The sequence below is a fragment of the Ziziphus jujuba genome, chromosome 10 (genome assembly GCF_031755915.1).
Source record: "Ziziphus jujuba cultivar Dongzao chromosome 10, ASM3175591v1".
Classification (NCBI taxonomy): Eukaryota; Viridiplantae; Streptophyta; class Magnoliopsida; order Rosales; family Rhamnaceae; genus Ziziphus; species Ziziphus jujuba.
Genome location: NC_083388.1, coordinates 28,094,336 through 28,214,948, shown reverse-complemented (window position 1 = coordinate 28,214,948; position 120,613 = coordinate 28,094,336). Strand labels below are relative to the sequence as shown.

The following is a 120,613-nucleotide window of genomic DNA, read 5'->3' as shown; positions in this document are numbered from 1 at the left end:
GACTTATGGTAGATGTGATATTTTTGAACCATTTCGTCTTTTATGTAAATGATAACATAGCCCACTCATGATTCCTTCCTGGTACACTTCAGTTCTCACTGTTGTGTTCATTTTGGCCCCGAAAACCTCCCTGGTTCTGCGAGAGTTTCTAAAGAATTGCCCCCTCAACAATTCTCCTTAGAAGTGACCACTCTTCTCTCTCACATAAGTGATTCTTATTTCCAATGTAATCAGTATGACTATGCATAAATTACCAAAACACACCTGTAGGAATCATTAAAAGTATACTTTATGCTTAACCTATTTCTATCACTGTTTCATCATAGGAATGGGCAGAGGATTAACCCCCACAATGATCCATACTAGTTTTTACAATTCTGTTGTCCCATTGAACTTAGATCTTCGATCTCCAGTTAACTAGGTTGGGTTTCCATCGTATTAACTTTATTCAAGGGCTTTAATCCCATTTCCTTCGATGACTTCTCAACTAATTCTCTATTTAACCCTTTGGTTAGCGGATCCGTAATGTTATCTTTTGACTTTACATAGTCTATTGAGATAACTCCAGTTGAGATTAACTGTCTGATGGATGTTTCTACGACGAATCTGTCTAGACTTTCCATTATATATAATATTCTGTGCCCTGCCAATCGCAGATTGACTATCACAATGTAAACTTATTGCTGGCACATGTTTAGGCCACCTAGGAATGTCCTCTAAGAATTGGCGTAGCCATTTTACCTCTTCACCACATTTATCTAATGCGATAAACTTAGATTCCATCGTGAATCGAGCTATCACAGTTTGTTTTAAGGACTTCCATGTTATAGCCACTAGTGGACATTGACTACTTAACATCTGATATCTAATTTGCATCACTGTATCCTTCTAATAAGGCAGGATATCTTGTATAGTGCAGACCATATTCAAGAGTATATCGCAAGTATCTTAGCACTCTGACGATCCCTTTCCAATGATCTTCATTTAGATTACTCGTGTATCTACTCAATCTACTTATAGCGTAGGTTAAGTCTGGTCTGGTGCAACTCATCAAGTACATTAGACTTCCAATCACCCTAGCGTATTCCACTTGAGATACAGTTTTCTCTTTATTTTTGGATAAGTGTAAACTCAAATCTATGGGTGTTATGGCTATACTAGTATCATTATTACTAAACTTAGCCAGTATTTTATCTACATAATGAGTTTGACTAAGAATGATTCCATTCGAAGTTCTCGTGATTTTCATCCCTAAAATCACATCAGCAAGCCCCATAACTTTCATATCAAATTTGGAATTTGACATGGATTTTGTAGTTTGGATTGTCGTCACTACCTACTATGAGTATGTCATCTACATATAAACATAGAATGACATATCCATTCTCTGTATCTTTTACATATATACATTTGTCACATTCATTTATTTTAAATCCATCTTTTAGCATGGCATTATCAAATTTTTAATGCCATTGCTTTGGATCTTGTTTAAGTCCGTATAAAGACTTTACCAATCTACAGACTTTATTTTCTTGTCCTGGAGCAGTGAAACCCTCAGGTTGCTCCATATAGATCTCTTCATCTAGATCTCCATTAAGAAATGTTGTTTTCACATTCACTTAATGTACTGCAAGATCCCGCAATGCAGCGATCACCAGTACCATCCTTGTGGAATTTATTCTCGTTACTGGAGAATAAGTGTCAAAATAATCAAGGCCTTCTTTTTACTTTTATCCCTTAATTACAAGCCTTGCCTTATATTTATCTATTATTCCATCTGTTTTCATCTTCCTTTTAAAGATCCATTTGTAACACAAAGGTTTACAATCTGGAGGAAGATCTAATAATTCCCAAGTGTGACTCTGTAAGATAGAATCAATCTCACTTTTTATAGCTTCTTTCCATAAATTCCCTCCAGAAGAATTTACAGCTTCTTGGAAACTTTGAGGTTCACTTTCTAGCATATAAGTAAGAATTTTCAGTCTTATCTTCATTCTCTTGCTCTCGATCACTATCGTTATCATCATCACCGATAGCATCGTAAGCTCATTTAGATGAACTCGGTATTTCTTCCACTTTATACCGAAAAATATGTTCGAAAAATGATGCATTTCTCGATTCCATTATTGTGTTCTTGTGAATATCATAAATTTCTTACCTATGCACAAGAAAACAATACGCACTACTATTCTGTGCATCCTATGAAAATGCAATCAACAGTTTTAGGACCTATCTTCACCTTCTTAGGTGTAGGTACCACTACTTTAGCTAGACACCCCTACACTCGTAAATATTTGTAGAAGGGTTGTCTTCCCTTCCACAACTCATAGGGTGTCTTTACCTGATCTTTTCGCAGCACCTTATTTAAAAGGTTATTCGCTGACAAAATGGCTTCCCCCCATAAGTTCTAAGGTACTCCAGAACTTATCAGCATTGCATTCATCATTTCTTTCAAAGTTTTATTTTTCTGTTCAGCCACACCATTTGATTGTGGCGAATATGGTGGAGTAACTTTATGTATTATACCTTGTTGAGCACAATACTCTCCAAATGGAGTCACATACTCCCCACCACGATCACTTCTGATCACTTTAACCTTTTTGTTAAGTTGATTCTCAACTTCCATTTTATAGAGAATAAATTTCTCTATAGCCTCATCCTTGCTCTTTAGCAGATATACATAGCAATATTTCGTGCTATCATCAACAAAGGTGATGAAATATTTATTACCACCTCTAGTTGGTGTAAATTTTAAATCACATATATCACTATGTATTAAATCCAAAGGTTCATTATTTCTATCAATTGTTTGATATGATGACCTCGTTAATTTTGCTTCCACACAAGTTTCACACTTATGATTGCAATTAATTTCAAACATGGGAATATGATTTAAGTTAATTAACCTCCGTAGAGAATTAAAATTAACATGTCCTAGTCTACCATGCCACAAAATGAAAGACTCAAGCAAGTAAACAGAAGAAGTACTAGCTTTATTCATTTCTTTAGGCTTTACAGTCATTACATTGAGTTTAAATAAACCATTAACTACATAGCCCATTTTCCCACAAACATCCCAAATTTGGATAAAATAACCTTATCTGACTCAAACACTAAGCGAAAACCATGTTTGCTCAGCAGCGATCCAGATACCAGATTCTTGCGAATGTCTGGAACATACAGTACATTATTCAGAGTCAGCTCTTTTCCCGAGGTCATCTTCAGGATTACTTTGCCTTCACCTTGGATTTCTGAGATAGCGGAGTTCCCCATGAACAACTTCTCCCCATTCTTCTTGGGTTCGAAGGAAGTGAACATACTTCTATTTGAACACACATAGCGGGTCGCACCAGTATCTACCCACCATTCTCTGGGATTGGATCCCACCAAGTTCACATTAGAGATCACAGCACTAAGGTCAATGTCATCAACATATCAAGTGATGTCCTCCATCACCTGTGCCTGGTTCCTCTTTCTCTTTGGCAGCCTGCATTCCGTAGCTCTATGACCCATCTTGTCACAGTTAAAGCATCTGCCTTAAAACTTGGCCTTCTTAGAGATTCCTACTTTAGGCCCCAACTTGGTAGCTTTTCCAGTCTTCTTCTTGTTATTGGAGCTTTGACCATGCTCCACAACATTAGCCTTCAATCCAGCTTTCGAAGCTCTCTTATCAGACTTTCTGTTATCATCTTCAATGCGAAGCTTGCCAATAAGAACCTCCATATTCATCTCCTTTCTTTGTGCTTCAGATAATTCCTGAAGTCACTCCAACTTGGAGGTAGTTTCTCAATCATACAAGCCACTTGTAAGGCTTCATTCACAATGATCCCTTCAGCAAGTATTTCCTGAATCAGCACTTGCAACTCATGTACTTGGTTCATTAATGGCTTCGTATCCACCATTATGTAGTCTAAAAATCGGCCTATAATAAACTTTCCGGACCCAGCATTCTCAGTATTGTACTTGCAGTCTAGTGTTTCCCACAACTTCTTAGCTGACTTTTTACCACAATATACTCCGTACAGGGCATCAGAAAGGCCATTCAGGACATAATTTCGACATAGGTAATCGAAATTATTCCATGCATCCATTGCCATGAGTGTCTCCCTATCACTCCCTTCATCACTGGGTGGCGCATCTTCAGTCAAATACTTCTCAAGTCCCAAGGTGGTCAGGTAAAATAGCATCTTCTACTGCCAACTCTTGAAGTTTGCCCCATTAAACTTCGTAGGCTTTTCTGCATGACTTGTAGAAGGAGGCATCTGAATCTCAGAAGTCTAAGTAGGCACAGTCCTATTGTCTCCACTTGGCATTTCTGTACCATCACAAAACAGAAATCAATTAGTTGTTATTTTCTATCCCAACAAACTAATTATAAACAATTTCCAAAAGGAAAACACACAAAAATGTGATTTTTAGGATTTTTGAATATACTACAAAAATTACTGTACATTACAAAAATACTATTCATGTGGCACTACTCACTGCAACGTGGTATCAAGCTGATGTGGCATGTTGCCATATGGCACCCCTCTGATGTGGCACAAATCCATGTCATCGCGCCGCTGATGTGTTAACGCCACGTGGACACAGGGCTTCCACTTGTCCGACACATGTCACCACTAGAGACTGTCATGTGTCACCTGTATCAGATCGACACATGGCGTATCCAAAGGCGACATGTGGCGATCCATGAGATCTACATGTGTCACTTGTATAGGTCGACACGTGTCTGCACTCATTGCGTAACATGTGGCTTAACAACTTGTCGACACGTGCCCTCGCGACTGTGCAACACGTGGCCTAGCCACGGGACACCACGTCGCCTTGCCACTGTGCGCCATTTGTCAACATTTCGTCTCAACACATGGCGATTTCTCATCGTGACATGTGGCGAACCCAATTACGATCGGGCCATTTCAACTTGGGGTTGGGTCTGGATCAAGCCTTGATATTGGGCTGAACAGTAGCCTATTCTAACTGCGAGCTAGGCTGTGAAACTGGACAAGGCTCAACAGAATTGATAATTCTGGCCCACTGACCCAAAATCTTACCCAAACCCATTAACCCAAATTTTGATCCGTCTTCAACCTCCAACCTGATTTTCTCGACCTGTTTTATTGGTAAATGGATTTTTCTGATTCAATTCAATTTTTGGTCAAAATCTACTGTTCCGGCAGTTAAAAAATTTCCAAAAAATCACCGAAGGGTTTAGAAATTCATGGGCAAATCAATTTTGGAAACAATTTTAATTTAAAACAAAATTTAATCATTGCCCAAAAATTTTTTAAACCCCACGGGTTTGATGCAATTTTTTTTTCTTCGTTTTTTTTTTTTTTTCTTTTAACCAAATCAAACAAAGCTTAAAATTAAATATATACAAGAAATAGAAACAAGGCATGTATCGGATTGGGCAAAACAAATTTGATTACAAATAAATATATATTATACACATGCCCAACCACAAAACAGTACATAGGTATGATGCAAATTTTTTTTTTTTTTCTTCAGCCAATGGGAAACTCACATAGTAAACACATATTCAATATATATATGCAACATATACACAATAATCAATTAACATAATAAATAGATCAAATCTCCACATATATATACATATATAAAATTTTGAAATCGTCTTAAGATTGTTGTAAATAATATATGAATATATATATGTAGATACATGTGGAAATATTAATATAAAATAATTAAAATAATTAGAACCTATATTTCCTTAATAGATCTTATTTCTAGAAGTCTAATTGAGGTCTGTGTGGTACCACAGTCTCCTTAAGACGATTTCCGCCCCACCAGTTCAAATGTTTTCTGACGGTCATCTTTCAGGATACAACAGCTACAAAAGCTTTCAAATTCAGCACCTCTGAAGCTTTTCTCTTCGAATTATTAGTGTACCTTTACTTTACCACTGTATCAAAATCACTGTAATTTTCTCTCTGTTTTTCATATAAAAGAACTCCAGAAAATTTCTCTGTGTTTTCTAAAACTGAAAAATATGTTGAAAAGAACATTGAAAGGATGTGTCCTCTTCCACCACTTATCCCAGAGTTTTTATTTCCTTAAAACTCTCAACCTCTTCTTACAAAAAATATTTAAATTATTTATTAAAATAAAACACTATTATTCTATCAACCGTAGAATACAAAAAACAAAAATAAAATCCCAAAAGCCCATTTACAAATCATTCAAATTTTTGGCCCAAAATACAATAATCCCCCACATGAATGATTTGATTTCTAAAACAAACATGACTCTTGTGATAAAGCTCTGTAGTTGGAACCTGCATAGGATAGGTAGATGTTACTATTTGAACCTTTCTTTGTGAGACTACATCTTCTTTACTGACTTATGGTAGATGCGATATCTTTGAACCATTTCGTCTTTTGTGTAAATGACAACATAGCCAAAACATGATTCGTTCCTGTTACACTTCAGTTCTCACTGTTGTGTTCATTTTGGCCCTGAACACCTCCCTAGTTCTGCAAGAGTTTCTAAAGAATTGCGCCCCCAACAATTCTCCTTAGAAGTGGCCACTCTTCTCTCTCACATAGATGATTCATATTTCCAATGTAATCAGCATGACTATGCATAGATTACCAAAACACACCTGTAGGAATCATTAAAAGCATACTTTATGCTTAACCTATTTCTATCACTATTTTATCATAAGAATGGGCAGAGGATTAACGCCCACAATGATCCATACTAGTCTTTACAATTGCGTTGTCCCATTGAACCTAGATCTTGGGATCTCCAGTCAACTAGGTTGGGTTTCCATCGTATTGACTTTATTCACAGGCTTTAATCCCATTCCCCTTGACGACTTCTGAACTAGTTCTCTATTTAACCCTTTGATTAGCGGATCCGCAATTTTATCTTTTGACTTTACATAGTTTATTGAGATAACTCCAGTTAAGATTAATTGTCTGATGGAATTGTCTCTACGACGAATGTGTCTAGAATTTCCATTGTATATAATATTTTGTGCTCTGTCAATCGCAGATTGACTATCATAATGTAAACTTATTGCTAGCACAGGTTTAGGCTACTACGAATGTCCTCTAAAAATTGGCGTAGCTATTCTGCCTCTTCACCACATTTATCTAATGCGATAAACTCATATTACATTGTGGATCAAGCTATCACAGTTTATTTTGAGGACTTCCACGTTACGGCTGCACCAGCTAATGTGAACACATAGCTACTAGTGGATTTTGAATCCTTTATATCTGATATCCAATTTGCATCATTGTATCCTTCTAATACAGTAGAATATCTTATATAGCATAGTCCGTATTCATGAGTATATCGCAAGTATCTTAATACTATGATGATCCCTTTCCAATGATCTTCATTTGGATTACTCGTGTATCTACTCAGTCTACTTATTGCGTAGGCAAAGTCTGATCTGTTACAACTCATCAAGTACATCAGACTTCCAATCACCCTAGCGTATTTGACTTGAGATACACTTTCCCTTTTATTTTTGGATAAGTGTAAACTCAAATCTATGGGTGTTCTGGCTATACTAGTATCTTTATTACTAAATTTAACCAGTATTTTATCCGCAATAATCAATTAACATAATAAATAGATCAAATCTCCACATATATATACATATATAAAATTTTGAAATCGTCTTAAGATTGTTGTAAATAATGTATGAATATATATATATATATATATATATGTAAATACGTGTGGAAATATTAATATAAAACAAATAAAATTACATAAAATAATTAGAACCTGTATTTTTTTAATAGATTTGATTTCTAGAAGTCTAACCGAGGTTTATGTGGTACCATAGTCTTTTTAATACAATTTCTGCCCCAGCGGTACAAATATTTTCTGACAGTCGTCTCCCAAGATACAACGGTTGCAAAAGCTTTTAGATTCAGCACTTCTGAAGCTTTTCTCGTCGACCTATCAGTGTACCTTTACTTTACCACTGTATCAAAATCACTATGATTTTCTCTCTGTTTTTCACGTAAAAGAACTCCAGAAATTTTTTTTCCTGTGTTTTCTAAAACTGAAAAATACGTTGAAAAGAACGTTGAAAGAATGTGTCCTCATCCACCACTTATCCCAGAGTTTTTATTTCCTTAAAACTCTCAACCTCTACTTACAAAAAATATTTAAAATATTTATTAAAATAAAACAATATTTTTCCATCAACCGTAGGTACAAAAAAACAAAAATAAAGGCCCAAAAGCCCATTTACAAATCATTTAAATTTTTGGCCCAAAATACAACACTACTACTACTACTGCTGCTGCTACTAGTTGTAGGAATTACGCCATAACCTTCATCACCACCAAGCTCAATATCCATACTATCACATCTTCTTTCCTCCATCAAAACTCATCTTCTTCCAGCAGCTCCAATAATGATAATATTCATGTTGTTGAAATCCCCTTCTGCAGGTCGGAGCATGGTCTCCCTCCTGGTGTGGAGAATTTGGATGCCATTCCCTACCATCTTTTACCCAACTTTCTCCATGCTTCTCTCTCTCTCAAACCTTCCTTCACAAACCTCTTTTCTCGTCTTGTCTCTGAACAATTAGGTGGACATCCACCGTTTTGCGTAATTGCCGACATGTTCTTTCCATGGTGTGTTGATGTTGCTCGCCACTACGGCGTGTTCTCCAACATATTTTGCTCAGGGGGTGGCTTTGGTTTTGCATGTTACCATTCTCTGTGGCTCAACCTGCCTCACCGGAGTGTCGACTCCGACCAAATAATCACCCTGCCGGACTTTCCCGAAGCTTCGACCACCATCCACATTACACAGATGTCGGATTATCTAAGAGAAGCAGATGGCAAAAATAAGGTTTCAGAGTTTAACAGGAAAGCGCTTGCGGAATGGTCAAAAGCCGATGGGATTCTGTTCAACACGGTGGAGGATCTTGACAGAACAGGGTTGAACTACTTCAGGCACATATTTCAAAAGCCTATTTGGGCAATTGGACCCATCAACCTGCCGCTAACTACCAGAAAATTAGAAGCCGCCGGAGGCAGAATGACATCATCCGATCAGTCATGCATGAAATGGTTGGATACCAAACCAATAAAATCAATTTTATATGTATCGTTTGGCTTGCAGAACACAATATCAGCTTCGCAGATGAAAGAGATAGCTCTAGCTCTGGAATCTAGCGGCAAAAACTTCATACGGGTCATTCATCCACCAATCGGCTTCGACATCAATTCGGAATTCAGAGCAAAAGAATGGTTGCTTGATGGATTTGAGGAACGCATTTGTAAACAATCAAAGAGAGGGTATTTGGTGCATAAATGGGCACCGTAACTAGATATCTTGTCACATGAAGCATTTTCTGCATTTGTTGAGTCACTGTGGATGGAATTCGATGATGAAATCGCTCAGCCGTGGTGTGCCCATAATAGGTTGGCCTCTAGCGGCAGAATAGTTTTACAATGCCAAGCTTTTGGAAGAAGAGGTAGGAGTTTGTGTGGAGATAGCTAGAGGAATACGTGTTGCTGTTGGACATGAAGATTTAATGGCAAAGATTGAGTTGGTGATGAACGAAACAAAGAAGGGAAAAGCAATGAGAAGGAAAGCTTGGGAAATGAAGAAGATGATCGACAATGCCATGAAAGATGAGGATGTTTGGAAAGGATCCTCTGTGAAAGCCATGGATGAGTTCCTCAATTGCGTTCATGTGGGAAATTAAACTCCAAGATTAGCTTTAAATTAAAGTCTTATATAATCAAACAATTGATGTTTCCAATCATGATTACTATATTTAGATTTTGGATGCTTCCCTCTTATCGATAATAAATTCCTTTTAGTTCAAATTATATTCTTAATTGCTTCTTGACATTATATGCTTAATTGCTATTTTGACATCAATTTTGGTGTTCAAACTTTATTAGAATCGAATGCTAATATTGGTGTTGCAATTAATGCTGCACATTTTTAAAAAGAAATTTAAAATAAATATTTTTCTATAACTATTTAGGTGGCAGGTAAAGTATGTAGATTGATGAAAATATTTTATGTAAGTGTTCAAGTTAACTTAACTTTCTAGAACATTTATGTGCGTAAGTATTTAAGTTTAACTTTATTTCCTCATGTATATAAGTATTTAAGTTAAATTTAATTTTTTAGAATCTAAAATATTTATGAATGGTTTAGTTAACCAAAAAATTCACATTATACTTGTATAAATAGGAAGCTATTGTTTACACAACATATATAACAATTATATTTAAAAAAAAAATAGCTATATTTTATTTTCTTTTCTCTTTTCCTTTGGCTACCGAGAGTATCCACGATATCTTTCAATAACTCCATCAATTGGATTTGCCTAGTAGTTTTTTTTTTTTCTTTTTTTCTTTTTTTTTTTGGGTCTTCGATCGGGTATCTGATACGTGCATTTAATTTGACTTTAGAATGAAATTGTTCGTTCATTACCAATAAGGCTATAAGAATATTATTTTGACTTCAAATGAAATTATACTTATAAGGCTATAAGCATATAATTTTTTACTTAAAAATGAAACTAGGCCATGAGCTAAGCTGCGAAGGGTGACTACAATCCTCTCAGCAAAAAGACAAATGAAGTTGACCCAGTCACCCAGTACATGTCTTTTACATGGACACCTATAAATGTAGGTTTACTTTTCCGCTTTTTAAGTTTAGAATATACTGATTAATAAAAAAAACAATAAAAATAAACTAACTTCAATCCGTACAAGAATGGAGCTGGGCCGCGCAGCCTCCCCCACCCTGTAATTCTGTTTTTTCTAAGCAAGAGTAGAAATTCCCCGATAGAGAAATAGGACGGGGTAGAATGGGAATTCCACATTTTTGCACTATAAAAAAATTTAATAAAAATATTTTAACAAAAAATATAAATATTTATAAAAATATAATACATATTCATAAAATTTATTCACAATAATTAATATAATTATATTTAAATATAAAATATATTTTAGTAATAATATATGTATGTTATAAGAGTATACGGACAGTAAATAATTTTTTTTCTGTATATAAATTATTAACGATAAATTTTTTTAAAATCATAATCAATATTTATGGCCTTTATGCAAATCATGTAAGCCTTGCTCTATGTGTATATAGTGGGAATATAATATTCGTCTCCTCATCCCAACCCAATTGCCCGTTTGATTGCTCACCCCATTAAAAGAGGGAGTCTGTTGGGAATCCACACATTCGAATCAGAAACCTTTATTCCTGAGGTGGCGGAGGTAAAAGCCATTTCGATGGCTTTGCAAGAAGAGGAGAAGCTTAGGTGGAGGAGCCAGTTGATTGAATCCTATGCTCTTAGCGTTATTGAGAGCTTGGTTAATAGAGACTCAAGACCTTTACATTGGAAAGCCAATCACTTAGTAAATGACATCTTTGTTTTGGTTCCTAAGTTCGTTAATGTTTCTTTTGGATGGGTCTCTAGAGCTGCTAATAGAGAAGCTCACTTTGTAGGACAATGGGCAAAATTTGTTGATTTCTACCGTAATGTAGATGCCAATTTCCTACCTTCTGATGTTGTTTTGGTTTTGATTCAGGAAAGCGAATATGTTGTAGTTACCTGAATCCAGGTTTCGGCTTTTGCCAGCCTTTTCTTTTTGGGTTCGAATAGAATCTCAGTCTCAGCCCAGAAAAAAAAAAACAAAAAAAACAAAAAGGTCTGCAAGTCCAAGTTCTCCTTCTGGGGCTGCTGCTACTAAGTTGGTTCTACATTTGAGCCCAAACAAGTTGGGCTGGATTAAAGTTACCACAATTTAGACACATATTTGGGTCTTGAAGTCTTTAAGCATGTATGTAGAAATTGAGACTATAACATATATGATATTTTTTTGGTTTGGAGAGAAACAGAAAATGATTTGTGTGGATGTGATACAAAATATATTTTTTACCGGTAATGGTACAAAACATATTTTATTAAAGAAAAGATATATGAAAGGGATATGCGAGGTGATGTATGGCATGAAAGAAAACACTTGGGCCAAGACACAAGGAAAAACAAACTAGGAAACTTCTTCAGCCAATTTTTATACATTAGACAACAAATGGAGAATTTCCTGAAAACGTTCACATTAATACCTCCAAACCTCTATCTAATCGTCAATATAATGCACTAAATAAATAAATTCCTTTGTCTATCCATTTGGTAGACCAAAAAAAAATTAACAGATCAGTGGCATATGGATTGAACATATTACATCGCATCACTCTCTCTTCTCTTCGTCATAAAAGCCACATTTGATTTTGACCATTAAATTTGCATATAAACAGTTAAAATTACAAACTCTTTTCAATGGAGTTGAGTTGACCACCCTTAGAACAATTCCCCCCCCCCCCCAAAAAAAAAAAAAAACAAATAAATAAATAAATAAATAAAGGATGTTAATTAAAAATTAAAAAAGGAGGTTTTCAAATTTCTCATGTTACAGACTTGTACCTGCAAAGAACCTTACACCTTAAAACCTGGTTCTGAACATAAAAACCTGGCATTACCATGACCTTAACTCGGCTTGGACCATGTGATCTCTGCCTTTCCATGAACACATCTTCCATGTATTGTGGATCAAATGGCCTGTTCTCTTCCACCCTCAATATTCCCAAGGGAGGGTTGAATGAAAATGCAAGCAAATGAAGCAACCAAATGCATTTTGCAGCAACAAAGAATGCTTGGAGAAGTTGTTCTGGCCATGGCCTTGTCCAATTTAGTGTGGTTATGATGTAACTCATCTTTTGATCACAAAACTTGCTGAACTCTTCACTGTAATACTTTGTCCCCTTCCTCAGTACTTCATTCCAGCTTAGATTTCGTAGCGCGACGAAGGATGAAAACTGCGCTTGCCGATCTTGTAGGGGATCTAGGTGTTTTGGCGATCCATTTTTCTGAAACACACAGTTCTCAAAGTCTTGGTAAAGAGACTGATTCATGATGGCTTCTAAATGGTATAAAACTGCCTTGGAATACTTTGAATTTAGAGAAAGTCTATACGGTAAAAGTAGGGAATTTAAGTTGTCCATCAGCATATTATCAGTTTCTTCAATCTGGCTGACTAAGATCTTGCAGAATTGTTTTACTGACAGCCTTGCTTCTGATACTATCTGCAAGAAACCTTCAACCATTACTTCTGCGCTGACAGGCATAGAATTCTCAGCATGACCATCAACGGATTTCCCTCTCTTTGAAAAATTTCCAAGCTTTTCAGGAACCTGGGAATTCCTGGCTTGCGTGGCTTGTCTTAAAGCTCTCTTCAGCTCTTCACAATAACTTTCCAAGTATTCAAGTTTCTGCCTCAACTCTCCTAAAGAAGACTTCATCTCAGAGACCTCCGTTAAAGCTGCATCTCTATTCTCATTTGCTTCTAATAGCTCTTTCTTCAACATCTCAATTGACATAATTCCAAAGTCCTTGAAATTTTGTGAAACTTCTTCAGATTCTGTACGGTTTGGAGAGCTGTCATTCTTATGCTTCTTCTTCAACCTCGGAAACAACCACGAAATCATCCCACGATTCTTGGGTTGTGATTGAACCGACGAATGAGAATCTGTAAGTGGAACAACAATATTAGAACTCCTGAAGTTCTTGGCAGCATTTTCAGATTCACTAGTTATAACAGCAGGCTTGCATCTATTACAAGAAGAAGCTAATTTGAAGTTCCCCAAGCTGTTTCTACTGCTTGACTTGAAGTATTCGTTTGCTGGAGAGGTTTGAAGGACCGTAATGTGGTTTGTAGAAGAGCCAGTGAGAGATTTATGGTCCTCTGCTGGACAAATATGGGACTCTAAGTTTGTTGAATCAGAAGGCAATCCTTTCCTTGAAGATGAATTCTCCTTCTTATAATCAGATGAGGCTGTTTCGATATCCCCACTTCCATTTCCACCCAGTCCATACTCATCCCAAATTTCTGATAATGTTCGACTTCTCATGGGAATTTGATGATACCCAGATAGTGGTTCATCTTCATAACTCTGGAAAAAAAAAAAAAAAAAAAAATTCCATTTTCCATTAATTTTGAACAATGGAAACTGTTACTCGGAAATTACTAAATATCCAACAGCAAAACAAAATTCCAGTGTTAATAGAAATTCTACAATTAGATTTAGTTCTTGGGTTTTTCACTAACTAACAATCAAACCCACAAATATTATGCATGAAGAAAAAAAAAAAAAAACCCAGAGATTTATTGAAAAACTTATAACCAAGCACAATGCAACAGAAATGTTAAAAGCAAGGTGGGTTTAACTGAGAATTGAAAACACCAGAACATATATCAAAAAGTATAGGGTCGAGTTAATAAATATAGTCCCACGTTAATAAATTATAAACAAATACTTTCACAATTCGAAAATGTAAAAAGCATGGAGAAAAATTGAAAAGAGAAAAAGAAATTGTAGAAATTGATACTCACAGGAGTAAAAACAGGGTAGTCTTGAGAAGAGAACTGAGAAACAGGGCGCGAAGCAGAAGCAGGGGAAGACGAAGATGGAAACCTGTGATTGGCAGGACTGCTTCCTTGCATTAGAGCAGCATGAAGAGCTCTCAGCTCCACTGCTTTGGCAATGGCAGCTTGAATTTCTTGCCTGTTCATCTCATGGTTGTTGTTATCGTTGTTATTGTGGTCTTGAAAAACTCTCGTGTCCATAGCAGCAGAAGCCATGGACAAAGTAAGGAACAGAAATATTAGATATTATACACACCCAACCCAAGGAATGAAACAAAGAAAAAAAAAATTAAGGAAATCTCTGGTTGAATGGGGAAAAAAAAAAAAAAAAAAAAAAGGAAAACTTTCAGAAGGAGAAAAGAAGAAAGAGGGTCAACAAGTGGGTATCCGACAATTGGATTTGGTTTGCAGAAAGAGGAAGATGATCATATCTATAATGGAATCTTTTGAAGGAAACCAGACACAAGGTAGAGAAAGAGAGAGAAAGAGAGAGATGAGAAGGAGGGTGCGTGAAGAAATGAAGTTTTTGTGGAGGCCAATGAGCTTTTGTCTTCGCTCTCTCAATGGATTGATAATATGAGAGCATGTGAAGCAGAAAGACAGATTTAGAGAGAGAGAGAGAGAGAGTAGTTTTTACTCTAAGCAGGCATGACTCAGAGCAAGCAAGTTTACTAAAATGCCCAGAGTTTTCCTGAAAAAAAAAACAAAAAAACATGCATGAAGTGGTGGGAACTATTGTGAAGACATGATTGTTTCTTAAGGGAGGAAAAGTACTATCATAAGATGTTCCACTACATATTCCCCACTTCGCACTTTTATTACAGATCTCATAAATGGAGGTTTTACTCAATTACTTCACCGGTCAAAAACAATTTCATGTAAAATCATAACACTATTTGTTTCTACTATTTTTATCATTAATTGCAAGAAATTTGTGGACGTGGGATGTGGAAAATTATGTTTTTTTTTTTTTTTTTTTTTGGTTCTCATATATATATATATATATTTAAGTGATGATGTAGAAATTAAAGAAATATGAAACATAGCTATAGAAGCATAGATATATTTATTAGAATAATAGTGGCCCTTAACCTAAATATAGATAGTAGAAGGGAGAGGATAGTTTGGTCCAAGGGAATGAGTCTGAGCTGTCTAAGCTTAGTGTTGTTGCCGAAAGGAAGCGTGAGGTGGGGGACACAAGAGATCCAAAACCTTCCAAATGCTCAATTGTCCCTCTCTCTCTCCATTGTCTAACCAGTGACTCTTGGAAGGCATGGAGCTGCAATGGGGACCAAATGGATCTCTCTTAATTAAACTTAAGCCCATCCTTATACCCACCTAAAAGCATAAATTTTTAGGCCTCTGCATTGGAGAGTTTCAAGGAAGAATGTGTATTTTTGAAAACACTAAATACATTGTTTTTGTTAGGACCCTTTTTTGTTTTTTTTTTTCCTTAATAATATTATTATTTGTTTATTTGCAAATGGAATTACATGTAGGCTCTATGAAATATTTAATAGAAAGTCAAGTTGGTTGCTTTCCACATAGTTCACTTTTATGTATAAAAAAAAAAAATAATTATTTTATTGAAAAAATATCAACTTTCTGAGCCAACCACCCGGCCAAAAAAGTTGGTAAGGGTTTGTCAACCTTCACATGCAAAAAGTTTCATCTTATGTTCTTGTTTAATAGAACTCCATTTAAACTAATAACTAATGGACCGTACTCTTTCCAGGGAGATTAATAGCACTCAAAAAAAAAAAAAAAAAAATTAAATTCTAAATCTTAAGCAGTTAAGAATTAGGTAGATTTTGATCGATATGCAAGCAAAGTTGTGAAATCTAAACCTAATAATTTGTCTTGTTGAAGCGTTTTCAACAATTCAAGTTAAAAGGTGGGAAATGGTTACTCTTCTAAACCAAAAAAGAAGTTAGCAAGAAAATGTAAAAATAGAATGAAGACTTCTATAATCGTTTCCATCGTGACATGACTCTTTTACACATCAATTTGACGCTTCTATATATTATGACTTTACAATTTTCTTTTCCCCTTAAAAAAGCACTAAAATCGTTTATATTAATTATTTAATAGTTAGAAAATAACAGGAAAACTCATAAATTAGGATTACTCGTAAGATATTGATGATAACGATAGGGGATTGACTTATCCATATCCATATTGGCGTTTTTCATTAAATATAAATTTCCAAGGTGAGAAGGAAGGATATATATATATATATATATATATTAGAATTAATATAATGTAGGGAAGTGACACAAATATCAATGCTAGCTTGAATAAGATATATTAGATATATGAGCATATATTTGTTTTTTATGGCGTGATGTAAGGTTTACTGTTAAAGTTATGCTTAATTTTTTTAAACGTTTTTTTTTCCTCTCCCCTAACCTAATTTTTTTTAAAACGTTTTTTTTTTCCTTTCCCCTAACCTAATCCTTTGAACCATTAATTACTTTTTTAAATAACCAATTAATATTCACCTAGGGTGACATGTACGTAAGAATCATGATCTAGCAATATAATTAATCCCTTTAGATTTATCTGCAAAATCTTTTGTCATTTCCTCAAGGTATGTTCAAGGACAGTTATATAGTTAATCATATGTGTAAATATACATATGAACTTTCTTTTTTGTTTTTTTTTTTTTTGGGTGAAATATATAGGGGTTGTGAGTATAGAGTTTAGCTTTCACTTTCACTTACAGCCTTGAATGAAAGAAACAAGATAGAAGTGTGGCTTTATGTATAAGGTGTCTCTTTCTTTGTAGCAGCTGCCGCGATAATAAAACAGGAAATAGTAAAGGCCATTGGATACATACAACCAAGTCCAATTGCATGCATCATATACAAAGAGGATATATAAACATATAGATATATATATATATACATATGCTTTCTTTTTCTTTTTGGCAGTGAATTGAGCACCACAAAATTAACCAATATAAGTATGGTGTATGGGTACACGACGACAAACACAAGTACTCTGCCGAACTGCCATTAAAAGTATTCTTCTCTTTACAAAGTAAAAGTAGCTAAAAAGGTAGGGTATTCCCTGCCGCCTGCTACTCTCCCAGTCCTCGTATATGATGTTTTATTATGTATTTTTATTTTCATTTTCATTTTTTGGGTAATAAGTTTTATTATGTATTTGGTTTCTGTCGTGTTTTGCTTGTTTATTCCGAGTATACCCAGATTCCCGTTGTTTTTCAGTTTTTGTTTATTTAATCTTCTTAAATGCTAATCATTCTATTATCCCAAATTCATTCAATCTTATGATAGATATCTACGCTAGATTCCTTTTATCAATCAATAATAATATAAAATATTAAGTAATAATTATATACTCAATAGACACTTGTTGGTAGGAATATTTGTGTGACTACGTACTACAAAATTAACTAGCTAGGAATCCTTCATTTCTTTTCTTTTCAGCTTCTAAATTCTTACCCTTAACCCCCCTTCATCATCATCTCCTTCCTATAATGTTATCATATTTATGAATTAGAATTATACAACTAATAATTACTTGAAAAGATGGAAAACTAAACAGGATGAATGGAAAAAGGAACCACACTTTAATTTCTTCACTAAAAAAAAATTATGTTCTATCTAACATTAAATAGTAGAACATTTCAATATTGTTTTTTTTTTTTTAAATATTGTATAAACTATGTATGCCCTATAACGATTCATAGAATAGAACTCTTATGATTCAGAACTAGTACAAAATATAAATGTTAGTGTTTTTCAAAGATTTGTCAAGGAATCCTGTTGCATTGTACGTGTTAATTGTTTTGGCAATATATGTATGCTGAAGAAGCGGTGATGGAATAATTTTATTGCCTTGTCAATATCAGAAATATTTTGTGAAAGATTATTGGTAGCTATTAGCTAGGCATGAGTGATTTCATTTTTGGTTCTATCTGACTCTATGATTACCTGGTAGCTTGCTAGCATTAGAGCGAGGTGGTGCTCAATCATTAATTCCAAAGAGAATTATATGCTGGTACTCATATTTTGCTCGAATTATATGCTCGTACTAATATTTGCTCAACTCCAAAGAGATGAGACAAACTTGGAACTATCAGTTGATCAATTCCCACATTTCAGTTCATGGCTTGCACACTTGAACAATATATATATATATAGAGTCGCCTATAACTCGCTTTCCTCGTCCACCAACAGATTTCCAGTACAAAGAAAAAGAAATTCCACATATAAATACAAAGGACCAAAGCAAAGGAAAACGATGTTTAACTTACCGACTAATTAACATGGATAACCAACAGTTATTTGTTTGACCCAAAAAAGAACAAATACTTACTTATTTTTCTATCTGAGAATTTCAATAAAACCTATGAAGTTAACAGTACTCTGCTTTAAGCGGTATTAATTTTCAAAGTCAAGGTAATCAAAATGCATTAATTTCTGGTTCATTTGGTACATATGATTGGATAATATTGGATTGGACATTGAATACATGATTCGTTAATAAAATTATTTATATTGTTTGATTAATAAAAACTGATAGCTATGCGTAGGCTATAAGGTTAGGAAACGTGGGTCATAATAAGGGTCATAAGACAGTGATTGTCTACAGGGAGCTGGATACATCATACATGTGGTAGAATTAGACTAACACTACTGCAAATTAAAAAGGGATGTCATAATTGGTCCCTTATCTTGACCATTGCCCGTGAGACAGAGTGTAACTATCAACATTAGTTAAGATGTTAATCAATTAATAGTCTAGCAAGCTATATATGCATAAATAATGCGACAAACAAGCCTCACATTTATTCAAAAATATCCCTTTCTTCTTGTAGGTTATTTGCATATATATATATATATATAGAAGAGGTTATATTTACATATATACATATATAAAAGAGAAATAAAAGGGTTAGGACCTTGAACACTCTTAATCATTTTCTAATCATGAGGAATAAAATATATCTCTGCCGAGTTGAAAGAAAAACGATAGGCTTTTGTTCTTTGCTTTTTCTTTCTTAAAACAATAGGCTTTCGTTCTTTGCTTTTTCTTTCTTTCTTTCTTCTTCACTTTTTTCCCCCTTATCTTTTGGTTCTTTTCTCCAATAATATAATTGCAAAATGATATTTTATATCCATTGTTCATCCTTTCCAGGTTAAAAATAAAATGTCTTCTTAATTTTTTTTAATTCTTTTTCAGGAAAATGATTCAAACAAATTTTCCTTTATGCATATTACCAGAAAGGCCTAAAAAAAAAAAAAAAAAAAAATTCCCCTTTGTGTGGCAATCAATTTTTTTTTTTTTTTTCTGGAACATCAACGCGCAATATTTACAAGGCCTGTTTCACATCACGTTCAATGATGGGCAATCCTCGTGGGTGAGGCATAAGCCATTAAGCCCAAGACCAAGCCCAAACCCAATTGTTTCAATCTTACGCGCTCGTGACCGCCTAATCCAATTCGCTAAAACTTCAAAATTGATTCCGACTGGGGAATGAGCCTCGAGAAAACTGATCCTATTGGTCACATAATGGAGGACACGGATCGCGATCCGCGTCGATTTTAATCTTGACCGTTCATAAGGCCACTCATCGACGCTCCAAATTACATCACCGGAAAAACTTTCAAAACACAAAAATTTCCATTATTTCCCGCCTCTCCACACTCGCGCCCTATATAAGCCCCTCCATAGAAAGCCTAAAAATTTCGTACCAAGTCAGTTCCAAAATCTCATCAACTAATCGAATTTTTGCAGTTCAATCCGTCGCTTCGCTTTTGATTGATCGAAATGGCTCGTACAAAGCAAACCGCTAGGAAATCCACCGGAGGAAAAGCCCCGAGGAAGCAGCTGGCGACCAAGGCCGCTAGAAAGTCGGCTCCGGCTACCGGAGGAGTGAAGAAGCCGCACAGGTTCAGGCCCGGGACGGTGGCTCTTAGGGAGATCAGGAAGTACCAGAAAAGCACGGAGCTTTTGATCCGGAAGCTTCCATTCCAGAGGCTGGTGAGGGAAATCGCCCAGGATTTCAAGACGGATCTCCGATTCCAGAGCAGCGCTGTGGCGGCTCTTCAAGAGGCTGCGGAGGCATACTTGGTGGGTCTATTCGAGGACACCAACCTTTGCGCGATCCATGCCAAGAGGGTAACCATTATGCCCAAGGACATTCAGCTCGCTCGTAGGATTAGAGGCGAGAGGGCTTAGAAATTATTAAAAAAAAAAAAAAAAAAATCACATTTTGACTCTGTATGGAACAATTTCTAGTGGGTGCAAATAGTAGAAAATTTTCCGCTTCTGTGATGTGGGTGTTTGTGTCTTGTTTTTTTATTTTTATTTTTTTCTTTTAATTCAGGGTTGGGTCATTTTATATCCGGGGTTTAGGATGTGTAGTGGAAGTTTTGATTCTTGTTCAAACCTCTTGGAATCTGTAATTTGGCTTCTTTTTAGCGGTCAGAGAATGAAATGCTTCAATTTCTACTGAACGTCATATGTGTGCCAAAAATAGTTTCGTTGCTGCGTACCGTATATAAGCAATAAGAGTGGTTTTGTAGCAAATTTTTTTCCCTTATAAATTTCATAATTGTCAAAAGTAGAATAGATGGTAAAGAAATGACAGCTAAATGCGGTGTCCAAAATGTTGTCAGAATAGTTTATTTTCTTTATTATTATTCTTTTTTTTTTTTTATTTCGTTATTAGTTATGATAAAGTTTTGTTAAAGCATAATGTTGGTACTTTTTCTTTTTAATTTTTAATTAAAAATACGAATGACATTGTACTAAAACTACTCCATGAATTTGGAATTATTATGTAAGTCTTTATATTCGCAAAAGTTTAGAATAAATTAAAAAGGCATTAAAATAAGACAGGTGAGGAAACTCCATTACATACCCAAAAAGAGAAAAAATAACATTTTGTTTAGAATATCTTTTTTATAGAATATGGAAAAAGGAAAGTAATTAATGCCACATACATGAAAAAATAAGTATAAGTTGGATAATCGAAAGCTTTTTTTTTTTTTTTTTTTTTTCCAGTTACCAAATATACTGTAATTTGAACCATTTTTATACAACTCAAATCCAACGGTCAGTAATGTCAAAAAATTTGACCGTTGGAGGCTCGACACCGGTTCGCCAGCTTCAAAATTTATTTTGAGACTTTTTTGCCTACATCTATTTATAGGCTCCTTGGACACGCTCTTAACTACAGAAATCCAAACAAACGACCAAAGACAAAGAGAGAAGAATAAAAAAAGACTGTCACAAGAAATCGCCATGGACGCAAGGGTAGTTGTTCCACAGCAAGATAGAGGTAATTTTTCGCTTATTCTAATTCCTTTTTGTTCGATCGACTTTTATATGGTGTCAAGAAGTTTGCAGAAGATTTCTTTGTTTTTGGGTTTTCTTGGCATTTTTGAGGTTTTTCAACTGGGTCTATTCCCGATTATGTTATTTATATTTTCACAAATAATTTTGTTTTCAAATTTTGGGTATCGATCTGTTTTTATTGTTTTCATCGGGTTTGGGAGGGCTCGTCTACCATATTTAATCAATTTATATTCATTATTGAGGTCTTTCATCTGGGTCTATTTCCGATTATGTTATGTGTATTCACAAGTAAATTTTGCTTTAAAATTTTGCGTGTTGATCTGTTTCTATTGCTTTCATCCGGGTTTGGGAGGGTTCGTCTAGCATATTTAATCAACTTATAATCATTATTAATAAATTTTTCGTTTATTGATTTTGATAGGTACTAGATGTTTTGTTTCTCAAATTTCGGTTTTTATCATTTTTTTAGTACATATCTGTTCTTGGACGCTGACTGCGCTAATTTTCTTTCTTTCTTTCTTTTCTTCTTTGGGCAAGATCATTCACGTAGATACGATTTTCTGATTTAAATTTGTAATATATATATATATATATATATTTTTTAGTATTTTTCTTTTTGACGAAGCTATTCGTTTGTGGTGGTACCTTTCTTGTCGGTTTAATGGATTGATTTGGGTTTTAACTTCATTTGAAATTTTATTTCCGGTTCTTTTCATGTCGTTTGTTTTCGTTCCTTGATGCTATATCATTTGAGACATTACACACCAAGGACATTGAAATTTCAGACCTTTATTTTTGTAAGATTTTCTAAACCATTGCACTCAAAATTTGCCTTAACTTGCTTATAGGAGGAAAGTTGAAGAACGAAGCAGCACAACAAAGGAACCGGCGAGTTCTTGGAGATATTGGTAATGTAGAAGCGGTTCAGGTTGTGGAAGGAAAGCCCCATGCCCACATTTCACGACCCATTACAAGGTTGTAAATGGTGTTTAAGAGGGTTTAAATCATGATTTTTAGTGGTTATGTGTCTCTCACTTAACTGACTTTTTTTTTTTTTTTCCTCGCAGGCGTTATCATGCACAACTTTTAGCCAAAGCAAAGGCAGCATCAGAAAATAACGAGGTTGTATTCATCTCTGACATTTTCGTTCTTTTACCATTATTCCTTTATTTTATTTTATTTTTAATTTAATATTGGAAAGTTGAAAGTATAGCATAACAATTAGTCCCACTTTGTGAATTTCCAGAATCTAGTTGCACAAGGTTTTGAAGATAAGGTAGCTGTAAATAAGAAATTTCCTGCAAAAGCTCAGAAGAAAGCCGTTGGTAAGAGGATTCCCGAGGATGTGGTTGTGATAAGTGATGATAATGAAGTAGAAAATGCTAAAACTACTAATCCCAGAGAAAGATCTTCAAGAAGGGAAGTCAAGACTCTTACTTCAATCCTCACTGCTCGTAGCAAGGTGGATTAGTTTTTCCTATTTGCTTTTCTTTATGTATTTGTTTGTGATTAGTTTGATACTGAAAGTGGTTTTGCTTGCAGGCAGCATCTGAACTCAGCATTAAGCCAAAAGGTCTGATTGTGGATGTTGATGCAGCGGATGTTGATGATGAACTAGCTGTGGTTGAATACCTTGATGACCTCTACAAGTTCTACAAACTGACAGAAGTATGTTCTCTACTTTGTATACTTATTTGATACATAAAATGGGCCCCCTTTTGTTTTTTTTTTTTGTTTTTTTTGTTTTTTTTTCCTCCTTTTTCCCCTAATCCTATGAACAAAAAAAAACCTGGATGCAGGATGAGAGTCGCGTTCATGATTACATGGGTTCTCAGAAAGACGTAAATTCTAAGATGAGATCTATACTTATAGATTGGTTGATGGATGTTCACAAAAGATTTGAACTAATGCCAGAAACCATCTACCTTACCGTGAATATAATTGATAGATACCTCTCAATGAAGAACATTTCAAGGAAGGAACTTCAGCTAGTTGGCATTAGTTCGATGATCATAGCATGCAAGTATGAGGAAGTCTGGGTTCCACAGGTAGTGTTCTTCTGCTCTTTTGCTGTATAATTGAACCATTTCTTTCTAAACAGTATGTAATATTTGTAAATATATGCAGGTTAACGACTTCATTTGCTTATCAGACTATGCTTATACCGGTAATCAAATACTTGTAATGGAGAAAGAAATTCTGCAGAAGTTGGAGTGGTATCTAACAGTTCCTACACCCTATGTCTTTCTGGTTAGATATATCAAAGCTTCTGTTTCCCCAGATCAGGAGGTACTACTAATTTGACTGATTCTACAAATTGCAGAACCATTTCTAAATCCTTGTTGGCCAAGTAACCAGGACTAATTGTTTACCCTGTTATGCAGATGGAGAACTTGGTGTTCTTTCTAGCAGAACTTGGTATCATGCAATACCCTACAGTAATTTTGTACTCTCCATCAATGCTTGCTGCTGCAGCTGTCTATGCTGCTCGTTGTACCCTCAACAAGATCCCATTCTGGAGTGAAACTCTAAAGCACCACACAGGCTACTCTGAAGAACAGTTAAGGTAAATTATTTGTCTTGTTTTCTTTGTAACCTTCGTTTTCTGCGCTTTCTATATTGCATTTAGGGCCTTGTTTTCTCTCTCATTCATAGATTTATGTTCATTATGCTGTGATGTTTGATAAAGGACAGAGAGCAGACAATTGGGAATCCCTAACTTTTTACTAATTTGAGATGTTCTTTTAACAGGGATTGCTCAAAGCTTTTGGTTCAATTTCACTTGAATGCTGCAGGGAGTAATCTCCAGGCAGTATATCGGAAATTCTCTAGACCTGACCGTGGTGCTGTTGCTTATTTGACTCCGGCCAAAAATCTACTGGCTCAATGTTCATCTAATTAGTTAGACCAGGAACCTTATTTTTTTTTTATTTTTTTTTTTATTTTTTTTGTGTATCCCGATTCACCGTATGCAGTTCTATATAGTGTTTACTTGACAGAGTTCGGCCAAAAATCTACTGGCCGGTTCACGTCGTATCAGGATTTTTTCTTTCTTTTTTTTTTTTTTTTTTTTTTTTTTTGGGTATTCCATTCCATCATATATTATAACGTTTAGCTGATCTTGTAGAAGAAAATCTCCAAAGTCTACAACATTATGTACATTAAAGTTTTCAACAGATTAGGAAAAGGTAGAGATTTAGCTTATCTTGTATTCCATTCATTCCATCATATGCTATAACGTTTAGCTGATCTTGTAGAAGAAATTCTAATTCTCCGAAGTCTACAACATAATGTACATTAAAGTTTTCAACAGATTAGGAAAAATGGAGATTTATGACAGAAGATTATCTTCCGCTGAATTGAAATGTACATAGAATAAGGACTGTTTGCCTCCAAGTTGCTAAAAGTATTTATCCTCTAAAGTGTGCAGAGTGCCAAGACTTCTGAAATTTATCTTGACCTCAGTTTCAGTTTGATCCACGCCAAAAATATATATTCCCTTGAACCAAGGTCTTTGGGAAATTGTCAACAAAATATGATTTGTGGAAATTATCTATCAAAAAATTAGACACATGTGGTTAGTAAATGCCGAAGAAATTAATAAATGCTCAGGCAAAGCAAAGGAAATAGGACTTGCCACACACTAAAGAAATTTTTACCTCAGCAGGGCTGGTGACTTTGGGAAATCATGAGTAAAGACGAAAGCTGAAGACAATTAAACATCAAATATTAGGTCTCATTTGAGAATAATGATTTATATTATAATAAAAAATAACATACAAAATGCATTAGCCTAATTGTGTCTATTAGGAATAAAACTAGTGAACCCTTCTAATCTATTCATAAAGCAGGAATAAAACTATAGAACCCTCCCAACCACAAACCTTAGTTCCAGCAACAATGGTGCCATTGAGGGGATGTACAGCACATGCGGTAACTCCTTCAGTTAATGGTAGAAACCTGTTTCGCTTTGTTTGATTGTTTGGTCCAGACATACCACGTTCATCCTCGCTAGAAATGCAAAAAGAAAGAGAGTGTGTTCTAAACAAAAAATATTTTCTTATGGAAACAACATCATTTATTAAATTTAAGGGAAACACAGAACAAGTTTTGGCTAATATTCTTTACCATTAAGGGAAAAACAGATTATCTATCATTTATACCAAATTATTACCCCAAACACAATTCCCTTCGAGGGGATGAACCTAGTAGCTGTTCTTTTCATAATTGGCATGCTGTTTCTGCACTCCAACTTGTAGTTTAGGTAATTCCAAAAATAAACCCACGTTTGACCTGATGACTAATAACTCTAAACTTTACAGTTGAAAGGAGTTTCGTACTTATAGTCCACATGGGTAGGAGAACTGGAGTCTGGATAGAAATCTAAAAGATGAATTCCATTTTCAGATGAAGATCCAACCACATAGATCTGCAAAGAAAGATGTAAGCAATGACAAAGCAGTTCGAACAAAATTATCTGAAAAAGTTTTCTAATACCTCAAATCAATTTCAAAGTCATAATAGGGGTTTTGAAAAGTTTAAGGTGGCAAGGCCTTTTGCCTAAATGAGATGAGGTGTAAACATAAATTATTTCAGAAAAAGAGTTATAAAAATATTAGTGGAAATCATGACATAGAAACTGTGTTGATTATCGATTTTAGTCCTTTATTTTCTTTTCCTTTCTATTTAATCTTCTATAGTCCCTCCCATCAAATATTCTTCAACACCATCAGCACTGCACGATAAAAGAAAAATAAAATTGAATCAGCAAAATAATTGGAGTTAATAAACGAAAATTATAAATAAATAAGAAAAAAGTTGAAGACTGACAGCATTATGAAAAGGATTTGAATAAAGAAAGCACAAGGAAAAAGGAAATAGACTATATGTATTAAAAAGAATAAGAAAACCTTCAATCAAAAAGAGAACATAGGAAATTTAATATATATATATATATATATATTTATATGTTCTTTTTTTGTTGAAAAGAGGAAATGTAAATTATTATTAGAGGAGGATATGCAGAAATTAAAAAGAAAGAGGGCATGTGCATTGACAGGAAAGCAAAAGAACAAGAGATTTAAAAGTCAGATGCTCTGCTTTTACCTGTTTTCTCTGCCAACAGAAACCAACATGCAAGGGCTTTTCTCTTCTTTTCTCGACAACCGCAGCTTGTTCTCTTTGATTGTTGTTTTGGTTTTTTCCAAAGACATCTCCAAGAGGATCGGTTAAATCCAAATTCAAATACTAATACCCAGTTCTTGTACTTAACTGAGGCTATAGCTTTTGGGCCCTGAAGGTCAACTTAAGAAGATGAAAGAAACAACATAACATGAGAGAAAGAATGAAAGTCCTTACGGAGTTGGTTGGTAGCCACGATGGTTTTCTCGAACTCAATATACAAGCTGAGTTATACGACTCATTTCTGCTCCCTCAAAAATTAACAAAATAAACTAAGTTATCAATCCTGAGTTTCTAACACTTCCTAATAAACTATAGTGGAACTTGACGGGAAAGAGTCAACTTACAGCCAAGCTGGTGGAGGGCAATGAATATGTGTAACTTGAAAATTATACAAGTTCAGAACACCAGACCTACAATGTTACAATGATGAACAGGAAATACATAATTATGAATATCTTAGAAGTCAGAGGGACTTAAAGCATGCAGTTACCAATACTAGAAGTTGACTGATGATATGACAAGGTTTGCATAGTTAGTAAATTATCTAAAACCATTTTAAGAATCATGGTAGAAATGGACCTTACCAACCATCATCAAGGTGAAATGCTAATTGATATGGACAAGATGGATCAAGATCAATAGAGTGTATTGACTTTGCTACTATGTCTGATTGTGCCTGCATATTATAAAGTAAAAACCTCGTGTTTAATGAAAGTATGCAGCATTACTAGTTGTCAAATATTTTCCTTTATGGTGAGTATTCCATGAACTGATGGACACTGGTATCGTCTTATACTTGGTTCCATAGAAAATGGAGTCTCACCATACAGGCACTGGAAAACTTAACAGAAATAGTGGAAACAAATTTATAACGAAACTATTGTGATACCTTCAGCGGACTGATTTTCTCTAGAAATGAGGCTAACTTGAATGATGCTAGAGGTCTATGGGATGGTTGAGAAAACTGAAAAATCAGACATTTATATGTTCAGCTACATAAAATATATATGCCAGTAAATAACAATGCCACCTCGAAATACAAAATCCAATGAAAGTGCCAGTTCAAGAAATGTGCTTACTAAGATTAACCTTGTTAAATCAGAGGTAAATGCTTATAAAGTTGATGTGTCAATTAAGTTCTACAATACTAGCTTCAATGTGAAAAACAGTAAGAATGTAAGTTTACTTCTCTATGACTTTGAAAAGCAGAAGATGCTCTTCCTCCACGAAGATCCCACATGTAAATAACACCATTCTTACCAGCCCCAAAAATGATCTGTAAATAGTAAAAGCGCCTGTGTCAAACTTTCTTCCAAAACTAAAACATCGACATATAATATGTAACAGCCAATACAACTAACAATTTCTAGGAGTAAACACACTGAGAAACAAGTTCCAACTAAAATATTGGTTTGGTTTTACTTTAGCCCAGTTTCAGCTGTTTAAGAGAAAGTTAAGCATAAGACTTATGAAAAAACTTTGACAAATTGCTGAAAAAGACACTAAACTCTGGCGTTATAAAGCAGTTTATGACATACAGAACGTTCCTATTCACCAAATACATTATTCCTCCTTTTAAGTATTTATCTTTCTCTTACAAATCTTGTTCACTGGCTTGTGGAAAATAACATGTTAAGCAAGAACTATTAGTTATATAGATTATGGCAAAAAAATTAAGAAGAACTAAACCTATTAAATTGACTACAGGTACCTATTAAATTGACTACAGGTTCGTGGGTTTACATATGAATTTAATTAGAATCACAATCTTTTCTAGACAGATCCATAACCTTGGAATCACTTCAAAACACCTTAAATAAAAGGTTGCATTCTAATCCATAAGCATCCTGGCTCTACTCCAAAGACCCTGACCTTAAATTAATTGGATCTTTGCCGTGATGACTACATGAACAAAACATAAATAATTTCTATGTACACTGCTTTAAGAAAAGAAAAAAAAAAAAATATATATATATATATATATATATAAACAATTTAAAAAAAAAAAAGAAATTTCTGGAAGATGCATGCTTCAAACATCTCTTTACCCTGGCTTTTTTTTTTTCTTTTTTTCTTTTTTTTTTTTTTTTTTGGTCGTCTTGTTACTCTACCTGATTTTCCACATTTGATTCGATACTATTAAGGGTGCAGTAGGAAGGAGTTGTAAGTTCAAGATATGGGAGTGCACTCATTCTTCTGTCCCACACGTTGATGTCACCACTTGTATCAGAAGCAAGCAACCTAACAAAATTTAGCACCAAAACAGAAAGTATTACTCTCAAATTCACCAACTTGTTAATATATTCCAATTAAGAAGTAACCAAATGGTCAAGACTTATCAAATAAATATGCCACAGCAGCCCTAAATTGTCACAGGAATGCTTGACTCAAATAATTTTGCCTCCCACTTAATTTATTCATTTGAAGAACTTACAATTATACACTATGATCTATTTACTCAACTTCAAAACTTACTAGAAGCAGAGATGTAACAGCTCACTACCACATCGAATGAGCTGTAATGTGGAACATGCAATAAAAAATCCTTGACGTTAAGCCTAATGACTGAATCACTTAATTTATACCATATATATTAGTCCTCACATTTGATCATCCAATTATGGTTCATATAACTAGTTAAATTTGACTTCAAAAGATAAATTATATGTCAGACCACACAAACACCTCACTTTGGTTTAGCTAACCTTCATTTAAATTGTTTTCAACTACATAAAAGTGCAAATGAAAATTATTAGTCCTTGCTAAATTTGATTAACGCTTTTACCAACCTTGAGTTGTCATCCAAAGTAAAAGCAACATCAGAAAGACCTTTTCGGGTTATAGAATGACAAGAAAATGAAGATCCTATTCTTAACACCTGCATCAACAACAAACAAATTTACCATAACATACATTGCATGCCAAACCAAATAACAATATAAGACAATGGAAAGCAACAAGACAATGGGAAGTTAAGACCAGTGCAGTGAATACTAATTGAAGCAAACAAGTATATTTTTAAGTACTCTGCTGCTTTAAAAACACACATTAGCATGAAATGAGAAACTTACTTGTGATGGTTGAGAAGAGATGTAACCAATATCAAACACAAGCACTTCATCGCTTAGCATAGAAGTGCAGACAACCTAAAGTAAACAAATTAGGAGTACATTAATTATTAATGTCATATATCCAGCAGGACACAACAGAGTGAAATAATAGAGAGCGAATTTTTCTTCTCATTCATCTGATGGCATGGAAAGTTCTGATTTAAGTTATTGAACTTTGCAATGGGAAAAGCAACCATTTTAGCAAGAAGGGAGCTGTTTAGATGACAGCTTCAGGTTTCCAGAAAAAAAGCTTTCATACTGCTATTTTCCTACTCCTGAAACAATTCTTCATTGGTGGTTCTCATTTAAAGCTACCATGAAACTCAAAAAATGAAAAAGGCATTCAAAACAAGACCCATCCAAGATTTAGAACAGATTACCTATAATCTATCAGATGCAAGCATGTAGAAAGAGAATAAAAATGTTGTTGAATCCATACCTCATCTTGGTTAGCAGGATTCCATCGGACACAATCACGTTGTCGATGAGAAGGAAGGTGCAGCACAAGCTTACTCTCATCTTCTGCTAAGCCTAACCGGAAAATAGAGGTAAAAATTCAGTACAAATGTTTCATGAGCACTAGTATTTTTTTATTTTTTTATCTTTTTATTATATAGATACATGAAGAAGGTGCATAAAATCAGTTAACAAGCTTAATGGAGGAAGTTACATGGGTTTGATGCATAACTCTGGCAGTACAGAGCTTCAAAGTCATGCACTGTTAAGCACCCTGCTTTTGTGACAGATGCCAGGTATATTCCCTGACATAAGTTTTTACAAATCAGAACAAGATGAGACAGAGAATCTTAAATCAAGAAAGAAAAATGTAGAAGTAAAAATGGAAAGACACCATTTAGTATCACAAGAGAACTAGCATACAGCAGGTTTCACGAAAGAAGAAACAGAAAGACCTAAACCAATATTTATGTAGTGGGTCCAAAGTTCAGGTTTCACCTTATTGTCAAAGTCCAAAGCAGAGAACCCCAGGCTGAAAAAGGGAAAACCAGAATAGTATCAACCATCATTACAAGCAAATGGGAAGCCAAAGCTTCCATATAAACCAATCTTTTTACTCGTCTAATATCAAGCCTAATTACCCACAATCCTTAGAATTCATACTAGAATGAAGCCAAAAATAGGAGAACTCTAAATAAAGATACGTGCAGAGAATTCCACAATATTATTTATGAAACAATGAAATGATTTGAGAAGAGACTGACTTCCTAACGCCCAGTGGATACATGGTGGTTTGAATTCGATTACTCTGTAAAATCAGTCATCTCATGAGAAGAAACAAATAAAACCAAGTTTATTTTTAAAAAATAAAAAATAAAAAGAAGTGATTTATGGGTGTTTGTAAAAGGTACATACATGGGAAGGACACGGCTCGCCGTTGATGTGATACAAATGGGGAAATGCACCAATCTAATTAGCGTCATCCACATTTGGCACACCATAAAGCATTCAGTGATGGTCTTGACAAAACATAAATACTTCAAAAAAGAAGGAAAAAAAAAAAAAATCATAAACGGCATAAGTTGTGCACCTGGGAATACGACTCCGTAAGCAAGCCGGAGACTGAGTGGCAGTACTTGGGTTCCATCCTCCCGTTCAATTCGATCAACCCTCGGTTCCATTGCTTCCTGAATATACAAAAACTATTACATATATTCTACTGCTATTTAGTTATATATATATATATATATATATATATGTGTGTGTGTGTGTGTGTGTGCATTTGAAAGGAGCAGCAGATAGAATTAGGTTATTGGCAAAGAACCTTGGAATTGGTTTAGGGTTTGGAGGTGAGGGTTTCTGGGGAACTACGTATTTGTCCATGGCATAACAGATCCTGACCTGCGAAACCACCCACTGAGAGAGTCGATGCGGATTTTTTATTTTGTTTTGGCGGCAGCTAATATTATGCAGACGAAGAACCCATAACCCATTTTATAATCATTTGCTTCTTTTTTTTTTTTTTCCTTTTTTTTTTAATTTGGCGGGCGATGGCGATTTCGATTTCCCGCCACTTCACATCAAATGGGTCGCATCTCCATCAAACACAATTTCAAATTTGATTTTCGCTTTATCATGAAAAAAAAAAATAAAAAAAAACACCACGAAATTGCAAAATCAGGCAAAATATTAAACAAAATAATCTTACGAATCCAAAACAAACCAAAAGTTAATGTATTAGATTTTTGGAGCTGATTTTACATTCCACATTACATAAAAAGTTCCTAATCAATCAGAAGGTAAAGATCAAAGACCTCGACCACACCTTCCGAACCAAAATATATATATATATATATATATATAGATTTGAGCCCTCTCTCCCCTTCGTATTACGAAAAATTTAAAAGACACGGATATCTAAGCCCTCTCTCCCCTAATCCTACGAGCGAGCTGAATATCCTTAGGCATAATGGTCACTCTCTTGGCATGAATAGCGCAGAGATTGGTGTCCTCGAACAGACCCACCAAGTAAGCCTCGGCGGCCTCTTGGAGAGCCGCGACGGCACTGCTCTGGAAGCGAAGGTCAGTCTTGAAGTCCTGAGCGATTTCTCTAACCAGCCTCTGAAAAGGAAGCTTTCGGATGAGAAGCTCAGTGCTCTTCTGGTACTTCCTGATCTCACGGAGAGCCACCGTCCCCGGTCTGAAACGGTGGGGCTTCTTCACTCCGCCGGTGGCCGGAGCAGACTTCCTAGCGGCCTTGGTCGCCAGCTGCTTACGTGGCGCTTTCCCTCCCGTCGATTTCCTCGCTGTCTGCTTCGTCCGAGCCATTCTTGGAATTGAACTACGAGATCGATAATTACAGAAATGGAATTCTATACAAAGCTTTCGAGAGCTTTCAGATCGATGCGAATTGTGATGCGAGTGAACTTATTCAAGATTTTGATGCTACTTATAGTTGGGTCTCGGCACTGGGGTGAGAATTGGAGAGCGGGAACTTTTCAGAATTATTTTTAGCTTGTTGGGAAATTTTTTGAGGAAAGTCTGTGCACCGTTGATAAGTTACGTAATCGACGGTTCTCTATTGTGATCATGCGGATTGAATACGTGGCAGTCTGAAACTATTCTTTAAAAGAAAACCAAGCGTATTAGTTTTGTTAAGGCGGTCTTGCGTCTTTTTAATTTCCCGGCTGAACAAGCTGGGTCATGGTTGGGTTTCTGGGCCCCATTAACTATGGGCCTTGTGAATTTCCAGTCCAATCCAAAGCCTCAGCCAGACCCCTGCAGATCGGGAAAGAAAAGGGAATTTATTTAGTTATAGTTGCTATATTTACAAATTTATGTCAGAACATAATGGATGATTTTGATGGACTTGATGGAGTTGATGGAGTTGACTCGTTGGTGGCAAATAACAGCTTATTTCGTACCAATATTTGCATCCCTCAACTGCCAACTATCAACAAATTAAACAAATATGTTATAAATTTTTTTCTTTTTTTTAATGTTAGTGAATGAATGGACAAGACATTATATATTATATTATTCCATTTATTAGTCCGCTCAAAATTCAATCGTATTTTCAACAACAACAATGCTAGTCCGCATTACCAACCCTCTTTATTTATTAATTTTATTTATAAATCAAATTTTGAATATTCTATATTAGTAAAACTTAGAAAGGTTTCACCAATGAAATGAAACTATGAAAACGACTTATAAAAAATTAACTTGTGGGTTGATAATCATAATTTGATAGGGTAACAATTCGATATGACTTTATTATTATTATTATTATTTATTACGGTCTCGTTTTCACACAAAATGACAAGATAACGCTCTAACCTTATCACATTTGCGCACAATAGCAAAAGGAAAAATCTTTCGAACTCACCCGCTAATTGAGAAGCAATAAACTTCCTCAAATTAAACTATTTAAAAGGTTGAAAAAGATGGTGGATACAGAGAAGAAAAGACGGCCAATTTGCTGTTACAATGTCCTTACATGTTAAGAATAGGATGACTATCAAGTATATTTCAAGTATCCAGTTGTGTTGTGTGAACACACACTCTCTCTCTCTGCTCTCTCTCTATACATATATATATATACCCGTTTATTCTAAACTTTCTTCAACAAATTGTAGACACAAAATGCACTTCTTTTGTTAAAAAGACATGCCTACTCTTTTTTTTTTTTTTTTTTTTTTGGGGAGATTTTCTCTATCAATCAAAGAAAGAAGCATCAACTGTCAAAAAATAAAAATAAAAAGGGGAAAAAAATCATACCCAATTACTAGAAAGTGCAAAATCATGGAATCTGAAAGAAAGCTCTCCAGCAGTGTCTCTCTCAAGCTTCATTTCTGACCTTTCACCAGCTCCTGATCTACGCTCACCTTGAACATCATCAGGAGACAGAGGCTGTATTTGGCTCTCATTTGCTTGGCGTGTCAATTGAACTTCAGGTGGAAATGGCAAGACAGATGGTGTGGCAGCCCTGAATCTAGTCTGGCTGCCACTGGACGAAGTCAAGGATCGGTCCCAAAGGAACACATGAAGGAATATAGGGACCTTGGCATGACGGTGCAATGACAGCTTCTGGCTTAACGATACGGTGTCAAAGCATCGAACTGCTCCTGTCGAGGAAACCATCCACGGGAGGATCTTCTGGTTTGCTATCCTTGAGACCACAAGCAGTCTAGACGCCTCCCTCGCCTCTTTGTACAGATTGCTGAGCCCCGACCGACATGAAGGCACATTTTCATTACCATCAATAACTGATGAAATGTAAACAAATCCCTGTCAATTACAAGGAAATGATCATAAGCAAATGTCTTTTAGAATGTATATTTTTACTACTATCTACCTATACTAGAGAATATCTTCATGAGGGCCTGAAGAGAAAGTTAGGAGACCTCGTCTGTACGGCTAATGGCAAAACCAAGCTTTGTGTCATCTTCGTGTATCTTTATTTCAACAGGAAATTCTCCTCCAAGAGGAGCATACCAGAGTCGAACTGCTCGGACAACCCCAAGATCAACTCCATGATAATCTTCAAAACCATATAAGCTCGCATTTGCCAGATTGGCTAAATCAGATGATGATCCTGCGTTTACAGTAGAAGAAGCTGTCTCTCCTGATATCTGCAATACATACCAAAGAAACCAAAAAAAAAAAAAAAAAAAAAAAAAAAAAGTGAAATCTATTCGACCATTCAAATTCGAAGCCTTTTTATATTAAACTGCAGCATTTCTTGAATAAAATTATAAACAAGAGAGAAAACAGGAAGGTGAAGGAGATAGGAAAGTGCTTGAGCATATGTGACTCGAATATAAACATTTTATATATCTATGGCAATCTGACAGGCTTCAATGGGAAATTATGTGTAATGTACTTCACAAAACATCACCCAAGAATGATGCCGCCAAAAAACTATGTTTATTAAACATCAACAAGTTAAGCTACAACTTGTTCTTTCATTTCCATAAGAGAACATGAATTCATTACATGCAGCCATTTCTAAAACTGTACCAACCAAATTATAACCATTCGCAGCAAATTCAAGGTTTATATATCATATTTGGAATATACACCAAGATCAGCAGCTAAGTAACGTGTACCCAAAGTTCATTACAAATGAGTCTGTTGTCATTAGGGTGTTTACCTTTGTAAGTAAGGACTCAGTCTGTATGTTCATAAATACGATTGGGACCCCAGAGGCCTGTGATGCATTGAGCCATGCATTTGCCCTAGCCTGTGTATCCTCCAAGTCATTGTAGCGAGAAGCAGCTCGATCTGAAGCTTTTGGAAGGAGGATTATAGAAAGAAAGGAGCTAGAACTGGGGATGGGAAGCAACTCCTGCATCCTCCTTTCCCATGGATATGAGACATATCCATCCTGAAGCCGTGATCTGGTCAGTGCACTAACCATTCTCGAGTTCCTTGAAGCTGCATACCAAACTCATGTTTCAGACTTCTCAAAAAAAAAAAAAAAAAAAAAAAAAAAAAGAAGAAAGACCTGGTAAATTGAATGCCATGTAGTATGTAAATTTTAGTTTCACCTAATCATAAAAGTCAGCTGTTTTATCTCTAAACTTACAAGTTATTGATGATAATTTAGCAGGTTTGCATTCTCCTTATTCATCCATAAATCATAGATAACAAGTTAGTGGCAATAAACACTTGTTGTTCAAGGGGAAAAAAATTGATTGATTAGGATGCTGTTTTCTTCAAAATGGTAAAGTAAATTCAAGCCCTGGTGTTGAAGTTAAGCCTAACTATTTACAGCGAAATGTAAGAAGCAAGATCTGATATTGAAGAATTCGATGGGAAACAGAGGATGTGCATGAGATCAGGTGAACTAAAGAAAGGTTGCAATCAAGTGGGCCAACTTTAGGTCCATTCTTTCAAAATGAAAATGAGGAATATCCTGCAATTGTGGGCTACGTGAAATTGCGCTGCTTTCTGATGGTACACACCCCAGAAAATCTTGTACCAAAAGAAAAAAAAAAGATATACAATTTTTATCCAAATATTGGCTTCTAAGATATCAGCATGCCAAATGCCCAGATATAATGATTAATAAAATGCCACTGTTATAAATTTAACCATGCTTTTATGGCATTTTTCATGAACAAATTTAGCAGTAATAATCAGCTTAATCCCAAAGGTTAAGGGTAATCTGTTTAACTGGTGAACAATAACAATGTTTTCACCAAGCCATCCCCATTTGGTTTAAATTTCTAGTCTAAACTCTATGGGCATATCTAGATTTTGGTCAAAACACCCAAAAAAAAAAAAAATCAACTAAAAATAATAAGAGGAAACGAAAAAAGACAGATCTTTCTTCTTCTTCTTGTTTTCTTTTCTTTTCTTTCTTACTAATTTATTTTATTTATTTATTTTGGATTGGACAGCTTTTAAAATGAAAATAATAGCAATAATTATTTAGTAAAGATAATGAAAAGAGTGGGAAAACAAGGCTGCTAATCTAGAAAGTCAACGTAACCAAAGACTTAGACATGGTTAGGTTCTCTACCCACTTTCAAGTCGCAATAAAAAAAAAGTTAAAATTATGACCATCCCCCTAAAACAAATTAAAATAAAGTTACAGAGAGTTAAAGGACCAAGCTGCTTGTTTCTCTACCCAAAAGTCTAAAGTGTTTCTTAAGCCTCCACGACTGCTATGAATTTTGCCAATCGTGGCTAAGCTTAGCTTAGCTATCCATACAAGCAAAAGTTAATGAAACACAGCTATCCATACCCCAAACACACCGATGGTGAAACCTAAAAAATAACAATAATAATAATAATAACAATTATTATTCTTATTATGAAGTTATTAATTATGACACCATCGGCATATAATTTATTTGGTAAAATAAATAAACAGATCGGTGAGTAAGCAGATTCCTAAATCTGATTCCACGAAGAATCGAGCTCGGAAGCCGTAAGACCGAAAGAAAAACAAACTGAATTGGTATAAAACAAACTGAATCGGTATAAGTGGGTTATTATTTATATGCATAAATACCATATCATAATTTACCAGTAATTATACGACTACGATTCCAATAATATAATTAACAATAATAAGATGGGGTGTAATGTAATCCACTAGTCTATACTTACAGGCTGGGGAAGGAGGAGGAACAGAGAGAAACGTGCCTAAGAAATCAAGTCAACGGAAAAGTCAAAAACAAACGTTAAAAACAAGACTCACCTTGGAGCTCAAAGCACTCGGACTCGCTCCGATCCAAGAACCCGACGGTGTAGTTAGGATCGGAGATGGACCTGAGCATGTAATGCTTCTTTCCGGCGGAATCGTTGGGGACGATGCAAGCCTGCAACTCAGCAAACTCGTCGCGACCTCGGCGGACTCGGACCAGAATGGAGGTGTCCTTGGCCTTGAAGGAACTGTGAAGAATCTTCTGAACGCCGTTCCGGCCGTTCTTGAACGGAGACTTGACGCTTATGGAGCTTCCGATTCGGAGCTCCTCCACGATGTCTCCCGTCTGCAGCATATCGGCGGTCCACTCATCGGCTTTGGAGCTTCCTTTCAGGCACTCTATCGACAGAACTGTTGGGGATTTTGGGTCTCTAGTGGGCGAGTCTGAACTCGGTTGGACTCGCTCCATGATTCTTAACAAAGACGTTTTTGATCACCTAATTTAATTGCATACGTATAATACATATATATACAGATAGAGATGGATTAGATAGAACCCCAAATATTATCTGCAAGAAAATTAAGCGAGCATTTACAGCGGCGATCTCTCTCTCTCTCTCTACTTAATATATGTTTGATTGTGAGTTTAGAAATGGAAAGCCAGAAGAGAAGGGAAGAGAAGGGAAGAAAAGTTGAAATGATGAATTTTTGCCAAATTTTCAAAAGTTACATCTCTCATTCTTCTTGTTTCGTTTTTTAACGTCAACCATGAAAAATACAATAAAAACAAAACATTATTATTCTTATTTATTTATTTATTTACTATTCACCAAAACCATCTTCTGGGCTCCCCAGGAAAATCCAAAGAAATATCTCCCTCGGGAGAACTTGCGTTGGACACGCAGACTCAGAGAAAGTCAAATTTTTTTTTTTTTTTCTCTTTTTAGGAAAAAGAGAGCGATTGAATTTCGGACATAAATGAGAATTTTTAATAATTTAAATATTATAATATAATTTATTTTTAATATTTTTTTGATTGATTAATGATCATGCTGATAGTAATGATAGATATGTTGAAAAGTCTGAAAGGTGGCCTCTCTTATGAAGATTATAATTTATAACACCCACCTTAACGCGTGTGAATGTGATCGACTAGTTATCAACAGGAACATCGTACCCTTTTCATTTTTCAATTTACATTGTATATATATATATATATATGTGTGTGTATTTATTATTTTAAAATTTTCCAATAATCTCCCACTAACAACTTTTCTTCAAATTGGAATTTAGAATTACCAACTATTCCCTATAATCCAAATTGTCAAAATATTATTGTCTAATGCTAATGGGTTAGATATTTATCTTTTTAAGCTATCATTCATTCATTTATTATGCATCATTTCTCAAATAGTGGTACGAGTTTTCTTTAACTTCACAAAAAATACAATAATTGAAACGAAAACATAACAGTAGTAAATTGGAAAAAAAATATATATGAGAGGAATAAAAGATTTTTGAAGCAGTGGAAAGGGCAAAAAAAAAAAAAAAAAAAAAAACTTTAAAACCAAGATAAAACTTTGAAGGTAATTAACAAATTTGTTTCTTTAAGAATCGATAATTAAGATTAATATAATAGATAGCATCAAAATCTATTTTGTCATAATATTCTTATTAATTTGGAGTCCCTGATGTATAAAAAGTAAGACAAGTGCGTAGTTGGTGGGCAGCATTTATGTGTAGGCATAATTTGAAATGGAAACATTAATTGTCTTTAATCACGTTTGTGCGGCTGCACACCATATGTTCCCATTCAAATTGACAAATTTTTCTCTCTTGGTGAATTCCTAGTACCACCAAAAATTGAACGCATCCATATCCTTCTTGTTGTAATATATACTTTAATAAAGCATAAGTCTACTTTTAGTACCATAATAATTGGTGCTATTAGACTTTTGTCTTTGGCCCATTCAGAGATCCATCTAAGAGACTCCCCCCGTTATGCATCCCCCAACTTGACTTTGTTTGTTGATTACATTAATTGCAGATTCAGTGAATATACAACTAAATAGTTTTTTTGTGTAATTAATTGTTATGGTTTAATATAATTTGCCAGATATATGTATTACCAAAATGTATTATATATAATAAGTGTACCATATCATCTTATATCTTTTTTAATTATAAATTATGTGATACATCACACGTAACAATAAAATCAATCCTTTATAAAACATTGTTATGTATTCGATTATTAATAGTTAATGCCACCATGCTATGCAATAAAAATAAAAAAATAAAAAAAATAAAAAAAGAAAGACCTCTTCTACTTTATACAAGTGTATATAATAATATGTTTATTCATAAGGAAAGTATATCTATTTATAGAATTTTGACTCCATTATAATACTTGCTAAATGGGTGAATAACTTGTTAAAAGTTGTTTTCACTGAAATCAGCATAAGTACTATTAGGGATTAAGCCCACTTTGATGTAATTTTTATTTTTATTATTTTTATTTTTTCGGATTCTCTCACAGAAACAGTAACATCCATCTAAAAAAAGAATGTGGGCCCTTATAGATGGACATCACACTGGAAACAACAAATTTTTAATCTAATCTAATCTAATATATAGAGGAAGCTTCTAACAGATGACTAAAAATGATAAAAATTACTGATTGATAGCCTAGATTCATAGGAGAAGACAGTGAAGAAAATGAAGAAATCATTTTGGAGATATTTGGGTTGCTTAATTATGAATATAGCATATTATAGGACCCGACCCCACCTCCAAAAAAGCATATATATACTGAGTGATCATTGAAGTCTGGAGACACTGAAAAACAGGAGGCTATATATGGAAGATGCATGCATGACCTTTGCACAAGGATATAAATAGAAGATGAAACAGGTGATTAAAGCTCTTTTTTTTTTTTGTTTTTTTTTTTTTTTCATCTGCATGCAAAGAAAGGAAAAAGAAAACAAAAAGGTTTAATGTTTTCAAGCCAGCAGTATTATGAATGTTCACTCACTTTTTTTTTTTTGTTTTTTTTTTTTTTTCACTTTTCTTGGTCTCTTTTAATCTATTTCGAATCAAAATTAGTAAACAACTTTTCTTGCCTGAAGGTAGTATACAACAAGCAGCGATTCTGAAAATTTTCATACGACAGCTAGAATAAAAAATAAAAAATAAAAAAGGAAGAAGAAGAAGAAAGACCCAAAAAAAAAAAATATATATATATATATATATATATATATATATATCCTTTTCTTAAAGTACAATGACTTTGAAAAATCGTAGAAATCAAGAAATTAATTGACCCTTTCAAACTGGCTATTGTCTGATGTTGTTAGGATTGGATTGGCTTATTCAATTGATTAGGTACAGACAAATTTAACAAGCTCTAATAAATAATTTTGTTGGTGAGTCATTTTATGTCTAATACAGAAAAGGACATTTTTTTGATTTTCTTTGCTATTTTTTCTTTATACATCTTCTTAATTTGGAATAATATTTCAATTCAAAAACTGAGGTGATAGTGTTTTACTTACCTCCCAACCCATGAGAATATATTGGTAAGGTCTTTGAATTACATTTACATTTACATACTTTGCTCTACAGCTTTCTATCCGTTTTCACAAACCTCAAGGTCTGCACCAAGCTCCGATAATACAAACTTAGCCACAAAAATTTGTGTTGGATAATCTTCAGCCACAATATCATTTTTCCCTCTCAACTGTTTTTCACTTTATTTTTCTACTTCTATTTCTTTCATGGAATCATCTAAATCTAGACAAAAGCTTTTGGTCACTTTTCGGTCCTAATGAATAATAATAATAATAATAGTGTAAATTGAACACCCATGCAATGGATTGAATAGCTGCTGCAGCTACATTGTGGACAGCCAACGAACCCCAGAAAATCAAAAATCAAAAATCAAAATAAGATTTTTCCGCAATCTACACAGTAGTAAATGCAATCTAAAAAATTACCAAGTATTTATACGAGAGCAATCCTTAAGAAGCTAAGAGTCAATTTATTTTATATTTATTGAATATATAAATTGGAGATTATGTCAAAATTATCTTTAACGCATAGAATTTTAGTTCAACTCTACATGGAAGAATTTTACAATTGATGTGAAACTTATTATAATTCAAAGCCAAAACCTTTTCGGCCTTTGAAAGGAGCGTCTCAGCAGATTTGTGGAATAACTAATGTCGATAAGAATGAAATTTCAATACATTTTTGTTTTAACATATTTCAAAACTAATTTACTTGTAATGATTATATTAATATATTTAGACAATGAAAAACGTATCTAACTTCTTCTTCTTCTTCTTATTATTATTATTACTATTTTCTTTTGGTAATGAAGAAGATCTTTCCCAAGTATTTATGCAATATAATTTGTCCGCTTCTTATCTTATTTCATAATTATTTAATTAAAAAAATTAAAATAATTCAATGGTCAATCTTATGAACTACAAATCGAGGTGCCAATTGAGCATTTATCAGCTTGTAATGATTATATTAATATATTTAGACAATGAAAAACTTATCTAACTTCTTCTTCTTCTTCTTCTTATTATTATTACTATTTTCTTTTGGTAATGAAGAAGATCTTTCCCAAGTATTTATGCAATATAATTTGTCCGCTTCTTATCTTATTTCATAATTATTTAATTAAAAAAATTAAAATAACTCAATGGTCAATCTTATGAACTACAAATCGAGGTGCCAATTGAGCATTTATCAGCTTTATAAAATGAAAGGCTGATTCATTCTTTCATGAAGATAATAATCATAATACATATATTATTAATAGATAGTGAAGAAGTAGCTTTTTACAAGAAAATCTACTGTAATCAACAATGTTAAACAGGGGAAAATCTAACTTCAACTTCTATATATAACCTGATAATGGTCTTGAAAACGAGAAGACATGCAACTACAACTTGGAGATGGACATACATTCTGTATTCAGCCTACACAAGGAAGAAATACAAGAATAAATGAGAACATAGTATGAAGAAATGGAAGAGTCCAGACTTTGAACAAGATATTGGGTCTCTAGCTTTATGGTTTCAAATGCAAATGCAAATTCTTTGGAAGTTTGAAAACTTAATTTGAATGATTGTTGCAGAGGCATCATTGAGAATTAGAGAGTAAGAAGAGCATGATACCTACTAAACCCATCTCTTGTGCGGTGTTGAATCCTTTTTTCCAGATAGAATATGCCTCCTACTCTTTTTGGATTCTCCACCAGCTGACAAGTGCCTTTGCCTTGAAGATGGAATTGTATAAGATCTCTGATTCATTGATATTTCTGTTAGAGGCCTTTCTGATTGAGACTTTGCATGCCAGTCCTTTGTTCTCACCATTGAACATGATGCTTTTGCTGGTGCTGATTTCTGGCTGGTTGTCGAATCAGTGTCAAAACTCTGGGCAGGGATCTTGGGCCTCTCAAAAACAGTAGATTGGGATCGTTCAGCAGGGCAGCTGTCTGAATCAGAAGATGAAGGACTAGTGGTACCGTCCATATCATAAAGGACGTTTTCTGTCATGTATGGCACTTGTTTACCATGCGATTCTGAGAAGGAGGGTCTGCGGAGTCTTGTAAGGTTCACCACCTGCATTTTAGTGATTATGTTGGGTTTGAAACAAAGCAAGAAGTACTATTGGAGACAGCTATTTTCTCAACAGAATCATCATCATCATATAGACGCAGCATTATTTTATTGTATATGATCTCAATAACATGTATTACTGCTAAAAAAATGGGCATTATAACATGTGCCCTCTTTATTAGAATGCATAATCTTTTGTTCCATCATTTTAATAGCTATGCTATCATACATCATGCAAGCATGGCCAAAGATGCTGAAAATATACTATTTTCAATTACTTATCTAAATTAACATTTCCACCACCTGATTTACCTTTTGTTCTAGAACCACCATGTCTTTCTTCAATCTTGTAATCATCATGTTCTTCCTTCGTATGATGTCTTCAAGCTCTGCTATCCTCTATTGTGAGGGATATAAATGGACCAACTTTGATCGATTAGTAAATGGCACGTGCAAAATGCAAATTGCAGAGGTAATTAAAACAGAACATTACCTTTGTGCCAGCAATATCAGATGAGTGGAGTAAAGTGGTCAGCTCTTTAATGGTGGCATCCTTCTCGTCACAGTCCCTCTTGAGATTATAAACGTCTTGTTCTATGGCTAAGTTGTTCATCTGTACAATCCATGACAAAAACCGAAAATATGGTTCAAACCAGTACCAACTACAAAAACGATTGAGTTCTTTATTGTCTTCGGTAAAGTATACAGTATCAATATTTCAGCTTGTTCCTGAACCTTCATATTACCTGGAATTCAGCAGCAGATGTGACACTTGAAGCCCAGTCCGATAAATCAGACATCCGGCGCTCTTCTTGCTCTGCTACATTTTTATATTGGAGAATCTCCTCCCCATTGGAGGCTTTAGTTACAGAGTTGCCCTGAAGCCAAATTCAAGAGTGAGAAAAACACAAGAAACTTTCAAAACTCACAAGCAAAGAATTTATTTAGCTGGTAATGAAATGAATTCTTACAGTCAACTTATTAAACAGGTTATGATGTTCATCACAGAGCCAGCAGCCGCAATCAACAAACTTGGTTTTATCAGAGCCCAAAACTTCATGGAATGGTAAGTCTGCATTAGCCCCTGACTGGTCCTTTACGCTGTTTAGCCGCTCACACAGACAGTCAAGCTTCTGCTGCATGGTTGATAACACTTGATCCTGATAAAATATCCACAAAAAAAAGAATCTAAATCATATATGCCGGTGAAGATTTCATTATTGGAATTTTCAATTTTAAATTCAAAAACTTCATTAAATAAACTTGTGTTGTAGATCAGATGCACAAGCTAATAGTAAAATCAGTCCGGAGAACACCCGGTCGATTATAATTATGAAGCTCCAAATCTATTAAGAATAACTATAAGAACTATTTAATCCAAATATATTAAGAATAACTATAAGGACTATTTACCCAAAAGAAAAAAAGAAGAAGGAAATCAACCATAACCATAATCTGTAAACTCGAGCCCTAACATAAATGCTCAAAGGGTAAAACTACAACTAAAGACAAAAAAGAGGTGGGGCTGGGGACAGAAATAGCAAAACTAATCTTAAAAAATAAGAAGTAATTATCATGCTTAGAATATTAAAAAATCAAGCTTTTATTACAGCTTCTGAGAAATGAGATTAACAGTCAGAATCTTATATATTAAAACCCAATATTGAAAATCATGCATAAAACCGACAAGATACTGTAATTTATACCAGACCCAATTTAACTAAACATGCTAAAAATTCAATTTTTAAAACAAAATCTTTAGCCTCATTCATTAGCATAACCGATAAAATTAATACAATAAATAATGCATGAAATCAGCAATAAACATAGTTAAGAAACACCACTCACGCTCAAAAGTCACACTGTCAGTTTAATAATTACATAATAAACTCAAAAAAAATGCGGAGTTATTTAGAAAAATCACTATTGACGAACCCGAAGCTCTACTGATTTCTTGAGTTGACAAATTTGGCCGTTTTTCTTGGACTCAGCAACGGCGACTCCGATCACGGCGACAATGAGGAAGCGTTCAATGGGACTAAACAGCTCCCAAGCCACGGCTACATCTGGGTCCAAGCCTCCTTTAATGGCTCGAGCCGAACTAGCCTCGTCCGCATTGACAAGCCGTCCTTCGAGAGACAACCAGGCAAGCTGTCTAGCCGCAGGGACCGGTCGCCTGGGCTCCGTGAAGTTGCTGGAGAGGCGGCGCGTGGAGTGCAAGGGTATAGGGGTGAAGGGTGCGAGAGATACAATACACGGAGCCGCCTCAAAGCCGAAGCCGAAATCGTCGTCGGCTTCTTCCATGGCGTGGAAAGGAGAAAGAAATGGAGCGTGATTGCAGTGCTGATGAAGATCCGATTTTTGTTTTTTTTTATTATTATAAGTATTTATTTTTTATTGGTTTTATTAATTTTTTTCTGAATTTATTTTGCATATTCAGGAGGAGCCATTTTGAATCATTCAAAATCTTTTGATTTGGGAGGGAAATCTATACTCAAATGGAAGTGAACGTTCGGGTGCCCAGTTGGAAACTTGCCACGTGTATCTCTTCCGTCGGGTTTTTGTTTTTTTTTTGGATGTTTTCTTCCCCTCATGATCCTAGTCCTTATGCATGTCATTTGTTTGTTTTTTTTTTTTTTTTTCCTTTCATTTTTGAAATTTAAATACGTGAAGGCTTTAATAAGAATATGTTGAAAATAAAAATACCATGACAGAAAGTTATTCAAATGAAATTTTCTTTCTTTCTTTATTTGGTTATTTTTTAAATCTTGAATTCAAATAAAATTGGATATGAATTAGAGTTCGTTTCCAAAAAAAGATTTTAAGTGAATCTAATAATATAGCATATATTTTTTAGGAGAGGTATTCAATTTAGAATTTGAATGATTTTAAAAGTTTTTTTAAAGTTTTGAGGTATTCGATTTAGATTTTAAAAAAATCCATACAAGTCTAATAATATTTAATTCAGATTTTAATGAATTTTATAAAAGTCCATTAAAATCTAGATGTATTCAATTAGGATTTTATAGAATTCTTTTAAAATCTGGTGGTATTCAAAAAGTCATTTATTTTAAAGATTTTAAAAAATGATGGATTTTAATGGATTTGAAAAGATTTTAATAGGGAAATTGTGAAGAAAATTGTCAATATGAAATCCAGCTTTAAATCCAAATATTTCATTGGATTTTTATAAAATTTTTATGGAGTCTGTAGAATTTCATAACAAACCATCAAATCTTTTAGAGGGATATATTCAATTTAGAATTTGATGGATTTAAAATGAATTATAGACTGTAAAGGATTTGATGGATTGTTATGGAATTCTACAGACTCTATAAAAATTTTATAAGAATCCAATGAAATCTTTGGATTTAAAGCTGGATTTCATATTGACAATTTTCTTCATAATTTTCCTGTTAAAATTCTTTCAAATCCATTAAAATCCATTATTTTTTAAAATCTTTTAAAATCAATAACTTTTTGAATACCACCAGATTTTAAAAGAATTCTATAAAATCCCAATTAAATACATCTAGATTTTAATGGACTTTTATAAAATCCATCAAAATCTGAATTGAATATCATTAGATTTATATGGATTCCCTTAAAATCTAAATCGAATATCTCAAAACTTTAAAACACTTTTAAAATCCTTCAAATTCTAAATTAAATACATCCTCCTTAAAGTATATAATTCATTTTAAATCCATCAAACTCTAAATTGAATACATCCCTCTTAACTTGGTAAGCTTGTAAATGCTGAACAAAAAGAGAAAAAAAGAAAAAAAATAAGGAATTCACCCTTATTTTTCTAAATATGCTTTTCATATCCGATTTTTTTTTTGTTTTTCTTTCCAAATTGGATCCTTTTAACTCCGTAAGAAGACTCAGGTCTAGGGGATTAGGTTGAAGCCCATGATAGAGACTGAAAAAGGCCTAAGCACATTTGTTAAAATGAATAGGCCCACTTGACCCTTCTAATCCGGCTCATTTTGATGGGGCGTCAGTCTCTTTATACATTTATATCACATCCCGTAAATGACGAATTTGCAGAGTCCCTCTCCTTCCCTTTCACGAAAAATAATAATCATAATAATGAAAGAATAAATACAGAAATCAATCCTTTTGTAAATGTTAAAAGATAGAAGAAGTAATTCGTTTACTAAAAATAAATAAATAAAATAAGTAACTCTTCAAAATAAAAAATAAAAAAATAAAAAAAAAAACATAAAAGAAGTAAACATGTGAAAGAGGATAAATTTGGCAAATTTGAACTGTTTCCCTGTGAACCCTACTACTCCCATGTGATTCAAAAAATTTAATATTGTGTTATGGTTTCAATAAGTATGCTTTCTTAAAAATAAATAAATAAAACATGTTTATTGGCATCCCATACCATTAATATTATTTGATAATATCAGGGCCATGTATTTTGGGTCCAACCATACTAAAATTAGAGTGTGGATTTTTTCATTCCACACCCAAAGGTCTTAATTGACAAGAGAGGAAGAGTAAAGAAGGTCCACACTCCATAGAAAAGGCATGTAGATTGGTGATACCCTCCACTCGAGTCCACTCCACTAGCACAGCTCTCTCTCTCTCTCTTTCTTTCTTTCTTTCTTTGCTTATTCTATCTTCTCATTGTGCCCTTAGGTTACCTAAAAAATACCAAAAGACTAGGGACATTGTGTCCTTTCCTACCAAAACTACCACAACCCAAATTTCCTTTCACATACAAGGAAAAGCCAAAGATGATGACATCACTTATGACATGGCACGCACTTCCATGGCTTAGGCCACAAGAAGGGATTAAATAAAAAAAAAGAAAAAAGAAGTGAACAGTCACTCATTCATTCATTAAGGTCAGCTACCTCATCCTCCCATTACCCAGTTCATACATCATAAGCCCATAGCCAACATCTCACACCCTTTTATTTTTTTAATTTTTTATTTATTTTTATCTATGTATTTTTGCTTGTGTGAACGCCAACCAAACAAATAATATAAAATTTGGGACACTTTAGAAAGAACAGGCTTGGTACCAACTCCCAGGCACTATAGAACAATTATCCCATTTGGATTAATAGCCTAACATTTACTAACATGTAACATAAATTGAAAATTACCCCATTTGATCAACAACCTAACATTTACTATCATGCAACATAAATTGAAAGGAAAAAAAAAAATATATATATATATATATATATAAATATATATATATCCAACCACAATATCTTAATTTTATAGAATATTAAAAAAAAAATTAAGTTGAAATGAAAATAAAAAATTTATCTAAATTAATTTATAAAAATATATATAAAAAAATTTCACAGCATGAAGGATAGATTACCATATTATGATAGTATTAATGGTTCTTTTCATTAATACTCCTATCTGTATAATAATATTAATAATAATTTTCTTAAAAACTGTAGTAATCAATATTAAAGTTTAGTCGATAAAAATGCACGGATGTTCAGATCATATACAGACTATATATATATAAATATATGTATATATAGCAAAGACAATAAATTTGGCGCTGATTATTATTGTCATATGAAATCTTCAATTTGGATTCCATCATATGGGCCTTCCCTCTTTACTTCAGCCATCGCAGAGATCCCCGAGGGACCCGGAATACTAAATATGTATGACAGACGGTAGTTGAAGACTTTGAAACAAGAAAACCGAGAAAAGAAATCAAATGTTTTCAGGTTATGGACAATGAGAAAGAGAAAGAAAAGGTCAATGAAAATATTATTTAATCAGGTTGAACTTTAACTCTAGGTGAGAGTGAGTCTGCTCCACTCATTCTTCTCCCAATTCTGTGAAAAAGAAGGGTTCGGCTACCCACGTGCTTACCGTGATCCTTATATACGACAGCTTATTGATAGCATGCTCTGTTTCCTGCAGCAGAGGTAAAGCCGTTCTCTCTCTCTCTCTCTCTCTCTATATGCATATATATATCTCTCTGTGCGTGTGGGGAGAGAAGGAAAAAAAATATATATATATATATATATGTATAAAATATATAAAGTAGTTTGTTTTGGTGGGGTGAGTTGCAGAAGTGAAGAATACATGGAACATGTTACATGCACTACAACATTTACTATACAGATTAATTTCTACAATATCATCAAATAGATCTCCCATTCTGAAGTAGACTTTAGCAACATTTCTTAACCCATACACCTACCCCCATATAATAATAAATGGATCAATATCTTCTTATTTTTCAGCGCCAAAAAGATAACCCTCAGCTAGGCCCTTTTTCCCTTTCCTCTTTTTTATTGCCCCCCAAATTCTTATACTTCTTCTGTACATAAAAGTAATTAAAACCGGTTCCCATGCTTTTTTGCGTTATTGCTCCACTCTGTTTGAACACGTACACTTGGCACGTTTATCTGAAAGTGTCTACAATCCCCACCAAGAAGAAAAAAGAAGAAGAAGAAGAAGGAAATACATTTTTAGATGAGGTGAAAATTTTAAGATGGCTTGTGGTAGAATCTTTAAATTTTTTTTTTTTTTTTTAAAAAAAAAGAGGGGATTTTCATGATTTATACCTGTACTTGTTCTTGAAGATCTTTGATGTACTCAACAGCCAAATCCAACATGTCTGATGTGTTTGTTTGCTGCAAACAAGGACAAGATTTTTAGAGTCGGTAGACTAGAGCTCCCACAACGGTGTATACTTAGGAGGGAAATTGCTAGTGACAAGTTTCTACCTTGTCCATGCTTGGGACAAGCTCTTGTAGTTTCCTCATCCTTTCACTAATCCGTGTTCTTCTAACCTGAAATTATTCAAAATTCATAGATTTTTGGTAAAATTCCCATTAAACAAGAGGCATGAAGAAGAAGACTGAATCACGGAAATATATGATAAAAATAACATTACCCTCTCAGCAATGCTCCTAGGATGAGTAGCACAGCCTCGCTTGGCCCTGATCTTACAAGGTACAGAGTCTTGGAACTGCAAGTACTTCTCAATGGCTGCCATTTCAGATGATGTTTTGGGCAAACTCAAGTGGTGAGTCAAAAGTGTTGGAGGCCTTGCTCCAACTTCCACATTCTGAACCGACACAAAAATGTTTAAAAAAATAATAATAATGAAAAAAAAAAAAAAAACAAACAAACAATAGCTATATATTAATATTAGATCTGAAGAAACTAATAGAAAACCACAAAGCACATTTGATTAGAGAGAGAGAGAGAGAGAGAGAGTACCTGATTTTCTGATTTGTTTAGAGCTGAAAATGGTTTGGTATCGTCAAGTGATCTAAGTCTTTTCAAACCAGTAATACTGTCAGACATACTAGCAGAGTCATCCCAAGAAGGCATTGGAAGACCTGCTGTGACATAATTCCCAGTGTCTGGATTAGTGATTGCCAAGTTTTTGTCCTCCATTTCAGCAATTGGGCTCATCAGCCCTGCTGAAGGAAGAGGAGGAGGCCCCCCTGCTGTATTATAATTCTTCAGCCTGTTTGCAGAAGAAATAGCTGCTTCTTCTTTTGTGCTATTAGTGTTAGTAACTCCATAGTCTCCCATGACTCTCCGATAGCCTGACAATTCATAAGAGGTGTTAAGCACCATACTCATATCAATATTTTTAATCTCTCAGAGGGTATAGGAATATTATCTTACAAAGAAGAAAACCAGCAAAGGAAGGTAAAAAAAATAAAAATAAAATAATAAAAAAAGAAGTTCATACCATTATCAATGTTTATACTTGCAAATAGTCCGGCAGGAGAGCTACTATGTCGAATAAGATTGGAATTATTGACACTACCGGTCCTCATCTGTGGGATCTGATTCATACCCACGGAATAGTTAGATCCTTCATTCCCAGAAGGCAGGCTCTGATTTGGCAAAGGTGGTTTTGATGAAGGTTGGTAAAAGTTCTGTGAAGCAGAGGAATAATCGTTGAGGTTGCTCTGTTGCTGTTGCTCAAGAACCCCTGTTTCGTTGTTCATCGTAGATGTCGAAAACTGGGTCTTCTGGTCAGTCTCTGTCCCAGTCACCTTGTTTCCTGTATCGTCTCCTCCATTTCCACCGTTCATAAAACAAGCGAAAATTCTCTCTGTTTCGGGGCTCGAAGGCCGATCGAAGAACTGCTGGCAAAATTCTCTGTCCATGGCACTTGTGAAATACGAACTCGGCGCCGATCGGTATCGCATCAAGCCCGAGTTCATCTGCTGCTGTTGTTGAAGATGATCGCGAAATAGGTGATGGTGTTGGAGATCTGACTCCATTTCTTTGACGCTTCAACTTGAAGAAAGTAAAAGACTTTTGGCCTTTTTTTTTTTTTTTTTTTTCCTTCGTTTGGGAGTGATTAGATCGAACTCAAAGCTCTGGAAACGCGGCGAACCAGAAAAGTAACTAGGATTAAGCTTCTTTCCTCTTAAATACTTCCCAGAAGAATTTTCCCGGAAGTGTCTTCAGAGACAAAAACATTCAATCCTATCCATCCACTGTACCCAAATCCATAGGCTGCTGAGAAATACTAGCCAGAGAAAAACAGAGGAAAAAAAATAGAGATAAGAAAGTATCAATTTTACTCCTTAAATTACCCAACAAAACCCCAACAACTGTCAAATCTGATTATAACCCACTTTTCCATGGTTGAATCTGAAGCACTGTATTCAACAACATAAGCTAAAGAAAATCAAAAGAAACCATTTTTAACATAAGAAAATCAGATTAGAACACAGAACGAAAACAGAGGAGAAGAAAAAACTAAAACCAACCTCTCTCTCTCTCTCTCTCTCTCTCTCTATCTATCTATAACAAGGTTGTCCTTCGCTGCAGGTTTGAACTGGAGGTAGCAGTAGTGAAGTTGCTAACGATGGCAGGGGAGGGGAGGACTAAAGAGAAACAGAGTAAAATTTACAAAAAAACCATATTGATTTTCCCCTTCCAAGAGTGCAGCCAATGAGAAGTAAGGGAGGCCAGAAATCTATGTGTGTTTCAGATTTGGTATTTTTCATTTAATTAATGTGACAGTAAAGGGCTTGGTTGTTTTGCATTATTACGGAAATGCCATGAGCATTTAAAGAGAGAAGTGGCTGGACAGCCCGGATTATATACGATGTCGGCCAAAGGAAGTTTTTGGAAAGAACATAAGCTAATCCTATTTTTAGCACCTCCGGAGGCACGGGGTGGAGTTTTTTGCCCACCTGTAAATTTCCCAATCATCCTCTCAATCCTTGGACCACTATTATTATTATTATTTTGGATGCCACTTTACACACTTGACACTACCGGACAATTTCAATTTTTTAGGTCCCATTTCAACAAAGAATCATTCTCCTCCTATTTTTTTTTATTTTTTTTTTAGCTTGATTTCTTATTAAAATTTTTCTATGTATATATATATACACTTATAATTATAAGATAATTCAGAGGAAAAGAAAAGGAAAAAAAAAAAAAAAGAGGTTGATTAAGTTATCTTTAATGTGAACATTTGAAACCAAATAATACCGCCATAAATGCTTTTATAAACCAATTTTAAAGGAGCTCAAGGAAGTAAGATAGCAATAACAATTGTGTTTTTTGTTGACAGACACCAAGTAAAGACTTTTATTATTTTCCTTGTCAGTCGCATTTGTCAATGGCATGATTCACAAGGGAAGATATTGTATATATGTCTTTTTCTTCAATCCTCTTATATCAAACTATAAATTTATAACAATAAAAATCAATGAAAATTGCACTTCTTTGATCCTGAAATTCTTCAAATTTCGATTGAATATACATGTGAGATTGATCCGAACTTTTTTGGTAGGATAAACAATAATATTTTAGCAGTACATATACTCATATAGACTTACATATCACTTTTAGTATAAATTACACTGAAATTTAAACTAGACAGTGATAAAGATATTATCCTTCACTAGTTAAGTAGTGATTTAATTGATATTATATGCTTAAGCATTTTATAACATCATTGGAATTTGGTCTCTCTCTTTTTGTTTTGTTTTTTATTTTGTTTTTCAACAATATGCGGGCCTCAAGCCTTAAATTGGGGATGTAAATCTAGCTCAAAGACATAAAATGGATCTTTAGTCCCACTTACACAAAAAAAATGTTTCGGCTTGATTAAAGGATTTTTTATATTATTTTTTTCTATTAGTTTGTACTTTAATTTGAAAATTATGGGGAATAAATACTTCTTAATTATAATATATCACAAAGCATAGAAACAATCTCAAACAGAAGAATGTCTGGGCAAATTTGGCATAGGGGTTTTTATGTGGTTTGGTCATAGTCAACATGGAGCATATACGATAGCAACATAAGAGAGCAACCTGGCTGTTGTTTTTCATCATAATCAAGTTAATCAAATTATTATATAAATAAGTTTTTCATCTCCTTTTTTTGCATCCTAAACCAACCCATCGATTAAAAAAATGTAATAATGAAATCAAACAAAATAATTCTCCACTGGTTTTGGAGAGAATATTGGACAAAGAACATGATTTTTCTTTTGAATTTATAAAACTTCTTCAGCTGAGCTGTTAGATAGATTATTAATTAGGAGTTATCTAATTAATAAGTGCTTAATATTGAAGTTGAAAACAAGGACCATGTATGATGGCAGAAAGAAACAAAAAAAGAAAAAAGGACAGAGAATTAAATATTATCAGAAATGGATTCTTTTGCCACCTAATGGGGGACCTTGAGAGCCACGCGTACCCTTCTATACAAAGATGATTTTTGAATAATGTCTTTGGGGCTCCATGTGTTAAGTAGGTTTATACGTCTCCTTCTACGACAGAACGATCCATTTACATAGTATGCATTACTAAGGGCAAAGTTGTCTTATTATTAAGTACGCTATTATTATTATTTTTTATATATTTTATTTTAATGTGTTGGGTAGGTTTTGGTATTTAATTAATATGAAAGAGGAGCCCGAGACTTTGCCTGCCGCAAAAAATTAAACCTTGCAGAGTCCACAAGGTACCTAATAATAATAATAACAATAATTCAAACGTAAACACGTATACAGTGTAAGAATACAAGCTATCTTCTCGAAGAGTACAAATCTCTTCCTCTAAGTAAGGTCATTATTTTAGACAAATGATTCTCGGAAAAGATAACTGGTCTAATAGTTTCAATAGTTTAGCCATTTATAGAATAACTCAATTTGTCCAGATTTGACCTTTACTACTTTTTGTGGTTTTATATCGGAATTAGACGATGATTATATATTGCATATATAGGCCATCTAATAATGGACAATCATATCTAAATGCTTTTGGGTCTAAATAAAGCAAATTAGCAGAAGAAAAAAGCAGGTTAATTTATCACAAAGGAAGTGATCAGTCTAAACAAGAAAGGTTTTCTAATCAAGGTACTGATTTTTTATATATATATATATATATATTTAATTCTTTTAAAAAATAATCTTACTTAAGCAGCAAATGCACGTGTCCTTGTACAAATTACCGTCTTAATTTGACCCTAAATAAAGGGAAAGAGGGGTTATTGCCAGCTGCTAGGGGTGATTAATTTAGATTAGTTTGCAACCTATTAGAATGGCCTAATGTGGAAGGTGGAAATCTGAAAGCTTAATTTACTAATTATTTCAGATATTGTTTATCTAAATCAATTAATTTAAGCAGAAAGTAACAAAAGCACTGTTGATGAGTGGGGATCTTTAGGTATTAAAGTATTAGATAATGTTGGTGTATTCAAAGGTGGATTATCTTCTTGATGTTAACGTTTCTACTCACTTTTATCATAAGCCTAATGCCATTCCATAATGTGCATCACACATATGAGGAATATAGGACCCACCTTATAATTCTAATCTCATTTCAATTATTTGTACTTTGTCTTTTCTCTCACCTTTTCAGCTTTTTTTGATCCATCAGTTTTTTATTTTTTAATTTCTGAGCTGAATTCTGCCTATGCTCAGTACTTTATTAGGTGAACTGGTTTTTTCTAATATGTTTTGGAAACAATAAAAACAAAAAGAAAAAAACGATTTTTAGTGTAGACTTTTGCACATTTTGTAGGTATTGATCCCAAAGTCTCAAATATGAAAAACAAATGCAGAGATGATCTGTTTGATATGTGGATCAAAAGACTTATGAATGTCACATGAAAGAAGTATGACAGTAATGAAAATGACATCCTTCTTTCTTTTCCTATCAGTTATTTTATAACCGTTTGATTTAGATCGGAGTGTTATAACTTATAATTACCAAAAGAGATCTCACCTCAATGTTCCACAACTCAGTAGTATTACACCATTCAAAGAAAGGCCAAACACAAGAAAGAAAATGCAATACATCATTTAAATGGTAGAACTAATGTCAGTCCAAAGAAATGGTTGAATTAGTATAATAGTTTCTCATAAATTGTGTGCTTAAAAAATATATAAATGCATAATATGTCGACTTCAAGTAAAATAAAAACTAAAAAAGGATATCTTGAGCAATTCCAATAATCGGGTTCATTGATATTCCTAGTATAATAGATGCTATCACACATACAATTATATTCAATTCAATTCGATGGAATTGTACATTAATTTTTAAAAAAAAAAACTAAAAAGATATGAGATCAGTATGTATATGTATTAAAATGATATACATTTTTTCTAATGTTATTGTTCGTATCTATTTAAGAAAGAAATTAAAAATTAAACTTTTTTTTTTTTGGATAGATTACAATAAATTTCTACTCCAAAAAAGAAGGAGATATATTTCAAACCCAATATTATATGATTTAAATTTGAGGGGTTTACCACTATAGTAATCCTACTTAACAAAATTAAACTTCTCAATCTTATGATAAAAAACAATGGAAAAAAGTTGAAAATTAATGTGATTAATTTTAACGGGGTCCCAGTTAAAGTTGTCAACTGGATATATAAATAATAAGTTTAATTTGATTGACATTAAAATCATATTTTCATTTTCATTTTCCTTTTTTGCTGAGACACATCAAATCATTACTGTAAGATTGATTGTTAATGATAAAACATATAATTTATTAGTTTTATGTCGTTATCAGGATGGAACAACGATTGCCAAAGCCGAAAAGGTTGGAGAGCCTAACAGTTTCTCATACCTCCCGTGAGGTCCTGAGCTCTACTCAGTCAGTGATTAAAAACTAATACTTGATCACTCATTTTCATTTGAAAAGAACTAGTTATTGGATGCTGAATATATTCCTAATTTAACTGTGTGTATTCTAAGAAGTCGGCTGAAGGGGCGACTTTAATTTATATGCAATCTTTCGTATGTTGAATGTTTCCAGAGGTATTGAATCTCATAGTACCTAACATAAGAAGAAGAGAGAGAGGGGAAAGAACACTCGATTGTGGAAATGAATTCTCACTCTTTCTCATATACTTGTTTCTTTTTTCAAAATTTAATTAATTGTGTATATGTATTTTGACTTTTTTTACAAATGGTTTCTTTGTAGAGACAATTCAATAATAAAAATCATTATTTTCTTAAATAATAATTTGAATTCAAATCTCAAATGCACCATGTAAAAAAAATTTCTATTAATTTGAATTCTAGAAATGACTAACTATACAACATATATGACGAATACCAAATTATATGTACTTATTGATAGTCATTCCAAGAATGACATTATGACACTAACACCACCATCTGAAAGATTAGATGAGTTGACTCTAATATTTGTGTCATATATCTCTCTTTATCCACACATAAAGAAAGAAAATAAATTAATCAAGGATACCTCAATGAAACCAGTTTTTTATTTTATTTTATATACTGTCGCTTTGATTATTGAAACCAAGTTATATGGGTGATAATGTTTCTTGTAATTGTCAAAATATATAAATTATTCATATATTTGTTATATCAATATATGTATGTTTCCATCTAAAGAGAAGAAATTATCAGATTTTGTCTTCACTAACTTAATGATTCTGACTTTCGATTCTGATTTAATTATTTAAAATGTAGCATTGCTATTAAAAATTATTAAATATATAATAAGTTAAATGATAATTATATATAATAATAAGTTCAGCTTTATAAAATAAATAGTGGAACCCATTTGAATTGATATATGGAACACATAATGAAACAGACGCATATGGATGGATGATAATATATTTGGGTAGCAACTGCTGCTTCAGAAGTTGATACTATTACACATAATTTAATTTAAATTGCTTATCATATAATTAATATGTACTCCAATATTGATTTTGGAACTGGTATTATATAATATACCTAAAAAAACTTATAGAGGTTTGTGCAATATCTATATGAATGTATATATATTGGGGGCGTGTATAGGTAATAGGTGCATGATGTGGAGAGCATATGGGAAGTATAGAGAAACCGAGTGTGAAATGGCATGTGATGTGAGGTGGTGGTCTCTTTGTTAGTGTTGGAGCAAAATGAAAGGAATATATTCTCTCCCAAAATGCACAAACCAACAAACTCCAAATAATTTCTTCGCTTGCTTCCAAAATCTTTAATTCATCTTTCAGAGACAAAAAAAAAAAAAAAAAAAAAAAAGGGGTATTGCTCTTTTAGACTCAATGCTTCCCCTTTCAAAAAGCTAGCTTTGTTACATGCTTTTTATCAGCTCTGCTTTCTTTCTCAACGTGATGGGTAAAGGATTCCACATCCTTCTTTGCCACACCCTCCCATATATAAGTATGTATTATATGTGTATTCTTCCTTGCCATCTCTTTGTGCTCTCCCTTTCTTTCTGTGGTATACATATAAGGTTAATTCGTATAACAATATGTATGAACTGATCATATATAAGTATTGGCATCAAATTCTTGGCAGTTTCATGTCCTTAATTAATTAAATCGATATTTCTAATTAGTATATACTGTTATATATCCATGAGAGAGATCAGGATCAAACAATAGAGTCATGAAGAAATAAAAAAGAAAAGAAATTAAAGAGAGGGACTTAACTGATATGGAAGATGAAAAAGTGAAAAATAAGGCCTCCATTAATAAATATTAAATAGAAAGCCTGGTTGTAGTGTAGAGCAAGCAAGAGATAAGAAACTACATATAAAACTTTGGTCATAATCAGTAGATGACATTGTATCAAAATTCCCAATTATACCAATTATACTTGATTAATTCCAAATCCATGCAAGACAAGGCTCACATGATGTGACTACTACTCATGAGAAGCATCGAGTGCATATATATGAGAGATTCCACTCTCTTACCCTGCAGAATAATACTAGAAAAGAACACATGCATTTCTGGTAGAAAACCCAATTTCGTGATTCAAGAAGACCCACCTGAAAGACCACAAGTAAGTACAACAATATTAATGAAGGCATGCATGGGGAATCAATATCCAATCACCATTTTAGATACCAAATGTAAGAGATGGAGGCAACAGAAAGGAGAATCCAGAACAAGTTAAAACTTACCTGGTTTAATTATTTAGTTTCCATGTAAAGTAGTACTACAATATATATCAAAGCTGAATTAAAGAACCGTACCAGTACTTATTGATTGTTTTAGTGTTTAATTGTTGCCAACTATATATATATATATATATATATATAGTGGTTATATATCTAGCTACATTCTAATTACCACACATTAATTCTGCATCAAGCCTTTCAAAGCCAGGATATACTAAAGTAGCTTTTGATAATTATTTTCCTCGTTTTAAAATTTTTATGAATGAATTGGAATAATTATCAGTTTTCTACAATCCAAATAGCAATTAGCAAGTGAAAATTTTTTGGCAGCGAAAAAATGTGATTTTTGTATTCCTATTAGCTGGTTATGATTACAGTACAACACGAACACATAAACATCTTTTAAACCGTGGTCAGGAAGGTTGTAAAATGAAGTAGTCTTGGGATATAGATAGATACTCAACAGGGTAACAAAAATTGGGATGGTAGTGTGTGGAGCCGTGTATATTGGGTTAATGAAGGAAACATTAACATTCTAATTAAGTTTGTTTAATTAAAAGTTGGACGTCTTACCAATCGTTTGGGTCCAATTATAAACAAGAACCTCATGGCTTTGTGGTTTTCGAGTGATTGGGTGGCAAAATTTGGGATGTTCAGAATATATCCAGCTCCTTCTAGTAAGAAGAAGAAGAACAAAAAGCCCAATAAAGCTGGATGGCTTATTATCACAGATACCTATATAACTGCTTGGGCTGGTATTTACACTCTATCCCATGGTGTGGCCCACATATACGTCTATCAACACTCACGGTCTGCAATGCTCTAATCTTTTTCTTCTGAACGTGTAACTATATGTATCGCATCTTTTCATATTAGAATAAAGCTAGAAGCATCAGTAAAACTAGTTTACATATTTATTAAATTTTTGTGTATCATTATTTAATTAATTTTTTTTTATGTTATGTTCACTTATTTATAATTAGATTAAATTAATATTTTAACAATAAAATAATGAAACTTGTACAGTTGGTAAACATATATATGGAATTTTTTGTATTGCTAACATTACTCTTCCAACAAAAATGATCTTTTAGTTATCTGTGAAAATGGCACTTTAATTGGCTTTTCCAATAAACTATTGCAGTTTTTATAACTGTTAATAAATATGGCCATCCAAGCATACTGCAGGAAGTTTCTGGCTTCCTTTTATTTATTTATTTATTTTGGCCTAATTCTGTCTTCCTTGATTGAAAGTTTAATAATTCAGAATATTAAGAACCATCGTTTTATTATTTGGTCTTGCAAATTATACTATATGTTTTATCATGACGAATCTCAACCCAACATTACATAAATGCCAGTTTTTAAATGGATGGATGGGCATTGGGTTTGTCAAGATTTATAGGCTCATATTTTCTAATGCTATATCATTAAAATGTTTCCTACACGGTTATTTAAAGAAAGGAAAAAATCCCATGAAAATCCTCCACAATTATCTCTCTTTCTCTCTCTCTCTTATCTCATTATCCAAAATGGACACCAACCCAAAAATGATAATCTTCATACATAATAAAAATTTATTTACGCCAAATTGAGACATAAAACATTTCCAAGCAATTTTGCGTGCCCTATGGTTCAAAAAATAAATAATAAAGAAACAAAGAAGAGAAGGAAAGGCCTTGTTAAGGGCATGTCTTGCGCAAAATTCCACATGCACATATCTGGGAGCTTTCATGCGGTCAATCCAGAAATCCTGTAGTTGACTCCCCTGGATAACACCCACACACCTCTCAAATAGACATTTATATATTATATTTATTTCTTTTTTCTTTTTGATTGATTATTGTTGTTCTCTAATGAAAAGCTTCCTTAAGGCAATAAAGTAATATTCGTGGAACAGCACCGGGCTTGAGGCCTCAATCAATTAAAACTTTTAGTCTTTTTTTCTGACCAAAGCGCCTTCCTTCGGCAATTGAATTTTGCGCATTTAACAACTAATTATCAAGTAAAGAATTTTGCGGATTTGGAAATTTCATTTAATTTGCTGAGGTCCGGGTTTCCATATCTACCCGAGTAGTTGAGTGCATATATCGAAAACTTGGAAAATTAATACTTAAACAACTCCTACTCATATCTAGCTTAAGTTAAAACTTGGAGCTTTCTAATTAAGAAACGCATATCCAGATTTAATAATGCTTTCAAAAGATTTTCTTTTATTTAAGATGAGAAAATCCAATTATAATGCTAAATTTATTAAAATATTAATTAAATTTGTTAACCAAATAATATGATTATATTTAATTAGTTTATTTATTTAATTTACTTTTTTAATTAAAAATTAATTTATTCATATTTAAGTTATATAAATATATTAATCAATAACATTTTAATACATACTTTTACTAAGTAAATTTAATAAATATTTTAATATCTGTAATATTGTTGCAAATAAAAAAAAATATTTCAATTAATCTCTAATTATAGATTACATATATATTGGAATGGGAATTATCAATTTGAAACCATTGCCCATACATGGCAGTTAATGAACAACCATACCCTAAAAGGGAGGACAAAAATTTAAAAGGCCATGGGACATAATATACATATATAGTTAATAATCAAGGGTTAATCAGGGATTTTTAATGATTGCTTGATACTCCTTGCAGATGGTGGTAGGGTTTTTTCTTCAATGGAGTTCGCAGTCATGATATATGTCATATCTTTTTGAAAATCTCAATTAATACAGTTTTAATTTATATCCTTAAATTACTGTTCAAGTTAATTAATGTAAGCCCATCAAAATTAACTGGATCCCATATTCACTTGCAATCATTTTTCTTTACTGGGTACTTAATTATTTTGTCAATATTGTCAAACCTAAATTAATGACATTTTGAATATGCTTAATTGTCTGACCGTTGAGATTTTGGTCGGCAACATATATAAAGATAATAATACACACAAACATCAAGATCAAGAGAAATGATTTTTTTTTTCTATTTTATTTTATTTTATTGTTTTTGGGAATGAGAGGGAAGAGTACACCAGTAGGAAACATCTTGAATTCAATTAGATTATATTCTTACTACATCAAATAAAGTTGATTGGGTTTCTTTTTCTTTTTAATTTTTCTATTTTAACAAGGACTACAAAATTTCTATAATTTTTTTGGAGGAGGATTAACAAGTCGTTAGTTTTTTATTTGGTAAGTAACAAATCGTTAGTTTAATATATATATATATATATATGAAATGTTCCTAAGATCCAACGACCCATGAGGCATATATATGCAAACATATCATCTGGCCGGTAGGGAAAGATCTGATGCACATGCGTACCACATGCCTTATCTCAATCATGTCACTATAGAAGGGCCATGATTATAGCTTGGTCAATCCAACTTCAAACCCGATTTTGTTTTTATATGTATTATATATATATATATATATATATATATATATATATATATTTATAAAGGAAATTCAATAATTTTACCCTATAACTAACCTTATTCCATCAAGTCCTTAAACAATCGCATCCTTTTTGTCATATGAACAGCTAGCTAGCCTTGTAGTTGCCAGATCTAATGGAAACCTTACTTCAACTATAACAACACTTATTCAAAAAAGAAAATAATAACGATAAAATATAAGGTGGACTTACGACCGTTAATTTGCAAAACTGGAAAAAAGGAGAATCTTGTCCAAAGGGTTCTTAATCGAAACATCACTACACTGGCCTTCTCTGGCTTGTCGATGAGATGCTTCATCCAAACCTATCTTATTTCATTGCCTCTCACATTTAAATTATCAGAAGCCCAACAATCAGTGAGCTAAATGTTTATTTAGCATCATTATTAACCAAATATGCATAAATTAATTTAAGCAAATAATTTTGTTAAAAAAATACATGTGTGTGTATATATATATATATATATATATATATATATGTAAGTGTAATTATTTATGCAATATTATTTTTTACTGCAATTATACATACATAAATTAATATCTCATAACACTTTATGCTGATATGCTGCGGTTAATTAGTAATAGTGTAGTTTTAAATTTTATTATTTTGAGTGTACATTCATATGCCATTTCATTTCATCTCAGAACAACTCTGTCAAATTTCGAGAAATAATTAAAAATTAAAAATATATGTATATGCTGGTTCTGTGGACTTCAAAAACCACCACTACAGAGAGGGTTCAAAGTCCAATCCAAAAGTAATATACATGTGAAGTTGAAAAGGTCCCTTTCAAATCATGAGCTTTGGCTTTTTCATTTTAGTCCACAAGAAAATATTGTTAAAGACAATTGGAAATTTTTTTAAGCTAATTGTACCGTTTTTTGTTATTTTATTTTAGACTGACAAAGCAAATAAAAAGAAAAAAAAAAAGGAAAAAGGTGATACAAAACAGACAAATGTTGTAGATATGGCTTGAGTGTGTGGAATCCATATTATTATAAGTTTGTGTTTGATATCCTCATAAGATGGACTGATCATGGCTTGTCCTCACTTGATTTACATCCACAATAATAATATTAATGGTACACATCCATAATCTTACTCATGTATAGTGGGTCAGTTTTCCACTGTTTGTTTATATATATTTTGGTGATGAATAACAGTTTGTTGATATATAGGGCACTTAAAATTAAGCGTTGATATACAATATTACTAAAAAGTGGACAAACTGGGCTCTATCATGTCTTGATGGGGGTATTTAATATTATAATAGACTAGTTCCTGAATAACCAAACTATTGATTCCAATACGGGAGACAAAGATTGTAGTATTAATTGGCAGTGCGACCTAGATATTAATGAACATATTCGTTTGATCAACCAAACAATATCCTCTTAACCTAATTACCCTTCTTATTTCCATATGGATTCAGCTTTAAATTGCTTGGGACAATTAGTAAAATACATTATTCTCCCAAATAATATTAAAGAAAATGGAAGAATGATATATATCCTTTAGAAGAAAACAACATGTAATTGAATAAATTGATAGTGTAATATGTCGTTTACAGAAAAAAACAATGTAAAGTCAATAAGAAAAAAATAGCCATCCCACCAACCAAAAGAAAAAAGATTATATATATTTATATATATATATATATATATATTTTTATATATGTCAATTTCTAAGATCTCAAAAAAGTAGCGTTCCTTGTAGAGAGAATTGCTATTATCGGAAAGCATTCGCCATTCTCTTTGATTAATTTAGCTGTCCCACTTTAGATATATCCATGATGCTATATATACAACTGCCCTTAGCATAGTCACTAAGTCTTCAATTTGCTTACGCATCTATATGATATATACATATATATATTTAAATATTTTTATCTTTTACAACATGAGCCAACTTCATTTGAGTATATAATATAATTTTAAAAATATGATTTTTCAATATTAATATTCAAATATCAATGACCTAATATATGATAATAAATCCCATGTATTTCTGTTTTTTCAAGAAAATAAATATAAGTAGTATAAAACATGATTCAATTATTCATCACCACCAAAATAATCTGTATAATACACACACACACACACATATATATATATATATAATGACTTCAGTACTGTCCATGGACTGATAGTTGCCAAATAAATCTTTGGGTTTAGATTTAAAACCAATAATAAATAATATTGCATATATTTTAATGCAGCAGTAATAGGATCCGAAGTCTCCAGTAGTACTAGTCACAACTTTATCTTGAAAAAAGTATTTCTCTTCCTGACAAAAATTAAAGGGTGAGCCTAACATTCTATTTACGTGTTTCTCTATAAAGCCACCCTCTTTGCTCTTCACTGCTCCTGAAGACCAATATTAAGAGCATTGTCAAATTGTCATGTGTGGTGCTGGCATGTAAAATAAGAGTGCTCCAGTGCTGCTCATCCTCAGTATTCTTATCGTACTTCCCATCAAAACCACAAAGCTTATCCCTTTCCTTTCCTCTCCCAAACCAACCATGCATGTCCCACCTCTCTATGGCTCAGGCTCTATCCTTTCTTCTCCTTCAATTATTAGCTAGCTAGCAATTTGCTTTGGTCTTTTTCACTTCTTCTATTCCATATCTACCTTTCTTTCTACTATGTATGTAGAATTCTCATATATTCATTCACTCACTCATACGTGCTTTTGGTTTAATCTACCAAACATACTGATGAGACCATACAGTGAATATACATAACTGGTTACAATTCAAACTTATAATTGCAACATTTTGAGTAATAAGTCCAAGGTGACCGACGTTTTGAGTAATTGAAGGCTACAAGGAAGGAAAGGTAAATCTTTCACCTTTTAAACATGCACAAAGTACAAACTAACTACATGTAAAGAAACAGTAGCAGCAGTGAAGAAAAAAACAGTGCCCATAAAACAACCAACCCAATATTATTGAATATATAATTAATTTATCAAATATATATATATATATATATACATGCCTCAAATTATTAATAATCCACATTTTTTTAGACAATATACACCAAAATTAAGAAATGGTGGTAACATAGTAGAATAACCTATCATTTCAAATCTTAATAATAATAATTAAATAGCAGCTATGATTAAAAACTGTGACGTGGCGATACTTGACGAAAATTCGTGGAAGCAATGGGAGGTGTTGCAGTGAACCCAGTCTTTTCGTCTTCCGAATCAAAATGAAAACAAAACAAGACCACGTTCGGGGCAAAATCGTCATAAAAAAAATGTTGTCAGTCTATAAATATAAAATCCAGCTTGCAACGATAGAGCATGCCATCTTCATTACTCCATACTTCACTCCCCAACGTAGCCCTGACAAATTAACTTCACCGCTCACCTCTTTCTCTTTCTTCTCTCTCAGAACTCTATTAACTTCACTACTTTTTTTTTTTTTTTTTTTGCTTAATACACCACATACCAAACACACTCAAACTCGAAACTCACCAAAACTAAATTTAAAAAAAAAAAAAAAAAAAAGAGATCGGTCATGGGTGTTCCTATGCGTATAACGGTACTATTACTGCTCTCCGTTAGTTTCACCGTGAACGCCTGCCCGCCGTCAGACCGGGCAGCCCTACTGGCATTCAGAGCCAGTCTGAACGAGCCGTACTTGGGAATCTTCAACTCTTGGACAGGCACCGACTGTTGCCACGGCTGGTACGGCATCAGTTGCGACCCTGAGACTCACCAGGTCGCCGACATCAATCTTCGCGGCGAGTCCGAGGACCCCATTTTCCAGAAGGCCCACCGCACTGGCTACATGACCGGCTCCATTTCCCCTTCCATCTGTACACTCCCACGCCTCTCCAGCATCACCATCGCCGACTGGAAGGCCATTTCCGGTCCCATTCCGCCTTGTATTTCCCGCTTGCCTTTCCTTCGAATCCTCGATCTCATCGGCAACCGCTTCACCGGTGAGCTCCCTTCCGATATCGGTCGCCTCCACCGACTCACCGTTCTTAACGTCGCCGACAATCTCATCTCCGGCAGAATCCCTCCCTCCATCACCAATCTCTCCAGCTTGATGCATCTCGACCTCCGAAACAACCGAATCACCGGCGAGATTCCCCGAGATTTCGGCCGACTCACCATGCTCAGCCGCGCTCTTCTCAGCCGTAACCAGATCGAAGGAACCATCCCTGACTCCATTTCCAAGATTTACCGCTTGGCAGATCTGGATCTTTCTCTGAATCGGCTCTCCGGTACAATCCCTGAGTCGCTGGGCAGAATGGCGGTTCTCGGAACTTTGAACCTGGACTCCAACAGAATCTCCGGCTACATTCCGGCGAGCCTGTTGGGCTCGAGCGTGAGCGACTTGAACCTGAGCCGCAATTCCCTCCAAGGTAGAATACCGGACATTTTCGGGCCGAGATCCTACTTCACCGTCATCGACTTATCGTACAATAAACTGACCGGTTCGATCCCGAAATCCATATCGGCGGCGTCGTTTATCGGACATTTAGATTTGAGCCACAACCAGCTATGCGGTAGGATTCCGGCGGGGTCGCCGTTCGATCATCTTGAAGCGTCGTCGTTTACTTATAATGCCTGTCTATGTGGAAAGCCTCTAAACAAAGCATGCTGATTAAGGAGATAAATCATATACATAAAAATACATATATTATGGCGGTGGTGAATATGAATATGGATTATGTTCTATGTAAGCTAGACAGAATTATTATATGGGGGTTTATTTAGACTTCATTAATTATTTGATTACATCTGGGTGTTTATATATGTTAAACCTACGTTAAATATTCTTCTTCTTATGCAAAATTGATGAAGCAATTCATGCACGTTAATTTTTGCATGAAAAGGTCTGAGTTTCTTTTTTTTTTTTGTTGGTTTGGGATAAGTAAAGAAGAAGATTAAGAAAAAGAGTAATCGAAACTCATGTATGATTGAGTCGATACTGACACCAAAAAAAGAAATGTATAATATATATTTGCTTTTGATAATAAAGTAATGTTTGAATTTACAAGTTTTCTTTTTCTTCATGGAAGTTTGGAATATTTGAAAGTTTAAAAGTTTTATTCAATAATAATAATTGGTACGTTTGAATTGTACAAGTATAAAAGTGATTTTTAAATAATAATAATAATAATTAGAATGTTAATTGCATTTGAAAAGTGGCATAAAAAAGGCCTCAAATTACGGTGTAAGCTGGATTTATCCTAGCTCTGCCTCTGTCAAACGTCTCATGGTTTCAATTTTGTACAGCTCAGCAACGACAAGATTTAGATTTGACTATTTGGGAGCCTAGCTTATTCAGTAAATTCTTGACTTTTAATACATATACCTGAGGAACTCTCAAACTGCAGTAGTAGAAAACTCACATTTGGGATTTTTTTTGGATGGGTGGTGAAGTTCAGCCACGAGGTTAGGTTAGCGTAAAGGTAGGTCTATGGAAAGCGAGAAAATGGGTGATGGAGATTGGTTGGAGGGTTTGGTCACAAATTTCAAATAATAGCAAAGACACTCACACGTGGAAGCATTAGTGAGAAAATGACCTCACTGAAGGTGATATAGGAGTATGGGTCCAAAACCAACAAGGGTCGCTGCAAATTCTGCATGGTTGGCAATGAAAAACCCATTAACGAAACCATCCCACATAGCATTGTACAATCTTTGCATACCAAGAATATTCTTCTACAACCTTCCCATATCTATCAACCATTTTATGGTAAAACTTCTTCTTTTTGCATTCACTAATTTTTTGACATCTAAGGTACCTTTTGTCACAACCTATTTTGAGTGAAATTTCAACTTCAATGCCTTCTTGGATCTACCTAATTTCGCCTCGCTTGCGCTTATTAATGTTTAAGGCGTTTTGATTGCCTTTGTGAAACCGACATGAAAAATTTCTTACAAAATCAAGAGGGGACAATTTGAAAGTAATGAGGACTGATAACTGGTAATGGATGAATGATGAAAGTAAATTCCAATTCTAAACCTGAATTGTTGTTTAAGATGATCAGCAAAAACCAGTCCTAGTTGTCAAGCCTTCATGGTCTTGTTCTTTGATCATTCTACCATCATTAGTGAACTTTTCATGTTGTCTGTTTTTCGGGTTGAAGAATGGCATCTTCAAAAAACAAATTTACAACAAAAAACTTTGATCGCTAACACTAAGATAATCCATAAAACCAAACCTAAATACTTTTGTGAATATTTTCACCCTATCACAAAATTTTGACGACTTATAAAATTCTATTATAAAGTTGGTACTCATACATGAAAAAGGAAATGTAAAGAGAATTAAGCCAGTCAACTTTTCAATCCCAAAATGACCCTTTAGGGTAGAAGAGTGAACTAATTAGGAAAAAAGGAAAATTTGGATGACAAACTGTGCTGACATTTAGCTGTGTACTTCAAGTGTTAGTTACTCCAAACGATCCAAAGACAAAACCCCAAACTAAATTAGTAAAGCGTAGACATCTTGCTAATGGTTCAATCCTCTGCTTCAATAATCTTGGTTCCAAAACCCCTAAGGCCCTGTGCTGGCACCCCTGCAAAAGTGACTAGGGAATAAAGCTCTTCCTTCGCATCTTCTTCATCGTTTCTTCTCCGGGAAACGCGCACACGAACTCTTCTTGGCACGCTTCGGATACCGCTGCTCCATATGAGCTTGTTCAACTTCACATCAACCCTCACATCATTTGTTCCCATAGCTTTCTGAGCAAAACCTCCTCTGATCTCCTTTACTGCCTTCGGTGCCTTCTTCTTGAATGTGCTTAATTTATGTGAAACAAAATTAACAAACCAAGTCCCATAAGCAATAGTCTCCAAAAAAGATCAAACAGTGAGATTTATGAGGCAGTGCAGCTCTGCTATGCATTTGAGTATAATAGGGAATTTCTTTCACTTCAAGCACAAACTTAATCCATATCAAGCCAGTGCAATTCTACCTTCACTCAAAAGGGTTTAAGTTTTCATCTTTCCATGTCTAATCTACATATAAACTGTTCTTTCCTTTCCCTGGCAGCCTTTTCCACCATGTTGACGGCCCTGAAGCTCCTGCGCCATAAAAATACTCGAATCCGAAGATGCTAAAATTCTAAAACCCCTACTTGACCCACAACTATTTATATGCTGGTAGTATTTTGCAGCTGAAGTTGCTTTTATGTTTGTTGTCGGGGGCCCAGTGTTATACTGGGCCAGGTCTACATCTTTGAATATGTATTGGGCTTCGATAAAAGTGGTTTATTAAGCTAGGCCTACATCTGAACTATATCTTTATTTTTAATTAAAAAAAAAAATGTTATTTTTTCTTCCTGTTTGTTCCTTTGGATGCCACTGCCATGGTTGATTTTACATGTGAAGATTACTGTGATCTCCCCGGTATTGTTAGGAAACATTATATATATATATATTAAGAATACCTATGCAATATAAAACGACGGCTAAATTTACCGTTCTCAAAACCATAATAAAAAAAGAGAGAAATTTGAGTTCCATACACAACTTCTGTAATATACCGAACCAAATGAATTAAGAATTACCCAAACTCAATTAGATTTTATTGAATATCCACAGAATTATTCCTTTTCCTTTCTCAGTACAAATAATGTGAAGAACCTTATTGAACCAAAAGGACAGGACCATCGCCATATGCTCTCTCCTTTCAAACCCTACAATTGCTATTTCACATTTTTTTTTTTTTTTAATCGTACACCCATTTTCAATATAGAATTTGAGAGTAACATTAACATGCTGATTAATATGAGAAATAGACTGTAAATTTCTTGTCCAATTTGTTCATGGCTTGTTCTTGCCACTGCTCTCCTATTCCCTAAACTGTTTTGACCTCTAAATGTTGAAATATACTGTATAAGATTCATCCCTGAAACTTATTAATGGTGACAGAAGGAAATTCCTTGTTGCTCCTTTAGCTACAAAGCTGATAGGATGATACTCACTTATTCCTTTGCTCAAACCAAAGCTGGTTGCTTGACTGAAATCGCTACCTGTGTTTTCCTCTGAGTTGCATTTCAGCTTCAAGCTTCCATCAGAATCACCATCCGAACTAAATAGATAGCAATCCTCGTTGCTGTATGACTCAAAGGATACCGAGTCAGAAACTCCATCCAATCCTTGAACAACACGGAAAACTGATGAACTTTCATCAAAGGAAGAACCTGCAACTACAACATTGCCGTCTACTCCTTGATGTGCCACAACCATGCCAGGCAAATCGAATGGTTCCAGTGTGACTAATTTGCCAATAGCATCTTGGGTTGTAGCGAAATTCGAGAGAGATGAGTCATGAAAGATGAGTCTGAAAGTGGCATGAACAGCAGAATCTGTGCCAGCTTCAGGAAGTTTCTCCAAAACCAATGATTGATTTGAGTTTGCTATGACAAGAGAATCGCTTCCATGTTTTTGGGAGAAAGTAAACAGGTAAGAATTGTAACCAGCAGGGATTGGAGTTATCCAGTCTGAAGGGGAGTTTTCTGAACCAGCCTTAATATCCAAGTCACCAGTTGAATAAGCCACAAGCAGAAAAGGGCCATATAGAATTGCCTGAAGTGAAGCATACTCAGGACGGTCATCTGATATTCATGCAAAAGACTATCAGTATTATGTCAACTCTTGATAATTTGCTTGTTTCTACAGCTACTAAAACCAAACAGGCGATTTATAAGCGTTTGATGTCATAGAAGTGGATTACCCATGCTGGGTTACCTTTGATTGCTTCAGTTCTTACACTAATGGGAAGCTGAACACTTAAAGTGTCCCCAGGTTTCCAATTTCCAGAAACTGATAAAAAGCTACCTGTGTTACAGAGTAGAAAAAATCAGAAAAAACTTTCTAGTTTGCTTAAAATAATGTATACTTTGACAGGTGGAAAGGATCAGATAATAGGTAAAAAAAAAGAAAAAAAAGAAAAAAAAGAATACATATGCAACCGCAGAAAATATGGCTAAGAAATTATGTTTTGCATCACACACCGGGTTCTGAAACAGACAAGCTTTTAGCATTTAAAGCCGCTGTTGCACCACTTGATTGCGTCCAAATTGGCATCCGCAAATTCAAGGTAGACGATTTGCCTGTACCCTGCATTAACAAGACCTGGTAAAAATCCTACAAACTTCTGGTAAAAATCCTACAAACTTTGTATGTACTTCCTGCCTGTGATTCATTTGCCCGTGATTAAAATGAATCATGGTTACAAGAATCAAAGCATCATAAAAATTGATGACTATCGATTAATATACCCCCACTGAAGAGATTGTCAAATTCACTCGAAGGTAGGGATCCCATGAATTAACAGGATCAACTTTCTGGCTCAGCCCAATTTGTCCAGATTTCCAGTTAAGCGAGCTAGATATATACTGGATGATGTAAAGACCAGGAGTACTTCCTTCCTCTTCAAAATATATGGAATCACCTAACTTGGAAAATGATTCAATTCCTACAAAATCAGCAAGTGGGGCATTAAAGATGTTATATGGATTCAATAATTCATCACATCCACAAATGGAAAAGAAAGAAACATTTTCAAGTTGCAATAACACCATTTTTTAATGTAATTTCTAAGAGAGAGAGAGACAGAGAGAGAACATAAAAGATCATACCTGTGCCATAGCAGCACCAGAAATCCTCAAATGGTCTTCCCCATCCATGGTAGCTTCTGGACTTGGAAGATCCACTGTTCAGTGGGAGCATGTAAACCATCACTCCAGGGTCTGTTCCTCTTTGGATGCTTAGCACACCATTTGTCAATGCCCGCTCATAGTAATCTGCATATGTTGTTTCTTTGGTCCATCTAAATAGGTTGCGTGAGACCTGAAATAATCCGAAAGATTGATAAAGTGTCTCTTTTCCAGAGTAACCAATCACAAACCCATCATTAACTTTGAAGGAAGAAAAGATTATACATACTTTCAGCATGTTGTAAGTTGTACATGATTCTTCATTTTCAGTTTGAAGAGTGGTTGCTAGTCTCTTTGGGTCAGACCTTCTCACAAGTCAAAAAAGACAATTAATGCACGACCAGAAGTAGTATATTTATAGCTAGCAATGTTCAGACAAGAGGAGGTGTACACAAATCTTGATCTGATTATGAAGATTCACACAGAAGAAGAAAATCTTGGTTTGAACATCATGAAATTAAACTTAAATTTGCCTCAGAACAATACCAGAACTCGCTGACTGATGTTCCTCCTGTTGCATAGGCGTGAGAAGAATTAACAATCTCCATAAAGTACCTCCCTATCTCCTGAAGATTCAAAATTTTGATATCCAGCAAAATAATTTAAAAGAAACTTATAATAATCTATACTATTATAAAACTAAAATGAATTTAAGCACATAGTACAGTCACCATGCCTAATTAATATCATTTGAATGGACAAAAAACATTCATAAAACAAACAATATTGAAGGAAAGAGACAGGAAGAAAATAAAGAATGATTTATGGACAAACATGAGCAATAAATCAGGCTTAAATTTTAGGTTATATTCTGTATGATTTAAATTAATTTACAGATAATAAAAGTTACCCTATATAGTGGATCACCAGTGACTTCATATCGCCTTTGAGCACCAATGACAACTGGTATATGTGTATTAGCATGGAAGCCAGCTATATCATCAGCCTACAAGCATAATAAAGAAATTTGGTGAGATGGAATGGCTTGATTAAAATCTAAAAAATGTCAAAAGTAATTTTGAAACAATACTCTTTCAGTTCAATCCCAATCAGACAAAGGAATGGTTTTATCTAGACATAATGAATGGTTTTATTATAGTTATATAGAAGACAACATAGAAGCTACCAGAAAGAAACAATGTTTACCTGTACTGCAAGTAAACCTAGAAAGCACGGTTTGTCGAAAAGGTGGGCCAACAGTAAATGCTTTTCATTTCTCTGATCATATAAACATGAAATGTGCTTGTCAGAACCCAATTCTACAATGATATGAGTGCATTGCAACTACATATTAGAACTACACCAGTGATATTCCATGGAACATACGGAGACTTTAAAGGATTCATATTAATACTAAGCAAGTCATCTACTTGCTGGTAACAATTTTAAATTAAAATCTATCCTTTTGCAACAAACATTAGATAATTAATATATTTTGTGCAGGAAAACACTATTTCTCTGTGAATAGTGTATAGAGATATCTTAAGGCAAAAATTCCCCATTGTTTAAAATCTAATGCAATTTTCTTTGTAGACAAATTCCTATATAGTATAGTTAATGGAAATTTCTAAAATGTCTAAAAGAAAAGATTGCTCTGATGAAGGTGGAAGGGAAATTTATCACACTACTTACTGTTATAGTGTATAATCTGTAAAGGACATCATTCATGCCACCTGTTTCTTCATTGAGTGACAGATAGTGTCTTTCTATACTGTACTTTGTGATCACTTTTTGAACACGGCCATAAAAGTGGTCGACCATCCATGTCATTATCTTAAAAGCTTGATCATTGCCAGCCAATATATATTGATCCAATAAGCCTGCTAAGATCTGTCAAAGAAGTTGAGTAAAAACCTAATCATATTATGTATTATGAAGCCGAACTGTATTTATTGCATCCTTTGAAACAAATCAAGCAAGCAATACCTTGTGTATGGTGTAATATGGAGCCCATACTTGCTGGAGAGCTTCAAACCGATCAAACTCTTCAGATGGAAAAGCTGAAAGATATCCAGAGCCTATTTTCTTCTGACAGTCAGCTAGAATGGAAACTATGGAAAACATTTTGTCTTTGAGTCTATCCTGGTGAGTGCTAGCCCACATTTGCGCTGTTGCACTTAAATAATGCCCTTCAATACGACAAAAGCAATTTAGTAATTATAAACATAACAACTGAAACCTCAACATAAAGACTATGAGAAGCAATATAATTTAAGAAATTGAGACAAATTGCAAATTCAAACAATCATATAAATGATACAAAAACTTAAAAGGTTGAGTCCTCGTTCACAAAATGAAAATAAAAGCAGGAAAGAAACCAACCTACAAAATGACCACGAAGCTCAGTAGTCGGACTCTCCCACCCTTGATATGGTGTCCCAGGCGTCGACAAACCTGCTGTCTTCCTGAAGCTCCAAACTAATCTATCCACATCTAACATCAATAAATACTCCAAATTTGTATGCTGTGCCCTCCCATGTAGAGAAGTAGGATCCAATCCCACATCATGCAGTGACACTTCCTTGAGAAAGTCTCCGGACACATCATCAAGGACATCTGGATTTTTCATCTTCTTATACATCATTGTCCAATCATGTTCGTCCTCTTCCTTCAACTTTTTTCTTGGAATCAAATTCTTCCACAAAGAATCATCATTTGGAATTAGATGGTAATATGAAAGAATCTCTTTCTTCCAAGTTTCATTGTTTGATGTTAAAAGCGCGTATCTATACGTATGCGATGATAGCGGAGGAAAAACGTTTGTACATTCCTTACTCATAACAAACCCACATATTAGAAACACTGTAAAAACCACTAAAAACTCAACAAACGCAAAACTTTTCATCTTTACCAAAAACCCAGATTGAAATTTTTTTTGATTTTATAGAATCAAAATATAGATGACTAGAAAAAAAAAAAAAAAAAAATCGATTTTGATAGATACCCAGAACGGGAAAACCCTCAATCCTGGCTTAAATCAATAAGAAAAAGAGAGATTAAAACCCAGAACCAGACACTTTGAGTTAAAATGTTAGAAGAACAAGATTTAGTGAAAACTCAGAAAACAGTAAACTCCAAGTTCAGTGAACTAGACAGAAACAAAGTACAAAAAAACACGCACGGGGTGTGCTTCAAATTCTTTGAAGAAAGGAGTAGAGAAAAGCAAAGAACAGTATTTACAAGCAGAAGCACATGTGAATGCCTGTATATATATACAAACAAAGCAATGAAGGATTTATTCGAAAAAAATTACCGTGAATATCCAAAAAAAAAAAAAAAAGGAAAAAAAAAATCTACAAATAAAAAAGGGATGGAAACAGGTTAGGAGTCACGGATATGGTGTCGTATTATTGGGGCGTTTGACTAAGTAAGAAAGAATTGTGAACTGTAAAATTTAAAAATCCGATACACTCATTTTGACCCAGCAAGAATACTGAACAGAATAAGCTGATAATCATGACATGAAAAACAGAGGAGAGGCAGAGCCCAACGGCTTTTTAATTTACTGATATTTTTTTTAGCATCTCTTAACTGAAAATAAAGCCGTCAGGAATTGTTATTATTATTATTATTATTATTTATTCGTATTTTTATTTTTATTTTTTTATTGAGGGTCTCGACCTTTTTTAAAAAATATATTTTTTAATCTCCTTAATTTATGAAGGTCTAATTATTTATTGGTATATCATGAAGAAAAATGAATATACCTCTATGAAGTAATTTTATTACTGATAACAAGTTAACAGGGCAAAAGGTGAGAATAATTATTAATCATAGAACAATAATTATTAATTATAGAACAATCTCTTCAGCTTACTCCATATTCAATCAATTTAAAATTAAAAATTTTATTGAAGTCGACTTTTTACCTAACAAGTTTGATAAAAGGGATGGGTTTTTCCAATATTCAGACAAAAGAAATGTTTTTTTTTTTTAAAAAAAATAAAATAAAAAACCTTTATATAAATAGAAAAATGAACTATTCATCCCTTACAAAGTTAAGGATATTTCCTGCGATAAGGACATAATAATGTTTTATTCATTAAAAAAAAAAAAAAGGGCATAATAATGTTTCAAACTTTTGTTATTATAAGCTTCAATGAATATTTTCATTCCCAAATATAACCGTACTGCGACGAAGTTGATACTCATAGGGACGTAATAGTCTAATAGATTATTTCAAATTGAAAAAAACAATAATAATAAAAATTCTAATAGTTCCATTCACAAATAAAATAAATAAATAAAAAATCTAATAGAGAAAAACTTGCATAGTCTAACGCAATTTAAATGAGACATTTTGTTTTTTTTTTAAATAAAAAATAAAAGAATGAGACATTTTCGTTAAATGTACATATTATTGTTACTTTTTTGTTAACATTTCGTATTAAATAAAAATCAATTTGTAATAAGAGGTTGTGTTGTGTTATATGTAGTAGAATTTAGAAAATACTTTCTTTTTATCGTAAATTTATAACAAAAATAAACTATTTGTTGATGGAATATTAATTTGTTTGTTTTCAAATATAAAGAATAAGGTATAAAAGGTTAAGTCTCGGGAGAATCAATGTGTTCTGAATGTATGGAAATGCGGATTGTTTGGACAAACCAACTCAAACTTTTCTTTTACATTTTATTGTTCTTATTATTATTATTTTTTATCTATGTTATTTCTCATCCCAAATATACAAAAAGTAGTAATAATAATAATAATAATATTAATAACTACTTTTTTGTTTTACTGATGCTATAATCCAATTAGCATTGAATATATATACTCCAATTTAAAATAATATCATATCTAAATTAATTGTTGTCTATTAAAGTTTCTTATGTGATCACGTGATAAATATCATATTGAACACTTATCATATCAATTTTATAAATCCAATAGTTGCGATAAAATATTTAAGTATAATATTATCATATCATAAGAAATTTGATATATATATATATATATATATATATGAAGATCAATTAGTGTGATAATATTATACTAAAAATTTATTAAAATTTAAAAATCTAATAATTTGTGATGAAAAAAAAATTGTATATCATAAGAGATTTAAGATATATATTTATAAATATAAAGAATAATAGTGATAAGATTATGCTAAAAGCTTATCAAATCAACCTTACAAATTCAATTTTTATGATAAAAAGACTTTTGTTATAATATTATGATCATGTTATCAAAGATTTCATATATATATATATATATCATGATGTATCAATAATGATTACCAAAAAAATGTATCAATTATAACATTATATTAAACTCTATAAGATCACTCTTATTATAGCAAATATTCCAATGACTCTGATTAAAAAAAAAAAAAACACTTTATTATAATATTACAAAGTCAATAGATAAGACAAGAGACGAGACATATATATATGTATATGTTTATCATTGAGATATACCTTTATATTAATGTCAATATTAAACAATAATTAAACCTAAAAGTGAATATTTTTCTTATAGAAACAAACGCCTTAAAGATCACGAGCAGAATATCCCACATGTGGATATCATAACATCAATGTAGTATCCACCTTCATATATTCCAAATTGTGGCTTGGAATTTGATAAACAATGGGAGTATTTAGACTTTTTTCCCCCAGAGTTTTTCTTTTCACTTTTGCAATTATTGACTACCAGTGTTGAGGTGACCCTTATAAGCCTATCTACTTTATTTTGATTAAAGGTGCTAAACTGTGTACCACAAATTAGACATGAGAGAGAGAAAGAGAAAGAGAGAGAGCTTGCTTCTTCTTCTTCTTCTTCTTCTTTTTTTTTTTAATTATTCATTTATTTAATTATTTATTATTATTATTATTTTAATGAGAGAGAGAGAGAGAGAGAGAACTTCAAAACACATTCTATATGTGCGCACAAAATAAGGGCATTCATGCCTATATATACGATCCTTAGTGCTGGTGAAATCTGCATATTTCAAGCAACCAAAATATTACAAATTATATTATCATACGCATATAGACTTTATTCATATAAGCAGTACGTACCATTTGCTCAAGAATATATATATATATATATAAGGATAACGAAAAACACACAGCAAAAGCATGAATATAATTATAATTAGTTCTATATATATATATATATATATCACTCTCTTTTTTGTTTGTGTTGGTGCTGAGAAGATTAATTTTATTCTGGGAATTAATAAGTCACATGCAGTCGGTACTTGCTGTCTTTTTCAGAGACATCTGTGATGCAACTTGCCAAGACTTTTTTACGGACCCGGCCAAATATTTTTGTATAAAAGTCCAAACAAAAGCCTCTTGTCCCCAACCTACGTGGATTGAGACTGCATCATACACCGCATTCTCGTTAGTTCTGCTTCTGCGCTTCTTGTTTGATCAAGTGGGAAAACGAGTGGAAAATGTAATGCCTCATTTTCCTTTCTTTCTGATATGACTTTTATGATCACCCTTTCTTCCACAGTTGAGGTGATAATCTTAATTTCGTGTGATAATCTTAATTTCGTGTACTTTTTCCCTCTTCTAAATAAAGCAGATGAATGAAATTTTTTTAATTTTGAATTTGAGGGAGTAGTCCAACTGTAATACACTATTATAATTGTGCAATTTTAGTGTCACAAATTATATTGTGCAAAGACAGCTGTGATAACGCATCATATTGTTTAGATTTTTATTCATTTTGTGGTACCACCTTGGCTAATATTTGTTTATGATTGGTTAGACTTTCCTTTGGCCAAAATCACAAGGAAAATCTTCGATCTCCAGCTGCATCAATGAGAGATGTGCATATATTATATCACAACCTTATCTGTATATATGTACACTCAATATTATTGCTGAGCTTTTTTTTTTTTTTTTTTGGTTGTTTTTATTTGATCAATTTATTGCTTAGGATTTTGGATGATAACGAAAACAACAGAAACCAATCACTTATTGCCGTTTTCGCTTAGGATTTTGGATGATAACAAAAATGGCAATAAGTGGTTGGTTTCTGTTGTTTTCGTACAAATAAATTAGTATTAGGGACAATTCGATGAGCAAGTTGAGGGATCATAATTACTACAAGGGTGTGTGTGTGTGTATATATATATATATATATATGGTAGGAGTATATATCATATAAAAAAAATTGTCAAGGGGAAGACAATTTGTATACGCGCAGAGATTGAATAGTGGGTCTGGGAATAACTTTCTTTTTGCATTTGAAGTTGCTTTCGCTGCAAATTTACAGAGGCCCCGCAAACCTTTTGTCATACGTGATTGGATGGAAAAGGGAAAAATCATGAGAGAGGAATTGGAAAATGATGCAGGCATTATGTAGATGGCGCATATACATTATGTATAAACGTATATATGTATGTATGTATGTATGGATGGATGGATGGATGAATACGTGTCAAGTAGCATCAAAGGACCCTTAAGCCACTTTCTTTCTTATCCCCTTTCTCTGAAAACGCCATTAATTAATCAGTGGACCAAATTTCATACATTGATTAATTTGCTTACAAGTTAATTTAGGTGGAGGAATTGGTAAATCATATGCTTCCCTACCATTCATGAGGTGGAAAGCAACAGCCATACACTTCTCCTTCCTGAATATGTACATCATTTCTTTTTCCTTTTTTTTTTTTTTTTTTTTTGCTTTTTATTATGTAGCGTAGCGTAATGGGTAGAAACTGGTTTATCCAATTTGTACTGAAGAGCTAAAGGTGCAGCTGAGTGACTTCAAAGAAAGTAGAAAAGTAACTAGTCTAGCACAGTGGTGATGATGAAAGTGCTTTTCTTTCCCTTACAAGTCAAGCACACCCTCTAAGTCTTAAAGGATTAGAAATATGTTGGATGCCAAAAGTAGACATTTACAGCAAACCAGTACATGGATGCCTTAGGAATTTGATATTTGACCAAAGCAAGTACCAATTTGGTGCTTTTTTACAAGCATATATTACATTACTTAAGGGGGCAATTTTTTTTTTTTTTTTTTTCAAAGAAAAGCTTTCTAGCAAAAGGGGAAAAAAGAAAAATGCTGTTAAACAAAGTTGAGTTTGTTTGTATTGTGGCTAACATTTTAGTTTCTCCAAAAGTTACAACCATGACACCTTTGATGTCTAAATGTTGCTGTAAAAGAGTTTTATTACGAAAACAATTGGTAATACTAGGCAGGTAAACTGTCCCTTCCAAGAAGCAGCAAAACCAGAAGTAACATTCAGGGCAAATTAAGAAAAACAAACAAAAAAGAAAGTATCATTTTGACACTCTTGCACCACACGGAATTTTTAAAATTTATATAGGCATATGGTCAAAAAGCATTATCAAAAGGCATTAAATGGCATATCTCTTTCATCCTTCTAGTCTTTTCGAACGTGGTAGACCAGATCCAAATAGACATGGAGATGCTCATCGGAAATGTTTGTTTTTAGCATAAAGAACAATGTCACGGATTCACTGTACCAAAAGAGTGATTAGCAAACCAATCATTATGCATTTCATCACCATTGCTATTTTTAGGGAATTGAATTTGTGGTATAAGAGAAAATGCTTACCAAAAGAAGTAATATTAGAAGGTCATGAGGAGGGGCGAATACGTATTTTCATTCTTAATATCAACCTAAGAAAATTGTCTCATAATTCTTTCCAAGTTGACTGGTATACTAATCAATATCATGAAAATTTGTTTTCAGCTAGTTTATCGCATATATAGCACCATCAAAAAGGGTTTAGTAACAAATAACAATCACATTGGGTCGTTTCTTTCGATTTTGTGGAGCTTCTCTGCCAATGTACAACTAAAACCCAAGCAGGAAAAGAATATACCACATAAATTAGCAAAATAGAGAGGCAACTTCTTCGATTTTAACAGGTTACGTTAACATTTATATGGATAAATTTTAACTTGAAGCACTTTGCATTCTAATCCAAGATAATTTTTCCTCTTAACTCAGCTCGAATATAAAAAATTGGCAGCAATGAATTCTTGAGCACAATATCAAAATCTCTGTTAAGTTGTTACTAGCTAGAGCAAGAAAAATACAACATAAACAAAAATTACAAAAAAAGACCATATAATTCATTTCTGTCCAACATTAAACAAAGCTAAAGAACAAAGTAGATTGACTGCTTCACAGATGCTAACTGAAAAACGAAAGAGGGCTTTCTAATATCTCCTCCGTTTCCTTTGTTTTTCCCTTTCACTTTCATCTGAACTTGATAAATCTGATTCTGACTCAGAACTACCTGTATCAGAATCTGATGATCCAGAGCCCTCAGATTCATCATCTGACACTGGATTTTGCTGCTGCATGATGAGACGTGGCATATTCTTCAAATACTCACGCAAATTCTCTGTGATGCCACCAAGCCCAATGGAAGTGAAGAAGTTGATCGAAAATCGAGTGTTTTTGGGATTATCCCTTGGAAAAATTGATTCAAACGAGTCCTGCATTGTGGGATCTGAAAGCCGCTCGTTTAGCAATCGTATGCCAAGATGCTCTGACAATTCCTGCACAGAGAATGATAACATCATCGTGCTTCACCCACAATAAGTTTTCATAAAACCAATGGAGTGAAAGTCTCAAAAGCTCTAAATAGAGCTACCTAAAAGGAAAGATTAACATGACTATGACTGTTTGAGAACTTCATCAGTGGTTAGATGCCATCAGCAGTAAAGGGCCTTTTCCTAATGAAGTCAAACAGATATAAGAAAATCCACACTAAAGAGGTACCTATAATGATTATCATTATCAACATAAGGCCAAAAATGGATATTCCATACTCAATTTTAGGTTGGCTTATTCATAAAAGGGAATGAACTGTTGTCAACTTTACCAAGAATCAAGGCTTTCAATTTACTATGAGATTGATTATGCAGTAATTATATAGAGCTTCCCAACATATAAAAGTGCCCTATAAATCAGCATATAAACCTAACAGGAAATAGGAGAATGAAGAAGCGTCTTGAAACTTACCTGGAAGAGAATCTTAATAAAAATACGAGAAGAAGAAGTGGTGTCCTCTTCAGTTAAGCGTATATAGGCCAAAACATGCCAAGGCAGAGCATCTGTGCCAAGTAAATGGGCAAAAAACTTTGCAACATTACGCAGCTTATTTGTTTCAAGCCGGTGAATCATAGAATATTGTTGGACAAAGCATTTCTCAAAATTTTCCTGGTAGACTTTGTTAATCATGCAAAAACGCTGCCCCAAGAGACCATAATATCTGAGGTAGGTTCTCTCTTGACTGCAACATTCCAAAAGCATAATGCATAACTCCATCTGCATACGCCAAAAGAAGATAACTTAAATTTTCTCCCAAATAACAAATATCATACATTTAAGAACTGCAAATTGAGAATAATTGCATGAGGCTAAAGCAGGCACAAGTTCAACGATATTAAACTAACAAAAGATAAAAACTGCACCCAAAAATAAAAAATAAAAAATAAAAAATAAGAAGCAAAAAGCAAAAACTGCAGAGTTCCAAAATGACTAACCGAACATCGATAACCTAGAATAAAATGATGTAACAAATAGTAACAAGAAATCTCCAATGAAGTAATACAAACTTCATGAATACAGCATGTGCCCAAAATGTATCTCCCAAATCTCAAATTCAACACCAAGGCACTCACTGCGAGTTAGCTGGTAGCTTATCAAGTCCTTGCCCAATCAAACTTCAGTCAACATGATCTTATCATCAAATGTTCTAAATTATCATTGTACAAGGAACTAAAAGTTTTCATTTCTTATACATCTTACAGCCTATGCATAGGTCAGGCCTCATACTAATAGTTTTACCTATTAATAACAAAAAAATTAAAAAAATTGTTCGCTTCGAAGCAACAATTAGAAGTTAATTTGAAACATTTTTAGAACTGTGAATCTAAAACATTGAAAAAGTGCAAAATTAGACTTATTGATGCAAATCAGATTCCACTTTAATCAACATAGGCAACAAGATAACACCAATAGCAAGCAGAGCTTATATAACTTACCTCTTGACCAGGCTCTAACTTAATTTTGAGGAGCTTATGACCAGCTTCTTCAAAATCTACACTGGACATAATTGTTAGATAAATTGTCCTCCGAAGATTTACAAGATTGGTCTCTGTCTCATCTTTTATTTTCATCTGCTCCTCTTCCACTTCCTCATCAACATCATCCTCATCCTCATCCTCATCCTCATCTTCATCCTCACCATCTGAAGCTGCATCAGAACCTTCTTCATCCTCAGACTCATCACCAATTATGGTCTTCTTCAGTTCTTCATAACGCTTCTCATTCTCAAGGAAATTAGGATCCTGTTTGAATATATCTGAACAACAATATTAAAAAGTTAAAATCCATCATATTTAACAAATTGTAGATCCATCAAAAAACTGCTGATAATTTGATATTTGTAAGATATACCAAGAGTAATTTCTGGGTCAATCTCCTCTTGAAGAGAAATCTCATGTGTTAGTTGATCTTCCTGCTCTACAAGGTCCAATTCTGGACGAACAGCTGGGTGGCCCTGCAAATGCAAACATTACAGAAGACATCATAAGTCCTCGATAGACTTTCTAGAAACACATTTCAACCTGAAAAAGGAGATATAGACCTTACCTGAAATTTTGCTTTCCTTAAAGCAAACAAGCTTTCAATCAAAAATTGAACCCTTTTGTCAATTTCTCCTTCATGCAGAATTCCACGAAAACGCTCAAAGATACCTGTAAAGATAACAAAGTATTATTACATCTAAAAAGGTTTCCTGCAAATTGTTTAAGGGACACAGACCTTCAGAGAGAGACTCAATGACCAGACATGAACCATAGATACATGTAATACGTAATACCCTAAGAAATTTAAAATTAAAAACAGGATAACTACTAAAAGTGGAAAAATCCAAACCCCAAAAAAAACTCGTGTTATACTAAAACTTGAACATTCTAACATTGAAGAGCTTTTCAAACCAAAAAACGTCTTTTAATGTATAACAAATATCTGCTTAGAGCACAGCAAAACTTTTTTCTGTCAGAAGCATCTAAAAGTACAAAATAACTATCTTATTCCCTTTAAAAAACAAAATTAAAAAAAAAAAAAAAGAAGCAAAAAAAAAAAAAAAAACAGAAAAGAAATAGAAGAAAACCATGGGAGAGAAGCCATAAAGTCTACTAGTTTCTTCCTTGCACCACCATAGAGTAATTTCCTCTCAGGATACTAATCAAGATAGGATATATTCATATATATATATATATATATATACCATGTGAAATTTAAAAGTGTAGACTAGCAACAGATACATTGGGGAATCATAATCATGTAAAGTGCATTAACAAATCAAACTTTTGTAACTATAGTTTCAAAGCACACCCATCATAGAGTCCTTTAGGTGAAATTCCTGCAGTATTAATCTACGCAAGAGCAATTTCCTCTCTGGCTGCTAATTAAGACAGTATATATATATATATATACATGCCATATGTATTTTAAAAGTGTAGACCAGCAACAGATGAATTCGGAGTCATAAACTATGTAAAATACATTAACAGATCACAACCAAACTTTTACAACAATAGTTTCAAACCATACCCACCATGCAGTCCTTTAGGTGAAAGGTCCTGCAGTATTGATCCACACTCAGTGACAAAGCCAACAGCAACTTCAACACTGTCATCCGTAGGGTTCTCCAGCAGTACAGTAAGCAATTCTAAAGCAATAATCTCATGAGCCACTTGCTGGTTCACTAGATGTGCTATGAACTTAACAGCGGCTAGTAATTGTGGCTGACAACAAAGTAAAGCCAATTTAAAAAGAATTAGACACAAATCAAGGCATATTTATATCAACTAAAGTCAAAATGCAATAACAGAGAAGGAGAAAAGATGCACCTTGTCATTCCGCTTATATGCTCTTTTAAGCTGCAAGACAATCCTTCTCAATAGAAGTTCACCGACCTCAGGAAACTTGGTGTTGACAACAGAAACCAATGCAGCAAAGACATCTGTGAATCCAGGTGATGCCATCTGTGATTTCATACATGACCGGCAAAAAAGACCCCTTCCACGAATCAGGTTCTCTGAAAAGAGTTCTGGAATAATATTCTTTATATTAGTGGCATTCACCTTGTTCACAAGCCCATTTATGCTTTTTCGGAGGGCATCCCATGTTAATCGCTGGTACTCAACACTACTTTTATCTTGGACCTCTTTCATCATCCGAGCCAACTTAAATGGAGGAATGTAAACACCTCCACTCTTACCCAAATTTGGTGTATCGGCATTCAAGTTGCTCCCTTGAGTTTTCGAAGACTCATCGATCCTCCCATTTCCCTCACTTTTCTCCCTCAAACTCTTATAATCTCCCTGGCGTTCGCTCACCTCCTTATCTCTCTGATACTTAGCATTGCTATCATCCTTGCTTCTAAGCCTGTCATGTTTATCATCGTGTCTCCTCTCTCTTCTCCGTTCTGATTTCCTCTGTTCTTCCCCACTTTCACCATCCTCTGATTGTCGACGTGAGTACCGATCCCTGCTTCTATAGCCATCCTCATGATTCCGTCTTCTATGCCCCTTCTCATGCTGATAAATCTTCTCCCTCTCATGCCGATCCCTTTTCACTCGTTCATCATAATCATCTTCGGAACTTCGATGAGATTCTTTAACCTTGACATTCTCCTCAGAATCTTGCTGTCTGTGCTTATTAGCATGTCGATGGGTTCTATCACTTCCTCGCTGATCCCTTTCTCTCTCTACTTGCTCTTCCTCATCATCAAAACTTCTACTAGATCCCTTCTTATCCCGCAGCTCATTTTGTTTTCTTCTATCTTTGTCCTTACCATCCCTATCACTTGCCCTTTCCCTATACTTATCATCACTGCGATGCCCATCCCATCTATCATATTGTTTAGTCTTATTTGCTCTGTCAGAATCTGAAGAATCACTTTCGTCGCTACGATCACGATGACTGCTTGATCTAGACTCCTTTTTACTACTTAATCGACTATTATCTCTTTCATGTCTCACATCATCATCATCACTTGATTCAGTACTGTATTTTCTTGCCATACCAATCCAACCTAAACTTAATATGCTCCTGTCTCCACCAACTTGAAAAAGAAGCAATTTTAACACACTTAATATGCTCCTATCTCCACCAACTTGCAAAAGAAGCAATTTTAACACCGACAAGCAATGGCTATTGGACCCAATAATACCTAAATTCCCATCATGAACAAAAGCATAAAATTCAGGTTACCAAGAAACATTGATACTTCAGTAACCAATTATAGAAAAACCTACAGGCACAAGTTATAGTCTAAAGCTAGCCAGAAACTTATCCAGGAACTTTGACAACTTCAAATTCGGATTCAAATTCCAAAAAAATAAAAAAAAAATAAAAATCTTTTTAATGTCGTGAGGAAAGTACCAAAGAAACATAGGATAACACTGAGAATCCTAAAGCGCAAAACGGAGGACAAGTTTTTTCCAGTTTACGAAAAGAGAATTGAGTATGAAAATTAAGCAATTGCAGTCGAAAAGAGAGGATTGTAAAAAAAATAATAATAATAAGGGATAATAAAGATGAATACAGAGCTTACAAAGATAGATGAATCTACGAGAAAGCACAGCAGATTACCTTCCGATTCGAAATCCAAATCCTTGATTTGAAATAAATGAACCCTAGAATCTGACTGCGCGGGATACACAGGCTTGAGAACCAGAAGATTTCTCTTTTTTCTTTCCTTTTTTTTTTTTTTTTTTTTCGGGGACAGCGCCGGAAATAGGAGATTGCTTGTAATATTTACGTCTTTTACTGAAAAAATTAAAATTAAAAGCTTTTAAGTGCTTCGTTTGCCAAAATTTTCAGCTTTTTTTGTTTATTATTATTATTATTTTTCCAAACCATTTTGGGCTTTTATCCGGGCAGGTCTGGGCCGGGTTATATTTTCGGAAATTTTGCAGTAATTCCATTCCAGGCCCGCCCTGGCCCTGTAAGCACCTCTTTTTGTTTCCTCAATTCACCTTTTCTTTCTTCTCACCGCCGGCGTTTTCTCTCACTGAAATTTGGCCAGTCTCCTCCGGTCTCCTCTCAACCACGGTCCTCTGTCTTTCAGAATCGGAATTAAAGGTGATCGTTTATATGTTTTCTTGGACTTTTGGATTGATTTATATATTTCTTTGCTTGCTATAATTATGGGTGCTTTTTTTTCTGGGTATGTTCTGAATTTTTTTTATTTATTTATTTTTTAATTTATGGGGCAATTCAATAAAGTTAATATTCTTTTTAACTTTCTTTGATTTTTCTTTCAAATTGGGTTTTCTAAATTAGCCTTGAGTTTTAATAGAAAATTTGGTATATGGTTTTTGCCTTTTTATTATCAACTAAAAGAAGGAACTTTGATAACAGGTTCTTCTCTAGTGGTTGCAAAATCTGTAACAAAGAACCCTTGCATTATAGTACCCAGGTCCGAGTTCGCAGCTTAAGTTCCTTGTGGCTTGGGAGATAGTTATGAGCAGTTCATTCCCAAGCTTTCCTGTTCCTCACAAGAAGCTCTCTTTAGACATAAAGGTTACATCTTTTTGTTTCTCTCACTGTTTCAGTTATTTGGGCTCTTGTTATTTCTTTCATCTCTTTGACATAATAAAGCTCATTTTTTATTCAGTTTTTTGTTCCTTTTGTGTTCAATTGCTCTTTCACTGATCACTTTTGATATATGCTTAAATTCAAATTTCTCAGTAAAATGCATTGTGCTTGGCAGGGAAACAAAACTGATGTGGTGATTTGCGGTTATGATGATCATTTTCTTGTAAGTTTAATCTTTTATTTTTTTTATTTATTTATTTTTGTAAATTAGAGATTGCATGTAGCTACAAATCTAAGCTGCTGTCAAAAATATCAGAGATAACAGCAGCACCAAATTCCTCAGGAATTGAGTTCGGATTACAAACGTCCTAAATAAAAGGTACTATAAAGAGATGAAGATTTTTTTGCCACTAATAAAGTCAGCAAGACCATTAAAAGAACGTGCATTCCAAGCAAACAAACAGCTGGAATGTTCAAGCCTCAATCTGATCTTCAACATTTCTTGTCTGGTGGACCAACCTCCTGGTTCACTTCTTGAATTGATGTCCTGGATTGCCAGAAGAGCATCAGATGAAAATATCAAGTTATTTCCATTGTTTGACTTCGGCTATATGAGCTGCCCATTCTATAGCTTTGCATTCTGCTTCTAGGGAAGACTGAGCTAGGATGAATTTCAATTCTAAGTGAATCTGACTTCACCTAATCGTTTGTTTATTTGCATGGAGGGGTGGAGGTTGTTTGTATAATATTTCTAACGTTTAAGTTGCTTACCAGGTTATTGCAACTCAAATAGGGACTATGGGGACCATATTGCGTGCCAGGTCCGCATATTATTTCTCGATTAGATGTATTTATTTTCCAAACTGCTGGTATTTTTCAGAGTAATATGTATCTATCCAAATTGATACTTATGAGGATATTCTACGAACATTGCACTTTAGTGTTTGTTTTCAAAATAAAATAGCCCCTTTTTTTTTTCTTTTTTTTTGTGGGTTCTTTTTTTAAATCATTGTATGCTTTTTGTTGGCCAAATTTTGATTCACATTCTCTACCCTGCTGCCCTTTAGGGAAAGTGTAATACATGTACGAAGCTAATAGTATTAGAAGCTTCTAAATTGAATCTTTCACTTCCAGGAAGAAATAAAACATTGAGTTCTATTCCTCATATTCAATAAAATTGACAATAACTTATATCTTTCTTAATCTGATAATTTGAAATTTTAAAATTTAATTAGGGTTCAAATTTTCCACACTTGGTTCTTTGAGATCTTATACTTTGGTGAATATAGTGTTAGAGTTTGTAATTATCCAAGTGATAATCTAGAAATGGTAACCATATTAGAAGCTTCTAAATTGCATCCTTCACTTCCAGGAAAGAAGAAGGGGTGTTGACCGAGCCAACATTCGATGTTTCCATAATCTTTGGCAAACGAGATGAGGTAAGCAAGCATGTTTTGCATATTTTTGTTTGATCCCTTCTTATATCCCTGTGCAATATGGTGCAGCCATTGCTGTTGGGATGTGCTCGCCAACTGATTGAACACATGAGGTAAATAAATTTCTAGTCCAGCATTATAGATGCAGAGCAATTTCATTTTTTCAATTTATTCTATTTAATAAAATAGATTGTCAAGATTTGCTTGTAGAATATGAACTAAAAGCATTAATCAATTGCTCACAAATACTACCCCTATTAAGAAGATAATGTTTTCCTTCCTGAATATTCTAAAGCGGCTTGTTGTTTTTGCAGCATATCCGGTTCCTCCAGGCCTTTAGTCCTCTCTCTTGGTCTCAAAGACCATTCAGCGGTACTAACCAAATCTTACCAGATACATTTGAGCAAATGATGAGATGGTAGAGCTCGTTCTTCATGATTTTGCTATGTTATATGCAGGAGACACTGAAAAGTATCGTATCATTTGTGATTGAGAATCGTCTCTGGTGACTTGCTGATCTCAGATTATGATTGAACCCCCAAGCTTCTGTTTGAACCTTCGAAATCTGTAGTCAATAGTTTCTGACTGAATACCATTTGAAAGATTCAACAATTGTTTAATATGCGTTGTATCTTATATATTTTAGAGAAAGACCATTTGGGATACATATATGTAATTTTGATCTCCAGTAAACATCTTTTGTCAAATGAGTTTTCATTATTTGAACAGAAACATACATATCTATTCTCATTAGTTACTGGGCCTTGATTCCTCAAGCCAACCAACCTATCTTTATAAATCCTTCTTTTGCGATGTTAAAAGCCTAGGAACATAATTAGGGTCCAAACTTTCTGTCTACCACAATTAATCCACGGTACTAAAGTCTGAGGACCTGTGTAATATTGTACATATGCATCTAGAAGTTAAAGCTATAGAGGATTGTTAGATATCGTGAAAATGTATGGTTTAGAACAAAAAGTAGCAGATTGTCGTAGTTCACGTTGTTCATTTTCCTCTAGTTATATTGAAAGGGGTAATGTTTTGTCAAACATGCAGCTTTAGTTTTGTGATAAAGTATGGTCATACTTTCCCTTTCTAAATTAATCTTTTAAGTAAATCAAACTTTCCTTTTTGCTTTTGCTTCATCTTCTACTGTGGAATACTATCACTGTTAGTGAATCTGTAGAATCACACCAATTGCATGCAGGGCATATATATATATATATATATATGGTTCCAATCCAATCAGTACATTTTTATAAAGTCAGAGTATTTTGATTTTATATCTTGATTTTATAAAATTAAGATATAATTCAAATCAATCAGAACAAATTATGTTATCTTGTTAGAAAATTATTATATATATATATGGTTCTGTTTATATATGATCATCAGTTATATTATATTACCCGATCACTCTCACGTTGAACATCATGCAAAACATCAAGCGCATAGACAGCAGATCATGGTTAACTTGTCCCTGAGCTAGTGCAGAATAAAAACTATGCCACGCCTTAATGTCTCTATATGTAGCTTGTCTCCTTATGGAAATTGGAATGCATACATATATCAGATAATTGTGGGTATAGAAAAACTCCAATGGAGTGGGCCCTGTCTGCTTTTTGTTTTTTTTGGGAGATGAAAAGGGCTATTTAAAGAGTTTGAAAGAAAAATAGTATTCAACTCAAGTAGTAGTCGAGCCGGCCCCACAATCCCATTTAATAGGATATTATATTGAAACCTTTTATTAATTAGTCCAAGCTAGTTTTGCCTTTGAAACCGACCATAAAAAAAAGTTGTCCTTACCTTCCAATTTCCTCACATACTCAAAACTCATAATGCATATGGTGGTGGTGGCCACATACTGAAAGCTATTTTGGTTAAGTTTTCCCTTCTTCGAAGCCTACCAATTCACCATTATAATGCTAAAAAAAAGAGCATAGTATTATTTGAATTGTTAAAAGTTATTCCCTCCCTTGACTAATTAATTAATTACTGAAAAGGTGAACCGGTACTTACCCATTACTGAACAATTAATATGCATACACACACACACACACACACATATATATATATATATATAATATAATATATGAAAATATATATGATCATGAAATTCGATGCTTCAGTATGGATATAAAAAGATGCCACGTTGAACGTCAAAAATGAAATAATTTACATGATTGCATAAATAGGGTTCCGATGCAAGCTTGGTCCATGGTCAGAAAAGAGAGAATTTTCATCCTTCAATTAAAGTTACATTACTTTCTTCTTCAATATTCGTGGTTTTTTTATATATGATCATGACAGTCATTGGAGGAAGCACGAAATTCCTATTTGTGAATTATAGGCTTTGACAGAGTGTAGCATAATTAATATAACTGAATAAACAATTAGAAGAAAAACAAAAAATCATAGAAAAAGAATCAAAAGATGGATGGGTACGTACGTCTAATTAGCTCATCAAAATTCAAAAGAAATATATGCTTTAATCTCGTGTCATGTATTCATATATATATATATATATATATATATATAATTATAAAGCATCAAATAATTTTATTCAAAAAAAAAAAGCATCAAATAAGTAGTTTCAACGCAAATCATGAACACACATCACACGTGTCCACAACTTACAAAAAATGGTCATATTTTTCATTTTCTATATCGTTATCTCTCTCTCTCTCTCTCTCTCTCTCTTTTTCTTCCTCTTCTTAGGGTAATTTTTTCGTGAACGACATTGCTCTATGGAATGCTTACAACGTGATTGTGTGGGATATGGAATGGACACAGCAGATGGGGACAGTAGTGGTACCATATGTCAATCTAGTTCTTTCAATTGTTGATTTTGTGGTGGTACTACTCTTAACTTGTAAGATATGTGATCGTGAAGTTAAGGGTGATCAAGGAAAAGATGATAAAAGTTTTTTTTTTAATTTTCCTGAGTTCCAAACAAACAGTTTTCTAGAGGATATTATTTTCGTTAGAAACGGAACAAGAAACGTAAGGTCCATCCTAGAAAAAGCCTCTCTCTCCAAGTTGATTTTGGGGAAGGACCATTCTAATAAACCAAACCCTCCCATCGAGAACAAGTCCCCGCAAGTACGTATAGATGAAGACAAAGATTGTATTTGGTTTCTACCAAAATCCACCCCTGTGAGAGAGTCCGGGGTCTAGTCACAAGAAAAGATTTTTGTTATTAAATTTTCAAGCACTAAATTCGCCGACAAGTGGAATAATTTCTACATGTTATTGCCTGCCAAGCATCCGATTCCTGCATTTGGATTGTCTGATTTGAGCACCGGATGCTCAACTTTGAATTAAGTACTATCAAACAAGTGAAAGATATTATACTATTACAGATCATCCTTTTTCTTTGGCCTAGCAAAAACCAAAATAAATAAATATATATATATATGTATTAATCATATTGAGTCTTTTCTTTTTCTTTTTCCTTTTTTTTTTTTTTTTTCTCCCTCATCTTCTTCTAGCTAGGGTTTTTATATTCTATTATATATAGGTTTATTTGTTTTTTTCTGTTTTTGTCCTTTTTCCACTTTGTTTCTTGACACAGATTCATGAGTTGTCCAAAAATATTTTTATAAGGGGTAATTTGTCATTAATATTAACCATTTTATCGCATATGAGTTTGTGCTTCGAACAATATTAAAGTATGTATTTATTATTTAATGAAAGTATCCAGATTAATTAATATTTTAATGTCACGTACTGCTATAAGCTGTTCCACTAAAAGAGATTTATTTTCTGATTGAATCCAATTAAACAAAGCTGGATACTCTGGGATGTTACATTCTTAATATTTTCTTCAAATTATTAACAACCCATCCAAAATATGGATGGAATATACCCGTCTGCAAGTTACAGGCCTTTTAAATAAATAGTATTTTTGTATAGGAGCTAATAAAAATTTAAGATATTAAAATATATTTTTAAAAAAAATTATTTATAATAAATAGTATAATATGTTTTGATTCAATTAAAGCAATTGATATTATAGTTTTTCAATTAGTAAACAACTATATACATATATATATATATCTATTTTATCACTCATTAATGTTATAGGTACTATAATATTCATTAAATTTATTTATCAAATAATATATATTAAAATATTATTAACTGTCATATTCATATAAAATTTATATAAAAAATATAAACTTTTATATGGATGAATAAATTAAAAAAAATAATTTAAATATTATTACATCGTCTGTCATATTTAAAAAATAAATTTAATAAATATTTTGATAATTCTAATAATATTGTTTAATTATATATATATATATATTTTTTTTTCTTTCCTAAAATACCCTTTATTAAAAGATATATAACTTGTATGTGAGGTATATTCCATCGATATTTTGTATGGTACGTATTAACAAATAAACTAAATGGATAAAAAAAAAAATTGACAATTTAAGGTTGAACACGAGTGATTATAAGTTTGCAGGGGCTAAGTGAAAAACAATTTATAGTTTGCAACTATTATATATAGTACTTAATTAAGCTAATTCATTACATATCATTGCAATTTTGATGAGATTTGCAACTATTATTTTGCTGGAAAAAAATTTTGCAACACAAATCATGGATCCATGCAGTTTGATTTATAATAATTAGAATGGCCAAAAAGAAAAATAACACTCAATAGATCTGTTTGCCCGGGAAACTTTTTGGGACCGCTCTGCAAAAAGCTAATCTTTTGCCATCCACTTCACCGTATAAAAGCTGTTGAACAGTTTATAAGCCCCAAAGCCAATGAACTTTTCGTATTTTGCATAAGGGTGGTCCCTGTATTATGGCTAAATTATGTCAACCATGCTTTTATGTAAATATTTTCTTCACGTATCATCCCCATTTATTACCCAAATTCTATATCAAAATAAACCTTTAATTATGATTCTCAGTTACCCAAAAAGGTGATCAGCAGGTAGGCCACCGGAGCACGGTGGACCTGATATACCATGATTTCTGGCTCTGACTATCATGTTTATTAACCTCAACAGTCAACACAAATACACACACACACACACACACACACATATATATATATAGAGCTTACCGTACTCCTTGGTCTACAAGATTTTCTTTAATTTTATTTCTTTTATTTGTTATTATTATTTATTTCCATAAATTTAAAGATTTAAATTAATTTTTACAAAATATATAAAATCTGATTTTATATTTTTTGGTGGGAAAGTAGTAATCATTAGCCATACATCTCTATTGGAAACCAGAGATGAAAGTCATGAATTTGTTTAGTCCTTGACCCCGTGATTTTAGAACATCCTGTCCCTTCATTATAACATAATCCCTCACCTTTTGTTATCGAACTCTGTAAATTAAAAAATACTACATTCAAAAGTTATCTTTTTCAAAAGTTGTTTAATTCCCATTTTTAAATTTTTTTCAACCAATTAAAATAATTCCACTGCATTCCTAAAGATAATTTTATTTTATTTTTTTATTATTTTAGAAATATTATAAATGATTCCCATGTCTCCTCTCCTCTCAGACATCCATGATCCACCCCATACGTCTTATATTTAATTATTAATTACATATATATATATATATATATATATTTTTTTTTAATGAACAAAATCAACAAATAAACTCAGAATTTTTGAAAATCTAAACTAGCAAGTAGTAAAGAAGAGGATTTTTGTGAAGTAATGAGAACCCGTTAAGTAGAGCACGTGTAAAAGGAGACCCGACCCACACTAACTTTAGCTTCAAATAAATTAACATTGATCTTGATCATAGGCCAACTTAACCCCAAGTTACCAAGTATAACTACCATTCTTCACGGAACTAACAGTGTTATATTATTAATTTATATAATTGCCCTTTGGTACGTAAAAAATGATAATGCCCATTTCGACTCCTGACCCTACCAAAAATCTTTACCTTCAAGGAGAGATGGGAATATTAATAAAAATAACGTTTATTTTTATTTAATTTCAAATTTGTTCAATTTATAGGACGCGTAATAAAAGTTCAAACATTATTACTACCATTCTTTCTCCCAAAGTAAAGATTTCAATAACATCTTCAAATTAACAGAAATCGATTCTTTTTTTTTTTCTTTTCTTTTTTTTCTTTAATGACAACAAACAAATATCATTCCTTTCCACCCCAACATTCCTTGCGTATAATTGCTCCAAAACCGGAGCGTGAAAAACACGGACGACCAACGCCTCGTGTATAAAGCAACCAAAGGATAGTTGTACACTGTATAAATCTATATGTTACAAATCTAAAAATGTATTTATAAGCTATATGGCTTACAACGACTAACTAACTAACGCCGTTTTCCACGTCCTACCGTTATTGTATGTACACACTAACACAAATACGAAGAAATAGGATGAGAAGAGAATATATATATGAAAGATTAACTATTTCTTACACGTGTAATACTCCCCCTCCCCACGTACCACACGTGCGTCAGAACCCCGTTAATCGCTGACAATCGGGCGATGGGGGCATGGACGGCGGCGTTCTTAATTTTTGGAAGTAATCGGTTATGTCAAAACCGTTTGACGTTAACTTGTCCGTGGAATCGCAGTCCTCTCTGAAGGGAATGCACGGAGGCCGTAACACCTCCGTTAGTAGGTCCCACCTAAGCCCACGAAAGAACACGTGCTCCTTGATCTCGCACGCGCCTCTCGCATACCCCAAACGTTTCGTGGGGTCCTTCTCGAGCAACTTCCCGATCAAGTCCGTCAGCGCCGTTGGCTTCCCGATGAACTCGGGAGGCTTCATCAAAACATTCCGAAACGTCTCCTTGCGGTTCTTGCCCTTGAAGGGCGTCGTACCATACAGCATCTCGTACGTGAGTATCCCCAGGGCCCACCAATCGACGGCGAACTCGTGGCCGTCGCCTCTCACCACCTCCGGCGAAACGTACTCTTCCGTGCCGACGAACGAGTTGGAGCGCTCGCCGTTGGAGAAACTCGGCTTGCGTCTACTCACCGGGCTGACTCGGGCCGACTTGGCCTTCTTCAAGCCCTTGCCACCGTGGTGATGATCGGCCCCCACGGGCACGGCGTGGATCCAACGTGTCAGGTGCCGGCGGTGTTTGCGGCGAATCTCCGGTAAAGACGCTTCGTCTTCGGAGGTTATAATGGCAGTTTGGATCGTCCGGTGCTTGAGGCTCCGAGATAGGTCGAAGTCCGTGAGGGTGACATGACCGGACAGTTGAATGAGGACGTTCTCGGGCTTCAAATCGCGGTAGGCGATGCCCATGCTGTGGAGGTGGTCGAGTGCGCAGAGGATCTCAGCCAGATAGAAGCGGATCACGGCAGGGGAGAAGACTCGGTCTGTTTGACGGTAGCGGAGGACGTTGAGGTCGCCACCGGGGCAGTAAGGGACGGCCCAGCCGAGGTAGTCTTGGGACTCGAAGAAGCCCAGAAGGGAAGGAAGGAAAGGGTGGGACAAACGGGAGAGAACGTTGATTTCCCAGCGGGCTCGACGCTCGGCGTCAAGCTTGGTGTGGAGAGAGGACTTGTCGACGACTTTGAGAGCGAAAGGGGAGCAAGCGGAGGGGTCGAGCCTAGGGTCATGGACCAAGAAGACGGTGCCCATGGCTCCTTTACCCAGAATTTTGAGGGCCTTGAGGTTTTCCAGGTCTAGCTCCGGTGAAGGTGGTAATGCTCCTCCTATATCCTCCATTTTCTCTTTCTCTATTTTTATTTTATTTTATTTTTTCTATTCTATTCTATTCAGAAAGAGAGAGAAATAGAGAGATGAATATGAGCGTTGGTTTTTGGATTTTATAGCTGCTCTCTGCTCGTTCTTTCTCTCTTTTTTTTTTTTTGTTTTTTTTCGTAGTTTCTATTTTTTTTTGGCGTATTTTCGGGGTGGGCGGTGGGGAACTGATCTGGCCTGGCGGTGATATGTAATTTGTAATTCTTTTGGGGCATAAATTTATAATTATGGTCTTCATTAGCCAAAAAATAATAGTAAACTAATTACTTAATTAATTAATTAATTAATTATATGGTGTATTGTAATGATAAAGAATAATAAAGGTCCTGATTATGAGCTATAATTTAAAAAAAAAAAAAGAAAAAAAAGAAAAAGAAAATGAAGGTCGGTATAATTGCGTGCACTATTGCCTTTAGCGTTTTCGCTCCTCCTATGTATAGGATTAAGAGATTGGCTTGCCATGTGGCTGACCACAAACTGTAACAAGACCTTTATTACATGCTTTTTCTTTTTTATATTATTATTATCACCCTCATTCCTGAATTTCTATTCTTATTATATTTTTCCTCCCCGCCCAGTCCAGTTGTTCTTTTTCTTTTTTGTTGTTGCACTAGTTTTATTGTTCTTGTTACTAATAAATTTAACTGCAAAAACAATTATTCGTTGCTATGCCTTATATTATAATACTTACTCTCTCTCTCTCTCTCTCTCTCTCTCTCTCTCTCTCTCTCTCTCTCTATATATATATATATATATTAAATTGATTTCTTCTGTATTTTGCGTCCCTGAAATATTCATCATCCAAAACTTTCTTTAACAAAAAAATTACAATATTTGACCTTTAGAATAAATCGACTAGGCCATCAAATTATTCCCCCATATAAATTCAATCGCTAAAATTAAATAGCATCTGGGAATTTACTACTCCTCTACGAATTAACACAAATGCCAACAAAATCATAGTTGATAACAAAGACAATTTAAAAACATATATATATATATATAATAAGTAAATACCAACCTTTTCGCGATTGTATACCAAATTCATGAAAAAAAGAAAAAAGGAAAAATCACATCTATTTATGTTAATTTCCAATTAAAGCAAAATAACTAGCAAACATTGAAATGCAAATCATATGCCTTCGCATTGTTACATAGATAAAGACAACACATACATTATTGCATGTCAAACACAGTACATCAATAATAAAAAAAAAAGTGGTATAGTTTATCATCAATATCTTGTTAAACAAAACATGAAGTTCTTCACCAAATTGGTACAATTGGTGGATGCTACGAAGCAAAAGAATAAAATCCAATTTTGGCTTTATAAAATGATTCTGTGCGATACTAACATTGCCTACAACAATCAACTTAATGCTGCCCATACGGAGGCCTAAGCGTAATGAGTTGGTAAAGAGTGATGCTTTCTAAATTTGTTTTTTTTTCTTTTTTTGAAAAAAAAGCTGCACACGTGTAAGGCATAAAGAAGAAATATATTCATGGAGCCAAACAAAATGACAAAAGAAAAAACGTTGTACGGTTATCACATGGGTGCTCCCATTATCCAAGGGAAATGCCAACGTGCGCTCTAGGCCTTCTTGTTGGAATGTTGTCTTCTTCTTATTATTATTATTGTTTTTTCAAATTTTTTATATCTATTTTGTATTTTAATATTCTCTATCATTCAATCGATTAAAACTACTAAAATCTAGTTAATGCAAAAGCATTCATTTACTTAAAATAATAAATATTAATTAAAGTGGGCATGTGTACTGCACTGACATTAATTTGATATATACATCTCATGAAATTGACTTTTGATAAATAAATAAATAAAAGTTTTATGAAATTTATAATAGAAGAGATTTTTAGGCCCCTTAGATTAAAGGCATCCCTGCTCCTGAAGTTTGGCTAGGCAATTCTCTCTCTCTCTCTTCTTTTTTTTTTTTTTTTAATTATATATATATATATACATGTGTGTGTGTGTGTTTTGTACTGCCTGTCTAGTGTTTTGTCAGTATATTTTATTGTTTTTCATTTTCAGAGGGAACGCCGAAGTTTCCTTTTGGGATCCTAAAATTGATTGATTTTTACAAATTAACATGTTTAGAGCACATTCGATATGATATATAGATATATATAGTAGAAAATGTGAACATATATGCAAGAGGAATTAACAGAAATTAAAGATTGATAAATACTTTGTTTTCTCTGTTTCTATATATATATATATATATAGGCAGTGAAACATGGGCATGGAAATCAAAACTTGATGATGATTTGCAAATCTATTAGTTGATGTCATGAATATTAGTGGAGCGAAAGATGGGTTGCTTCTGATGTGAGTAGTTTAGATAACGAAAACCATTACAAATTAAATAATAATTTAATTCAATCAAACCTATTCATTTGAGTTGCTGTTATTGTTAGGTATCGTACTGTTGGATCAAACCCTTTACAATTAGATAGGAACAACCCCAAATGCTTCAATTATATATAATTTATTCCCTATATCTCTTCCTATTTCCTTGTAGGATTTTATATGCTTTCAATATTCCTTTTATCTTTGCGATCTATATATTTCAATTTGAAAGACATCCAATTATTGCAATTACTTTTAAAAAAAAATCTTATATTGGTTATTTGCAAGACCTTCATATGTAGATCTCACAAAACTTCAGTTAAAAGAAATAAATTAAAATTAGAGAATCAAACGAAAGATCTTACTATGTAGTATATATTCCCGTAGGGACGACTATATCTGGGTAATTTAATTGGGAATTTATATATATATATATATATATAATCAAATTTAAAACTTTGTTTTATTTTTTTTTTTTTATAAAGTATAAATGAAAAGGATTTAGCCAATGGACGTGTAGTGTAGAAATGATAATAGAGACAAGAAAGATATATTGGAAGATATGAAGAAAGATAGAAATAAATGTGTGGAAATTGATAGTACCAAAAACAAAAATAAAATGTGTGGAAAAAGACGGCTATGTATATCAGATTGGCAGCATCACATGTTGCATTCAGCGTGTTGATTGTCACACTTCAGAAGCACGGTTTAAGACTCTGGACCTACTTGTTCTGCCCCATTAATTCTTAACCTCATCTCTTGCCGCCGTTCTTAATTACTTTTTTTTTTATCATTCCAGCTGTCATGTGCTTGTGCCTGCCCTCAAACTCCAGAACTACTCTAACTCAATTTTTGTTTTTTTTTAATGCATTTATTATTAATTATGACCAACATACTATGTATATATAAAGTACTTCTATAATACACATAGACTCATAAGATAAGATAGATGTCATCAATTTTTTGATGTCGAGATATTGATCTAAAGCAAACTCTCAGCGTTCAAAGATCCAAAACACCCACATTATAGTGCATAAATAAGCATCATAGCAACATTATATATACATAATACATACATATTATACATGTATGATAAGCATATATATATATATATACATATCTATATATATATATATTTATTAAGGAAACCTACCAACTCTTTCAAAATAATTGATTACTATAAAATAATTGACAAGTTGAGGAGTCAGTAGCTTTGGAATATGAATAGCTTAGCTCTTTTATAAGTCTATAATTCTATAGCCAACCCAAATCTGCCTAAACCTAGTTACTCACCCCACAAAAAAAAAAAAATTAAAAAAAAAAAAAATCTGCCTAAACCTAGTTTCCTCAAAAGCGTGCCTATCAACGCCTATTTCCTGTCATTTCCAATAATATGATTCCATGGTTAACCCTAACTCTCTTAAAAGAATAGAAATAAATTTAACTCTTCATCTTGCTTTTGGCAATATTAATTTAAACAATTAGTTAATAAAGGATACATGCAGCTTGTTTAAAATGAGTGCTACAATTAATTAATCACATGCGACGTGCCTAGGGCCTCATCCTAACAATTTTTTCTTTAATTTTATCTACTGACCCAAATTTTGAAGTTATATCAGTACTCTTCTTTGTCTAAACCCTTTGTAATTCATCAACTTGACTCTGTTTGCTTAGCATTTTCAACAATCTTATAGTCACGGAACACTTGGCGAGTTTATTTATTTATTTTATAATAGATGTAAAAATTTATATTTAGAATCATTGTACAAAGAAATCGTGTCAAAAGGCTAGAAAAATTAATTCAAACTACAAAAATAGATTCACTCTAAAAATGAAAAAAATGAAAATCGATTGAGTAGGACTACAACTCATCTCAAGATTATATTAATAAAGATTTCCAAGTTGAAATACATGAGGATAGAAGAACGAAATATGCTTTATAAGAAGGTGTGAATATTTTTTTCTTGAGAGACCATTTAAAACCGTGCAGGCGGAATCCAAAACAAACAATATCTCATGCGGATGGACGAGGCTGTTATAGTTGGTGTTAGAGCTCATGCAGATGGACGAGGCTGTTATAGTTGGTGTTAGAGCTGGTTGCCTGTCCCAATGGAACTGTCAGGTGAAGTGGTGGGATCCCTAACTTGGTATTAAAGCTGGTTGCCCGTCCCAATGGAACTGTCAGGTGAAGTGGTGGGATCCCTAACTTGGTATTAAAGCTAGTACCCAGATCGGAAGCATGCCTTGTTAGAGCTGGTTGCCCGTCCCAATGGAACTGTCAGGTGAAGTGGTGGGATCCCTAACTTGGTATTAAAGCTGGTTGCCCGTCCCAATGTCGGTATTAAAGCTAGTACCCAGATCGGAAGCATGCCTTGTTAGAGCTGGTTGCCCGTCCCAATGGAACTGTCAGGTGAAGTGGTGGGATCTCTAACTTGGTATTAAAGCTGGTTGCCCGTCCCAATGTCGGTATTAAAGCTAGTACCCAGATCGGAAGCATGCCTTGTTAGAGCTGGTTGCCCGTCCCAATGGAACTGTCAGGTGAAGTGGTGGGATCCCTAACTTGGTATTAAAGCTGGTTGCCCGTCCCAATGGGACTGACAGGTGAAGTGGTGGGATCCCTAACTTGGTATCAAAGCTAGTTAGAGCTGGTTGCCCGTCGCATTTATATAATTAAATACCTTTACTTTTAGAGGTCTTTTAAAATGCGGACGAAGTGCAAAACGGACAATATCTGTGCATTTATATAATTAAATACTTCTCAAATTACGCTGAAACAATTTTAAATTAAATTAGTTGAAAAAAAATAGTTGACCTTTTTGTTCTCAAAAAAAAAGAAAAAAAAGAAAAACCTGGCGAGGTTAAATTGGTTGACTTTCAAATTAAGTGTTTTATCGTGTTTATGATTATATACGAAATTCGGCTATCAAGGTGCATAAGCAAGTAACCAAGTCACTAAAAACGAACTTGGACATACTGATCCATTAATTTTATTTTACTTAAATAGAGTGCCCGCGTTGTTATATATTTCTTTGACAATAGAATTTTATTAATTAATCAAATCGTCTTTTTATCACCCAAAAAAAATAAATTAATCAAAAATCGTCTTTTTTTTGCTTACCCTTTAGACAAGTAACTTTTTAAAACTATTAGCTTTAAAATTTAATCGATTTTAATTAGTAAGTGTCTAACAGCTGTTGAATCCACATATAGAGATGAGTTATAAGAATCTTTTATGGTTGAATATTCCCGTGGACGAGCCTTTAAAATTATATTTATATCTCTGAATAAGAATGCTAGCTTTACATATGCACACACACATAGAAATATATAGAGGATGGTTAAAAGTGATCAAACAGAAAGATTTCTGCTTTAGTATAAAGCGAAATGATGTTGTAGGCTATGCAATGCATGGATGGCCATGTTAACATGTATATCATCATGTTTATTATATAATATATTTGCTTAATTAGGCTAATCAATTTGATCAGCAAAGAATGATGGTAGCACAGTAGAGCCCTCCGTGTGTGTCCAAAGATGAAAAAGAAAGAAAGAAAGTTTCATGGTTTATGGGTTTTAGATGTCAATATATATATCGCCTACAAAGACAATAAACAGAGGCAGCTAGGTTAGAAAATAAAAATAAAAATAAAGGTCGATGTTCCTACCAACAACCCCATACAGTCCAACTTTAGGTTACAGAAGATCTTGCACACTATTTTCTTTTTGGCAATCTTTTGAGCCTATACTGGGGACATTAAAACCCCACCAAAGTAAATTAATAAAATGAAAGAATTTTAAACCTCCCTTTGATTTACTTTTGAAGTTTCACAAAAATGTGTTCCTGTCGGCCATCATTTGGTGGGATAAAATGTTAGCTTCCACCTAAGCTCAAAGTGAAAGGAAAGGAAAAATAAAAAAGAATAAAAAATAAAAACTACTAATTTTATTCCACCACCCATGTCAAAGTTTGGAACATATTATGTACTTTAAAGAAAAAAGCTTTATACACTTCATGTGCCCTTGTCGGCCATGATTCCACCATCAGAAGTAATTCTTTTCCGTTTTTTTTTCTTTCTTTCCATTTTTTTTTTTTTTTTTTTTTTTTGAAATTGAGTTTGGTTTTCATACATAGCTAGAAGAGAGGAAGCTTTCCTTTCTTTGTTTCAAACAAGGGTGGGGTCGTTTGTGTTTGTGAATTAAGCTGCCAATTGTCTCTCAAATTTGTTTATTTTAAATTTCGTGTTGATTTGGCAAAACAAAATGTAAACTAAAAGCATAAAAAGCTATTGATACCCAACATCTATCAAAAAATTCATTTCAAGGTTGTCTGGCCATGTATATGGTTTTAAGTGTGCCTTTCTTATGGATTTGTGGATGTATTTCAGAAAATAATAAGCTCTTTCTTCTATATTTCTGCTACTGCTTTTCTTCAATAATTCATTGACTCATTGCCTATAATATTAATTAGCTAATTAGAAGAAAGAAACTATCATAGTTCATAAATATTATTCTTTAATAACTTGTTTGGATTGCTTGGAGGCTCCTTCACTAATGGTTAAGGAAGGTATTACGCATTTGTACATTATAACTTTTATATTGTATTTAATTATATATTGTGCTCAAATTGGTTGCACCATCTCTAGTCGCCAAGGGACCCACCAATCAACATAACAAATTGATTTATTTTGAATATTTCTGGTGATTAAATCATCATATATATATATATATAGAATGAGTTTTTACCAATTATGAATTTGGTTAAATCTTGTTATGTATATAAATAAATATTTATGAATCACTGCAATCATATTATATAATCGCTCGATTGCATTGTGATTAATTTGGTCGTATAAATGATGGGCCTTTGCTTGATATATATATATATATACGGATCAATCATAACAAAATGTTTCATTTTTATTGTTTGGCCATGACATTTACTTATATGCTTTTTGCAGTTTTATATTAATGGAGCAGAATATGATATTCTACCTTTTTCTGCTACTATACTCTGCAATCGCACTGTGGGAAAGGGGTTTGAATTTTTGGCTTTGCCTTTTTATTTTTATTTTTTTACTTTTTGTATTTTGGGTATTTAATTATTGTTGTTATAATTGTGGAGGTTGATGACACGAAGGAATTCAAGTATAATATCATTACAAACGATTATAGAGATTGCCAACAGTGGAGACCATAATGAGGCTACGTGTAATATTTATGATGGAACTATGCTATAAATATTTTTTTTTTTGCTTTTTTACATATCAGAAAAAGCAATCGCATTATTGTTAATTATTATTATTATTATGCATCATGTTATTTATTTTGAAGCAAAAATTAGTTTATACTTTTGGCTTTAGAGAACACCCACCTAAATAATATACATATATATATATATATATAATATAGTAGTGCCAGTTTGATGGAACATAAGTTACATAACTAGATAAGTTTTTCTCCTAATATTTTTTATTATATATGGAGCTGGTTAGTACTGATTGTAATTTCTGCCAAAACAAGAAGTTGGCCTTAACTGTATAATTAAAGAATTATATATATGAAATAAATTAATAAGATAATGTTAACTTTATAATTAAGAAGTGGATCCTTATCCATGAAGGAAAAATTAGAAGTCCATATTATCTTTCAACAATTAAACATTTCAATGACGTTTATTTTATTTTATTTTTATGTTAGTACAATGGCGTTTTATTTTTTTCATTTCGTCTGAAATTTAAATAAATGCGTAAATTAGTAAAAATTATTTTTGAAAATCGATAATTTAAAGTCTTAATTATATATTATATTTATATTTTTCTAAAACGCTAAATATCAGTATTTAATTATAGTTTGCTTGTTATACTTTTAAAACATCTAAAAACTAATTTCTACATATACATTTTCAAATGATTGTGTTATAAATTAGATTTAGATGTTTCAATATTAATAAATGTCACACGAATGAATTATGCATGATAATAATAATAATAATAATAATAGATGCATATATTTAACTTGATTGCCTACAATTTAGAGAATGCCTCAACTCAACCCCCAGCTAAAGCTTCATCTACTATGGCCGCCATTGGAAGAAGGCACGCGTAGTTTGGTAGGTTAGCTGAAAATGGTGGACCCCGACCCCGACATTGCATTTATAAAGTTATATCTATATCATCAAACTTTGTGACTAATTTCCGGTGAAATTCAGATGAATCTGGAAAGTTAAAAAAGGAGATGGATCATATATATGTGGTTTTGAAGGGTATTTTTGTGTCAAATCAATATTAATTACAAAAGCTGGTTAGACTATTAAATTTTATTCAAATTAGAGTAAAAGTTTGATAATTTTTTTTTTTAACCCCAAAAAAATAAAAAAAAAATATACATATATATATATATATATATATGAAATTAATAGCTGCTTTGGAAAAACAAACTAGTTATTTACAACATTGTGGTAATGGATTTGGTCATCCGGATTGTGACGGTTGAGGATTCGTTTTGCTTTAACCAGTCCAAACCTGATAGTTCAAGCCCAGACTCGAAGACAATGTTTAGACGACCCAGTCCAGCTAGTTCCTAAAGGCTAGATGTTTTGTAAGCCCATACCTTAGGATGAGATCCAACTCTAAAAGTCTTCCAGTTTGAAGTTCCAAGATTCAAATTCTACGAATAAGCTCCCCACAAAGGATGCAGATTTTCTGTTCCTGTTCCGTGTCCGTTTTTCTATCTTCTCAATGAGAGATTGCCATCTCATTTAAATTTTTTTTCAAGAATAGTATTCTTTCACTGTCGTTTTCTCTGTTTTCTCTTCTGTTCAACCTTGTATTATTTCTTTATCAACCCATAATAAATTACTTCTAACTCCTAATTTTTTAATTTCCCACGATTGAATTTGCAAGTTATTTTTTAATTATATTTGCAAACCGTTTATGTTCTTTCTGTATTGCACCACCATGATTTTTTTTTCTAATCACATAATTCACACTCATAGGCCATGGTTAAAAACTAGATCAATTATATAATTTTATGACATTTAGTGGCATGACCCTCTCAGTTACTGCATCAATGGTCCGTATGGTCGATGTTTTTCTTCCCCTTTATTTCTCTATTTCCATTTCTTTTGTGGTTTTTCAAATATGACTGCTCACTGGTTGTGAGCCATTCATGGGATCGGCATGTGAAGATTGTAAGCAGATTTAAAATTGTTAAAACCAACAAAATTTGTTTATAGATAATTTAACTGATGAAGTAAAACGTCAGAGAGAAGAGGAAACCAAAAGGCATACGGCATAATAGAAGAGAAACCAACGGCAATAAAACTTCTATTTTCTTTTACATTTTAGATGACACATGTTCAGTTTTAAATGAAATGACAGAAAAGGGGATACCAAATGGGGACAGAGGATCCATGTCCCCCCCAAAAAATAAATACATAAATAATAAGAGTAGGCTATGCTATGAATGCAATGCTAACAAAGTACTCCTAATTAAAAACTCACATTCAGAGAAATTAATGAGAACTTGTTTACATAAAAAGGCTTTTGAATATATTAACAAATGACAAAGACACAAAGAAAATTTTATGTCTCCGACTCTGAGCAAATTTATTCAAGCCGTGTTATGAGAGATACAAATTAACTCCCTATTTAATATGACTAACTTCGACGGATTAATATGCAAGCTACTCAAAAATAGCTCAAGTTGCACGAGTGGTTCCCTACTCGGTTGAAAGAATATGGCTTGACAAAGCAACTGTCTAGGTTACATAGAAACTGACTTCACACTAGTTTCCAATGGTTCTCTCTATATAGACCATGATCTCGACCAACCTGGCGGAAGCTGTACAAATTTAAGGCCACTTACTAGCTTTTTCAATGATCTCCTTCATTTATATGCTTTTGATATTTGAGTAACAAGCAACAACCTATTTTGCATTCTTAGCAAAAAATAAATATTATTAATTAAACTTACCTAATTATTAATTTCATATATACAATTAATTTTCATAAATCCTTTCTAACGCAGGGGTGTACAAAAATATAATTTTTTTTTGTCTTTTTTCTTTTTTTTTTTTAAAAAAAAAAAGCTTAATTACTAAGATTAAGCATGAAAATATTTTGTCTTTGTAGAGACAATCTAATAGCAATGTCTACATTCTTTTATATATAAGGTTTGTTTTCATTTCCTTATGATTTGGTGTAAAATTTAAAGTTTTATTCGATATGCATGTTCTTATTTGAGTTTAAATGATTATAGCCACTCCATCAAAACATAAGCAAATACTTGGAATGGGATCCAAAATATATGTCAATGTATACAAAGAGCAAAAATCTCTTAATGCAACATAAGAAAAAAGAAAAAGAGAAAAAGGTCAAATACTTTGAGAAGATTTCTTACTCCCTCCAATCTGGGATCCTAATACACAAGACCATTCCTTAAGATTTAATAATCTATCTAGTTAAATTAAGTTATGGGTTATTTAAGTTTTGCATAAAACAAGAAAATGCCATGCACATGCCCTAAAAGATATTTGATTAGTTTAACAACTAAGGGGTGATTAATATTCTTAGTTTTTTAGGCTATCGATATTGAGAAGTTGCCTTCACTTTCGAGGCCCTGTCGAGAGCATGCAAGTGGCTGAATTTACATGAAAAAGAGCTACATTATTATTATTATTTTTTTCTCTTCTTTATTTTCTGTTTAATTATAAAAAATTTCTCTTACGGATCTAATTCGCGGGGCCACCAAATATTAAGGAAACGCATGGTAGAAACATTATTGTAAGCTGCATTAATGTTGGTTAGTAGTAATTAATCAAAGATTAAATAATGAGCAGAACGTAATTAAGTTGCTTTTTGTGGTCCTTGGTCTACAAATAAATGGTATTATAACAATAATAATTAAAAAAAAAACAAAAAAACAAAAAAAAAAACAAAGTATTAACGTAGCTGTCTAACGTAGCCTGCATGCTTCTAAGCACCAACAGCTAGCCACACATGTGCATGGGCATTTTTTTTTTCTTTTTTCATTTTTTTTTTAAATGATCGAGAGACGTGAGGTAAAATTCTAAATTGATATCTAAGACTTTGAAATTACCACCATATATATATATATATATATATATATCTATGGATCGAGATTAAGGGTGTGATCCATTTTGAGCTTTCCAAGTATATAGAGCACAACTTTCACCTTATATCGCATCTCAAATCCCGTCCAGATGAAACTTCCTTAATCTTCGTGTATGTAATTATACAATATTCCCATTTTTGCTGTTGAATAGTTTGATTATTGCTAAGTAATATATGACAACATTTTTAATCTTTTTTTAATCGTGAAAACAATTTAATTAAGAAAAATTAATATTTTTTGTTATAATCCAATTTTATTGTGTATATATCAATAACTTTATTGCTAATATTTTTATTAGTTGTTTTCATTATTATTATGCAAAAGAGTTTATGGGAAACAAGAAAGAAAAAAAAGAATGTGTCTTTAGGGAGTTTCGAACGAGGATATATTTATTTAATTAATCCACTGATGTTGTGGGAACAAGAATGTCTAGGTTATATAACTTAATTGATGCTGACAATACCACATAGGGGTAGTACTAGTCTTTGGTGGTATTTCAAGAACACTAAATTTTAAGATATACATACTGTGTTTCATAGCAAACATATCATATTTTCATGGCAATTAATGATCTGTTTTTATTTGTTATATAAATATATGGTGTGAATTAAATTGAGAGACGATATAGATTTGCTAAAAGGGAGTGAAACCGCCCAATATTCAAGTGGAACATTGTTAAATAATAATAATAATAATAGAAAAAGTGGAACATTGTTAGGTAAATTATTTGATTTGGCAACAACAGAGCATTTGTTTCAGTAATTCCGCACTTCCCAATGGTTTTTAGAGACCTTCTAGCTTGATGCATAACCATGTTTGGATTTAAATTTCTCATTATTTTTGCATGCCAATCCCTAGAAGCATAATTTACGCTTATATATTTATTTTGCTTCCGAGTACATATCAGAATTAGAACAATTTATTAGTTGCTAGTATTATCCATGAAATTGGATTGTTATTTTAATTTCTGCTGCCTGAACAGACAACTAAAGATTATGTATAATATATTATTCCGAAAATACATACATAATTAAAAAAGGTATATATTATATATAACCTAGCTATTCAAATATTAATTAGTGGCATGCATAAGCATGCACCAAGCATCTTTGTTTTTCCATTTGAAATGCCGTCAAGGCAATGCATTAATGGATACCCTTGAAGGCATTGATCATTTAATTATAATATTATATACAATAAGATGAATTAAAAAAATAAAAAATAAAATCTAATGATGATGAACAAAATTACTTGTGTTCAATAAGATGTATCGGTTAAGGACTCTAGTGTAATCCATTACTCAATTCCAATTGCTTTGCGCATATATATATATATATATATATAGCATTAAAATTAATTACCAAATAATTACATGACATAAAACACTTTCTTTTTAGTACACTTGTTTATCAAATATAGTTGAAAAATGGAAGGGGGAAGAAAAAAAAGACAAGACAAACAAAAACAAACTTTTTTAGAGTATTCTACACACCCTTCAAATAAAATATAAATTATCCTCTTCTATCATAATGCTCCATTTCTGTATAAGTATAGATATATAACAAATATTCGAGAAATTTCCAAATTATTGTTTGGTTGGAAAAATTTATTCACCAGAAAGAAAATTATCTGTATTAAATTTAACCCAAGTGAAACCTAACCTAACCTTTTTTTTTTTTTTTTTTTTAAATGGAAACTATAACCCAACCTAACCTTAGGTAGAAAACAAGGGTGTTGTCAAAAATATAATTGCCTTTTCAAGTGCTTCATTTCGAGGCGACACGAGCACTTTCCCGGCGTTTCCTCCCACACCGCTTGGAAACTCACAAATTTTCTATGGATTCTCGTGACTTGCTTCGCCCCGCAATGCCCTTACTCCTTCACTATATTTACACCATGCCTTATGGAATGTAGAATCAAAGCATCTATATATATATATATATATAGATTTTATCACGTACACCCTTCTATTATATGTTCGTAACTTTTTTGTATATTATGTATGGTCAAATTTAGGCCCGGGAACCAAATAAAAATATGTCCTTGCATTATTCACATGATCAGAAGAATAATTCAATACATAAGATATTGAAGGACAAAATAGTCATTATAGAAAATAAGATTGACATATTTGGTCATACGGACTGTGTGGTCAAAGTTCTTTTTTCTTTTGTGTGTGTGTGTGTGTGAGTTTCTTAATTAATGCAAGCATGCAAACCGGATAATTGGCCCGCCTGGGCTGCAACTTTGAAACACTGTGTGTGTGTGTGAGAGAGAGAGAGAGAGAGAGAGAGAGATAGATAATGAGACCAAGAACAGAACCTACACGTGGCAGTCACATTCCTTCGAATTTGGTCACAGAACCTGAAACGGCGTGAGGGTTCTGATTAAATGAGTTTACCGCAAATGGGCAGTGACGAATCCTCCCTCCATCATACACTGCTTCCTATTAATTAATTAATTCACTCTCTTTCTCTTCACATTTTTCAAGAAATATTTTTTTCATTTTCATTTTCTTTTTCTTTTCTTCAACTCTCCAACTTATCTCATTCTAATACTCTCACGTTTTTCTCTGCCTTTTTTTTTTTTTTTTTCTTTTTATTATTTGAAAAGCTGCAACCGATCGATGAAGGTTTTTCTTTTCCCTTTTTCTCTTTCTTTGTTTTTGGAAATGTCTTTTTTCTTTTTTTTGCTTGATATTATCGTTTTCAATTTAATTTCCTTTTAATTAGTCTACCAGTTTATATATTAGGGTTGAGATTAGCACTTGTTATTTGTTTTCTTTTCGAAGTATTAAGAGGTTGAAGAAAGCGAGAGACGCGGGTTTTGCCTCCTAATAGTGGTACACTTCAGTCAACGTAGCTTTGTAATTTATGTACCAAGAATTTGGCGGGAACTGTGTCATCAACAATGAAGGTGAATTTGTTCTCTCTTTTTTTTTTTTTTTTTTTTTCCCTTCTTCTCTCTCTCTATATTTTAGTGTACATTTAGATTTGCATAGTATATATTTGAATAGTTAGGTTGGTATATTTGGCTAATAGATAATCTCTCAAAGAGTATAGAAAACCAACATTCTGGATTCATTTAATTTTCTCACGATCATGGAGTCTGGATCGATCACAATGATTGATATATTTCAAAACCGCACCAAAGTTGCACCTTAATTCTCTTTTTAATTTTTTAGTAATGAAACTCATCTAATTCATAAATCATAAAAGTAAAAAAAAAAAAAAAAAGTTAGTAAAAGATATATATACAACTTAAACAAGGAAATTATCAAATGGTATAATATTTAAAGTGATAAAGTGTTAGACAGAAATATAAAAAAATAATGATTCATCTTCTATTTATTTAAGATTTTTGAAGAAGTAATTATTTAATTTGTTATTAAAGTTAAATATTTTTAATGTTTTAGATTCAAAATTGAACAACTTTATCGGAAAAAATGTCCCAAAAAAAAAAAAAAGATTTGGTTTCAGTTTTTGGTAGAGTTCATAATTCAACTATAGTGTTTGAACAAGTCGTTAGATAAAATTCGACTATAGAGAAGAGGGATATGAAATTCGAAAGTACAAGATTTTTCTAGTAATTAAAGTCGATGACACGCTGAACAATACAAATGAAGGCAGGGTTGTAAGTGTGTATAGGACATGAGTTAGAGAATTACATAATTTAAATAAATTTTTAAATTTTTGGGTTTCAACTTTTTGACGGGGTGCGAAAACCGATTAGGTGGTCAACAGATTTCAACTTGGGGGAAAACAAACTAATAAAATCCTAATACCTTATTCAATTATTTCTTTGTATAATTTTATTTGTTTAATACGCGGAGAAAGAGAAAGAGAAAGGGGGGTTCGGGTGTTTACATTTAAAAAAGGAGGGATTCTCACTCTTGTATTAGTACTTTAAATATTTAATATGTCGGATTTTGGCCATAAAATAATGCATGTCCGTACTCTTCCATCTTTAACACATGCAGGACTCGGGGATCCACAAATTGGGTCCCAAAGCTCATCACTATTGTAGTATTCATATATATATATATATATTGGAAGAAAGAAAGATCTTCTCTGATTTATGGGTTTGATCGTCTGATAATACGAACTGATCTTGTAAATACATACATTTATATTATATGTAAGAGAGAAATAGACGGTGGAATAGAGAGAGAGAGAGAGAGAGAGAGAGAGAGGTATGTAGCAAAAAGTTTAAATTACTTTACGTAGAGAGAGTGGGAGATGATTTGCAGAGTGTGGGAATGCTGGGCTTTGGGGAGTCATTTATTGCACGCTACGAGGTCGAGAGTTCCAATAAACCAAGTGGGGAGAAGAGAGAGAAATATATTTTCATGAAGAAGAAGATGAAGAGTAGGGTTTTTGAACTGGTTTGGATTTTTCCAGTTGGAATTGTGGGTTTGTCTGAATACAAAGACTGATCGCTTTTCTATTAAGAGGAGGCCATTTTCATTTTTATAGTATATCAATAAAATATAGTATGGCACTCGTGTCCTCTTTATAGCTTATCAAATAGATAATAATAATAATAATAGTAGTATTAATTTTTGTTGGGGGTAAGGCTTAGTTGTCATATGTTTGGAATATAATATGGTGTGTTTGAAGAGAGTCAGAGACCACCTAAAATTGACCACTGCAAAATGGGTCATAAATTAACCAACACTCTTAGATAGAGAGAAAGAAAAGCTGTTTTATATACATATATAGCTTTGTACCATTCCAAGTAGTTTCTCTTTTCAGCCTCTTCTCTCTTTTTCACTTTCTGTCCCTTCTCTTTACCTCATGCTCTCTCCAATACTTGTTCCTACAAAAATAAGCCTTTAAGTGACACAGGGAGCTGGGCAGAAAAATACAAAGAGTTAACTTTTGAGCTGAATTAGGAAACCTTTACTGCTTCTAAATTAGTAAATTTTGCTTTCAGAGAGTTTTTTTTAGTCTTCATTTTCGCGCTCAACTGAAGTTCTCTTCTGCTACATGCTACAGGGTGATTTATCTGATTCGTTTGGAGATCATAGAATAGTTGTCTGAAGATTTTTATAAATTTTATCAAAGAAATTAGTTAATGGGGTCAATGAATTCGAACAACTGGCTTTCTTTTCCTCTTTCTCCGACTCATGCTTCTTTACCATCGCATCTTCATACGTCTCAGTCTCATCAATTTTCCCTAGGATTGGTCAATGATAGTATGGACATTCCTTTCCAAGCTCAAGGTATTTTTATTTTTTTTATTTTCTCTGCCTTTTGCTACATCTTCTTTGTCTAAAACTCTTATATATATTTTGCAATTATATATATATATATATATGCAGAGTGGAATCTGATTAACAGTCACGGCAATGAAATACCAAAGGTTGCGGATTTTCTGGGCGTGAGCAAATCTGAGAACCAGTCAGATCTTGTAGCGTACGGTGAAATTCAGGCAAGCGATTCTGATTACCTTTTCCCAAATAACAGCATAGTGCCTGTGCAAAATACTGTTGTAGCCGCTGCTGCCGCCGCCTCAAACACATACGATTTTCAAGAAAATGGGAGCAATCTCCAGTCATTGACACTTTCCATGGGCAGTGGCAAAGCTGGTTCTTCAACATGCGAAACCAGCGCTGGCGGCGATAATAGTAGTAATACAATGGAAGTTGCTCCTAGAAGGACTTTGGACACCTTTGGGCAAAGAACTTCAATCTATCGTGGTGTTACAAGGTGAGTAACTTATTATATAGCTAGAAGTTCAATCTATACATTTATATATTGCAATTCCTGATTTCTTTTTCTTTTTAAAGGAAATAGTTTAGAGTTTTTTTTATTTGGTTATAATATTTTTGGTGCACATTGTAGACATAGATGGACAGGAAGGTATGAGGCTCACCTTTGGGACAATAGTTGTAGAAGGGAAGGTCAGTCAAGGAAAGGCCGCCAAGGTAATGCCTTTTTTTTTTTTTTTAATTAATTCTTCTAGGGTTTTCCTTTTCTTTTTTTTTTATTTTATTTTATTTTTTTTTTTATCCCCTAAACTTTTTTGCTTATATACCTCGCCTTAAAATCTTACTAACTATATATTTTCTTCATCATTTTTGTCATGCACTTGGTCTGCTTGGTCTCTTGAAGTTTATCTGGGTGAGCACCACAAGCTTCTTCTCGCATTAATATTCTTTATGTGTTTGAAATGATTTGGTTTTTAATTTAATTTTCCTTTAATGTTTTTTCTTTGGTTCTTCTTCTTAAATAGGTGGATATGACAAAGAAGAGAAAGCAGCTAGGGCGTATGATTTGGCTGCACTAAAGTACTGGGGAACATCCACTACTACCAATTTTCCAGTGAGAATTTGCTTTTAAACATACTAACATAATTATACATTTTTGAGTACCTAACAAAGTTTTGTAAACTTATTGGTATGCAGATTAGTAACTATGAAAAGGAGTTGGAAGAGATGAAGCACATGACCAGACAAGAATTTGTTGCCTCCATTAGAAGGTAATTATAGGAGTTATATTACACAATTAATTCTACATATTAATAACTTTTGTTCTAAACTACACATGACGATTAATATTTTCCATTCTTATGGGGCCCAATACGAATATTTCACTTTTTATTTTCTTCTCTAATTAAAAATTTTCAGCTTGCTATTAAATTCTTAATTTTCTTCTCTCTTGTAATTTACAAATTTCAGGAAGAGCAGTGGATTTTCAAGGGGTGCATCCATGTATCGTGGAGTAACAAGGTGCACTAGATATGCGATCTCTTTCTCTCATTCTCCCACTCTCTCTATATTTCTACTTATATATATATAGCACATGATCTTTGTGCAGGCATCACCAACATGGTAGATGGCAAGCAAGGATTGGTAGAGTTGCAGGAAACAAAGATCTTTACTTGGGAACTTTCAGTAAGTCTCATTTACATTCCAACTAGCATGCATGCAATTACACTAAATGATATATATTAACACATTTTGCATTAGATACATATTTAGCTTCATTATTATTATATATTACTAAATAAGAAATTAAACTAATTAACTATATATGCAGGTACTGAGGAAGAGGCTGCTGAAGCATATGACATCGCGGCGATAAAGTTTCGAGGCCTAAATGCAGTTACGAACTTCGACATGAACCGATACGACGTGAAGAGTATTCTGGAAAGCAATACTCTTCCAATAGGAGGAGGAGCCGCCAAACGCCTCAAAGAAGCTCAGGCAATGGAATCATCAAGAAAACGCGACGAAATGCTGGCTCTTAGCTCCACCTTTCCTTACGGAAGCTCGAGTAGTTCAAGTAGATTGCAGGCATACCCGGCTGTGATACAACAGCAGCAGCAATTCGAACAACAACCTCAGCCCATGCTAAGTCTACAGAACCACCATGAACTCTCTCATTATGCTCAGGACCCTTCATTCCATCAAAATTACATCCAGACCCAGCTCCAGTTGCACCAGCAATCTGCAGCTGCGAGTTCTTATAGCAATCCTCATTTCTATAACAGCTACATCCAGAACCACCCAGCTTTGCTGCAGGGTTTGATGGATATGGGAGGGTCTTCATCGTCTCATGTGATGGACAACAACAATGGAGGAAGCTCCACTGGGAGTTACAGTAGTAGAGGGTACCTTGAAAATGGAATGGGAATGGGTTTGAATTCTACGTCTGGGAATGCAGAAGAACTTGCTCTTGTGAAGGTGGATTATGATATGCCGCCGGCCCCTTCCGGAGGTTATGGTGGCTGGTCCGGAGGAGGTTCTGGTCAGGGATCATCAAATGCTGGTGGTGGTGTTTTTACAATGTGGACTGACTGATATAGTTCTGTTTGAGGAGAGGAGAGAAATTAAATTTGACTGTCTATGGGGGATTGGGAATGACCTTTGTTTTTTTCCTTCTAATAATTTTTTAATGCCCTTTTTTTTTTTTTTTTTTTTTTTTTTTTTTGGAATTAAGTAATAGGAGCTGATTTTCAATGCATACCCTATAAGGTATAGGGTCGTGATCTTAATTTACTTCTTATACAGGTGTTTTTAATTTGCCGTAGTTTCCTCTAATCTTCCTTGTAGCTTCATTAATATCCAATCAGAAGAGCATATTAAATGCATTTCCAATTTTGTACCTAAATATAAAAATGCCAACTTTTCCTTTTGTGTTGTTACTCAGGTGCATTTTACCATATTCAGTTCGTTCTGCTCCTTAACTATTTATGCTTATATGTCAGAAAAAAAGAAAAAAAAGAAAAAAGAACTAAGCATGTGCATGTTTAATACTTACTCTAGTCTATGAAATATGAGGACCAACATAAATATATCTATATATATATATATATAAAATAAATAGTTTTAGAATGTTTGTTCATCTAAAATCTAAATGAATTGAAGGAACAAATTTTCAAATTGAAAAAATTGCTTCATAATGTGGTTTTATGTTATTGAATCTTATTCGTGCCTAATTACCGATGTGAATTATTCAGAAAAAAAACCATTGAGAATAATATATATGCTTAGCAGAATGGTCCAACATTTAAACTTTGTAGTAAAATTTCATCAAGGCCAACGGGTGGATCGGGTTTTGGGCTCGGGTTGAGGATAGTCCAGCCCAAATGTGAACATCTAAGGCCTGAAGTGGTGGTGTTACGGTAGTTTTTGGGTTGTGTGGACCAAGCTTAGGGATTTTGTCGGACAAAGCTGATGACAGACGGTGTCTGTGAGAGTCGCCGCCTTGACCGAAGGCTTAGGCTAATCGCTAATCCATCGAATTTTACCGAGAAAGAGAAATGGTTCCGAAATCTAATTCAATTTGAGGATGCTTTTCAATACAATCGCTATTTTTGATCGTCTTCAGCGCACCTCAGACGAATTCCTTCTGCGCCTTTATAACTGTTTCCAATTCCCAACATTTCTTTGAGGTACACGTTTTGATCGAATCTATACTCTTTTCTTTTTTCACTTTATGTTTTCTGCGATCTGTGGGTCTCATTGCATTCTCTTTGATCTTCATATGTTTCTTTTAGTTTCTTTTTTCCTCTGAATGCTTTTTAGCTGAACTGTAATTATTGTTTTTGAAGATCAAAACTGTGCTTTTTTTTTTCTTTTGGGTAATTATAATGTTTTGAAGCTTTGACATTTACTTGAAATGTAATTTACCTTTTTTCTTTTTGTCTTAAAAATCTGTTCCTGTTATGGGTTGCTTAGTTTTTCAACGTTCTCAACCCCTCGTCCGCTTAATGTTTATGTAAGCAGACGATGGGTCTCTGTTAAAGGTCGTGGATTTTTGGATTTTTTTTTTTTTTTTCGAATTAGAATTACGTATGCTGTTTTTGTAATAATCTAGACTTGTTTAAAACCATCTTTTAAGTTAGAAATTCTGTTTGCTGGAGGAACCAGATAAGATTTCAAGGTAGCTTATTTTCTGTCTTATGGTACTGAAATTGCTGGTGCCAATGAACTAGAGTTGGGGTTCTTTATCTTTTGGTGAATAGTTGCCCTTCTTTTTTGTGTCTTATACAAATTTTCGAGTAATTAATTTTGTGTATTTGTGGTTATTGATAAGATGAGGAAAAAAATATGCTGTTGGTTTCTTTTATTGTCATCTCGAAAGTCCATTTTGGGCTTTAGAAATAAACTTCCTTGCTTTTCTTTCCGTTTGTTTTAATGCTAAAAAGAGGGAAATATTACTTCCAAGTTCCAAGTAGCGGACAAATAGTGGCTACAATCAGACGGGTTGTTTTATTGTATTTAATTAAATTCATACATTGAATTATATGCACTGTATTTTGCTTTGAATTAGATAATAGTAATATTTTGATGCTCAATCTAATGCATTTATAAAGTCCATTTCTAGTATCAGGTGTTAGTTTGCTTTAACCAAATATTTCCTGCATTTGATTATAAGACATTGTATGATATATGAATGTTTGCTGTAACACTTTCAGTGTTAAAGCTAATTTATCTCAAGAAGTGGCAAGAAGAGCATAATGGGTAAAGCGTACAAACAAGAGTACTCATACAGGCACCCATGGGAGAGGGTGACTTCTGCATCATGGCGGAAGTTTGCTGATCCAGAAAACAAACGCATATTATCGCATATCCGTGAAGTTGATACACTGAACCACAAGCTTGATCCTACTTCTGGAAAACTTTACACCACTCGTGCAATCACTATCCATGCCCCTGGACCCTGGTTCATCCGCAAAATTGTTGGTCAGGATATCTGTCATTGTGTTGAATCAACAGTTGTGGATGGGCAATCCCGATCAATGCAGCTTACAACCCGTAATATCAGTCTTCAGAAGTTCATAGAAGTGGAGGAGAAGATTCGATATGATCCCCATCCTGACAATCCTAATGGATGGACACTCTGCCGGCAGGAAACTAGCATTCAGATAAAACCCTTATCAGCCTTGGCATCAATGGCAGAAAAGTTGGAACACCGATGTGCGGAGAGGTTTGTGCAAAATAGTGCCAAGGGTAGAGAGGTTATGGAGAGGATTTGTAAGTATCTTGAAGCTGAATCAAGTGGGATTACTCTTTGATTCTAACTTACTTTTATTGATTCTGAACTTTTGTTGCCTTGGAATCTTGATCCTAGTTTCAGATTATAGAGTAATAAAAGAACTTTAGAATGTAATTGTAAACCATGGAGGATTCACCTCCACATGCTCTTTTGTGGAGTTCGTAAAAATTTTGATATGGCAATTTTAAACTTTGCTAGTCTATCTACTATGGTATTACCTTTTCTCATGTATGTTGGAACAATTGTTTATGTTTGCGTGAATGTTCTGAGCAAGTCTATTACCACGTAGTTTGTATGGGGATTATGAAGAACACCACGTAGCAAGTAATGAACGCTTCAGGCTGCAGCAAGTACATTTGAAGACTAAAAGTTTGTTTTTGTTATTATTATTATTATTCAGTTCGAAGCTGGAATTTGATGTATTATAATCATGCTGGAAGTTCATACAGTTTTCTTTGTTAAAGCAAGGACAGTTGCTATCGGCAACCCGCTCATTCTTTCACCCAGAACATATATAATGGAAAATAATAATAGTTATGGTTCCAGTACGATTTTTGTTTAATATCTTGCAATCCTGTTCACGAAGGAGCAATGATGAAGAAAAAGCCTCCAGCTAATGCAGATTGACTGAGTTTGCTGGTTTACTTCTCATGTGTGGCTAACAATTAAATACGATTTAATTACCTCGTGCAGATGAAAGAGTTGGGTTTTGAACAATCTTTGAGTTCAGATTGGCTTGAGCTTCGCTGGAAGTCAGAATTTGTAAGCCTAATAACTGACCTTTTGGTTCAGATAAGCTGTCTCATGGATTAAAAAACATTCAAAGTGAAATCCTTTCTATTATTATATTTATGAATAATAAATCAAAATTTTATTGTTTATAAGGTGTAGTTTTCATCTAATAAGTAATAATATACCCAAATTTAGTTTTGAGCCATTAAAAAAAGACAAAAAGAAAAAAAAAAATTTGCGGCACTAGTCCAATAAAATTTCTCGTTTTATTGTTTTACTTTAAAATACGTCAGAGATGCTAGAAAATATTCCCTTTATTCGATTTTAAAGGGAATCATCGAAGATGCTCTTAAGGATTCACCTGCAGGACAATATGAGGTTTCTGTTGGACAAACCTCTCAGTTCAGTTCGTGTTTATTTCAGTCACTGCCAATCGAGAGGATTAGGCCAGTCCGTAAAATATACTTTTCATACTAAAAGAGATGTTCTGAAATTGAATCCGACTTTTATTTCCAACCTGTCTGTGAGTTAAGTTTTGATCAGATTATTCGTATATACGACATTATATTTTTGCTTTTCTGATTTGGGTTTTGTTACTACGTCTCTGTTTATCTTCACGTTTCTACTCTATTTACTTTTCCCTGTAAAAGTTTCCTCTGAACTATGATTGTTATTCTTGGAGATCAAAATGGTGCAATATTTCATAACTTTTAAAAGTTTTCATGCAAATATAACGTTTTACTCCTAATGATATCAACCTGTAATGTTTATGGCACAGCAAAAAGTAACAATAATTGCAATGAATTTGATCTGCATGATCTGTACCAAAACTTTTCTTTTCATGATTCGTGTCTGTACGATGAATCTCAAGTTTTCTTAAAAACAGTCTTTGGTTTTAATGAATCTCAAGAATCCAGCTTGGGTAGGCAGGCACCAACATGTAAATTTTTAGCTTTAACCAAAATTTTCAGCATTTGGTTCTTTTAACCAAAATGATTTCAAGATTGTAAGTTATTCTATTAACTGACAAAAAAGAATTAGAAGCTGGTATAATTATAATTTATACAAGAACATTTTGTGTAACATTTTCAGGTTCTGGGTCAAACCAATCTAGCAAAAAGAGCAACAAAAAAGAACTTGATGGTCAAGGCATTGACACAAGAATACACATACAAGCATCCATGGGAGAGAGTAACTTGTGCATTTTGGAGA

General features: G+C 33.5%; 16 protein-coding genes across 26 annotated transcripts in view; 7 read left to right on the top strand and 9 right to left on the bottom strand.

Annotated features, from left to right (window-relative positions):
• The first annotated feature begins 4,867 nt into the window (after positions 1-4,867).
• LOC107412618 (UDP-glycosyltransferase 92A1-like) lies at positions 4,868-9,712 on the top strand. Its single transcript, XM_060812198.1, has 3 exons — positions 4,868-4,929; positions 8,445-9,306; positions 9,464-9,712. Exons 1-3 carry the CDS (start codon positions 4,868-4,870, stop codon positions 9,710-9,712), a joined length of 1,173 nt encoding a protein of 390 aa, XP_060668181.1.
• A 2,685-nt stretch (positions 9,713-12,397) lies between these two features.
• LOC107412621 (IRK-interacting protein) lies at positions 12,398-15,070 on the bottom strand. The gene is made up of 2 exons (XM_048469012.2): positions 14,436-15,070; positions 12,398-13,995 (listed from the first exon to the last, which is right to left on the bottom strand). The coding sequence occupies exons 1-2, from the start codon at positions 14,682-14,684 to the stop codon at positions 12,451-12,453; spliced, it is 1,794 nt and encodes a 597-aa protein (XP_048324969.1). The 5' UTR covers positions 14,685-15,070; the 3' UTR covers positions 12,398-12,450.
• A 5,106-nt stretch (positions 15,071-20,176) lies between these two features.
• LOC107412630 (histone H3.2) lies at positions 20,177-20,956 on the top strand. The gene has a single exon (XM_016020444.4). The coding sequence runs from the start codon at positions 20,268-20,270 to the stop codon at positions 20,676-20,678; it is 411 nt and encodes a 136-aa protein (XP_015875930.1). The 5' UTR covers positions 20,177-20,267; the 3' UTR covers positions 20,679-20,956.
• Positions 20,957-21,635: 679 nt separating this feature from the next.
• On the top strand, positions 21,636-24,827 carry LOC107412624 (G2/mitotic-specific cyclin S13-7). The gene is made up of 9 exons (XM_048468104.2): positions 21,636-21,783; positions 22,649-22,775; positions 22,868-22,922; positions 23,047-23,262; positions 23,343-23,468; positions 23,600-23,848; positions 23,928-24,089; positions 24,185-24,366; positions 24,552-24,827. The coding sequence occupies exons 1-9, from the start codon at positions 21,747-21,749 to the stop codon at positions 24,700-24,702; spliced, it is 1,305 nt and encodes a 434-aa protein (XP_048324061.2). The 5' UTR covers positions 21,636-21,746; the 3' UTR covers positions 24,703-24,827.
• LOC107412617 (uncharacterized) lies at positions 24,720-32,124 on the bottom strand. 4 transcript variants are annotated; one of them, XM_048468102.2, is made up of 19 exons: positions 31,875-32,124; positions 31,641-31,737; positions 31,466-31,519; positions 31,315-31,358; positions 31,049-31,082; positions 30,765-30,855; positions 30,534-30,625; positions 30,056-30,130; positions 29,774-29,862; positions 29,096-29,225; positions 28,171-28,260; positions 27,874-27,948; positions 27,569-27,660; positions 27,329-27,394; positions 27,159-27,225; positions 26,141-26,229; positions 25,685-25,811; positions 25,460-25,505; positions 24,720-25,353 (listed from the first exon to the last, which is right to left on the bottom strand). In XM_048468102.2, exons 1-18 carry the CDS (start codon positions 31,931-31,933, stop codon positions 25,461-25,463), a joined length of 1,416 nt encoding a protein of 471 aa, XP_048324059.2. In that variant the 5' UTR covers positions 31,934-32,124; the 3' UTR covers positions 24,720-25,353; position 25,460. The 4 variants fall into 4 exon arrangements, 1 of the variants encoding a protein (XP_048324059.2); XR_009634450.1 differs by lacking the exon at positions 24,720-25,353 and adding an exon at positions 25,975-26,041 and having other exon boundaries at positions 25,484-25,505; XR_007239150.2 differs by lacking the exons at positions 24,720-25,353; positions 25,460-25,505 and having other exon boundaries at positions 25,730-25,811; positions 25,975-26,535; positions 26,907-27,225.
• Positions 32,125-32,254: 130 nt separating this feature from the next.
• On the bottom strand, positions 32,255-32,878 carry LOC107412627 (histone H3.2). The gene has a single exon (XM_016020440.4). The coding sequence runs from the start codon at positions 32,876-32,878 to the stop codon at positions 32,468-32,470; it is 411 nt and encodes a 136-aa protein (XP_015875926.2). The 3' UTR covers positions 32,255-32,467.
• A 311-nt stretch (positions 32,879-33,189) lies between these two features.
• LOC107412628 (uncharacterized) lies at positions 33,190-38,479 on the bottom strand. Of its 2 annotated transcripts, XM_048468100.2 has the most exons (5): positions 37,764-38,479; positions 35,706-35,989; positions 34,957-35,184; positions 34,331-34,840; positions 33,190-33,328 (listed from the first exon to the last, which is right to left on the bottom strand). In XM_048468100.2, the coding sequence occupies exons 1-5, from the start codon at positions 38,176-38,178 to the stop codon at positions 33,317-33,319; spliced, it is 1,449 nt and encodes a 482-aa protein (XP_048324057.1). In that variant the 5' UTR covers positions 38,179-38,479; the 3' UTR covers positions 33,190-33,316. The 2 variants fall into 2 exon arrangements, with proteins under 2 accessions (XP_048324057.1, XP_048324058.1); XM_048468101.2 differs by lacking the exon at positions 33,190-33,328 and having other exon boundaries at positions 34,007-34,840; positions 37,764-38,478.
• Positions 38,480-42,510: 4,031 nt separating this feature from the next.
• On the bottom strand, positions 42,511-45,811 carry LOC107412625 (uncharacterized). Of its 2 annotated transcripts, none has more exons than XM_016020437.4 (7): positions 45,278-45,811; positions 44,314-44,502; positions 44,089-44,220; positions 43,836-43,955; positions 43,655-43,741; positions 42,903-43,345; positions 42,511-42,700 (listed from the first exon to the last, which is right to left on the bottom strand). In XM_016020437.4, coding segments are annotated over exons 1-7 (1,341 nt in total). In that variant the 5' UTR covers positions 45,647-45,811; the 3' UTR covers positions 42,511-42,699. The 2 variants fall into 2 exon arrangements, with proteins under 2 accessions (XP_015875923.3, XP_015875922.3); XM_016020436.4 differs by having other exon boundaries at positions 42,899-43,345; positions 45,278-45,809.
• Positions 45,812-47,347: 1,536 nt separating this feature from the next.
• Positions 47,348-52,436, bottom strand: LOC107404664 (transcription factor bHLH122). 2 transcript variants are annotated; one of them, XM_016011646.4, is made up of 7 exons: positions 52,093-52,432; positions 51,057-51,848; positions 50,573-50,907; positions 50,244-50,417; positions 50,074-50,139; positions 49,912-49,980; positions 49,342-49,762 (listed from the first exon to the last, which is right to left on the bottom strand). In XM_016011646.4, exons 2-7 carry the CDS (start codon positions 51,595-51,597, stop codon positions 49,709-49,711), a joined length of 1,239 nt encoding a protein of 412 aa, XP_015867132.3. In that variant the 5' UTR covers positions 51,598-51,848; positions 52,093-52,432; the 3' UTR covers positions 49,342-49,708. The 2 variants fall into 2 exon arrangements, with proteins under 2 accessions (XP_060668248.1, XP_015867132.3); XM_060812265.1 differs by lacking the exon at positions 49,342-49,762 and adding an exon at positions 47,348-47,410 and having other exon boundaries at positions 51,057-52,436.
• Positions 52,437-65,542: 13,106 nt separating this feature from the next.
• Positions 65,543-66,988, top strand: LOC107412713 (DNA damage-repair/toleration protein DRT100). Its single transcript, XM_016020538.4, has one exon. It carries the CDS (start codon positions 65,757-65,759, stop codon positions 66,852-66,854), a length of 1,098 nt encoding a protein of 365 aa, XP_015876024.2. The 5' UTR covers positions 65,543-65,756; the 3' UTR covers positions 66,855-66,988.
• A 2,772-nt stretch (positions 66,989-69,760) lies between these two features.
• Positions 69,761-75,379, bottom strand: LOC107412716 (uncharacterized). Its single transcript, XM_016020540.4, has 12 exons — positions 74,248-75,379; positions 73,852-74,054; positions 73,558-73,755; positions 73,072-73,143; positions 72,776-72,871; positions 72,412-72,491; positions 72,155-72,230; positions 71,848-72,058; positions 71,488-71,684; positions 71,221-71,326; positions 70,955-71,044; positions 69,761-70,821 (listed from the first exon to the last, which is right to left on the bottom strand). The coding sequence occupies exons 1-12, from the start codon at positions 74,768-74,770 to the stop codon at positions 70,079-70,081; spliced, it is 2,595 nt and encodes an 864-aa protein (XP_015876026.3). The 5' UTR covers positions 74,771-75,379; the 3' UTR covers positions 69,761-70,078.
• A 5,497-nt stretch (positions 75,380-80,876) lies between these two features.
• On the bottom strand, positions 80,877-86,694 carry LOC107412715 (uncharacterized). Of its 3 annotated transcripts, XR_007239152.2 has the most exons (9): positions 86,541-86,694; positions 84,794-86,118; positions 84,499-84,688; positions 83,529-83,632; positions 83,334-83,436; positions 82,919-83,238; positions 81,894-82,199; positions 81,523-81,604; positions 81,291-81,427 (listed from the first exon to the last, which is right to left on the bottom strand). XR_007239152.2 is itself a non-coding variant. In XM_048468117.2 (8 exons), the coding sequence occupies exons 2-8, from the start codon at positions 85,967-85,969 to the stop codon at positions 81,083-81,085; spliced, it is 2,544 nt and encodes an 847-aa protein (XP_048324074.2). In that variant the 5' UTR covers positions 85,970-86,118; positions 86,541-86,693; the 3' UTR covers positions 80,877-81,082. The 3 variants fall into 3 exon arrangements, 2 of the variants coding, with proteins under 2 accessions (XP_048324074.2, XP_048324075.2); XM_048468117.2 differs by lacking the exon at positions 81,523-81,604 and having other exon boundaries at positions 80,877-81,427; positions 86,541-86,693; XM_048468118.2 differs by lacking the exon at positions 81,523-81,604 and having other exon boundaries at positions 80,877-81,427; positions 86,503-86,690.
• Positions 86,695-86,857: 163 nt separating this feature from the next.
• Positions 86,858-89,677, top strand: LOC107412712 (uncharacterized). The gene is made up of 8 exons (XM_016020537.4): positions 86,858-87,032; positions 87,312-87,473; positions 87,664-87,711; positions 88,263-88,309; positions 88,861-88,927; positions 88,994-89,037; positions 89,239-89,296; positions 89,383-89,677. Exons 2-8 carry the CDS (start codon positions 87,414-87,416, stop codon positions 89,431-89,433), a joined length of 375 nt encoding a protein of 124 aa, XP_015876023.1. The 5' UTR covers positions 86,858-87,032; positions 87,312-87,413; the 3' UTR covers positions 89,434-89,677.
• A 5,443-nt stretch (positions 89,678-95,120) lies between these two features.
• On the bottom strand, positions 95,121-96,782 carry LOC107412708 (serine/threonine-protein kinase UCN). Its single transcript, XM_016020532.4, has one exon. The coding sequence runs from the start codon at positions 96,623-96,625 to the stop codon at positions 95,399-95,401; it is 1,227 nt and encodes a 408-aa protein (XP_015876018.2). The 5' UTR covers positions 96,626-96,782; the 3' UTR covers positions 95,121-95,398.
• A 16,455-nt stretch (positions 96,783-113,237) lies between these two features.
• On the top strand, positions 113,238-118,871 carry LOC107412705 (AP2-like ethylene-responsive transcription factor PLT2). 3 transcript variants are annotated; one of them, XM_048468299.2, is made up of 9 exons: positions 113,238-113,385; positions 113,485-113,872; positions 114,008-114,090; positions 114,278-114,286; positions 114,399-114,487; positions 114,571-114,644; positions 114,844-114,894; positions 114,983-115,059; positions 115,205-115,968. In XM_048468299.2, the coding sequence occupies exons 1-9, from the start codon at positions 113,238-113,240 to the stop codon at positions 115,966-115,968; spliced, it is 1,683 nt and encodes a 560-aa protein (XP_048324256.1). The 3 variants fall into 3 exon arrangements, with proteins under 3 accessions (XP_048324256.1, XP_048324257.1, XP_015876020.1); XM_048468300.2 differs by lacking the exons at positions 114,278-114,286; positions 114,399-114,487; positions 114,571-114,644; ... (1 more) ...; positions 114,983-115,059; positions 115,205-115,968 and adding exons at positions 118,089-118,095; positions 118,127-118,871 and having other exon boundaries at positions 113,247-113,385; XM_016020534.3 differs by lacking the exons at positions 113,238-113,385; positions 113,485-113,872; positions 114,008-114,090; ... (4 more) ...; positions 114,983-115,059; positions 115,205-115,968 and adding exons at positions 116,805-117,062; positions 118,089-118,871.
• Positions 118,872-119,009: 138 nt separating this feature from the next.
• LOC107412717 (uncharacterized) overlaps positions 119,010-120,613 on the top strand; it is a 3,059-nt gene continuing 1,455 nt past the window's right edge. Inside the window, exon 1 of the mRNA XM_048468301.2 lies at positions 119,010-120,613. This exon is cut by the window's right edge and continues 1,455 nt beyond it. Coding sequence (XP_048324258.1) covers positions 120,542-120,613 — 72 coding nt within the window. The 5' untranslated portion in view covers positions 119,010-120,541.

Bases quoted from the DNA above. Each gene is read 5' to 3' on its own strand.
- LOC107412627 (XM_016020440.4), bottom strand. From the start codon at position 32,878: ATGGCTCGGACGAAGCAGACAGCGAGGAAATCGACGGGAGGGAAAGCG.
- LOC107412715 (XM_048468117.2), bottom strand. From the start codon at position 85,969: ATGGCAAGAAAATACAGTACTGAATCAAGTGATGATGATGATGTGAGA. The intron at 83,437-83,528 runs GTAAGGTCTATA...TTGCATTTGCAG, and splicing joins TAAGGAAAGCAAAATTTCAG to GGCCACCCAGCTGTTCGTCC. The intron at 82,200-82,918 runs GTAAGTTATATA...TGGCGTATGCAG, and splicing joins AGTTAGAGCCTGGTCAAGAG to ATGGAGTTATGCATTATGCT.
- LOC107412625 (XM_016020437.4), bottom strand. From the start codon at position 45,646: ATGGAAGAAGCCGACGACGATTTCGGCTTCGGCTTTGAGGCGGCTCCG. The intron at 44,221-44,313 runs GTAAGAATTCAT...ATTTGGCTTCAG, and splicing joins ACCTGTTTAATAAGTTGACT to GGCAACTCTGTAACTAAAGC. The intron at 43,956-44,088 runs GTAATATGAAGG...TGGATTGTACAG, and splicing joins CATCTGCTGCTGAATTCCAG to ATGAACAACTTAGCCATAGA.
- LOC107412716 (XM_016020540.4), bottom strand. From the start codon at position 74,770: ATGAAAAGTTTTGCGTTTGTTGAGTTTTTAGTGGTTTTTACAGTGTTT. The intron at 73,144-73,557 runs GTAAGTAGTGTG...TTATATGATCAG, and splicing joins ACAGATTATACACTATAACA to AGAAATGAAAAGCATTTACT. The intron at 72,059-72,154 runs GTATGTATAATC...GGATTATTTCAG, and splicing joins CAACTTACAACATGCTGAAA to GTCTCACGCAACCTATTTAG.
- LOC107412713 (XM_016020538.4), top strand. From the start codon at position 65,757: ATGGGTGTTCCTATGCGTATAACGGTACTATTACTGCTCTCCGTTAGT.
- LOC107412618 (XM_060812198.1), top strand. From the start codon at position 4,868: ATGGCGATTTCTCATCGTGACATGTGGCGAACCCAATTACGATCGGGC. The intron at 4,930-8,444 runs GTTGGGTCTGGA...CCCCTTCTGCAG, and splicing joins TCGGGCCATTTCAACTTGGG to GTCGGAGCATGGTCTCCCTC. The intron at 9,307-9,463 runs GTGCATAAATGG...TACAATGCCAAG, and splicing joins AATCAAAGAGAGGGTATTTG to CTTTTGGAAGAAGAGGTAGG.
- LOC107412617 (XM_048468102.2), bottom strand. From the start codon at position 31,933: ATGGACAAATACGTAGTTCCCCAGAAACCCTCACCTCCAAACCCTAAA. The intron at 31,083-31,314 runs GTCAGTCTCTTC...TCCCTTTTTCAG, and splicing joins TATCCACTGGGCGTTAGGAA to CCTGGGGTTCTCTGCTTTGG. The intron at 30,131-30,533 runs GTATGGATTCAA...TGTTTACTTTAG, and splicing joins ATCCTGCTAACCAAGATGAG to GTTGTCTGCACTTCTATGCT.
- LOC107412712 (XM_016020537.4), top strand. From the start codon at position 87,414: ATGAGCAGTTCATTCCCAAGCTTTCCTGTTCCTCACAAGAAGCTCTCT. The intron at 88,310-88,860 runs GTCCGCATATTA...CTTCACTTCCAG, and splicing joins GGGACCATATTGCGTGCCAG to GAAAGAAGAAGGGGTGTTGA. The intron at 89,038-89,238 runs GTAAATAAATTT...TTGTTTTTGCAG, and splicing joins CAACTGATTGAACACATGAG to CATATCCGGTTCCTCCAGGC.
- LOC107412630 (XM_016020444.4), top strand. From the start codon at position 20,268: ATGGCTCGTACAAAGCAAACCGCTAGGAAATCCACCGGAGGAAAAGCC.
- LOC107412708 (XM_016020532.4), bottom strand. From the start codon at position 96,625: ATGGAGGATATAGGAGGAGCATTACCACCTTCACCGGAGCTAGACCTG.
- LOC107412628 (XM_048468100.2), bottom strand. From the start codon at position 38,178: ATGGAGCGAGTCCAACCGAGTTCAGACTCGCCCACTAGAGACCCAAAA. The intron at 35,990-37,763 runs GTGAGTCTTGTT...TTTGGTATGCAG, and splicing joins CGAGTGCTTTGAGCTCCAAG to CTTCAAGGAACTCGAGAATG. The intron at 35,185-35,705 runs GTAAACACCCTA...TATGTATTGCAG, and splicing joins CTGAGTCCTTACTTACAAAG to ATATCAGGAGAGACAGCTTC.
- LOC107412624 (XM_048468104.2), top strand. From the start codon at position 21,747: ATGGACGCAAGGGTAGTTGTTCCACAGCAAGATAGAG. The intron at 22,923-23,046 runs GTTGTATTCATC...GTGAATTTCCAG, and splicing joins CAGCATCAGAAAATAACGAG to AATCTAGTTGCACAAGGTTT. The intron at 24,090-24,184 runs GTACTACTAATT...CCTGTTATGCAG, and splicing joins CTGTTTCCCCAGATCAGGAG to ATGGAGAACTTGGTGTTCTT.
- LOC107412705 (XM_048468299.2), top strand. From the start codon at position 113,238: ATGGGGTCAATGAATTCGAACAACTGGCTTTCTTTTCCTCTTTCTCCG. The intron at 114,488-114,570 runs GTGAGAATTTGC...ATTGGTATGCAG, and splicing joins CCACTACTACCAATTTTCCA to ATTAGTAACTATGAAAAGGA. The intron at 114,895-114,982 runs GTGCACTAGATA...ATCTTTGTGCAG, and splicing joins ATGTATCGTGGAGTAACAAG to GCATCACCAACATGGTAGAT.
- LOC107412621 (XM_048469012.2), bottom strand. From the start codon at position 14,684: ATGGCTTCTGCTGCTATGGACACGAGAGTTTTTCAAGACCACAATAAC. The intron at 13,996-14,435 runs GTGAGTATCAAT...TTTTTTTTCCAG, and splicing joins ACTACCCTGTTTTTACTCCT to AGTTATGAAGATGAACCACT.
- LOC107404664 (XM_016011646.4), bottom strand. From the start codon at position 51,597: ATGGAGTCAGATCTCCAACACCATCACCTATTTCGCGATCATCTTCAA. The intron at 50,140-50,243 runs GTAATGTTATTT...GAATAATTTCAG, and splicing joins CTAGGAGCATTGCTGAGAGG to GTTAGAAGAACACGGATTAG. The intron at 49,981-50,073 runs GTAGAAACTTGT...CCTTGTTTGCAG, and splicing joins TTGTCCCAAGCATGGACAAG to CAAACAAACACATCAGACAT.